This window comes from Schistosoma haematobium, chromosome ZW, assembly GCF_000699445.3.
Source record: "Schistosoma haematobium chromosome ZW, whole genome shotgun sequence".
Lineage (NCBI taxonomy): Eukaryota > Metazoa > Platyhelminthes > Trematoda > Strigeidida > Schistosomatidae > Schistosoma > Schistosoma haematobium.
The window spans coordinates 83,010,121-83,154,299 of record NC_067195.1 but is presented as its reverse complement, the minus strand read 5'-3'; the positions used below and the strand labels follow the sequence as shown (position 1 = coordinate 83,154,299).

At 38.8% G+C, this 144,179-nt stretch overlaps 7 protein-coding genes across 10 annotated transcripts; 4 read left to right on the top strand and 3 right to left on the bottom strand.

Moving 5' to 3' along the window:
• Positions 1-25,670: 25,670 nt before the first annotated feature.
• On the bottom strand, positions 25,671-30,980 carry MS3_00004556 (uncharacterized protein). Its single transcript, XM_051212492.1, has one exon. The coding sequence runs from the start codon at positions 27,647-27,649 to the stop codon at positions 26,504-26,506; it is 1,146 nt and encodes a 381-aa protein (XP_051072678.1). The 5' UTR covers positions 27,650-30,980; the 3' UTR covers positions 25,671-26,503.
• Positions 30,981-43,614: 12,634 nt separating this feature from the next.
• Positions 43,615-56,930, top strand: MS3_00004555 (uncharacterized protein). The gene is made up of 3 exons (XM_051212491.1): positions 43,615-44,103; positions 44,147-44,206; positions 44,243-56,930. The coding sequence occupies exon 3, from the start codon at positions 46,585-46,587 to the stop codon at positions 49,219-49,221; it is 2,637 nt and encodes an 878-aa protein (XP_051072677.1). The 5' UTR covers positions 43,615-44,103; positions 44,147-44,206; positions 44,243-46,584; the 3' UTR covers positions 49,222-56,930.
• Positions 56,931-63,093: 6,163 nt separating this feature from the next.
• MS3_00004554 (uncharacterized protein) lies at positions 63,094-65,272 on the top strand. Its single transcript, XM_051212490.1, has one exon. It carries the CDS (start codon positions 64,358-64,360, stop codon positions 64,958-64,960), a length of 603 nt encoding a protein of 200 aa, XP_051072676.1. The 5' UTR covers positions 63,094-64,357; the 3' UTR covers positions 64,961-65,272.
• A 961-nt stretch (positions 65,273-66,233) lies between these two features.
• On the top strand, positions 66,234-91,101 carry MS3_00004553 (uncharacterized protein). Of its 2 annotated transcripts, XM_051212489.1 has the most exons (6): positions 66,234-66,298; positions 70,273-70,999; positions 72,986-73,187; positions 75,088-75,170; positions 77,105-77,521; positions 89,558-91,101. In XM_051212489.1, exons 2-6 carry the CDS (start codon positions 70,307-70,309, stop codon positions 89,948-89,950), a joined length of 1,788 nt encoding a protein of 595 aa, XP_051072675.1. In that variant the 5' UTR covers positions 66,234-66,298; positions 70,273-70,306; the 3' UTR covers positions 89,951-91,101. The 2 variants fall into 2 exon arrangements, with proteins under 2 accessions (XP_051072675.1, XP_051072674.1); XM_051212488.1 differs by having other exon boundaries at positions 66,234-70,999; positions 72,986-75,170; positions 87,232-91,101.
• A 787-nt stretch (positions 91,102-91,888) lies between these two features.
• TMCO1 (Calcium load-activated calcium channel) lies at positions 91,889-98,698 on the bottom strand. Its single transcript, XM_051218885.1, has 7 exons — positions 98,619-98,698; positions 95,858-95,955; positions 95,733-95,810; positions 95,635-95,694; positions 95,523-95,592; positions 93,181-93,325; positions 91,889-92,173 (listed from the first exon to the last, which is right to left on the bottom strand). Exons 2-7 carry the CDS (start codon positions 95,916-95,918, stop codon positions 92,099-92,101), a joined length of 489 nt encoding a protein of 162 aa, XP_051072673.1. The 5' UTR covers positions 95,919-95,955; positions 98,619-98,698; the 3' UTR covers positions 91,889-92,098.
• A 4,374-nt stretch (positions 98,699-103,072) lies between these two features.
• ARPC3_1 (Actin- protein 2/3 complex subunit 3) lies at positions 103,073-122,912 on the top strand (the record flags this gene model as incomplete). 3 transcript variants are annotated; one of them, XM_051212485.1, is made up of 5 exons in its annotated part: positions 103,073-103,151; positions 107,097-107,273; positions 116,147-116,215; positions 118,571-118,798; positions 122,716-122,912. In XM_051212485.1, coding segments are annotated over 5 exons (618 nt in total), but the record flags the coding sequence as incomplete, so codon positions are not given. The 3 variants fall into 3 exon arrangements, with proteins under 3 accessions (XP_051072671.1, XP_051072672.1, XP_051072670.1); XM_051212483.1 differs by having other exon boundaries at positions 103,073-103,180; positions 122,716-122,797; XM_051212484.1 differs by lacking the exon at positions 103,073-103,151 and adding an exon at positions 105,888-106,028.
• Positions 122,913-125,127: 2,215 nt separating this feature from the next.
• SCL25A (Arginine/serine-rich splicing factor scl25a transcript I) lies at positions 125,128-126,661 on the bottom strand (the record flags this gene model as incomplete). Its single annotated transcript, XM_035733751.2, has 5 exons — positions 125,128-125,489; positions 125,525-125,606; positions 125,829-125,917; positions 126,452-126,571; positions 126,609-126,661. The coding sequence occupies 5 exons, from the start codon at positions 126,659-126,661 to the stop codon at positions 125,201-125,203; spliced, it is 633 nt and encodes a 210-aa protein (XP_035587694.1). The 3' UTR covers positions 125,128-125,200.
• Positions 126,662-144,179: the final 17,518 nt, after the last annotated feature.

Genomic DNA, 144,179 nt, shown 5'->3' with positions numbered 1-144,179 from the left:
GTTCTTTTAAAAGACACTGAAATCTTTATGATTAAATTGATTAAGCAATTAATTCACCAAAAATAACACTATCAATAAATCTTTGTATAGCACTTCTCATCGAATGAAAATGATCATTGGTTAAGTTTAATCTCATCACCTAATATGAACATCTTTGTCAAAGAAAATAAGTTTCATCTAGGGACATAATAAATAACTTAATCAAGTTATCAAATCCGAAAAACAATTTTTTTAAATAAAAAAGAAATGGTTATAGTTACCTACTACTTGTTTATAAAAAGTTGTCTACACAAGATACTCAATGTCTGTTGACTAGAGACCATCAGCAACAACCTACTGTGGAAGATAACAAACCAGCTTTTAAATGAAGAGGAAATCAGAAAAAGACGATGGAGTTGGTGGATAGGGTATACATTAGGGAAATCACCAAACTGCATCAAGAGAAAAACGCTTACTAGGAATCGTGAAGGGAAACGGAAAAGAGGAAGACGAAGCAACACATTGTTTTGAGAATCAGAAGCAGACATGAAAAGGGTCAATAGCAACTGGGAAGAACTGGGAAGGATTTTCGAGGACAGAGTTGGATGGAAAGTGCTAGTGGGTGACCTATACTTCCCCACGAAATGTAAACGGCGTAAGTAGACAAGTAAGTACTACTTATTTGATACAAGCAAAATAATCACATTAATGGATTCGTGATAAAATTAACAAAAAGAAATAATAATTAAAAAATGATTGTTGCTTCATAAGAGTTTGCTTATTTATAAATCAATTGTAAATCATGAAAACAAATTCAATAAAAACCTATAATTATTTATAAAAATAAGTCAATATTTGATATATAATGATCTAATCACTGTCACAATGAATATTAACGAAAACATGTGGGAAACAGGTTAGTGGATAAAAAAGCAACTGAACATTAAACAAAGCGAATAGATTATGATTAACACTATCAAATGGATGAAATCACATTGGTTACTAATTAGTGATTAAGTAGTGTGAGTATCCCAATCTTATAAGACAGTCATGACCGGAATAGTTTAGTGATAAATCTGATGACTTTAAAACTGGGAAGCGTCAGTTCATCTGAAATTCTAGATATACAAAACTGATTAGTATCAGTTAACAAGAAACCTATATACCGGATATCCTACACATCAACAAAACATCAAACAGAATATTGCATGAAAAATAACTTTCACAGTAGGTAAGTTATTGTTACAAATTTATTTTTCTACTGCGTTGTTTCCATATAAAAATGAGTAGACTACAGCTAAAGTCTATGCAAAATCAAAACTGAACATGAAATCAAGGGTCCATAATTACCAACTTCAGTTGATTAGTTTAATAAAGTATCAAGTGTTAGATTTCATTGATATTCATTCACCTCACTGACGACTTTATCAATTCATTCTATAGTTCATTGTTTATCGTCAAGTGTTTATGATATGTGTTGTGGTGAAAGCAAATAAACCAAACTTCATTATTTCTCAGGGGTTTATGCAGATTTTGTTAAAGCAGTTTGATTCACAGGATAGTATTCAATCAGAACTTCAGTAGTTTGGATTTTACTAACGTGTACTTTAACCTACATTTTTCTTTAAACTACAATAATAGTATTCAGTTGGGATTTAACAATCACTCCTGAATATTACTTACTTACTTACTTACTTACTTACTTACTTACTTACTTACTTACTTACTTACGCCTGTTACTCCGCCTGGAGACCCTCCGGGGGCTACTGCCGGTCCCAAGTCCGGATAAAGGAGGAGGGTTGGGCATGGGGTTAGCGACCCCATCCCGTAGAAAACTAACTCGCTAAAAAAACGCTAACCAGAAAAATTTATTCAAACTCCCTAATATTATTAGTTAATTATTACTTACTTTCATCTGCGGTATATGCTTTATTGTCAACATGATAAAAGTTACGGCTTATTAGTGAAACTTTAGTGTCAAAGTTTATCACTTTCAAAAATATGATTGTTATTAAAATAAGGGAGTAAAATAACCAATAACCAATATTCTCTGGTTTTCAATGATACTTCAACTAATATCAGTTCATGGTAAAAACAATATATATATATATATATATATATATATATAGATAGATAGATAGATAGATAGATAGATTCGACATTAGAAATTATGTTATCATCGTAATATCAGTGTATACTATATTTAGAAATAACATGAAGTCGAGATATATATTTCTAATGCAGACAGTATTGATCCATCTAGTGTTTCATCATTGTTTTTTTCTTCTAATTTTCAACAACACCAAAATATCCAAGTTACAATTTCTCCCAGATCTTTTGTCTAATTTATGTCTGTCAAGTTTCAGAAAATGTAAATTTATTCATAACATCCAATAGACAAGTATCTTATGAATGTTATTTTGATTGTTATTATATGAAATGATTCAGTTTTAGGGTACTTTTTAATGATTTTACATTAGAGGGTTATTGTTTAACATCGAAATTGCAATCTATGTATAATTAGTATAATACGTAAATATTTACATTCCTATTGGTTCAGTCTTGTCTATTAAAATGTGAAGGTGATAATCGTAAGTGGATGTTAACTTTCTACGTTTTATAACTTCTTTATAAAGTGGAATATATTGATTAGGTAAGAAGGTTGATGTCTATACTGGTGTTTGTTTTAGGAACTTGAATTATGGTGTCGGTAACACATTTTCATGGTTGATTTAAGATAATTTAATGGGATTTGATGTAATCAGTTATCTTCCTGGTGGTATTCACTTACTGGTTGTGAGATGGTGGAGAAGATTTGTAGCTCAGGTGAATGATTTTGATAGGGTTTTGTTCTCTGAGCTGGATGGTTTAGTCGTGGAGCTTTCATCGTTCTTCTGAACGACCTGAAGTTTGTGCTAATGATATCGTTTAGAAGAACGATGAAAGCTCCCATAACCAAACCGTTCACCTAAGAGAACAAAACTTCACTAAAAACTTATTGGTTGTATCTGAAAATTGTGTGGAATTCATAATTCGACAAAATTTAAACTAGTTTGATGCATATCTTTCTCTTTAGTTATACATTTAATCAGAGTTTAATTCCGGGATGACCAACTAGAACACCTCCAAAACATGATTGTAACTACGACTAATTAGATTCATTATAACTCGTATAAATTATGTCTTCCTTGGTTGTGAATTACTGTAAGTAATATAGAGAAAAGCTTTAGGCTTATATTATATTATTTCAGAATTATATATATTCATCTACTTTAACACAGTTTATCTGTCCATATTGTCATTATTCTACTAATCTTCATTAATATAATATAGAATATGTACATTAGTTGTAAGTAATTATTACCATTTCTAGGTTGTAAGAAGATGTCGAGAATCCATGAAATAAATGAACTCATCATAATTTGGTACGCTCGTTATCCTTGCTTTAACAAAATTATTGTTTTATGATGTAATTAAAAATTTTCAGTAATTAATAGATATTTTCATATTCTATGGTGAAATAGTATTTCTCGTGGTAAACTTTGGAACATAATTATTACACCGTACACATGATGGTTAATTGTAGTTACCGGAATAACTAAAATAGTTTAACCGATCATTAGCTGACTAGATTGATTAAAAGACAACATAGCTAACCAGATGATTGCATATATTATGCATGAATTGCCATTATTATTAATTATAAGTAAGTTGTTTTATCAACCGACTACTACTACTACTACTACTACTACTACTAATAATAATAATAATAATAATAATAATAATAATAATAATAATAATAATAATAAGGGTTCTATTCAGCATAAGTTTTCATATACTAAAGAATTCGCATCATTAGTTGTAAAGTATTACAACAAATCTCTCTTTAATATGCATTCAAATTGTAATTTATTAAATGTTTTAAGCAGTCAGTATCTTCCACTCTCACTCAATCATTAAAGTTTCCTGTCAGGTCAGCTGCTACAGCTGGATTTTACGTGCATCTTGAATTCCAACCTATTTGTTTCCTTTTTCTCAAGGAAATAGATATATAGGGTTAGTGAAGTGTCACTTATCCTGGCCAAATCATTCACCGATCTTGACAGTTTCTAAGTTAGATGAGAGATCACTGAGCGTTGAATAGTTTATTTAATAGAGTCAAAGTCAAGGATGGCTAACGTAGAATAATTAAGTGCTCGCCATAGATTGGCTCATGCTGCAGTGGTTCCACTGTTTAATTTTCTAGTCTTTTCTTACTAATACACGCTGTTACTCTAGTTACTTACCTATTTGCGCCTGTTACTCCTCGTGAAGGAGCATAGACCGCTCACCAGCATTCGCCATCCAACCTTGTCCTGGGCAATCCTTTCCAGTTCCTTCCTTCATCTTTTTCATGTCTGCTTCGATTTCTCGACGCAGTGTGTTCTTTGGCCTTCCTCTTTTCCACTTCCCTTCAAAATTCCGAGGTAGGGCTTGCCTTGTGATGCAGTTTGATTATTTGCAGTGTATGTCCTATCCATTTCCATCGTCTTTTACTAATTTCCTCTTCAGCTGGAAGCTGGCGTGTTCGCTCCCACAGTAGGCTGTTGCTGATGGTATCCGGCCAATGGATGTTGAGTATCTTGCGTAGACAGCTATTTATAAATACTTGCACCTTCCTGATGGTGGTTGTTGTAGTTCTCCAAGTTTCAGCTCCATACAGTAGAACTGTCTTGACGTTCGTATTGAAGATTCTCACTTTGATATTGGTTGAAAGTTGTTTTGAGTTCCATATGTTCTCCAGCTGTGGGAATGCGGCCATTGCTTTGCCAATCCTCGCCTTTACGTCTGCATCGGATCCTCCTTGTTCATCGATGATGCTTCCCAGGTATGTGAAGGATTCTACATCTTCCAGAGTTTCGCCATCAAGTGTGATTGGATTGCTGTTCTCCGCTTTGAATTTGAGGACCTTGGTTTTCCCTTTGTGTATGCTGAGGCATACTGATGCAGAGACTGCTGCTACACTGGCTGTCTTCATCTGCATCTGTTCGTGTGTACGTGATAGGAGGGCTAGGTCATCTGCGAAGTCCAAATCATCAAATTGGTTCTGAGCTGTCCATTGTATGCCGTGTTTTCCTTCAGATGTTGAGGTCTTCATAATCCAGTCGACCACCAGAAGAAAGAGGAAGGGAGAGAGTAAACAGCCTTGTCTGACTCCGGTCCTTACTTGGAATGCATCTGTCAGCTGTCCTCCATGCACTACTTTGCACTGTAGTCGGTCGTATGAGTTCCGGATAATATTGACAATCTTCTCAGGAACTCCGTAGTGTCGAAGAAGTTTTCATAATGTCCTCCTATCTACACTGTCGAATGCCTTTTCATAATCAATGAAGTTGATGTATAGTGACGAGTTCCACTCAATTGATTGTTCGACGATGATCCGTAGTGTTGCAATTTGGTCTGTGCACGACCGATCCTTTCGGAATCCAGCTTGTTGATCTCGAAGTTGGGCGTCTACTGCATCCTTCATCCGGTTCAGCAACAATCTGTTGAAGACTTTCCCTGGTATTGACAGTAGTGTAGTGCCTCTGTAGTCTTCCCATTTGCTCAGATCTCCTTTCTTTGGAATCGTGACGAGGTGTCCTTCTTCCCAGTCCATCGGCACTCGTTCCTCCTCCCAAATCATTTTGAATAGAAGGTGAAGCATGTTTGTAGTTACTTCGATGTCTGACTTCAGTGCTTCAGCTGGTATGTTGTCAGGTCCTGCTGCTTTCCCGCTCTTGATTTGTCTGATGACTGGCCATTCTGATTTGTTCAGTCGTTGGTGGGTTGGCATCTATAGGAAGATCTGTGTGTGCTGCTTCGATGTCCGGTGGATTCATTGGAGCCAGCCTATTCAGGAGTTCCTCGAAGTATTCTACCAATCTGTTCCGCTGTTGTTGAATTTCAGTGATTGGCCTACCTTCTTTGTCCTTGACCGGTCTCTCTGGTTTACTATATTTCCCTGATAGTTTCTTCGTTGTATCGTAAAGCCGTTTCATATTTCCTCCTCTTGCAGCTTTTTCTGCCGTCTTTGCTAGTTCTTCCACGTATTTCTTCTTGTCGGCTCTAATGCTCCTCTTCACTTGTTTGTTTGCTTCTATGTATTCAGCTTGTGCTTGGACTTTCTCTGCTCGTGTTCGGCTGTTGTTTATTGCTTCCTTCTTGTTCTTCCTTTCTTTGATCTTGTCCAGTGTTTCTGTAGAGATCCATTCCTTATGATGGTATTTCTTTAGACCGAGAACCTCTTGACACGTTGAAGTTAATGCTTCCTTGATACCTTTCCAGTTGTCCTCCATAGTAGTTTCTTCTTCTTTCAGTAGATCTTGTAAGGCTTGGAACCTGTTGTTGAGAGCTATCTTGAATTCATTGAGTCTGTCAGTATCTCGAAGGAAGGCTGTATTGAACCTTTGTAATGCTGTTTGTTCAGTTGTCCAGTTCTTCTTTAGCCTCAGTTTTAAATTGGCTACAACTAGGTGTTGATCTGAAGCTATGTCAGCTCCTCTCCTGCTTCTCACATCTTCCATTGTCCTTCGGAATTTTTTGTTGATGCAAATATGATCTATCTGGTTCTCTGTGGTATGGTCCGGTGAGATCCATGTAGCCTTGTGTATACGTTTGTGTGGAAATATTGTGCCTCCTATGATCAAGTTGTTGAATGCACATAGATTTGCAAATCTTTCTCCATTTTCGTTCCTCTCTCCCAGTCCATGTGGTCCCATAATATCTTCATATCCGATGTTGTCTATTCCGACTTTGGCATTTAGATCTCCCATCAGAATGGCGAGGTCCTTTCTTGGGCACTTCTCTATGATTGACTGCAGCCGCTCGTAGAATTAATCTTTAATTTCGTCGTTGCTATCATTGGTGGGTGCATAACATTGGATAATATTCATTGTGATCTCCTCCTTCTTTACTTTGAATGATACTTTGATGATTCTGGATTCGTGAAATTTTCGTCGTACAAGTGCCTTTCGTACTACTTTAGACAGCATTAGAGCAACTCCCTGAGTGTGTGGAGAATTTTCCTCTTCGTGACCGGTGTATAGCAGCGTCTCTCCCGTAGCTAGCCTTTGTTGTCCAGCTTGGGTCCAGTGGGTTTCGCTGATTCCCAGTATTGCCAAGTTTTATCTCCTCATTTCCGTCTCCTTCATTGTCTGGACGTTCCATGTACCTACAAAAATTGTTGCTCTGGTTGTTAGAAGGGGCATCGACCTCGTGACTTCCGAAGGAGCTCGGCTTGCACTATGAGGCATCATAGTTCTTCTAAATGAAGACCTTCTAACTCTCAGGGCAGAGTTTAAGTGGTTTGACTTATTTGTTCTGGTTAGCGTTTTTATAGCGAGTTAGTTTCCTACGGGATGAGGTCGCTAACCCCATGCTCAACCCTCCTCGTTTACCCGGACTTGGGAGCGGCAGTAACTCTAGAAGAGCCACAGGCGTTGTTATCATAGTACGATTATCTATTAGTCACCAAATTAACCAACCCACTTGGTTCTCACGAAAGACTAAGCCAAGTTAGGAATAAATCGCGAGGTGTGACTTCAACGTAAGCTAGGAAGTTATACCATTCCCATTCAAACCAAGTAGATTGACCATTCATATAGGTCACCTAGATTGGTGATCTATGGATAAAAAGAAAGTATGCAGAGAAATTTAGTGTTTCTGTTGGATTTTTCCAGTGTTTAGCATCACAGCAATTTATAACCCTTTTATAATGGCGCATGAATGCATTCAGTTATCACTTATAAGTAATCAGTCCAAACAAAAATATAAAACAGGTAAATTAATTCCAAGAATCATTACAATAGGCGACCCAAACGTTTGAACAGGCTGCTGTAATGTCATTTCTCTGATAATCAATAATTGGTCAGCGGTAACAATAAAGAATATAAAGTAATCATCAATGATTCACTTGCCTTGCTTCTTTTTAATACATCTTATCGATAATTTTCATCATTTAAATCATGACTTGATATTAGCTAGATCATCACTGAAGACTAGAAAACATCTGATGCGGGGCTCCATAGCAGTGACCACCCATGACTCTACATCCAGGAAATGAATCCAAGACCTTTGACAATGTATACGAACGTCTAATCTCTAGACCACTGAGCCGGGATCCTTTAGTGTAGATATTTTTATCTTCAACCAATTCACGATATTGCACGTACACGGCTCATTGTCTAGTTTGAATAATTGTCTCAAAACCAACATGGTTGAAATGCACTAGATACGGCTTATCATGAATTCAACTATTAAAATTACTACAATCTCCACAAATCCCCCTGCTGATAATAATCATGTGCCCGCTAGTGATTGGCTTCAAGATGGATTTCTTGGAGTTCTAATGAGAAGCCTTGACGGTTGTGAGACAATTATTTACCTCAAACAACGGATGAGTGGTTGCCCAAGATCATGGATTGATTGAATTTAGACATTAACAACGTTGGATGTCGGCTCAGGTCATGCGCGAGTGCGAAATTGCTGGACTGGAATCTCACATACGGGATCGTGGATGCACATCACTCAGAAAGAAACGGTCGTTGAGTGCTTTCAGTTTTTCAGTGGTGGTCCAGAGTAGATCAATTCATGAATTTAACCATTAAAATTCTCTAGATCCTGTTTTTGATTATTTTTCGGTGTAACTTACTTTCAAATTATTGATCTATCATTAGATTTACTCCTTCTTGATAGTTTAACTTTTTCTAAAGGTCTAATTACATTATTATCTATAAACTTTAATGTATTAGAAGTAAATTATTCTACTTTCTTTTACTCTACACCAGTTTAAAGTTTCTATCAATAAGCTAAACAGAAAATTGATAAGACCGTTTATTTTTTGTCTTTTTATGACTAATTCACTATTCTAAAATCGTTTCTATCAACCCGAATATAGGAATCATTTTGTTTACAGATTGTAGGTTGATTATTTTTGTATTATAATTGTTGTTGTTATTTTCCTTACTACTATTATTATTACCTTAGCAATTTTTCTATCTTGTTTAATCTATATTTACCATTGTAACTAGAGTCAGATATAAAGATTGTGTGACAGACATGTTTTTTTTTTAGAATAAACACGTGTGTTTGTGACGTAGCAAAATGAGTAGGTAGACAGACAATATGGAAAACACATGACTTAAAAAAATGTGTGTACAGGATTTTGAAAAACAAATTTTTGAAGAAATATACCAGTAACGATAGTGACAGTAACTCCGCCTGTAGCTCTTCTAGAGTTACTGCCGGTCCCAAGCCCGGGTAAAGGAGGAGGGTTTGGCATGGGGTTAGCGTCCCCATCCCGTAAAAAACTAAAAAACGCTTACCAGATAGTGATAGTGTTCAAATTTGAACTATTGTCACATGGTACTTGTTAACATGAACGAAAGAAGTCAAGAATGCTAATGAGAAGTGGAAGTCGTTTAAAGTCAGTATTCCTTTCTATACAGTAATTCCATTTTTGCTAGTCTAGGGGGTTTGGTGAAAATGATAGAGTTTTCACGGTTTAGAACAAGAATTGATTTTAGCTAGATCACTATTGAAAACTATAGACCGCTGGAAAACCGTCTCATCCTAGTATGATACCTCTTAGCTGTGTACATACACGATCATATCATAGGAAATTGAACTCAAGACCTCCGGTCTCACACACGGGTGCCCAACTTTTAGACCGCTGACTTAAAATCCATTTGTCCGCGCGTCACATGAAACAGTTGGTCTCCTCAATAAACTCGCACTACAATGAAAAATCATTTTTGTCTAGGAAAGGGATTAAAACACCGGGATATTATCCACTCGGCTGAATATTGTTTATTTACATAATTGAGGTGACTAGCTCTTATTGATATATTGTTGGTATTCATGGGGAAATTCATAAGCTTCAAGATTTATCTTTTAGTATTTACCAGGAAAGTGTATCTAGATTTCTGAGGAAACCAATATCACCATGTTGTGTATAACCACAGTTAAAAGTACTCTGAGATCTTTGAGACACGATTAATTATTCAAGATTATGTGAAGTACACTAAACATCTATCATTCAGCAGTTATTATCCAATTGTATAGTTCTTCTTATTGACCAGCTAATAAAATTTATCGGTGTAATTCGAATAGAATTCAGAATAATATAACGTTGGTTACAAGCCTGCGGCAGGTTAATGCAAATATGGCGTTTTTTGGACAGTTACCTTTACTTACATCTTAGTTATTTTTTTCTCTATATTTAGTGGACAAAAATGTAAAAATCATGTTTGTATTCATTCTAATACAACATAGATAAAAAGCTATGAACCTAGGTTTCGTGTACAGCCTGGATAACTATTTAGTAATCTCTTTAAATATAACATTAGATGACCCCCCAGATACATCTAATTCATGAGCGTCAACCAAGATGAAACCAACCTTCAGAGCTCTCGATCAATTATCTTCAATCATCTAGCTATAATAAACAAACGAATACTACAATATCAAATGTCAAATCACTTAGCATAGTGACCCATATTTTAAAAAAATGATAAAATTCATTTAGTACAAAGAATTAAATAATAAATATGCTACTTATTACTAATTAATGAATGATCAGCAATAAGTTTCAACATTCTTCTCACATGGTTCAGTTAATTCATACTGAATTAAGTTTTAATTACCCAAAAACTTTTAAATATTTTCTGTTCAATAATAAATGATGAATGTAAAATGACCTGGTTTGACCTTAGTCACATATATTTCTATCTTATATATGTGATGATTAAGTGTTATTGTCTTTATTCTACCTTGAATTAAGTAGTCAGTAATAGACAGATGTATATTATGTTACTTTTTGTCATTGTTTTTCCATTTATTTGTATGTATTAAATTGAACTGTTATTTCAAAGTTCATTGTTAATTTACATAACCTACAAAGTAAAGATGAACAGTTGCAATGGTTTCTAAATCAATGATTTCAGAAAATCAGATGAAGTATTTGCTTCTTTAATGTATCATCCTATTTTTTTTTAACTAAAGAATTTGTGACGTATATATAAAAAAAAAGTCAATTCATTAATTATGATGTAATGACGATTGAGATTAGTCAAAATTTAATGATTTCTATGAAGTAATCAGTGTAACTCAATTGATAATGTTATAAATAAGTTTGTACAGAACAGTTTGTTCATTTAAGGTGTTGATTTTTATGGGTGTTCTGTGGTGTGCAACCAACACCTCGTTTTGGATTTAATTCAATGAGTGAGTGAGTCAGTCAGTCAGTAACAACGTAGAACTTCGTACGTACGTACATCAGTTCGAGTTGCCACACTACATTAGCACACAGATGTAGTGGCCGATTCAAATCCCGTAGTGGTAGAGGTAATAAGAGTATAAGCAGTAATCGGGAAAATTAGTGTTTGGAGATGTTATTTAAAGGATATAATACAGTGAAATAAATTTGGGAAGAAAAAAAAAGAGACAAGGAGGAATAAGGAGATCAAAATTTGGGAAAACACAAAGAGTGGATGCACCTGAGCCATGCCATTCAGGGTCTCTAACCATCGGTTGCTATCATCTCGCGGTCCCCAACCAGGTAGTCTATACCTACCAACATGACTCAGTCCACTTGTCAGTGACTTCATGGACTTGTGCCATGTTTTGGTCTGGCCGTCCCTAACTTTCTTCCAACTTACTCCTATGCCACTGAACATCGCACGTCGAGGCAGTCGGTCGTTGGGCATACGTAACACGTGTCCCAGCCATCTCAACTGATGAAGTTTCACTACTTCATCAATTGATTTGCCATCCTTACCTAGTACCCGTTTCCTAACAACTGTGTTACTTACTCGATGGACCCATGATATACGAGCAATGTTTCGAAGACACCTATGATCGAATACTAGTAACCTACGGATATCTTCTACTCTTACCGGCCATGTTTCACTGCCATAAAGTAGGACGGAACGAACTGCTGCGCAGTAAACACGTCCTTTGGTTGATAGACGGATATCTCGCCTACGCCATAAATGACGCAAGTTGGCAAAAGCTAGTCGAGCCTTCTGTATCCGTGCTGAGATTTCGTCACACACCAGACCACAAGGGCTGATGAGACTTCCAAGATAAGTGAAGCGATCGACACGCTCAATTACTTCACTCCCTATCACTAGTTTGGTTGTCAATGCAACCCAATCCTGAAGTAACATTTTGCATTTCGAGGGGGAAAATCGCATCCCGAACATGCTTGCATTGTTGCTTATAGTGGTCAGAAGACTCTGCATTTTGTCAGCGTCTTCACCAAATAAAACTATGTCATCTGCATATTCTAAGTCAACAAGTGAACCTCCCGGTAGAAGTTCAACCCCTGGAAATCTAGACGAGGAAAGTGTTGTCTCTAAAAGTACGTCGACCACAAAGTTGAACAAGAATGGGGAGAGTGGACAGCCCTGACGAACACCACTTGAGGTAATCAATTCTGATGACAGTTCGCCATAAGCTCTCACTCGACCAGTTGTGTTCGAGTAGAGAGCCTTTATAAGGTTAATGTACTTCTTTGGTACTCCTTTCAGTGACAAACACTGCCATAGAATCTTACGATCGACAGAGTCGGATGAGTGATCAACACTAAGGTTAGGAATAGAGTACTAAGAAAAGGCGGTGAATCGATTGATAAAGTAGGGAATATTGATGTGAGGCAATCAGGACATACATCACGTATGACCAACCAACTACCTTGATAATGCAACGATGACCGGAGAAGGAGTAATTCGAAAGGAAAGACAGGGCGACCAAACTAATAAACGCCATCACTCTGTAATGACAATAATTGTTGATTTAAACCATTTCAAGGGATATAAAGTACCTGGTCAAGGTCCATATGAATATTGTAACGGATGGTTGGAAACAATGAGTAAATGAAGATCAGAATCAGTTGTAATGGAGCAGATATATTTCTTGTTGTCCTCCCTATGAATCTTTATACATTTTATTCCGTAAATTTGTTATTCTTAAATGATATTGTCTATGTTTACTATTTTTATTAATTTGCTATTCATCTTGATAAGTTTATCTCATTATAGTAGTATGGTGTGTGAATTTGGGTGATGTGTATATGTCACAGGATCTGCGTTGAGTGTGGCTGATTGACTGACTGACTGGTTGTTTACTTTATGACGTTTAAAGATTCCAATTTCAATCCAATATGAATAAGGCTACCATAGATGAAAATCAACTATATTACATAACCATTGACATTTTGTTACAATTCTTTTTTTATTTAGTAAACAACTGTTTCACCTTGCTGTTGATTCCATTTACAAGTTCGAAGAAAACAGTGACTATAATAATTGAAGAATATCATGGATTCATTATAGTTTATCGCTTAATCTTTAACTAAATACAAACTGATCAGTCTAATTAGTTTGGAATATTGATGTCTATCCTTCTGTATAATATTTATTAAACTGAAATACCTGTAATATTTCATTAAAATGAATCAACATAAAAGAAACTACAAGGAAAAAGAGAATTCTTCACAATGATGTACACCATTAAGAATTATTTACTACTGACTTACTAATCATAGATTAATTTTGGATAACCATATTGTTCAGACGTTTTGTGTCTAATCAGCAAATATATTTGTGATGGTGGGTTCAAGAACATCAATGACAGATTATATGAATTTCGAAATTATAGCATCATAAAGACAGTTCAAGTCATTATATATATATCAGTATAGGGTTGTGGAGACTGTTAAGTTTTTGATTGAACTTACGAACCGATAGATGATAGACCACCACTGAAAATCTAAAAGCACTGGATGGCCGCTCCGTCCTATTATGGGACTCCTCAGCAGTGCGCATCCACGATCCTGCACGCGAAAATCGAACCCGGAATTTTCGGTCTCGCTCACCAACGCTTAACCCACTGAACCACTGAGCCGGCATCTTACGGTGTTAATGTCTGACTTCAACCAATCCACGAAATTGAGCGACCATCTTCCATTGTCCACCTGTCTCTAACAGACACAGATTGGACTCCATTCGTCACAGCTTCTCACTAGAACTCCGAGAATTTCCTCACGAAGCTAGTTACTAGTGAGCAAATAGTATATGTACATATATACATATGTTCCAATTGAAATCAATTTCCTTCCTAGCCTGTCTGTGAATGATGAACATTGCTTTGCCATTCAGGAAAATTTGTTGACTTAAGAGATAATAGTGATAAATTTTATATTATACTAACGATTAGATTTAAACAACAGCATAAAATAATTGATGTTCATAAGGTGGTGTTTTTTGTAATCGAACGAAAAGTTTAGTAATGAGTAGTTGGTAATTATCTGTTAGTTATCTCTTTGAAAAAAGCACACTTCAAATTTGATCATACAGCTAGTTAAATAAACTGTAACCTTATTGAAGAGTAGAAGATTGGATTTTAAGTATTCTTAAATCTGCAATGATTATTCTTACGTTATTACTATGTATTGAAAAAGAGCTGAATACATTTTATCTTTTTTACAATACTCAGAACATGAAAGGGAAGATGGGTAGAATTTAAACAAGTACAGAAGAAGACATCAGTTTACTTGAAATAGTATATTAGTTTAATCATGAAGGTTAATGGAGATAAAAAAACTTAATTGATTGGGTGAAAGAAATGTACGAAGGTTTAGTTACTAACATCTGACATTCAACCATGATCACATATATTCATATGTTTCTAACTCATTAAAAATAAAAGTCACCTATAACTATTGGTAAACGTAATACTGGAAATAAAAGCCACCGAAAATAATTCACTTACGAATATCATAGAGTATTTATATCGTTTGTAATAAAATGATACGAATATTGATATCCCTAGTTGGAGTGTGATGTTAATAGTTCCCTTATCCGTTGGTGGTTTACTGTCTTCAATCGCTAAGTCATTCGACATTTACCATTCATATGCAATTTAGTGTTGATGAATAACAACAGAAAATTTAATAGTTGAATTCACGAGTCAATTGAAGCTAGACCACCACTGAAAACCTGGAAGTACTAGACGTCCGTTTCGTTCTAGTATGGGACTCCTGAGCAGTGCATATCCACGATCCCGCACCCCACGAGATTCGAACCCAGGACCTATCAGTCTCGCGCCAGGCGCTTAATCACTAGACCAGTGAGCCAGTATTCAATGCTGTTAATGTCTAACTTCAATCAATCCATGAATGGTTGCACAACCATCCATCCATCCATTGTTTGAGGTAGATAATTGTCTCACAACTGACATGGTTTGGAGTCCATCGGTCACAGCTTCTCATCAGAACTCCAAGAAATTCAACTTGAAGCTAGTCACTAGTGAGCACATTGATGATTATGAATAGAATGGGGTTTGTGGATGAATTCATGAATTCGACTATTAAAATTACTACGATCTCCACATACTTCATGCTGAACAAAAAAATTTATCATAGCCTAGGTAAAGTGAGTGAACTGTGTTTTCGAAAAGAAAGATCATTGCTAGACTGACCAACTTTCAGAATAAAGTATTTAATGTTTTAATTGCATGACCCTAATTTACAATATCAGTTTATGTTTCAGTTGTTTTGATACTTTACAAAGTCTATTCATTTTGATGAAACTAATGCGACTATTAAGTAGACTTTAATTTATAGTTTAGGTTTTCTATAGCAGATATTGTAGTGAACGAGAACACAAGTGGTAATAACCAAATGCAATGAGATATTAAATTAAATATTAAATTACAGAATCTTTTAGTAAAATTTGAGAACCATACATTAAATACTTCATTTGCAAAATATCCATCAATTGTCTGAAACTTTGTTGTTCCTTCAGTTACATACCAAAAACTGTCCGTTCTCCTTCTCTTCTCTTATATTTTCTCAACCTTCTGTTGCCAGGCGTTCCACTTTCGATTGGTGATACATACTACTGATATCTGACGATATCAATAGCACACACCGCAATATAAACGTGTACTTGAAATTTGAGAAGAACTGGTCATGAAACTATGCAGAAGTTGTTGGTATTAATAATAATAATCCGGTTAAATGAATAAACACTTCTGAAATTTATTTAGGTTTGCATTTTAACAGTAAAACTAAGTTTAATTTAATATTATTGTAAAAAAGTCAAAAGACTTTTTATTCAAAATGTAACTTGCATATTTGTATTCTGCATTTATAGTCTTAATAAACAGAGAGAAACGTTTAGGTTATGTATAATTGCCAACCATAAGTTCCTGCAGATATTCTTTCTAGATTGGTAACAGTGAGAAGATAGCCTAAGTTTGTATTCTAATTAGACAGTTATTTCAGTATAATGCTTAAGTTATAGATAACGTAGGGAATAAAATGACTCGCTTCTGTTCAAAACAGGGTGCTTGTAGTAGAATATCTACATAAAATATGAGGACCATACAATTAAATACTTCAGTTGCAAGTCTTTCATCAATTGTCCTTCACATTCTGTATGATTCTTCCATTACACATTTCCTTTCTATTTTCCTTTCTGTTTTCTTTAACTCGACCTCCTTAGCTTTCTGCTACCATGCATTTCAATTCTGATTGATGTTACATATTACTTATGTCTGTCGATATAAGTAGCATGCATACATGCTTATTACGATAGTAACGCTCCGTACATTTAATGATAATTCCATGCTTCTCTTACAATTTTTATTGATGATTAACCTGCATTTAGGATGTAATTATGACAGAGTTTTTTAAAACTATCAGACCAACGAATGCTTAACACGGAACCTTGTCTTTTCCTCTTTCAGAGATTGACTTATCTGAAACCATGCAATTAAATAATTTGAGTCATCAGGAGGCTTTTAAAAATGATATTTATGTGAGGAAGAGAAATAATTGCGTAAGCTGTTGCTTACAATAAATTATACTCTACAAAAGTACGGATATATATATAGGAGAATTAGTACGACCTAAAATAATATGGTCTAGCAAATAGGTTAACCGGGAAGCTTAACAAATCTGAAGTTTTACAGACTCATCTAATGGTGAGGTTACTATAACCCGATATCATATCTCTGGAGGAGCTCTTCATGAAAGCCCTAATTGACAAACACTCAGTGAAGTTTCTCTGAATGGAGATTGTTGTTTATTCCGTCACTATTTATTTAATATACCATTTACAATGACGGATCACAGAACAGTGTCAATCACATTTTAAGAATTAAGCAAATTAAAAGATAAGCAAGTTGATATGGGAATAGAAGAATAAATGTAACTCATCAATAAAAATTAAGTTTATGTATTTGAATGCGAACAACAATTTTTGTTTACGTATAAATTACTTACTTACTTACATCTGTTAACCCTCATAGAGGAGAATGGGCCACCTAACAGAATTCTCCATCCAACTGTGTTCTAGACGATCCTTTTCATTTGTATTTAGTTGCTATCCATCCTTTTTATGTCTACTTCCAATTCCTGACGTAGTGTGTTTTTCGTCCTTCCTCTTTTCCATTTCCCTACACGATTCCGAGTAAGAGCTTATCTCGTGATGCAGTTTGATTATTTCCGTAATACATGTCCAATCCACTTCCAACATCTTTTCCTAATTTCCTTTTTCATTTGGAAGCTGGCTTGTTCCCTTGCACGGCAAGTTGTTGCTGACGATTTCTGGCCAACGGATATTAAATATCTTGTGTAGACAACTGTTTATAAATACTTGTACATTTCGATGATGATTGTAGTAGTTCTCCAAGTTTCAGTTCCGTACAGTAGAACTGTCTTGACATTCGTATTGAAGATTCTGACTTTAATGTTGGTTGATAGTTGTTTTGAGTTGCATGTTCTTTAATTGTAGGAATGCTGTCCTTACTTTACCTACCCTTACCTTTACGTCTGAATCGGATCCTTCTTATTCATCGATGATGCTGCTGATCAGGTACATGGTTTTCACCCATCCCAGAACGTCTCCATCAAGTGTGATTGGATTGGTGTTCTCTGTGTTGCATTTGAGGATCTCACATTTTCCTTTGTATATTTTGAGGCCCACTGATATAGAGGCTGCTGCTACACTGGTTTTCCTTATCTGCATTTGTTAGTGTGTGTATAGGATAGAAGAGCTAAGTCATCTGTGAAGTTCAAACCCTCTAGTTGCATCCGACTCGTCAACTGTATTCCGTGCTTCTCCTAAGATGTCAAGGTTTTCATAATCCAGTCAACCAACAGAAGAAAAGGAAGGGAAAGAGTAAGCAGTTTTGTCTGACATCGGTCTTCACTTGGAATGCGTCTGTCAGCTGTCCTACATGCGTGACTTTGTACTGTAGCCCGTCATATAAATTCCTCATGATGTTGACAATCTTCACAGCAACTCCATAGTGTCGAAGAAGGTTCCATGATGTTCTCGCATCCACTCTGTCAAACACCGTCTCATAGTCAAGAAAATTAATGTATAATGACGAGTCTCATTTAATTGATTGTTCAACGATGATCCATAGTGTCTCGATTTGGTCTGTGCATGACCGATCCTTACGAAATCCGGTCTGTTGATCTGGAAGTTATGCGTCTACTGAGTCTTTCATCCGGTTTAACAACAATCTGTTGAAAACATCCCCTCGTACTGACAGAGCGACTCACTGATTGTGTGGAGCATTTTCCTCTTTGTGACCAGAGTACAATGGCATCTGTTTCGAATCAAACCTTTTCTGTCGAGCTTGAGTTCAAAAGGTTTTGCTGATTTCGAGTACTGCCAAGTTGTATTTCCTCATTTCCGTTGCTATTTGACTGGTCCTCCCGGTCTCATGACTTTCAAACAATCTCGGCTTTCATCAGGCAACATAATTTTTCCTTGAACTAGGAGGACAGAATTTAAATTGTCTAAATTATTCTGGTTAGTGTATTTTAGTAAGGTTGTGCCCTAGGGGACAGGGTTGCCGACCCTATGCACAGACCTCCTCCTTTTCCGGGTCTTGGGACCGGCAGTAGCCCTGAAAGTTCTATAGGTGTTATTGTTCATGTATGAGGATTAATGATATTAAGCTGGGTATTTAAATCAAAGTAGTTAAAGCCAAACATACGTTTTAGAAATCACCAAACTACATCATGAGATAAGCGCTTACTCGGAATCGTGAAGGTAAACGTAAAAGAAGAAGGCCAAAGAACACGCTGCGTTGAGAATTAAAAACAGACATGAAAATGATGAATAGCAACTAAAAACAAATGAAAAGGATTGTCCAGAACAGAGTTGGATGGAGAATTCTGTTAGGTGGCCCATTCTCCTCTATGAGAGTTAACAGGCGTAATAAAGTAAGTATGGTAAAGCCGAATTTATTTCCTGCTAACTACTGGTTGTTTATGAAGTTTGTATTGTTTGGCTCTGTAGAAGTACTGTTTTTTCTTTAATCTATATGATCAAAGGTAAAAACACCTTTGAATACACGAGATAAAAACAACCAATAAAAGAAAATCTAGCATAGTGGTAATATAAACAAAAGAGATGAATTTTGAAATAAATCATTTAATCCAAGCAGTACAATTATGCTCGAAAGTATGCCAGGTCATCATTAAACATTGAGTTTAACCTGTAGTTTTTATAGAGAATACCTAATATTTATCCTAACCTGGGATTTATGTTCAACACGTTTACATCTTCCTATTTAGAGTAGAATTTATAACTCAAAAGTTCAGAAAGAAGAATTTCTTACATTTAGTAGTGAATGTGGATACTGAAATATAGTAATTTTAAGTTAAAATATTGTATAATACTTGTTTTACTAAAAGTATATATTTCAACATTATCTGATAGGACATTATGCAACCAAATATAAATACAATATTCAACGTGGTTTCTAACACGTTTTCCCAAAATCCGTAATTTATTATACATGTTTGGATCCTCCCATTGACGTTTAGGATTGTAATTAATTAGTCTCTTATTGGCATATATACAGAGATCTGTGTTTATATTGCTTATAAAAAAAGTGAACATCATCCAATTGACGAGCCCTAAATAGAATGAAACTTGTACCCTGGATTTCACTATTAGCCATCATCTATCACTGTTTATAATATTATTATTGAGATTTTTGAGAAATTACTAATTTACTTATCCAACTAAATATATAAATGAACTTTATTAGTTGAAATCATGAGTCAGTTGAAGCTAGATCATCATGGAAAACCCGAAAGCACTCAGTAGCCGTTTCGTCCGATTGTGGAACTCCTCAGCAGTGCGCATCCACGATCCCCCCCCACGGGATCCGAACCCAGGACACATCAGTCTCACGCGCGAGCGCTTAACCACTAGACCACTGAGCTGGTTGGCATCCGACGGTGTTAATATCTAACTTCAACTAATCCACGAAATTGAGCGACACATCCACCATTGTCACCCGGTTGAACTCCACTGGTCACTGCTTCTCACTAGAACTCCAGGATATACATCTTGAAGCCGGCTCAGTGGTCTGTTGGTTAAGTGCTCGGGTGCGAAATCAGTAGGTCCTGGGCTCGAATCTCGCGGGGTGCGGGGTCTTGGATGCGCACTGCTGAGGAGTCCCACAATAGGACGGAACGGCCGTCCAGTGCTTCCAGGTTTTTCGTGATGGTCTAACTTCGATTGACTCATGATCTCAACCATTTAAATAGAATTTTAGTTTAAAATATTACTTTAACTAATCAGAATTACTATCGAATTGACCAATCAAAATCAAGTATAACATGGTAATTATAAAAATATCATGTATAGAGAAAATCATACGTGATATATGATTATTTTCTAATGTTAGGAATTCTTGTCCAGTCTTGTTTACATATGAATCATTTAAAATTATAAAGGGTATTTAACGAGAAAATTTACTAAGTGATATCAGTTAGAAAAAAGATAAAGTACATACAACATTAAATACATGTTTCATCATAGTTTTAAACTCATAGATAGTTGGAATAAAATAGTAAGTAACTCAAGAACGACATCAACTGAAGCATCTTCCAATGATAGAATTTGAACTGATAAACTCTGTTTTGATGGCATTATGTAGATATGTTCCGTGTCCAACTGTAATATGTGATTATGAGTACGGTGTTATGTCCCGATAAGAATAATGAATAGTAACTTTTGGGATCTATTGATGGACCGATACTGTGCGTATATTTTTATCGTATAATTGTCAATTAACTAAACTATTCATATTCATGTCTTTCTTATTTTAACCTATAAACTGTTATTATACGATTTTCCGTTCTTAACTTATTCCCTGTTTATTAGTCACTGCCTCCCTCATTCACAGCCACATTTGGCCAGATTTTGTACAAATGTTAGTTTCTATTTTATTGGTACGTTGTGGTCTGTTTGATTGGTTTATAAACTCAGTATGTTTGAAATATAATGATTCATATTGCAGAGGCTAAGACTTGTGTTCTGAACTTAAATGGCTGGGCTAGGCAGGGAGCAGGGCTAATCAGGACTCTAGGCTGCTCGCACGTGTTTTACGCATCCTTGGGCCGACCGATAATTCACTGCCCTCTAATCGGCGGTCACAAGTTATAACAAATGGATAGTTGAAGGGTTTCAAAGTCGGTCAAAATAGTTATCCATTACTCTATAATTCTCAATAGTTCTTTAGACAATAATGCTTTGTGATGAAAATGTCTTTTAAAATTAAACAAATTTTTTTAAAGAATCACTTCAATAAATAAGTTTATTCATAAAATATATTTAGAAATGTCATTGTTGTACTCAAAATTCATTATTGTCCAATATAACGAGTAAAGTACTCCCATAATTATATTGTATGGTTACATTTTTAGTTGTTTCAGTAAAGGTAATATGATATCACATTATTTCATCTATTTAATACTATTGTACGAAATGCTGAACCAAATTATGATGATTATTAATTAAATATGAAGTAATAAATAGCTGATTCCGAATCATATTGAAGATCAGTCGGTCAGCCAGTCAGCTACAACGTAGGACCAGGCACATATATGCATCGGTCCAAGTTGCCATACTTCAATTAGCACAACAAGATGAACACCAAATTCATAAAGGTACTTAATTCAATGGTGGTGATATATAAAAGAAAGATTGCATATAAGGATATAGTACAGGAAGAAAGAATTAGTTGATAGAAAGAAAGGTATAAAGTAATTTCAATCTCATGGTTTAAGGGAAGACAAAGAGTGTATACACCTACATCATTGTGACCGATTCTGAGCCATGTCACACAGAGTTTCCAACCATTGGTTACAATAGTTACGTGGACACCAACCAAGTAGTCTGCATCTGCCAACATGGCTCAAACCAGAAGTTAGTGACTTCAAGAATTGATGCCACATTTTGGGTTGGCCACCCCTAACTTTCTTCCAACTGTCTCCAACACTTGTTAGCATTGGACATCGTGAGATGATCAATGAAATTTTATTACTAGAAAGTAAGAAAATTTCATATAAACATTAGCTTAATAAACAATTGATTTTTTTTCTTGTTCGTTAAATTAGTCTAACGAATTTTCACATGAAGTGATCAGTGTGGCGTTAAAATGTTTGTAATTATCAATCTAGAAACTTAGCTCATTAGGAAAATGAATGTAAGGGAATTATGGAGGTCAAAAGCAGTTTTTGAAGGACATAGTTTATGTACGCTTTTTTAATTTATTTATTAAACAATTAGCTTGTAGTGTATTTTACATAATCATCCCAATTGTAAGTTTTCATTCGACACAATAATCTCTGTAATATATTCTACTCTTCATAAATTATAATTAATTAATTGAGTAACCATCACTCAATGATACATCACAAATATTCTGGTTCTTTACCTATTGAGATTTATTATACACAGTGTATTGTGGTCCTACATATTATGTATAGAATTACATGAGTTTTACTTTTGACTAATAAAAGACAATCAGCTGATCTTTCCTATAGATTAAGATTAGATGAATTTTACATAGGGTTATTAATCATTTGGAATACATTCAGAATCAGATTTAACTAATTTCATGTCACTGATTTAGGTAAAAATCATACAATACGACTTTATTGAATTATTTGACATTAAGCGTACAAAAGTTAGGAAAGTAACCACAATAATGCATGTGGTAAACGAATATTCGAGCACTACCGTGAATAGTTGTCTAGAGGGCAATACAAACAAAACAACAGCTCAATTCCGGAACACGTAGTCAATTCAGATAACACCCCACCACGTGAATCTCCACTCAAAATCATCTAAAAACCAAAAAGAACTGGCTCAAAAAGGGTTTAGATGAAGAATTTTTCGCACAGCTCAGGCTATCGTAATTCAATGTTTCAAATACGAAACTCTGAGTACATAAGTTACATAACATTCTTTATTCACCCATAGTCTCGGCACGTCTTTGAATTTTACAAATTATGATTGCTAATTACTACCTTCCTCTTTCTTTACTCCTTTATTAAGTAGACAGTTATCTTTATTTTTTATGTTATAGATTAATACCTTGTACTAATTCCAAAAACTATTGCATAACGTAAGCTCTTGATGAGTTTTGATTACTTTGCTAAATTATACAACACTTTTTATTCAATACTTAAGAAGTTGGATTACATTGCAATAACATTCTTCCATTCATAAATTATTATACTTAATACTTAAAATCTTTTGATAATCTTGACTCTGCTATGCAACACCAATTCATTTTTATTGACTTCCACCTGAATAAGCTTGACTGTCTCTGATAATTTTAACTCCGGCTGAAGCCACTCTAGGACCACCGCCGGTCCCAAGCCCGGATAAAGGAGGAGGGTTGGGAAGATTTGGTAAGTGACATCATAGTAAAGGAAGTTTGCTTCGCTGAAATGTTTTCATTTTTAATGAACCAATGATCTTTCGTCTTTTTTTTCAAAATGACAACCTTCTACAATTTTGATTTATTTTTACATAATAGTGTTAATTAACCTAAAAAGAATAACAATAATAATTTAACAGATTGAAATCATGAGTCAATTGAAGCTAGACCACCATGGAAAACCTAAAAACGGTGGCGCAACTTCGTGGATTGGTTGAAGTTAGACATTAACAGCATTGGATACCGGCTCACTGGTCTACTGATTAAGCGCCTGGCGCGAGACTGATAGGTCCTGGGTTCGAATCTCGTGGGGTGTGGGATCGTGGATGCGCACTGCTCAGGAGTCCCGTACTAGGACAAAACGGCCGTCCAGTGCTTCCAGGTTTTCCATTGTAGTCTGGTTTCAATTGACTCACGATTTCAACCTTTGAAATTTCTAAAATCTTAACAAACCCCTTCTGATAATAATAATTTAAGTAGAATAGAATGAAGTCATTTTTATTTTATCATGTTTTCATCTATTGCTTACAATTTGTAACATTATTTTACAGAACAAAAGAGATTTGTATTCTGATAAACTATATGGAAAATCGATGAACATTTGAAAAATATGTAGAAAACAACGACTATTCAGAAAATTTTATTGATATAAATTGAAAAAAATGTTTAAGGTAATCACAACTGACAGAAAAATCAAGAATTCTTGATCTGGACTTTAAAGGAAATGATGATGGTAATGATGCTGCCCTGGTACGGCCGAGAGTAGGGAGAGAGTCCACCCAGGGGAGTTGGAAAAACCCGGATTCCAAACCAATGGTGCACATGGGCTCCAGTATCGTGGGGGAACAAATGGCGTATGAACCAATCGTTGGTCACCGGCTATCATGGGACTGCATCTCCTTACGTTGCTCCACTGCCTTGTGGGTCAGCCCTTTAGGTCGAAGGCTTCGGATGTGACCCCCTAAGAAAACCACCTGCTTCGATTTGGGCGCGTGGGCAGTACCACACCCCTCACACAAATCTCAATTGATTTGTGTGGCACATATGTACGTGGTACCCCTTCGTACCAATATCTATATGTTCAAATAAATAAAATAAATAATAAAATGATAATGATAATTTAGTGACAATCTGCAGACAGTTAAACACAGGATTATCCAGGACATATGTCTTAACCACATACATTATCTTGAAGAAAATAACATATTCTCTTAAACAACTGAAAATCTCCAGAAAACCTTCTCAATTATCAGTAATTGTTTATACAAGATTTATATGAATTTACCATGAAAGTTATATAGGTGGACCAGAAAGAAATAACCAATCTTAAATTCCACAAATATATTTCTAAAGGTATTCAACTAGAATGAAGCTATTTGCTTCAAACGCTTCAAACCTGAATTATACATTCAATATGTAAACAATTTTCAGACTTTCTTTAACTTAGTAACTTAATTCGATGTGTTTGTTTCACTGTCATTTAGTTATATCATTAAATCATTCATTTCTAGTTCAAAATCTCATTTATAAGTGGTTGAAATTCACAACTGTTGTTAACTTTTGTTCGATTACTTCATAAGGTAATCAATTAATTTTGACCCTGTGGTCTTTCTCGTCTGCCCTAATCGGTATTCTAGAACTTTTTTAAAGTCATTTGTATTTACAATATTGTACTCAACCATACTAGTATGTTTACATATTAAAATTAATATAACGGTAGAATAAACACATTTTTTGTTAGTTGTCTTTGTGGTATATGCGGTTGAATCATAAAACAAGAGAGTAGTTATATATTGATCTGGTTTCAGTATTGATTAGTTTGTAGCGTGGCGTCGAGTTGAAATTAACTGTGAACACCGCTACCAAGAAACACGTGCCAGATAAATCAGAAGGCGAGGATCGAACGTAACCAGATTTATTTCGTTGGCGATCTCGTGGTATTGAACGAATACCGAGATCGTGCCAAGGAATGGTACAAGCGAAAGCAGAAGAAAGGAGTACGTGCGAACAGTACCAAAAACCGTGGAACAATGATGGAAGGTAATGGAAGCACAAAATGGCTATAATTAGCACAGTTAAACAAAAGCACATTAAAACACACACCGGTACAGTTGGTTATAATAATAATTGTTTTTATTAAACCAGTCGTGTTCTCGTGATAAACGTGAGTCACTACAGGAGCCCCCAGCTAGAAAGGGTTTACACTTTCGATAAATAGTGGTTTGAATCGTGGGACTGATCGGCTGACGAGCGATTGTAGGACGGAAGAATTGGCGAACAGGAAAGCGATCGTTGATCGTCGAGTTGCCAACGAAGGTCGTTTTCGGAGAACAGTACCAGGAGCGATGTGTTGTATTTATTGCTCGAATTGGCATGCTACACCAGAGTGGTTTGTATCCAGAATCTGAAGAGGGCGTTCGTAGAGGTGCGCACCAGAAACGCTGCAGACGTAGGACGAAACCACGTTGAGCCAAAAGACCAGAAGCGACCGTAACGACCAAGTTCGAGACCAAGCGTGTGCCAAGCATTCGAAACCAATATATCGACTGAGTGCGTTGACAAGAGCATGGGTGATCAGGCCAGCTTTCGCCAAAGTTGGTTGAAGTCGACGGAACCAAGCGGAGATGGTCGAAGGCGTGGGGTCAGGAAACAAAAAGAAAATCAAAAAAAGAAGAGTGTAGCGTACGTGTAGTATAGGAATAATCCCACACCGTATCGGTTGTTGACTGTGCGACTATTCGCGGAAACGTACGGGCAACCGTACTCGGCGACCGGAACGTGAGACGGCAGTCTCGTTCGTATCTCGTGAGCCTGCAATCTCATCCGAGGTCAGAGGCGGCGTGGTCTGCTGATCTGGACGTGAGACTGTCGTCTCGTCCGTAGACGGTGCAGATGACGCGTGCTGTTGACCGGGACGTGAGAATGAGGTCTCAGATGTATCTAGCGTGGGACCTGAAGGAGATTTAAGGATCCCGCTAGGTTTAATAGGTCTACCATTGAATCTCAGGTTGTCAGATAGGGCACTGTCATAGACGTGTGCAGGTTTGAGACGATCAATGCTGACGATCTCGACGCGGCCGTGTCGATCAACCTTGAAGGTCTTTTCGTGACGAGCGATCACGCGAAAAGGGCCTTCGTAAGGTTGTTGCAAAGGTTTGCGTACCGAATCTACTCGTACAAAAACATGTGAACAGGTAGATAACTCTCGAGGGGGAGCGACCCGTCGATGTTGTATTCGAGTTGACACCGGAGACAGCGTTCGCATAAATGCAGACAGTCGTTGGACGTAGTCTGATTTAGCGAAATTAGGTCTGCTCCGTGGTGTGAAGAATTCCCCGGGCAGACGCAATGTCGTGCCGTATACAAGTTCAGCGGCGGAACATTGGATATCTGCCTTTAAACTCGTTCTGATACCTAAAAGAACGAGCGGTAAGGTTTCGTACCAGTCGTCGTTTTCGTGGGCTCGAAGAGCACTTTTAAGTTGCCGGTGAAACCTTTCAACTAAACCGTTTGAAGCTGGATGGTAGGCGGTAGTGCGTATTCGTTCCGTACCAAACAGCCGAGTAAGTGAGGAGAATAGTGCGGACTCAAATTGTTGTCCTCGGTCAGTCGTGACGGTCGAGGGACAACCATATAGAGCTATCCATCGTTCTACGAAGCGGTGAGCAACTGTCTCCGCCGTGATAGACGTGATGGGTATAGCTTTGGGCCATCTGGTGAAGCGGTCGATGCACGTGAGTATGTGATCATACCCGTGCGATGGTGGCAGTGGTCCTACAATGTCTAAGTGAACATGATCGAAGCGAGCATCAGGCGTAGCGAATGTACCGAGGGGGCGGCTACGTGCCTGTGCACTTTTGATCGTTGACATTGTAAGCATTGCTTAGCCCACATACGAACATCTTTATTCATGGCCGGCCAGACGTATCGTGCAGCGATGAGGCGTAATGTAGCTGCGATACCTGGGTGAGATAATCCATGCAGGGCATCGAATACGAGACGGCGATAAGCAGAGGGTACGATGGGTCGAGGAAGACCGGTAGAAGTATCACATAGAATGGTGCCAGAAGTCGTGGCTAGAGGTACTTCCTGATACTGAAGGGACGTAGAGTGTGGTGCTTCTGTACAGCTGGGATCGTTTGCTTGGGCAGCGGCCATAGCAGGAAGATCGAGCACCGGCAGGGTAACTGCATTCATTTGGATTCGTGATAGAGCATCGGCAACACAGTTCGACTTGCCTTGGATGTGACGAAGGTCTGTCGTGAACTGGGAGATATAGTCCAAATGTCTGCACTCTCGTGGTGAGTAGCGGTCAGACTTGGTATGCAAAGCATACGTTAAGGGCTTATGGTCGGTGAATAAAATGAATCGACGTCCTTCTACTGCGTGCCGAAAATGTTTGATGGCGCAGTAGGCTGCTAGCAGCTCGCGACCAAAAGCGCTATATCTCGTCTCCGTGGCAGTAGAGCGTCGTGAGAAAAACTCAAGAGGTTGCCAACTACCGGAGATGTTTTGTTGCATGACTGCTCCTATAGCAACATCGGATGCATCAACCGCTATACTAAGCGTGGCTGATGGATCGGGATGGGCGAGAAGAGTGGCTTGCGCAAGAGTCGTTTTGATTTCAGTGAATGCAGTACGTGCAGAATCGTTCATTTCCAATCTGCGTGGGTTGCCGCGTAGTAAGTCGGTTAGTGGTCGTAACCGTTCTGCCGCGTGTGGGATGAAACGACGGTAGAAGTTAACCAAACCGAGAAAAGCCTTCAGTTCCTTGAGTGAGGACGGCACGTTGTACTCCTTTATTGCTTGCACTTTGTCCTCACAAGGTAGAATACCCTCTTGCTTGATAACATGACCCAGAAATATTATTTCTCGTTTACCTAACTCGCATTTGTCTGGGTTAACTACTATTCCGTTATCCGAAAGGCGTTGGAATAATAGCGTAAGATGTTGATAATGTTCATCTACGTTTGATGATGCGATTAGCAGGTCATCAATATAGACGTGAACAAAATCGAGGTCTCGTACAATGCTATCGATAAACCTTTGAAAAGTTTGAGCAGCATTCCGTAATCCAAATGGCATTCGTAGGAACTCAAACAAACCGAAAGGAGTCGTGATAGCGGTCTTTTCGATATCTTCAAGAGCGACTGGGATCTGATGATATGCTCGTACCAGATCGATCTTAGAAAAAATAGTCGTGCCCTTGAGCGATGCCGTGATGTCGTGTGTGTGGGGGATAGGGTAGCTATCAAAGCGCGTAACTACGTTTAGAGCTCGGTAGTCGCCGCATGGTCTCCAACTAACCCCATCTTTTTGCGCACCATGTGTAGAGGAGAGGCCCATGGACTGTGAGAAGGACGAATAATACCAGTAGCTAGTAAATTGTCAAACTCACGCTTAGCAAAAGCTAATTTGTCCGGTGCCAGTCGGCGAGGTCGTGCCGTGACTGGCGGTCCGCGGGTGACTATGTGATGTACCACACGATTGGTCACCGATGGAAGCTCCTCGAGTGGTTTAGTGAGTACGGGGAATTTCTCGAATAAAGCGTGGAATTTATCGTCACGCGAGTAAAAAGTGCCGAGGATTCGGTACGCGTTCATGTGGGCTTTACAGCCCATGAATTTGCTGTTCGACGAAGTATCGATTAGCTGCAGCCTACGTGAATCGACAAGCAATTCATAGTGCTGTAGAAAATCGATACCTAGTATGGCTGTGGGAACATCAGCAATGATGAACGTCCACAGATACCGTCGTCGGTTGCCCAGGTTGACCGCGAGTTGTCGTGTACCGTAGGTAGGAATGACTGAGCCATTCGCAGCGCGTAGTCGAAGCACTGTGGCTTGTGACTTGCTGCTACCTCGTGGTACGACAGAAACTTGGGCCCCAGTGTCTACTAGGAACCTAGCGTTTGTGCGATAATCGTGAACATAGAATAGGCGACCAACCTGGGGAGAAGGGCCGGCGAGTACGGCCGCTTTTACTCGCCGGCGCTGGCGTTTCCCGCCTTGTATGAGCATGGTGCTCGACAACGGCGGGCGCCAGACCCGAAGGACCTATGGAACCAGCACCAACTGTCACTCGCTTCCGTAGCCGCCTTTCGGCGTGGCCTGGAAGATGCCCTTTTTGGGCGAGTGGTGACGGGTTTGCGAGAACTTGAGCGAGCTCGGGGGACGTAGGGTTGGGGTACGTTACAACGGTCTCGAAAACTAAGACGTGTGTGAATACACCCGGCCCTGTCACCATGAGCTGAGGAATGACCGGCGTCCATGTCTACTTTAGGACGTGCCGTCGAAGCAACTACATAGGTGTCTCTATTACTGGTCCTCGCCAAAATTTTGTCTGCTATGAGGGCTACCTGGTTAAGCGGTGAGTCCTCGAGCAGTGCCGTCCAGTAGGTTGGATATGGGCTGGTAGTGACTCGAGCCATAATTCCTTAACTATCTCCGAGTCAGATGCTGTTGGTCCTGCAAGAGATTGCAGGCGCGTGAGGTGATGGCTTGGTTTAGCATCACCCAGGGGGTGACGTGCTAACAGGGTCCTCAATCGTTCCTCCCTCGATGGGAGGAAATGTCGGAGAATTGCCTCCTTGAGGCGGTCATAAACATTAGGCACGTTAGAATTGAGGACGACCTCACGAACAGCTACTAAATGGTCCCCGGGTAACGATTCGAGAGCGTAGGCGTATTTTTGCCTTTGGCTCGTGATACGACGAGTCTCGAACTGAGACTCTATTGCAGCAAACCAGACCTCAGGGTCGTGGGGGATAAATGATACAGGTCGAAAATGAATGGCCTGTACGTCTGAGTTTATAACATTAATAATATTCTTCTCGCTATCCGTCATGTCGTGTATATTATATATTAAAAATTAATATGAAAATATACGACAGACGTTGATAGATAAATAATAGACTCACCAAATTGACTTCTTTGGAAGATTTGACCCGAGGTTGCGGCGTGTTCCAAACTTTGGGCTCACCAATTGTAGCGTGGCGTCGAGTTGAAATTAACTGTGAACACCGCTACCAAGAAACACGTGCCAGATAAATCAGAAGGCGAGGATCGAACGTAACCAGATTTATTTCGTTGGCGATCTCGTGGTATTGAACGAATACCGAGATCGTGCCAAGGAATGGTACAAGCGAAAGCAGAAGAAAGGAGTACGTGCGAACAGTACCAAAAACCGTGGAACAATGATGGAAGGTAATGGAAGCACAAAATGGCTATAATTAGCACAGTTAAACAAAAGCACATTAAAACACACACCGGTACAGTTGGTTATAATAATAATTGTTTTTATTAAACCAGTCGTGTTCTCGTGATAAACGTGAGTCACTACAAGTTCACTTGAACTATTTATCTAGTAAAATTCTAATCAATCTTACTTCTATAAACATGACAAATAGATTATATAAAATATTGATCTTGATAGGTTGTAAAGAGTTGTTAATGTTCTGACGATAGAAAATCAATTTAAGTTATTCTAAACAATGTGTAGTTCATCTTCTCTTTTAATTAATAAAGAGAAATATGTGTATGATGATGATGATGATGATGATGATGATGATGATGATGATGATGATGATGATGATGATGATGATGATGATGATGATGATGATGATGATGATGATGATGATGATGATGATGATGATGATGATGATGATGATGATGATGATGATGATGATGATGATGATGATGATGATGATGATGATGATGATGATGATGATGATGATGATGATGATGATGATGATGATGATGATGATGATGATGATGATGATGATGATGATGATGATGATGATGATGATGATGATGATGATGATGATGATGATGATGATGATGATGATGATGATGATGATGATGATGATGATGATGATGATGATGATGATGATGATGATGATGATGATGATGATGATGATGATGATGATGATGATGATGATGATAGTTAAATCCGAAAAACAAACATACAATTTGAGGTCAAATGTCATTTCTAAATGAAATGATTAATCATCTATTGTTTGTTTTGTTTTTGCCACACAGAAATATTTTTCAATTACCTTTGTTTAAAAGTTTAAAGGTTAATTTATTTACTTTGAAATATAATTTAATTTAGTGAAAAGGAATAAGTTTGCTTTGTTTAAGAGAAAATGTTATAGAAAAAGCAATTCCTTTATTTATTTTATTTAGACAAAGAAATGTTAATCTAATTTATTTATCTTAATGCAAACAAAATTTTAACTATATCAACTTAGTAATCAACTTTGAATGAGTAATTTCGTGCGATTGATGTTTTATAAATTTTCGTAAACTGAGAATAAAGAGTTTTGTAGAATATACTGAGTTCAGTGTATTTTATAGGTGGTAGTGATTACCGGAATTGTGTCAGTTGGGTTACTACCGAAAACTAGGAAGCGTAAAATGTAACAAGTTGTATTGTTCTAGTAAGGTATTCCTAAACCGTATGCACTCATTACCTCTAGGTTCTTTAGATGAGGTCAATCTCTGATCAATATCTCATATAAAATAAGCCAATCTTCATAGAATCCCTTTGATCACTGTACGTCATTGGTTTCTCTTCAAATTCATAGAGACCCATAAGTTTAATTCGTTTAAAACATTTAAAACTTTGTAAATAATTAATTGATTCATCAAAGAACTTCACGTTATTTGAGAGAAAGAATTTAAGAACTAATTTTAACTCATTGGATTGACAGTTTTTCAATATTGGGAAAGATCATTTTACTGTAAGATATAAAAATAACATGATAATAATACAAGGAGATGTGAAATTTTAGTTTGCTTCGAACTTACTGTATACCAATCATAATTAAGTAAAGACTGGAAACCACTAGTCATTCAAACCGTGTTATTTTGTAATCACCAAGGCAGCTAAATGCTAACCATTAATACTTCTTAAATACACAGGTCAAGTTTTAACCTTTATTTAACTAGTGACCTTCTGTGAATCTCATATTATTTAAATTGTTTGTTAATTATTTCGAATACTCTAATTTAATACACTAATTGAACCGATAAGGTTAATCGAAATCACGGATTAGACAACCAGTGAAAACCAGAAGGCAATGAATAGCTGCTGCATCATTATAGTGAACTCTTCAGAAGTGAACATCAACACTTTCATCAAGGATCGAATGAACCTTTATGACATATTTATTTCATCTGGTGAAAAACTGTTTTAAAGAAAGCAATTAAATAAATTACAAAATGTTGAACTTTTCATAAATTACTTGTCTCTCTTTCGTGAATATAAAATCATTTTTTTTAATGGAAAATAGAGCATTATCCGCGATAAGTAACAGGCGTAAGTTTATTTTGTCCCCCCCCCATATTCCTTCCAACTCGTCAAAATATCTGTTATCTCATTGCATGTAATTGTTTCTCAGGATTAACAGAATTTTCGTAGTTTAAATCATGAACTGATTGTAGCCAGATTACCATCAATTTATCACCCAATTCACGTTGGTATGGGACAAATTAGGGGTTCTCATATGAGACCCCCTACCTGGGAATCAAAAACCGGGCCTTCTGTTTTGTGAGGGAACGCTTAACATCTAGAACACTGAATCCGCATCTTGTGATTCTAATCTCTAACTTCAAACAACTCACGGTATTATGCATACTAGGACGAAACAGCTTTCCAGTGCTTTTAGGTTTTCGACGATAATCTAACTTAGATTTGTTCATGATTAGAACTTTAGAAATTCTACAATTTCCACAAATTCCTCTATCTTAACAGAATTTATCTTTTTATCATTTTTCTACTTTGTAATTAGAAATTTTTAAAGCGTTAATCGCTGTTGATTTTTTTTTAGTTAACTTAGATCATTGTTATTTCAAGTCTTTCCATGAAACGAATTATACCTTCAAAGTCACTGATGTACAATCGATATGTCAAGAATTTATCAATGAAATAAAAAGAAATCATTTTCATGGATGACACATTAATAATCTCCTCTTTCTCTTTTTAATGTTAAGTAAATCTAGTCAGCTTATATTATGAATGTTTCATAGTATCCATCCTTTAAAGGCTTGTATCGGAAAAATATTAAAAGGTGAATATCCATCATCGACTCATAATCTAAAATTAATGAATGCAACAGAAAATTTAATTCATCATTTTGCTTTTAATTTTGTAACCAAATGATGAGTTTGCTACTTCAAAGGCTGCCTATCTCCTGTCTATCATGACAACATGCTAATTTTTCAATAATGTATCGATTTTAATTATCTAAATTGACTTGGATAGAACACACATTGAGGAAAGCACCCAACTGCGTCACAAGGCAAACCCTCACGTGGAATCCTCAAGGCCAGAGGAGAAGAGGAAGGTCAAAGAACACATTACGCCGAGAAATAGAGACAGACATGAGAAGGATGAACAACAATTCGATAGAACTAAAAAGGAAGGCCGAGGACAGAGTGGGTTGGAGAACGCTGGTCGACGGCCTATGCTCCATTAGGAGTAACAGGCGTAAATAAATAAGTAAGGGAATCCTTATGTCTCTTTGTTATTTCTCCTTTAATGAATTTTAACAAGATGAAATGTTGAAATGTTTGGATCTTCAGATAGGATGAAACGTGCCTCTTGAATTCTACTGCTAGCCGCCATCTAACTGCTTAAAAATGTGAACCGATCCGTATAGGATGCACATATATCAAAAGAATAGACTGGTCAGTTAAAGTTCATAATATCAACGATAAGATTTAAACAACCAATACAAGTAAATTCAATTCATATTTTGTTTAATAGTTGAATTCATGAGTCCGTTGAAGCTAGATCATCATGGATAACGTAGAAGCACTAGACCCATAAATTCAACTATTAAATTACTAAAATCTCCACAAAATCCTCTCCTCATTATAATCACCATGTGTTCACTAGTGACAGGCTTCAAGAGGTATTTCATGGAGTTCTGGTGAGAAGCCGTTACCAGTGGAGTTCAATCTGGTCTGTTGTGAGATATCAGCTCACTAAAGACAATGGTGGACGGTGGCGCAATTTCGTGAATTGATTGAAATTAGACATTAACATCGTTGGATGGTCTAGAGGTTAAGGCTTCGCGTGCGAGACCGTCAGGTCCTGGATTCGAATCCCGCTAGTGGGATCTTAGATGAGTTTCATATTAGGACGAAATGGCCGTCCAGTGCTTCCAGGTTTTCCATGGTGGTCTAGCTTCAATTGACCCATGAGTTCAACTATTAAACCACTAAAATCTCAACAAAAACCTCTTCTAATATTTATATCTTGTTGTTAAAAGGTTGAACTCCAATAATACTAAACCGAATTTTATAATCTTTGATATTTAAAAAATCAACTTTTATTAAGTATCAAAAACATATCCAAAGTAGTTTTCTGATTTTTGAGAAACATTCTTCTGTGATAATTACAACGTTGTTGGTTAATATAAATCCTCTTTTCATTCTGCACACTCATTTCACATACATATCATTCACTTTACAGTGGCTATTACAGGCAATGAAATGACAAAAAATTCTATGTCCACAAACTGTTAATTGTTTAACAGACTCCTTTCGTACTAGTAATCCTACACCTTTAAATATCTCGCTAAAAATTTCATCAACCTTACTGTTCAAAATAAGTATATGACATGAAATGATCCTGGTTATAAGAATCGTAAATTCATGCTTAAATTGAGAAAAATTACTTGAATTCATTATATTTCGAGGCTTCGTGTTAGCTACTAGTGGCCTTTGAGAATCTTCTGTGTGCAGTCATTCTAATCCATTATGATGATATCTGTACCTTTGTCTCGTCCTAACACAGCAGTATTATCATACTGTTGCAGATATTTCAATGGTGACTAATTTTGCTTCATCAAAATCTTCGAATGTAGGAACGTAGAAGTTAGATATTGATTTGAAATACCAACTAGCTTAGTTTTAAACCAAGTACTTTTATCCTCATCTATGGGTTTCAAATTAGAAACTTAGTGGCATAGATTTTCAGATTGGTTTTGTAAATATATCTTGTTGACATTCTTATAAGGAATGTTGAATTTAGATCTAAGGGAAATTTTATTCAGCTTTATGTTTGATAAGTTATAAATGTATTCCATGAATGTACTTTCAACAGATTAGGACTTATTTCTTTGTAGTTTGTATATGGTTTTGTTAAATAAGATGTTTATTCCAATTGTTCCTTATGTCTTTTAAATTAAAATTCATTGATTATGGTATATGATAAAACATTTGTATAATAATACTGCTACTGTAAATTAAAGCCGTTCTCAACTGATGAGAAGCCTTGAAATAAAACAAATTCATGTTCTTATACAAATTTTTTCTTTCCGGTTCGTTTAAATTTATCAAGGCATCAGAATGTATAGAAAATTACCGTTTATCAATTTGGGGTTGGAGAGATTGTTGAAGTTTATTAAAATTGTGAATCGATCAATGTTAGACCACCACTGAAAATCTAGAAGCACTAGATGGACGCTCTGTTCCAGTATGTGACTCCTCAGCAATGCGCTTTCATGAACCCGCATGCAGAAATCGAACCCAGGACCTTTTGTCTCGCTCGCGAACACTTAATCTCTAGACCATTGAGCCGGCATTCAAAGGTGTTAATATCTAACTTCTCATTCTTATTACATGGACAATTTCTGAGTAGTAAATAACAGTAATCAATTGTTTCAGTTTAGTTGAAGACTTTTCAACAGTATCTATTCTAAATTTATATTTCATATAAAACATATTGATCAGTACATAATCTTCTTTCAAACTTTATTTATTTTTGTATCGATTGTTTGATTCTTTCCATTGATGTTTAGGACTGCGATATAGTTTCAAGCGGATGGTACTGAGTTCGAGTCCCTGAGTGGTCATCAACTCTAGGATGCAGGCACATCCAAATGATGATTCCGAAATGAGACGAAACGAGCGTCCCACATTCCACTGCCAGCCACCATCATCTCAGTTTATTTATTTTATAGTTATATTAGATTTATTACCAACTCTGTCTGAACACCTTCTAGAGTTTCTACTGGTCCCAAGCCTGGAAAAAAGAGGAGGATCGGGTATAGGGTTAGTAACTCCCGTAGAAAACAGCTATGCTAAAAAGCACCAACCGGAAAAATTATTTAAATCATTAAAACTCTCCCCTGGAAGTTGAAGGATTTTCAATTAGAAGAGCTATGACGCTTCATGTTGAAAGCCGAGATTATTCGGAAGTCACAAGGCCAATGTCTCTTATGACAAACAGTGCAATAATTAACATAGATGTGTGAAATGTTTGGACAATGTGGGAGACCAGGAAAACCAAGCGAATAGCCACAGAAATGAGGAGATACAATTCGGCGGTTCTCAGAATTAGTTAATCCCTTTCTCCAAAACTTAACAGTAAAGGTTAGATTCGAGACAGATGCAGTTGTACTCTGGTCATGATGAAGAAGACGCCCCACCCACTCAGTCAGTTGTTCTGATGCCGTCCAAAGAAAGTCGAAAAGCACTTGTTGGATGGGCATCTAATCGACCCAGGACCGTACAAGCATCCTTCAATACAACGAAGGGAGCGATTACAATTAATGTTATCCAATGTTATTCACCCACCAACGATACCAATGAAGACGACAAAGCTCAGCTTTATGAGAGACTACAATCAATCATAGTGAAGTACTCAGGAAACAACTTGACCATGCTGATGGGAGACCTGAACGCCAAAACCTGAATGCACAATATCGAGTCGAGTATGAAGATATGATGAAACGATGTGGATTGGTTGTGGGAAGCGAACAAGAATGCTGAGAGATTTGCAAATTTATGTGCATTGTTATAGGTGGCACAATATTCTCATACGCACACGAATACATAAAGCTACATAGGTCTCACCGGATCACACTTCACACAACCAGACAGACAATATTTACATCAGTAAAAAGCTTATAAGATCTATGGAAGACGTGAGAACGTGAGTGTAGCTGACATAGCTTCAGGTCACCACCAACTGGTGGTTGGGAAGATGAAACTGAAGTTAAGGAGCATTGGATAAATGAACAAACAACATTACAAAGATTCAATGCAGTCTTTTTTCCAAATACTGACAAACTCAACGAATTCAAGATAACTCTCAACAACAAGTTTCAAGCCTTGTAGGATCTGATCGAAAAAGAAGGAACTACGATGGAGAAAAATTGGACTTCAATATGTCAAGAGGTTCGGGATCGCAAGAAGAATTTTATTTATTTGTTTGAACACATAAATATTGGTTCAAAGGGGCATCAAATACATATGCGCCACACAATAACAATGAGAATGTGAGCATATAGAGAATGTAAAGTGAGTGAGAATAATAACGAATAGAAATTAGTGCATGATATTGAAATAATGATAATGGGAGAGGCAGTTCAGTTAGCAAAAGTATAAGCAGAAAGAATTCTCCCACTTAAAGAAGTTATGTCCATTTTTATGAAGAAAGTAAAAAACTATAACAGGATCGCCACTGGCTTCCATACTGAGCCATATCTGATAATGTCTCAAACCACTGTGTTGCACTATATCTAGGACTCCAACCATGGAGTCGTGAAAGACCAATCCTGCGCAGCTCTCTTCTGTACAACGACACCAAGTCATACACTGACCACCTCTCCGCTTTTTCCAACCAGTTCCAGTGTCGGCAAATAATGCACGATGTGGAGTTCTCAGGGACGACAATCGTAGAACTTGTTCAAGCCAACGAAGTCGACGTTTCAAGATAGTGAGACTAATCGAGTTATCGTCGCTGTGCCCGAACACATGATGCCGAACCTCTGCATTACTAACATGGTGTTGCCACTGGATGTCATCGATCCTTTGGTGAAACACGGAGAGTCGTCTAACATCCTCAACTGATAACGGTTTCTCAATAGAAATGCGTAGGTCTCCTGGAAGCTGATCGGTCACTGATTGATATTTGTTTATAAAATCGGTTGACACACAGTAATCGGTAAGTGTAAATATTTTATTTTTACAGGAAAGGACTTTTTTACCTGGACAGCTCAGCAGTGATATCTTAGAGAATAATACCAAATAATCCATTTTCGAGTTTCACAGAGAAAATAACGTGGAGATTGATATTGGGCATTTTTAATGAATGGTATTCACTTAAAAAAGTAGGTTCATGTTGTCTTAGTGAGTGTCCTCAGTTATGTAATACTAATTATTGATAAATAATCCACTCATTTTAACTGAAATATACTACGGAATATAAATTGAAATGACTCAAAATTATTTATTGCCAGTTGCCAGAAAGGATTTTGGCCTTATAGCTTCCAAAGACTATGAGCTTCATTATGAAATGCCATAAATTTTTTAAATGAAGGTCACTTAATTCTTACAATGAAAGTAAGTTGGTGTTCTCTGGTTAATAATTTTATAAAAGAATTATTTTTTACAAGATGAGGTTGTCAACTCTACCTCTAACTCCTTTGCTCTGCCTAGGTTGGGACCGGTAGTAGTTTTAGAGCGATGCTAAGTAGAGCCTAATTATTCATTGGAATTCTCTTAAGTTTTTAATAAGTATTTTTCTAAATGGATGATAATACTTGTCATATTTGACATTTAGATTTAAATATAATTGTAAAGTTAATTACTTTGTGGAGATATGCATGACGAGCTTATTTTGTAAATAGTTTCTGATGTTATTTGTATTTATTCTGTTAGTTTTTAATAGCCTTTACATTTACCATTAAATGATTGTACGTGTTATTTAAGTGTATGACATTGAACACACTTTCTTCCGTCGTGTTACATTCATAGCATGACACACGTTGTTACCTACTAACAAATACACTGCTATACTCATACCTCTTGTTCTTCACTGCTCGTGACTGTGTTAACTGAACTCTAAATCAACTACCATCTACATTTATAGACTACAACCAAATTATACCATATTCTACGTTTGGTTATATCACTGGGAGAACATCAATCTTACTGGAATCTTCAATCATCTATAATTGTGGATTTTGGTACCAAACTCAACCGGAACACGCACAAACCTGCTGAATTAAGTAACGTCTCTAATTTTTGTTGTGTTTATAACTTTTAACATTACAGTTTGTGCTTAATAACTCTGTTATCATTTTTGAGTTTAGATATTATTTGGTCCATCACAATTTTTTTCCTCTTTATAAGACTGTAAATGAATCTCTAGAGCAGAACTGTCTATTGTTCTTTATAACTATTTATATTTAAGAAAATACTGAACACTTTTGAGAGCCTTTAATATTACAATATGCTTCTTATCTAGTTCAAGAAATATGCCATTCTGAAGATTATCGCAGGTATACGTTCATTTCAACATGAGAAATATAAATTAATTTCAATAGTTGAATTCATGGGTCTGTTGAAACTAGACCACTATGGAAAACCTGGAATCACTGGATGGACGTCTTGTCAGCAGTGTGCTTCCACGATTCCGCCACGCGAGATTCGAACCCAGATCTATCAGTCTCGCGCTCGAGCGCTTAACCTCTAGACCACTGTTAGGGCATCTAAAGCTGTTAATGTCTAACTTCAACCAGCCGGGTATACATTCATTTCGACAAGAGAAATATAAATTAGATTTGAAAAAAATAATAAAGCAGCTCTTATGCTTGTTTAGTTGACATTAGAAAATAAGAAGTATTTAGTTAAAACTAAAGTTAAATGGCTAAAACTGAAATATATCAAAACTTGACATCAAATAAGCACATCAGCATTTTAATACTAAGTTGATTGAGTTCAATGAATTTGTTAGATTGAGATTTTATTAAATGGTCACGACAGAACACAGATAAAAGTTCACACATTTAATTGTGTTTGCCTATCTGTCTATGCTTATGAACTTTTTCTATAATTTTTCAATTGAATTAAGAAGTATATTAACTGTAGGCATTTTGAATTTAGTATAAAATTGTAGTGAGTGCACAGTCAGGTGAGGAAGACCAGTTTATTGTTGAATACAAACTTACAAAGTGCCTTAAATACATCATTTACACATTTTCTATCAGTTGTCTCTTACAAACTTCATCGTTCCTTCATTCCTATTGTTATTTTGATTGCTTCAAGTTTTCTTCTATTTTCTCTTCATTACAATCTTTTCAATCTTGTACTCGCAAGTATACCACTCTCGATTGGTGCCACATACTACTTACATCTGTCAACATAAGTAGCACACACCACAAAATGAGAAAATTAGTTTTCAGTATTAGTTCATATCAGTTAAAGATCAGTTGAAAAAGTAACATCACTGTGGATAGCTATTTTTTATCCTAATTTTATCAATCATAAATTTAATGCGAGAATTGAACTTATTTATTTAAGAATTAAGTTGAAGAGCGATTAAAAGTAATATTGATAGGTCCTGGGTTCGGATCTCGCGGGGAGCGGGATCGTGAATCCACACTGCTGAGGAGTCCCATACTAGGACAAAACGGCCGTCCAGTGCTTCCAGGTTTTCCATTGTAGTCTGGCTTCAATTGACTCATAATTGCAACCAGTAAAATTTCTAAAATCCCCACAAAACCCATTCTGATAATAATCACCTGCTCACCAGTGACTGACTTCAGGAGACAGTTCTGGAGTTCTAGTTGGAAGTCGTTACCAGTGGAGTTCAACCAGGTCTGTTGTGAGATAGGAGCTCACTGAAGACAATGGTATACAGTGGCGCGACTTCGTGGATTGATTGAAGTTAGACATTAACACCACTGGATGCCGGCCGGCTCAGTGGTCTAGTTGGTTAAGCGCTTGACGCGAGACTGATAGGTCCTGGGTTCGAGTCTCGTAAGGTGCGGAATCGTGGATGCGCACTGCTGAGGAATCCCATACTAGGACGAGACGGCCGTCCAGTGCTTCTAGGTTTTCTATGGTGGTCTAGTTTCAATTGACTCATGATTTCAATCTGTGAACTTATTATTAGTGCCATTTGAAGAATAACATTTTTCTAAAATTAAATTGAACATTATGTAATCTAGTGTTAAGAGAATTAAATATAAAGATGTTGTGTTAAACGTCAAGCCTACTAGCGGCCTTTAGTTAACCAATCAGAATTAAGATAATACCTCATATATTTTATATGGAATTTGAAATGAAATGATGATAGAAAAGTTGTATGTTATTATCTAAATGAAAATTGGCAATTATTGATTAGCAAAATGCTTAGAATTAATAAAAAATAACTATACTGTAACTAAGATGGTTCTTAAACTAAATTACAAATAATACATGCATTTAAAGCAGATTCTTTGTTAAAGTACTTATTGTGATCCATTTGTAGTGATGAATATATAGTGAAACCAGATAATATTCCCCCTTTCTTACTCTTTCTGCAAATCTGAACCATCCGATATATTCCCATGCAGAGTGACAAAAATCTGAAATGGCTTGAAATTTAGTAGGCTACGAACGCTTATTTTTTTCAAGCCACAATGTTCTTTTGGACAGTAATTGCTTCCTGGTAACTTATTTTGTCTGCATAATACTTTGAGTTTCTTAAATAGGAGTCGAGACACTGTGCCACCGACAAAAACAGCGAAAAAAAAAGGAAAAATAAGCTTTCATAGATTTGCAATATTGTATTTAAATAATGTATACCTAGTACATCGTTTTTTCATGAAGACTGACAACACCATGGCATGATTTTCCATCGATTACCCAAAAACGATTCTCAAAAAACATTTTCGTCCGCCATGGTATTGTGGTGGCATTGGTTTCTAACCATACGATTTTTCAAGCTAAGCATATAACAACTGAGAAGATTTACAATTAAAACTTAGAGAAGGTCGGAAATGATCGACTTAGAAGACCTAATCATTATGACATGGCTCGGCCATCCAGGTGTGGTCATCACTCTGTAATCTGTTGCTTTCCATACTAAACAAATCATCCTTTTACCAAACCAAATGTATTCTTCAAAGACCTTAGCAGCAACAAGTGACGATCACGATAGGACAAATTAAAATGGATGACGACTTAAGTTTCATGTAAGGTCTAATGGATTAGGCAGTCAAATCATGACAAGTCTGTGGCTGTGGAATAGATTTATCATGCTCGTAGCATAGGTAAGTGTACTAATACCGACGTAGGCCATAGTTCTACAATGAAGCGAAAAATGACCTGTGTAGATGTTAAGGGGATTATTCCTTGGTCACCTCTGTTATTAACCAATTTATTTTGTAGAACGAATACAACAAACAACAATAATTTTCGTGGCTAAGAAAGTTCTCCTATCACATTGATGTAGATCTCACGGAACAATCAGTTCGCGACACAGGATAAAGGATAACTTTTCGTTTCGGCAATGTTAAGTGACTCGCCTTAATGCAGTCATTCCATATATGAAGTACCTGAGGTCAATGGCATGTTTGTAGACTAATTTTATTTCATTTGAAATTATGGGTACTTTTGCATACTATTTGTATTAACTGATGACTCCTTCATACGTGATTGAACATTTAATACGAATTCCAAATGTAATACGACTATTTGTACTCACCTAGTTAGACCTGACTTAAATCGCACTAATTTTAGGAATTCTTAGTTAGCACATTATTTCAAATACTTCTGGTTATCATAGCTTGCCACGTAGAGGTCAAACTTTTGTTAACAGTGCTCTGTAAACAGAGAAAACAGTCGTAGTTTGAAAAGCTTCCACGCTAATAGTAGATAACCAAACGCTTGATTTAATAAGAACCATTGAACTTCCAAATACATGCTGTCAGAGACAACAGAACCATGTGAAACTTACATTATGTACGGAAGGCAATGTAAAATTTTTGCTGAATCTAAAACCTTTAAACTGGCAAGTACTTGTGAAGCCAACTGGAAAAAATATACAGTAAACAGTGGTTCCACGAAAAGTAATAGAAACAAATATAGATATTCAACGACATTTTTTAACTTCATGAAGCTTGTAAGATCCATTTTGAATGCTTTGTGTGTTTGTGAAAATCCCTCCATGTATATACTTGCACTTTGTTCCTATTGATCCTTTTAGTTGTACATTGTTAACTTTTTGACTACATTTGAATTGTTAATATTTGTATTTTATTATAGTTTTCGTTTTTACTACACCTTCACCAATTCCCCATGTTTCTTCCCGAACTGCACTTATGTTGTTTTACTTTATACTAAGTCTGGGCGGCAGCCATTTTGGTTTGTTCCTGCTTTTGATTGCTTGACCTGTGTTGACTGGAATTGTGCATTTTGGTTGTGAATAGAAGCACTCTTCCAGAATTGAAAACACTCTGTGTTATAGAGCGACCAATTATTACCTTTTGAACGAATCTGTACGTGATCTATCCAGACAGGATAGAATAACATTTATTTGTGGTGATTGGTAATTTTCTTGCATCCTTTATCAACTTTCTTATTTATTGTAGTTTAGATTTGATCAATTGAACAATTATTGGTTGGATAGCTGAGTGGTTATATTTGTTTAGGTAATAATGTACACTTAAATTTATGATAAATTATAGAACCGTCATCTTACCCAATTACTTTGTTTTGGTTTCAATCGGGCGAGGGTGCGTATCTAACTCATCCAGACAGCTGTCCTTCACTCCAAACCGTAGTTTGGATCTTACAGTTCTAAACAAATAATTTAGTCGAATTCGTTTGGTTTTCGTTTCGCTGATTTCAATCATTGTCTCTGGGAATATTTGGTCGTTCGCTTGCGATGCCAAACAATCGTCGAAGGAAATTAAGTCCAAGACTCGTGGAAGCTAAAAGAGATGAACAAAAGGATGGATCCCCTCAATCAAGGCAAGTGCCTTATGATACTTCTATGTGTCATGGTTCATATTCTAATCGGGACGATTGTAATTATAGTGAATCTAGTTGTGATATAATGGCAGATGGCATAGAAAACCTTAGTTTAGACGTAAAGCAAGCGAAAAGCGCGATGCCTACGGCGCCTTTCGTAGGTCCAGAGTTACCAAAGGTTGAGTTAAGTTATTTCGACGGTCAACCTAGAGGTTATTGGAGGTTTTTAAGGGAGTTTGAGACCTATGTGGAGTCAAGGGTCAAGGATGATGGTCAACGCTTGCTTTATTTGATACATTATTGTAAGGGTAAAGCGAAAACAGCCATTGAGGGTTGTATTATGTTGGAAGCCTCTTCTGGTTACAAGAAGGCCAAAGAAATTCTAAAACGGTTATTCGGACAGGCGCATTTAATCGCTCGAGAGACACTAGAAGACTTATTCAATGCCGTGAACTTTGATTATACTGACGGAGAGCAACTAACAAACTTGGCTATTAAAATGGAAAACTGTGCTATGATCTTGGAACAGATGAATTATGTCTCTGATCTAAATTCCTTAGTTACCTTGGAAAGTATAGTGAGACTCTTGTCTCAGCCTATGCAAACCCAGTGGGCGGACTGAGTGGATGAATTGACTGAAGATAACAGGGAACCGACCTTTGGCGAGCTCACTCAGTTTATCGCATCGCGTGCGAGAGTGGCTTGTAGTAGATTTGGACGGTTAGCAAATCGTTCAAGAAAAGGACATAACGTAAAGACGAACTGTCACGTGCAACCGGAGCAAAGGAATAGTTCGACAACGAAAACTAAATTCAGTATGTGTTCCCACGACCATGCTATTGATAAATGTCCACAGTTCTTAGCGCTTACAGTTCAAGACCGATGGTCTCACGCTAAAAGCAAGGGTATCTGTTTTGTTTGTCTTAGACAAGGACATAAGGTTAATGAATGTAAGCTGACAAAGCGTTGTAACGTTGATGGTTGTGAAAAGAAACACCATTCTTTGTTGCACAGCGAAAGTGATAAACCTGGTATCTCGAATTGTTGCGGATACACTAAATCACTAATCAGTCAAGTGTGTTTAGGAATGATTCCCGTACGGTTGAAATCGTGAAAAGCCGAGATTGTGGGTTATGCTCTGTTGGACAACGGTTCTGATGTGACACTGATAAAATCAAACTGTTTGAGGTCTCTCGGGCTGAACGAAGACCAAGCATCAGTGGTAGTTGAGATTGTGGGCGGTAATAGAACAATGAAGGTCACGAGTGCGCCTTTTGAGGTATATTCTTTAGATCGATCTGAACATGTTACGATTGAAGGAGCTCTGATTGTAGCAAGTATACCAGGTCATAAGCCAACAAAGTCAGCAATGAACAACATAGTTAAGTGGCCGCATTTAAGTGATGTGCCAATAGATAGCCTAGACTCTGAAGACGTTTTACTGTTGATTGGTTGCGACGTACCAGAAGCACATTGGGTGTTAGACCAACGTTTGGGTGGAAGGAAGAACCCGTACGCTGTGAAAACGTTGCTGGGGTGGACGGTTTTCGGACCTGCGTCATATTCGGAATATAGGAAAAGTTGTTAATCATACTAGTAAATTACAGACTTTGGAGAACGAAATACGTAAACTTTACGATGTAGAGTTTTCTAATGTTCATTCAAATGATAAATTAGTTTCACTAGAAGATAAGGCGGCTATAAGGATTGCGGAAGGGGGCACACGCTTCGAAAATGGTCATTTTGTAGTTCCTATACCATGGAAATTGAACCCAAATATGAAAGGGGGGAATTATGAGGTGGCAAGCAGTAGACTACAGAGTTTGAAGCGTAGATTGTTGAAAGATGACACTCTGTATATCAAGTATACAAAAGGTATTGAAAGTAATTTTATTAAGGGCTATGCGGAGAAGATCCCTGAAATACAATTGCAACCTAGTTATCGCCCCCGGTGGTACTTACCTCACCATGCAGTTATAAACCCGAAAAAGCCAGAAAAAAACTGAGAGTGGTCCTTGACTGTGCCGCCAAGTTTGCAGGCGTTTCTCTAAATGATATGATTTACCAAGGACCCGACACAACTGCTGAGTTAGTGTGTATATTATTGCGTTTTCGCAAAGAAGCAGTCGCAATCTCTGCGGATGTTGAAGAAATGTTCAAGCAAGTGAAGGTACCTGAGTCTGATCGAGGAGCTTTAAGATTTCTATGGTGGCAGGAGGGAGACATGTCGAGAGAACCATCCGAGTTTCAAACGACATCTCATCCATTTGGTGCCATATCATCTCCGTTTTGCGCGAACTATGCCTTGAATAAGACGGCCCAAATATTCTCTGACGGTTATGATGGTTATGTTGTAGATGCTGTTAAGAATAATTTCTATGTTGATGATTGCTTGGTATCTTTTCCCACTTGTGATCAAGCAAAGAGTTTTGTTAAGCAGATAAGTGAATTATTATGTAGAGGAGGTTTCAAACTAAAGAAATGGGTTACCAACTCGGAGGAGGTAAGGACCATCTTGCCTGATGTATGTAAAGAACAGTCCTTGATAAAAATGTCAACGAATTACGACACTACTCATCGAACCCTAGGTGTAGAATGGGATTTTAAACAAGATGTATTTAAGTTTTACTTTGATGCACCGGAAAGGCCTCTGACTAGGAGAGGTATTCTATCTATAGTTTCTTCTCTGTTCGATCCCCTGGGTCTAATTGCTCCAGTCTGTATTACTGCCAAACTCCACTTGCAAAAATTATGTAAGTCCCAAATAGGCTGGGATCAGCCTCTCAACGAGCCATACATGTCTGCGTGGCTAAGCTGGGTAAGTTTTATGCGTCAGATAGGTCACATCACGGTAGCTCGAGGTATCAAGAGGAGAATCAACGAACCCGACGCGAAAGTGGAATTGCACTTGTTCAGTGATGCTTCAGAGGTTGGTTATGGAGCAGTTGCGTACGCACGAGTCAGTTATTTGAAGGAGCCACCATACTGTATCCTGTTGTACAGCAAGTCTAGGGTAGCACCTATCAGACAAGTCCCTATACCGAGACTTGAGATGGCGGCAGCGGTGTTAAGTGTGAGGCTTAGTGAAGTATTACGGAGAAGTCTGCCTAATTTTTTCTGCAAAGTGAACTTCCATACAGATTCCATGAGAGTGTTATACTACATTAAGAATATCGAGAACCGATATAGCACCTATATAGCCAACCGCCTCGCTGTGGTGCACCAGTATACTAAGGTTGAACAATGGAATTATGTAAAGTCATCACAGAATCCAGCTGATTGGACCTCAAGAGGTATACAAAAAATGACTGATCTTGAATCTTGGTTCAAATGTCCTACCTTACTGCATGGCGAATTCTGTACAACAATCACTGACTGTCCGGAACCTACTACTGACGATATTGAGTTTAGAAAAACTGCTGTGGTTAACTTGAGTAGTATAAAGTACAACATGTCACCTATTCTCTCTTATTACTCCGAGTGGTTGAAATTAGTCAGGGCCGTAGCCTGGCTTAGAAGGTTCATAGAATTTCTGATGGTGCTTCGTTCACCGAGTCATGAAGGATCCGTTCATCTAGGATGTTTAAAGGTCAAAGAGCTTGACATCGCCAAGCGTAAAATTTTATTGATGGTTCAGAAAGAAGTGTATGGAGAAATACTTAGTGGACTTAAAAACAATGGTCAAGTAGTTAGTCACAATGATCTGAAGGGCTTATCACCGATAATGCTTGATGGGTTACTCTGCGTTGGAGGTCGACTAAGCTACTCAGATTTCTCAAATGCCTTTAAACATCCAATAATATTACCCAGTCGACACTTAGTGACAGAAATGATAATTAGACATTATCATAAGGAACAAGGGCACACAGGAACGTCACAAGTACTAGCCACGATTCGAAAAAGGTATTGGATAATAAAAGGAACCAGCACGGTTAAGAGAGTGATAGGAAAGTGTGTGACATGCCGGCGGTATACGATGGCTACAGGGCAACAATTGATGGCACCACTTCCAGCTTGTAGAATTCAACAAGGATGGTATAGCTTCTCAGCCGTGGGAGTAGACTACTTTGGACCATTTTTTGTCAAAAGAGGAAGATCCTTAGAAAAGAGATATGGATGTGTATTCACTTGCTTGCAAACCCGAGCAGTACATACTGAAATGACACATAGTTTGAATACTGATTCGTTTATAATGGCCTTGTTACGTTTTATTGGAAGAAGAGGGAAACCTGCCGAAATTTACAGTGACAATGGGTCAAATTTCGTGGGTGCGGTCTCTGAATTAAGGAGATTTGTGCAACAGTTGAATCAACAGAAAATAGACAAAGAACTGTCAGCTAGGCAGATTCAGTGGTATTTTAACCCGCCCTCATCCAGCCACAGGGGTGGAGTTTGGGAAAGGATGATTAGGTCCATTCGCCGACTGTTATTATTGATAACTAGAGAACAGACTCTAACCGATGAGACTTTAAGCACTTATTTGATTGAGATTGAAAGGATATTGAACGATCGAACCTTAACTCCGGTCGTTCAAGATGCTAACGATAAACTAGCCTTGTCGCCAAATAGTTTGTTATTATTGAGAGAATGTGATGGAATAGTCGAAGAAGGTAGCATCAGAGATCAATATGACAAACGTTGGAAACAGGTTAATCATCTTGCTAATGTGTTTTGGAAAAGGTGGTTGAGATAGTATTTACCGTCCCTACAAAGACGTCAAAAGTGGTTAGTTGAACACCGCAATTTTCAGAAAGGGGATGTAGTGATCGTGGCTTCGGACATATCGACTCGTGGAAAATGGCCCTTAGGAGTAGTTGAAGATTGTGAAATAGATGACGACGGAAGAGTTAGAACAGTGGTTGTTCGTACGAACGGTGGATTAGTCAGGAGAGATATACGTAGATTATGCCTCCTTGAAGGCTCGAATTAGTTCCCCGTATTATCAATGTAGGTAGGTCGAGTAGGCGTACTGTTGTAAGTCCTACTCGTTCCTATAGTGTCATATGCTACATAATGAACCATGACCATAGGCATCAAGGTAGCTTGTGTGACATGGAGGGATTTTGGGGGCCGGTGTAAGATCCATTTTGTATGCTTTGTGTGTTTGTGAAAATCCCTCCATGTATATACTTGCACTTTGTTCCTATTGATCCTTTTAGTTGTACATTGTTAACTTTTTGACTACATTTGAATTGTTAATATTTGTATTTTATTATAGTTTTCGTTTTTACTACACCTTCACCAATTCCCCATGTTTCTTCCCGAACTGCACTTATGTTGTTTTACTTTATACTAAGTCTGGGCGGCAGCCATTTTGGTTTGTTCCTGCTTTTGATTGCTTGACCTGTGTTGACTGGAATTGTGCATTTTGGTTGTGAATAGAAGCACTCTTCCAGAATTGAAAACACTCTGTGTTATAGAGCGACCAATTATTACCTTTTGAACGAATCTGTACGTGATCTATCCAGACAGGATAGAATAACATTTATTTGTGGTGATTGGTAATTTTCTTGCATCCTTTATCAACTTTCTTATTTATTGTAGTTTAGATTTGATCAATTGAACAATTATTGGTTGGATAGCTGAGTGGTTATATTTGTTTAGGTAATAATGTACACTTAAATTTATGATAAATTATAGAACCGTCATCTTACCCAATTACTTTGTTTTGGTTTCAATCGGGCGAGGGTGCGTATCTAACTCATCCAGACAGCTGTCCTTCACTCCAAACCGTAGTTTGGATCTTACAAAGCTCACCTTTTTGGATCTTTCGTGTCTATAGGTAACCCTCGTGCTATTGATAGAAGAAACCAGACAAGTAGTGAATAGGTCTTCATTTCGATCTTAGCGCAGTCACAGTGGAGCGTGGGATTATCTGTTCAGACAAACAAAGGCTCTCAACATTCAATATAAGATAATAGGGAATATAACGCTTATACAAAACAAGGAAGTGAATGAATACTTGAACAATACTGTTTTGGCATATGCTTGGTTGTTTGAGGTCAACTCTTAACCAACCAACCTAAGCTGTTACATTAGCTTCCCCCTAGAATCGACTTCCGTAGGAACGTCGGTTCGATTAACCTAACTATCGAAAACACCTTAGTTCTATTTCTCGTCCCAAGGGAAAATTATCAACTCGCTCACTGTTTGACTTACAATCAGTGACGACTGACGCTGTCAACGATAGTCCATGGACGTCTCTTCTTTACTAGCTTGTCATCTTATTTTGTAGCACGTGATTTCTTCTACAACTATCGCCGACGGTTTGCTGCGTGCTTTCAAGAGAAAGTGTGAGAATGTGGAATAAGAATATCTGAGGAAGTGCCGCGAGCGGGCTACCCAACACCATGTTGGTGAGGTACGATTTTTCCGTGCTCAGACCGGCTATCAGGTGTTTACTCACCTGCCTCTTGAGTCGCCCTCAAGTAAAACGTAAAGAAGAATCTACTTCAAAGGTGATGGTGAAAATCAAGCAAACCTGAAGAACTGCTCCACTGCCTGCATAAAATAATAAGATACAAAATGGAAATACATAAATGTAATTGATAATTGTTCGGTTCCATGTAAGTGCTTGGTCTCCAGAACGGATTGGTATTCTGGAAGGGAATAGACATAGTGTAGATATCTTGTGCAGATCTTGTTACAGATCTCCATCGACTCTAATTTACTTCATCTCTCGCATTGTGCAGTAAAACGTGGCTTGCAACATCCATCGATCTCGTTCTTTCGTTTTCAGGACAGGTTACGATTTTCAGCCGTGAACACAGAAAACCTAACAAAACCTGTCAACTGTAATCTTGACTTACTATGAAATGTTTTATAGAATGGTTAGTTAATTATACCCATTTGCTTTTATTTTCAGGTAAGGTATAAAAGTAACCAATTCAGGAGCCAGCATGTAAGCTAAACAAACTTTCATGAGCTTCCAAAAATCATGAAGGACGATCTGTGATGGTTTCTTCACCTCAAGTTTTGTAAAAAAAAAAACGGTCACGACTGTTGTTCTACCAAAGCAGCTCCTACAGTATGACCCATAGATATGGGTCAACGTTGTAGTGGCATTGGACTATAACCACACAATCCTCAAAGCTGAACATGAGACAACTCGGAAAATAGATATTCAATATTTAACGCGGAGAAATACCTAACGATGGAGAAGGCGGGAAGAATGTATTGAATGAATTAGAGTTGATCGAACGGCATGGTTTGGCCATGCAGGCGTGGTCCCTGCTGAATGTTATCTTATATCTTCTATTCATATTAAATATATTGTTCTATCTCTAGCCTAACCTTGTTCTACATCATGTATTGGTAATTGATACGATACAGTGAGTTGGCGTAGTCGATGGTGTGACTTCCACGTAAGATCTTATAGATTAGGCAGTTATATCATGACAAATCTACAAATTTAGGATTAGGTCTATTATTAGAGCAGCACTAATATTATAGTAGACCATAGTTCCACAACGTCGCCTACAATTTTGACCGTAATTCGAAGCAATAAACTGTAGGGCTAATGGGTTTGGTGCCGGACAAGCTTAACAATAGCTATAGTTTATAGAGTAAGTTATTTAATATTCGTCACACTTGAATACATTGGATCCTTTGTGATGCACTTATATTTACTAGATAAGTGGGGGTAAATAAATAACAAATGTTGGTCTGTACGTTCTAGAAATTGATAAAAACCTCATTAATTTTGCTGGACAAACACTGGCTAAGGGTGCCTGGTTAAGCATACGCATTTGTAACTGGTTTAACTATCTGCTTCTAGTTTCGATCTTCAGATTGTCTTAGTCTGGGACTTCTGTTATTGGTGATTACTATCTCTTTTCTTCCCTACTTATTTTACGTACACTGTGTGCCCTTGCTGGATCGTCGACTCACCTTTTCTCTTGTTCTTCGCTTTTTCAACTCAACTCACTCATGCTACTCTGCATGCTTCTCCTACTATATAAGTACCTTCAGGTAAGACGCAAACGGTCGCAGCACCAGATTGTAGAGACTCATATTTATCACGGGAACACGACTGGTTTAATAAAAACAATTATTATTATAACCAACTGTACCAGTGTTTGTTTTAATGTGCTTTTGTTTGACTGTGCTAATGACAGCTATATTGTGCTTCCACTCTTATTCTTACACTTTGATTGTAACTTCGCGCGAATTCGGTTACGTTCTGTAACCAAGCTTGTATCCTGGCACGATCTCGGTATCCTTTCGATGCCACGAGATCGTCAGCGAATATATCTCGATTTGGTCCATTAACTGTCTTCTGATATTTGGCTTCTCGGGGATTTTATGGATTTATTTGGTTACGTTCAACCTTCGCCTTCTGATTTATTTGGCACGTGTTTTTTGGTAGCGGTGTTCATAGTTAATCTCAACTCGATGCCACGCTACAACTGGCGAGCCGTATTTTGGAACACGCCTCAACCTCTGGTCAAATCTTCCAAAGACGTCAATGCGGTGAGTCTATAGTTTATCTATCCACGTCTGTCGTATATTTTCATATTACCTTTTAATATATAATATACGCGACATGACGGATAACGATAAAAATAGTATTAATATAATAGACTCCCGTTTATGTGTACCGGATCCCTGGCAATTTTTATCCGCGTGACGATGAATTCCACGCTTTATTTGAGAAACTTTCCATTATTAACTACTCTCCTCGCTGACCCGGCTGCTTGGTACGGAATGCATTCGCATACGCATTACCGTCTACCTCCCAGCATCAAATGGTTAAGTTGAACGGTTTCACTGCCAACTTAAAAGTGCTCTACGAGCACACGAGAACGACAACTGGTACGAAACCTTATCGCTCGTCCTCTTAGGTATTCAAACGAGCCTGAAGGCAGGTATACAATGTTCCGCCGCTGAACTGGTATACGGCACGACATTGCGTCTGCCCGGAGAATTCTTCACACCACGGAGCAGACTTAATTTCGGTAAATCAGACTACGTCCATCGACTGTCTGCATTTATGCGAACGCTGTCTCCGGTGTCAACTCGAATACAACATCGACGGGTCGCTCCCCTCGAGAGTTATCTACCTGTTCACATGTTTTCATACGAGTAGATTCGGTACGCAATCCTCGGCAACAACCTTACGAAGGCTCTTCTCGCGTGATCGCTCGTCGCGAAAAGACCTTCAAGGTTGATCGACATGGCCGCGTCGAGATCGTCAGCATTGATCGTCTCAAACCTGCACACGTCTATGACAGTGCCCTATCTGATACCCTGAGATTCAATGGTAGACCTATTAAACCTAGCGGGATCCTTAAATCTTCTTCAGATCCCGCGCTAGATACATCTGAGACCTCATTCTCACGTCCCGGTCAACAGCACGCGTCATCTGCACCGTCTACGGACGAGACGACAGTCTCACGTCCAGATCAGCAGACCACGCCGCCTCTGACCTCGGATGAGATTGCAGGCTCACGAGATACGAACGAGACTGCCGTCTCACGTTCCGGTCGCCGAGTACGGTTGCCCGTACGTTTCCGCGACTAGCCGCACAGTTAACAACCGATACGGTGTGGGATTATTTCTATACTACACGCGTGCTACACTCTTCTCTTTTTGATTTTCTTTTTGTTTCCTGACCCCACGCCTTCGACCATCTCCGTTTGGTTCCGCCGACTTCAACCAACTTTGGCGAAAGCTGGACTGGCCAGACATGCTCTTGTCAACGCACTCAGTCGATATATTGGTTTCGAATGCTTGGCATACGCTTGGTCTCGAACTTGGTCGTTACGGTCGCTTCTGGTTCATCGGCTCAACGTGGTTTCGTCCTACGTCTGCAACGTTTCTGGTCCGCATTCCCTACGAACGCCCTCTTCAGATTCTGGATACAAACCACTCTGGTGTAGCATGCCAACTCAAGCAACAAATACAGCACATCGCTCCTGGTACCGTTCTCCGAAAAGACCTTCGTTGGCAACTCGACGATCAACGATCGCTTTCCTGTTCGCCAATTCTTCCGTCCTACAATCGCTCGTCAGCCGATCAGTCCCACGATTTAAACCACTATTTATCGAAAGTGTAAACCCTTTCTAGCTGGGGGCTCCTGTAGTAACTCACATTTATCACGAGAACACGACTGGTTTAATAAAAACAATTATTATTATAACCAACTGTACCAGTGTTTGTTTTAATGTGCTTTTGTTTGACTGTGCTAATGACAGCTATATTGTGCTTCCACTCTTATTCTTACACTTTGATTGTAACTTCGCGCGAATTCGGTTACGTTCTGTAACCAAGCTTGTATCCTGGCACGATCTCGGTATCCTTTCGATGCCACGAGATCGTCAGCGAATATATCTCGATTTGGTCCATTAACTGTCTTCTGATATTTGGCTTCTCGGGGATTTTATGGATTTATTTGGTTACGTTCAACCTTCGCCTTCTGATTTATTTGGCACGTGTTTTTGGTAGCGGTGTTCATAGTTAATCTCAACTCGATGCCACGCTACAACTGGCGAGCCGTATTTTGGAACACGCCTCAACCTCTGGTCAAATCTTCCAAAGACGTCAATGCGGTGAGTCTATAGTTTATCTATCCACGTCTGTCGTATATTTTCATATTACCTTTTAATATATAATATACGCGACATGACGGATAACGATAAAAATAGTATTAATATAATAGACGCCCGTTTATGTGTACCGGATCCCTGGCAATTTTTATCCGCGTGACGATGAATTCCACGCTTTATTTGAGAAACTTTCCATTATTAACTACTCTCCTCGCTGACCCGGCTGCTTGGTACGGAATGCATTCGCATACGCATTACCGTCTACCTCCCAGCATCAAATGGTTAAGTTGAACGGTTTCACTGCCAACTTAAAAGTGCTCTACGAGCACACGAGAACGACAACTGGTACGAAACCTTATCGCTCGTCCTCTTAGGTATTCAAACGAGCCTGAAGGCAGGTATACAATGTTCCGCCGCTGAACTGGTATACGGCACGACATTGCGTCTGCCCGGAGAATTCTTCACACCACGGAGCAGACTTAATTTCGGTAAATCAGACTACGTCCATCGACTGTCTGCATTTATGCGAACGCTGTCTCCGGTGTCAACTCGAATACAACATCGACGGGTCGCTCCCCTCGAGAGTTATCTACCTGTTCACATGTTTTCATACGAGTAGATTCGGTACGCAATCCTCGGCAACAACCTTACGAAGGCTCTTCTCGCGTGATCGCTCGTCGCGAAAAGACCTTCAAGGTTGATCGACATGGCCGCGTCGAGATCGTCAGCATTGATCGTCTCAAACCTGCACACGTCTATGACAGTGCCCTATCTGATACCCTGAGATTCAATGGTAGACCTATTAAACCTAGCGGGATCCTTAAATCTTCTTCAGATCCCGCGCTAGATACATCTGAGACCTCATTCTCACGTCCCGGTCAACAGCACGCGTCATCTGCACCGTCTACGGACGAGACGACAGTCTCACGTCCAGATCAGCAGACCACGCCGCCTCTGACCTCGGATGAGATTGCAGGCTCACGAGATACGAACGAGACTGCCGTCTCACGTTCCGGTCGCCGAGTACGGTTGCCCGTACGTTTCCGCGACTAGCCGCACAGTTAACAACCGATACGGTGTGGGATTATTTCTATACTACACGCGTGCTACACTCTTCTCTTTTTTGATTTTCTTTTTGTTTCCTGACCCCACGCCTTCGACCATCTCCGTTTGGTTCCGCCGACTTCAACCAACTTTGGCGAAAGCTGGACTGGCCAGACATGCTCTTGTCAACGCACTCAGTCGATATATTGGTTTCGAATGCTTGGCATACGCTTGGTCTCGAACTTGGTCGTTACGGTCGCTTCTGGTTCATCGGCTCAACGTGGTTTCGTCCTACGTCTGCAACGTTTCTGGTCCGCATTCCCTACGAACGCCCTCTTCAGATTCTGGATACAAACCACTCTGGTGTAGCATGCCAACTCAAGCAACAAATACAGCACATCGCTCCTGGTACCGTTCTCCGAAAAAGACCTTCGTTGGCAACTCGACGATCAACGATCGCTTTCCTGTTCGCCAATTCTTCCGTCCTACAATCGCTCGTCAGCCGATCAGTCCCACGATTTAAACCACTATTTATCGAAAGTGTAAACCCTTTCTAGCTGGGGGCTCCTGTAGTAACTCACATTTATCACGAGAACACGACTGGTTTAATAAAAACAATTATTATTATAACCAACTGTACCAGTGTTTGTTTTAATGTGCTTTTGTTTGACTGTGCTAATGACAGCTATATTGTGCTTCCACTCTTATTCTTACACTTTGATTGTAACTTCGCGCGAATTCGGTTACGTTCTGTAACCAAGCTTGTATCCTGGCACGATCTCGGTATCCTTTCGATGCCACGAGATCGTCAGCGAATATATCTCGATTTGGTCCATTAACTGTCTTCTGATATTTGGCTTCTCGGGGATTTTATGGATTTATTTGGTTACGTTCAACCTTCGCCTTCTGATTTATTTGGCACGTGTTTTTGGTAGCGGTGTTCATAGTTAATCTCAACTCGATGCCACGCTACAACTGGCGAGCCGTATTTTGGAACACGCCTCAACCTCTGGTCAAATCTTCCAAAGACGTCAATGCGGTGAGTCTATAGTTTATCTATCCACGTCTGTCGTATATTTTCATATTACCTTTTAATATATAATATACGCGACATGACGGATAACGATAAAAATAGTATTAATATAATAGACGCCCGTTTATGTGTACCGGATCCCTGGCAATTTTTATCCGCGTGACGATGAATTCCACGCTTTATTTGAGAAACTTTCCATTATTAACTACTCTCCTCGCTGACCCGGCTGCTTGGTACGGAATGCATTCGCATACGCATTACCGTCTACCTCCCAGCATCAAATGGTTAAGTTGAACGGTTTCACTGCCAACTTAAAAGTGCTCTACGAGCACACGAGAACGACAACTGGTACGAAACCTTATCGCTCGTCCTCTTAGGTATTCAAACGAGCCTGAAGGCAGGTATACAATGTTCCGCCGCTGAACTGGTATACGGCACGACATTGCGTCTGCCCGGAGAATTCTTCACACCACGGAGCAGACTTAATTTCGGTAAATCAGACTACGTCCATCGACTGTCTGCATTTATGCGAACGCTGTCTCCGGTGTCAACTCGAATACAACATCGACGGGTCGCTCCCCTCGAGAGTTATCTACCTGTTCACATGTTTTCATACGAGTAGATTCGGTACGCAATCCTCGGCAACAACCTTACGAAGGCTCTTCTCGCGTGATCGCTCGTCGCGAAAAGACCTTCAAGGTTGATCGACATGGCCGCGTCGAGATCGTCAGCATTGATCGTCTCAAACCTGCACACGTCTATGACAGTGCCCTATCTGATACCCTGAGATTCAATGGTAGACCTATTAAACCTAGCGGGATCCTTAAATCTTCTTCAGATCCCGCGCTAGATACATCTGAGACCTCATTCTCACGTCCCGGTCAACAGCACGCGTCATCTGCACCGTCTACGGACGAGACGACAGTCTCACGTCCAGATCAGCAGACCACGCCGCCTCTGACCTCGGATGAGATTGCAGGCTCACGAGATACGAACGAGACTGCCGTCTCACGTTCCGGTCGCCGAGTACGGTTGCCCGTACGTTTCCGCGACTAGCCGCACAGTTAACAACCGATACGGTGTGGGATTATTTCTATACTACACGCGTGCTACACTCTTCTCTTTTTTGATTTTCTTTTTGTTTCCTGACCCCACGCCTTCGACCATCTCCGTTTGGTTCCGCCGACTTCAACCAACTTTGGCGAAAGCTGGACTGGCCAGACATGCTCTTGTCAACGCACTCAGTCGATATATTGGTTTCGAATGCTTGGCATACGCTTGGTCTCGAACTTGGTCGTTACGGTCGCTTCTGGTTCATCGGCTCAACGTGGTTTCGTCCTACGTCTGCAACGTTTCTGGTCCGCATTCCCTACGAACGCCCTCTTCAGATTCTGGATACAAACCACTCTGGTGTAGCATGCCAACTCAAGCAACAAATACAGCACATCGCTCCTGGTACCGTTCTCCGAAAAGACCTTCGTTGGCAACTCGACGATCAACGATCGCTTTCCTGTTCGCCAATTCTTCCGTCCTACAATCGCTCGTCAGCCGATCAGTCCCACGATTTAAACCACTATTTATCGAAAGTGTAAACCCTTTCTAGCTGGGGGCTCCTGTAGTAACTCACATTTATCACGAGAACACGACTGGTTTAATAAAAACAATTATTATTATAACCAACTGTACCAGTGTTTGTTTTAATGTGCTTTTGTTTGACTGTGCTAATGACAGCTATATTGTGCTTCCACTCTTATTCTTACACTTTGATTGTAACTTCGCGCGAATTCGGTTACGTTCTGTAACCAAGCTTGTATCCTGGCACGATCTCGGTATCCTTTCGATGCCACGAGATCGTCAGCGAATATATCTCGATTTGGTCCATTAACTGTCTTCTGATATTTGGCTTCTCGGGGATTTTATGGATTTATTTGGTTACGTTCAACCTTCGCCTTCTGATTTATTTGGCACGTGTTTTTGGTAGCGGTGTTCATAGTTAATCTCAACTCGATGCCACGCTACAACTGGCGAGCCGTATTTTGGAACACGCCTCAACCTCTGGTCAAATCTTCCAAAGACGTCAATGCGGTGAGTCTATAGTTTATCTATCCACGTCTGTCGTATATTTTCATATTACCTTTTAATATATAATATACGCGACATGACGGATAACGATAAAAATAGTATTAATATAATAGACGCCCGTTTATGTGTACCGGATCCCTGGCAATTTTTATCCGCGTGACGATGAATTCCACGCTTTATTTGAGAAACTTTCCATTATTAACTACTCTCCTCGCTGACCCGGCTGCTTGGTACGGAATGCATTCGCATACGCATTACCGTCTACCTCCCAGCATCAAATGGTTAAGTTGAACGGTTTCACTGCCAACTTAAAAGTGCTCTACGAGCACACGAGAACGACAACTGGTACGAAACCTTATCGCTCGTCCTCTTAGGTATTCAAACGAGCCTGAAGGCAGGTATACAATGTTCCGCCGCTGAACTGGTATACGGCACGACATTGCGTCTGCCCGGAGAATTCTTCACACCACGGAGCAGACTTAATTTCGGTAAATCAGACTACGTCCATCGACTGTCTGCATTTATGCGAACGCTGTCTCCGGTGTCAACTCGAATACAACATCGACGGGTCGCTCCCCCTCGAGAGTTATCTACCTGTTCACATGTTTTCATACGAGTAGATTCGGTACGCAATCCTCGGCAACAACCTTACGAAGGCTCTTCTCGCGTGATCGCTCGTCGCGAAAAGACCTTCAAGGTTGATCGACATGGCCGCGTCGAGATCGTCAGCATTGATCGTCTCAAACCTGCACACGTCTATGACAGTGCCCTATCTGATACCCTGAGATTCAATGGTAGACCTATTAAACCTAGCGGGATCCTTAAATCTTCTTCAGATCCCGCGCTAGATACATCTGAGACCTCATTCTCACGTCCCGGTCAACAGCACGCGTCATCTGCACCGTCTACGGACGAGACGACAGTCTCACGTCCAGATCAGCAGACCACGCCGCCTCTGACCTCGGATGAGATTGCAGGCTCACGAGATACGAACGAGACTGCCGTCTCACGTTCCGGTCGCCGAGTACGGTCGCCCGTACGTTTCCGCGACTAGCCGCACAGTTAACAACCGATACGGTGTGGGATTATTTCTATACTACACGCGTGCTACACTCTTCTCTTTTTGATTTTCTTTTTGTTTCCTGACCCCACGCCTTCGACCATCTCCGTTTGGTTCCGCCGACTTCAACCAACTTTGGCGAAAGCTGGACTGGCCAGACATGCTCTTGTCAACGCACTCAGTCGATATATTGGTTTCGAATGCTTGGCATACGCTTGGTCTCGAACTTGGTCGTTACGGTCGCTTCTGGTTCATCGGCTCAACGTGGTTTCGTCCTACGTCTGCAACGTTTCTGGTCCGCATTCCCTACGAACGCCCTCTTCAGATTCTGGATACAAACCACTCTGGTGTAGCATGCCAACTCAAGCAACAAATACAGCACATCGCTCCTGGTACCGTTCTCCGAAAAAGACCTTCGTTGGCAACTCGACGATCAACGATCGCTTTCCTGTTCGCCAATTCTTCCGTCCTACAATCGCTCGTCAGCCGATCAGTCCCACGATTTAAACCACTATTTATCGAAAGTGTAAACCCTTTCTAGCTGGGGGCTCCTGTAGTAACTCACATTTATCACGAGAACACGACTGGTTTAATAAAAACAATTATTATTATAACCAACTGTACCAGTGTTTGTTTTAATGTGCTTTTGTTTGACTGTGCTAATGACAGCTATATTGTGCTTCCACTCTTATTCTTACACTTTGATTGTAACTTCGCGCGAATTCGGTTACGTTCTGTAACCAAGCTTGTATCCTGGCACGATCTCGGTATCCTTTCGATGCCACGAGATCGTCAGCGAATATATCTCGATTTGGTCCATTAACTGTCTTCTGATATTTGGCTTCTCGGGGATTTTATGGATTTATTTGGTTACGTTCAACCTTCGCCTTCTGATTTATTTGGCACGTGTTTTTGGTAGCGGTGTTCATAGTTAATCTCAACTCGATGCCACGCTACAACTGGCGAGCCGTATTTTGGAACACGCCTCAACCTCTGGTCAAATCTTCCAAAGACGTCAATGCGGTGAGTCTATAGTTTATCTATCCACGTCTGTCGTATATTTTCATATTACCTTTTAATATATAATATACGCGACATGACGGATAACGATAAAAATAGTATTAATATAATAGACGCCCGTTTATGTGTACCGGATCCCTGGCAATTTTTATCCGCGTGACGATGAATTCCACGCTTTATTTGAGAAACTTTCCATTATTAACTACTCTCCTCGCTGACCCGGCTGCTTGGTACGGAATGCATTCGCATACGCATTACCGTCTACCTCCCAGCATCAAATGGTTAAGTTGAACGGTTTCACTGCCAACTTAAAAGTGCTCTACGAGCACACGAGAACGACAACTGGTACGAAACCTTATCGCTCGTCCTCTTAGGTATTCAAACGAGCCTGAAGGCAGGTATACAATGTTCCGCCGCTGAACTGGTATACGGCACGACATTGCGTCTGCCCGGAGAATTCTTCACACCACGGAGCAGACTTAATTTCGGTAAATCAGACTACGTCCATCGACTGTCTGCATTTATGCGAACGCTGTCTCCGGTGTCAACTCGAATACAACATCGACGGGTCGCTCCCCTCGAGAGTTATCTACCTGTTCACATGTTTTCATACGAGTAGATTCGGTACGCAATCCTCGGCAACAACCTTACGAAGGCTCTTCTCGCGTGATCGCTCGTCGCGAAAAGACCTTCAAGGTTGATCGACATGGCCGCGTCGAGATCGTCAGCATTGATCGTCTCAAACCTGCACACGTCTATGACAGTGCCCTATCTGATACCCTGAGATTCAATGGTAGACCTATTAAACCTAGCGGGATCCTTAAATCTTCTTCAGATCCCGCGCTAGATACATCTGAGACCTCATTCTCACGTCCCGGTCAACAGCACGCGTCATCTGCACCGTCTACGGACGAGACGACAGTCTCACGTCCAGATCAGCAGACCACGCCGCCTCTGACCTCGGATGAGATTGCAGGCTCACGAGATACGAACGAGACTGCCGTCTCACGTTCCGGTCGCCGAGTACGGTCGCCCGTACGTTTCCGCGACTAGCCGCACAGTTAACAACCGATACGGTGTGGGATTATTTCTATACTACACGCGTGCTACACTCTTCTCTTTTTGATTTTCTTTTTGTTTCCTGACCCCACGCCTTCGACCATCTCCGTTTGGTTCCGCCGACTTCAACCAACTTTGGCGAAAGCTGGACTGGCCAGACATGCTCTTGTCAACGCACTCAGTCGATATATTGGTTTCGAATGCTTGGCATACGCTTGGTCTCGAACTTGGTCGTTACGGTCGCTTCTGGTTCATCGGCTCAACGTGGTTTCGTCCTACGTCTGCAACGTTTCTGGTCCGCATTCCCTACGAACGCCCTCTTCAGATTCTGGATACAAACCACTCTGGTGTAGCATGCCAACTCAAGCAACAAATACAGCACATCGCTCCTGGTACCGTTCTCCGAAAAGACCTTCGTTGGCAACTCGACGATCAACGATCGCTTTCCTGTTCGCCAATTCTTCCGTCCTACAATCGCTCGTCAGCCGATCAGTCCCACGATTTAAACCACTATTTATCGAAAGTGTAAACCCTTTCTAGCTGGGGGCTCCTGTAGTAACTCACATTTATCACGAGAACACGACTGGTTTAATAAAAACAATTATTATTATAACCAACTGTACCAGTGTTTGTTTTAATGTGCTTTTGTTTGACTGTGCTAATGACAGCTATATTGTGCTTCCACTCTTATTCTTACACTTTGATTGTAACTTCGCGCGAATTCGGTTACGTTCTGTAACCAAGCTTGTATCCTGGCACGATCTCGGTATCCTTTCGATGCCACGAGATCGTCAGCGAATATATCTCGATTTGGTCCATTAACTGTCTTCTGATATTTGGCTTCTCGGGGATTTTATGGATTTATTTGGTTACGTTCAACCTTCGCCTTCTGATTTATTTGGCACGTGTTTTTTGGTAGCGGTGTTCATAGTTAATCTCAACTCGATGCCACGCTACAACTGGCGAGCCGTATTTTGGAACACGCCTCAACCTCTGGTCAAATCTTCCAAAGACGTCAATGCGGTGAGTCTATAGTTTATCTATCCACGTCTGTCGTATATTTTCATATTACCTTTTAATATATAATATACGCGACATGACGGATAACGATAAAAATAGTATTAATATAATAGACTCCCGTTTATGTGTACCGGATCCCTGGCAATTTTTATCCGCGTGACGATGAATTCCACGCTTTATTTGAGAAACTTTCCATTATTAACTACTCTCCTCGCTGACCCGGCTGCTTGGTACGGAATGCATTCGCATACGCATTACCGTCTACCTCCCAGCATCAAATGGTTAAGTTGAACGGTTTCACTGCCAACTTAAAAGTGCTCTACGAGCACACGAGAACGACAACTGGTACGAAACCTTATCGCTCGTCCTCTTAGGTATTCAAACGAGCCTGAAGGCAGGTATACAATGTTCCGCCGCTGAACTGGTATACGGCACGACATTGCGTCTGCCCGGAGAATTCTTCACACCACGGAGCAGACTTAATTTCGGTAAATCAGACTACGTCCATCGACTGTCTGCATTTATGCGAACGCTGTCTCCGGTGTCAACTCGAATACAACATCGACGGGTCGCTCCCCTCGAGAGTTATCTACCTGTTCACATGTTTTCATACGAGTAGATTCGGTACGCAATCCTCGGCAACAACCTTACGAAGGCTCTTCTCGCGTGATCGCTCGTCGCGAAAAGACCTTCAAGGTTGATCGACATGGCCGCGTCGAGATCGTCAGCATTGATCGTCTCAAACCTGCACACGTCTATGACAGTGCCCTATCTGATACCCTGAGATTCAATGGTAGACCTATTAAACCTAGCGGGATCCTTAAATCTTCTTCAGATCCCGCGCTAGATACATCTGAGACCTCATTCTCACGTCCCGGTCAACAGCACGCGTCATCTGCACCGTCTACGGACGAGACGACAGTCTCACGTCCAGATCAGCAGACCACGCCGCCTCTGACCTCGGATGAGATTGCAGGCTCACGAGATACGAACGAGACTGCCGTCTCACGTTCCGGTCGCCGAGTACGGTTGCCCGTACGTTTCCGCGACTAGCCGCACAGTTAACAACCGATACGGTGTGGGATTATTTCTATACTACACGCGTGCTACACTCTTCTCTTTTTTGATTTTCTTTTTGTTTCCTGACCCCACGCCTTCGACCATCTCCGTTTGGTTCCGCCGACTTCAACCAACTTTGGCGAAAGCTGGACTGGCCAGACATGCTCTTGTCAACGCACTCAGTCGATATATTGGTTTCGAATGCTTGGCATACGCTTGGTCTCGAACTTGGTCGTTACGGTCGCTTCTGGTTCATCGGCTCAACGTGGTTTCGTCCTACGTCTGCAACGTTTCTGGTCCGCATTCCCTACGAACGCCCTCTTCAGATTCTGGATACAAACCACTCTGGTGTAGCATGCCAACTCAAGCAACAAATACAGCACATCGCTCCTGGTACCGTTCTCCGAAAAAGACCTTCGTTGGCAACTCGACGATCAACGATCGCTTTCCTGTTCGCCAATTCTTCCGTCCTACAATCGCTCGTCAGCCGATCAGTCCCACGATTTAAACCACTATTTATCGAAAGTGTAAACCCTTTCTAGCTGGGGGCTCCTGTAGTAACTCACATTTATCACGAGAACACGACTGGTTTAATAAAAACAATTATTATTATAACCAACTGTACCAGTGTTTGTTTTAATGTGCTTTTGTTTGACTGTGCTAATGACAGCTATATTGTGCTTCCACTCTTATTCTTACACTTTGATTGTAACTTCGCGCGAATTCGGTTACGTTCTGTAACCAAGCTTGTATCCTGGCACGATCTCGGTATCCTTTCGATGCCACGAGATCGTCAGCGAATATATCTCGATTTGGTCCATTAACTGTCTTCTGATATTTGGCTTCTCGGGGATTTTATGGATTTATTTGGTTACGTTCAACCTTCGCCTTCTGATTTATTTGGCACGTGTTTTTTGGTAGCGGTGTTCATAGTTAATCTCAACTCGACTCCACGCTACAAGATCACTATTGAGTTTGCCTAGCTCATATGCCACTCGACACATCGACTACCTACCAAATATGCCACTGAACCACTTCACTTTTGACTCCTGAATAACTGGGTTTGGGATTCTCCATAATCACGTGTTAAGGACAGCAGCGCTACCTAACGCTGAATATCCGCGACATTTTTAGATGTGTCGGAAAGTAATAAAAACGACAACAGTGTCTCATAATCTTTTGGAAGTGTGAGTGATGTTTTGAGTGACCTAAAAATGTTATCTCCTCACCCTTTTCAAAAGCATCAACTGAAAGTCTGTGCTTTTTCGAATACATGTATATCCTGCTTTGAATTAGATGAACATCATTAGGAAATATCTAATTTTTGATTCACTTTCGAATACCATCGCATTCTATACAGTATTCGCTTAATCAGAACTCAAGCATTTGAAGTGGGCAGGCGAATATCATGTGAGGAAATCCATAGAGCCGACGAAAAATGTTAAATGACAGTACAATGTGTTGATCCTTGGAACCCCAAGGCTACCATTTGAGAGAGGACTGGTTGGGCCGAACCGATTCCAGTTGTTAAAAATTCTAACTGTTTCCTTGGCCATATAATTAACTGGAACACCTCAAAAACATATGCTAGTTCAGAACCAAATGTTTGTACTGTAACCACTAATCGTTACGACTTACTCTTTACCCCAACATGCGTTGAAGCTCCATTTGTCGACACGTTCAAATCAAATGTAAGCCAAAAGATAGGCCATTTTCATCATGACTACACCAAATTATTCAGTCTAATGTCCATCGAAAATTCAAAAATTAAGACTGAATTCACTATTCTCAGAGCGCGTAGTACGTATTTGGCGTTACTGGGATCACCTTGCTAGGTTAATCAGAGGTAGGGCATAAAGATCGTGTTTTCGATGTAATCGATCGATATATATCATTATACCAACGATAAAACATATTCCTAATGACTCATAAAGTTTATACCCAACCAATCTTTGTTGAGACGCGCGCGCTAATTAAAAGGACAGTGGTATTTTTCCTCGCCGAATAGATTCTATTATTTTGATCGTTTATTACGTATCAAGACTAGTTTTTTCACTTTAATTGAATTTATTTCACTTAAGGCATTCGGTCAGAGTATCGTTTTCGTTTCTAAAATAGTTTGTCGTCGGTGTTTCAAAGAAGCAGTGATTTTGTACTTGCAGTGATTATCCTTGCTTTTGTGTAATTATTGCATCAAAAGCATTCTTGGTCTAAATCAAAGTACTTTAGCTAGTGTTTGAAATCTTGCTAAAGTTTGTATTGTGGTATCCTTTTACTCGTTGATTGACACCGTGTTCACACTGTGATCATATTGTGTTTTACACCTTAATCTGACTAGAATTGTTAGTAGTACTCACAAATGTGGACAACCAAACTGTTTGTTCCCTGTGGAGGAAGGAATGCAGTGTGATGAGTGAAAAAAGTGGTTCCATAAGATGTACACCCGTTTAAGTCCCACCACATACAAAAGATGTTCGAAGCCTAACTCACATTGGCTTTGCATATTTTGCTGTGCAGATAAGACGTTACTAATACAGGAGGCTATGAGCCTATTGGCTTTGGCCTGTAAGAAGAACGATGGCGCACGCGCTGATAACACGAGCACTGACAGTGACGAATGTATCAGTGTAGTACCTGCTGTTACGAGACGCCTTAAACAACCGACTTTGACTGACGGAAAAGTGAAATCTCCGTTAACACTAATGAGGGGGTAGTACCACCTGACACTGACATTGATAACCATCATTCGGATATCTGTTATAAACTATGTTGAAGGGCGTAATCTTTTCTCCAGGGAACAACATGGTTTGACATGCTTGACAAATCTCATTGCAAGAGAAGATTGGGCTGCTGCAAAAGATCGGAATATTCCTGTGGATGTGATCTTCATAGATCTAAGTAAAGCCTTTGGTAAGGTTTCCCACTCTGGTCTTAAATTCAAACTGAAACGTTTTGGAATCCATTACACAGTCGTCGATTGGATAAGTAACTTTCTCCATGACAGGAGACAAAGGGTAAGGGTTAATGGGGCTCTCTCCTCGTGGGTACCTGTAAAAAGTGGGGTTCCCCAAGGCACAATCCTAGGTCCTCTTCTCTTTTTACTTTATGTAAATGAATTGCCAACTGTAGCAAAATCATCCGTTCTACTCTTCGCTGATGACATAAAGATTTGGAGACCCATACATAGTATGTCGGATAGAATAGTATTACAGGACGATCTTAGCTCATTGGTGGCATGGTTAGACAGGTGGTCACTAGAAGTAAATCATAATAAGAGTATAGGGATGCAGTTAAATAACTCTGATGAATCGTATCACTATACACCACGTGGATTCGTGCTACCCAAAGCAAGAAACTATAAAGACTTAGGAGTTATATTAAGCAATGATCTCAAAACGACTAGTCACTGTAAGGCTGCTGCTGCAAAAGGCTATAGGGTATTATGGTCAATTCGTAGGTCTTTTCAGTATTTAGATGATGAAATGTTTAGATTACTATACCCGATTTATGTGCGACCACATTTAGAATACGGGATTCAAGCAGCGAGTCCTGGTTTCAAATATGAAGCAGATATGCTAGAAAGAGTCCAACGACGAGCTACTAAGATGGTACAGGGTCTATCTGGCCTATCTTATGAAGACAGACTGAGACACCTTAACTTATTTCCGTTATCTTACCGTAGAGTACGGGGTGATCTAATATTGGCTTATCGTATACTGAACGATGACCTTGGTATTAACATGTCTTATCTTTTACTTCCGTTTAGGACTGATCATTTGAGATGACATTCTAGGGAAGTTTTAAAACCGAGATCAAATCGTTTACGTCTGGAGTTTCGTTTCCCGCACCGAGTAGTGAATTAATAGAATTCTCTACCGGAACATGTAATATCAGCACCTTCTGTTAATATATTCAAAGCGAGATTGGACCTCCACAGTATCACAAACTTCAAGGATTAATATAAGTCGATAGACCTGTTCTTATTATTGAAGACTGAAGACTAATTTGACCTTATCAGCCGTATTGTGGGTCTGCAGATCTTTATGTCATCCACAAATAACAGAATAGTTTACTTAGCAACTCCAAACAAATAATCTCTGTAAATCAAAAGGAGGGTCTTGGGTTATTATTTGGGGGACCCCGCTTGTCACCAGTTCCTTTTGCAGTTTCAGTCTGCTTTCACTCATTTGCGCTTCTCACAGAGAAAGTTAGCCCAATGACTAACCTCATGATTCGTACCAGAACGTACTAGTTTTCGATCCCAGATCTAGGCGAGATGCCTTGTTGAGAGCTTGACTTAGATCTATAAAAATTACGTATACCAATATATCTATTTTTCATTGCATTCTAATCTTCTCTTGCAATGAGAAGACTAGTCAAACATGAAAGAGCTGTTCTACAATTATGTTTTCTCCTGACTAAATGATTGTTCCTATCTATGTGACGTAGAAAACTGCTCAAACAATTTTCTCCATCAACGTAATCACTATATTAGCTAGGGTGGATAAATGATATTCGCCGACTTAATGTCTACCTTGAGTTTTGTAGATCGAACTGGTTACTTCTTCCTTCCGGTCTCTCGGTGATTTTGACTGGTCCAGTGACATATCAAAAATTCTCCTTCCAGAGGTACCTGAAAAGGAAATTGTGTTAGGGTGACCGCAGTGCCCAAGGAACAACCGCTTGAGTCCAGTCACACACAATCTTTTTGTGTTGGCTCCGTACTTGTTGAAATCTTACCTCCAGAGATGGATATCCGTAAGATGAGGCAAGGTGCGCATTTTTAGGGTCGACCTTTTCTAATCCCACTCTTCCTTGTTGGAAGGCAGCATCGCTGTTTTGCTGGTTGTGTGAAGGAAACACCCTACTGCCGTCACACCTCTGTATAGTCAGCAGTATGGCTTCGCCCTAGGACCTTGGGTTTGCTGCTTCTAGTCTTACCGCTCTTCGACCGATCTGCCTGACATGATAGGACCTTGAGGATTTATTGTTCCAACCAGTTTAGTCCGATTGGCAAGCGGAAAAAGACTATTACTAGAGTTTTGACAGATATTTCTTCCAGAGCCCACATAGTTTAAGAATGCATTTCATCAGGACCACTGAAATTATCCGGTTTGAGATGTTAGAGTAGTCGTAGGACAACGTCATTCCTACTAAACATATGGTTCATCTAAATTACATTATCGGGACTAATAACTGTTCTTTCACCCTCATCTGATGTCCTAAAGCATGGTTCGTTAGTCATAAGGAGCTTGTTGGTAACTGTCTCAGAAAATAAACACCCTTTACAGGTTTATGCTTATTCAGATAGTAAGGAAATAGTTCAGGTCAAACTGCATCGAATACATGCAATGGAATTGAAGTACTGTTTTAAACTTTGCTGATATAAAGATTGTAATTTAGACTGATGCACATTATTCCCAGGTTCTGTGTAGTTTATATCTATGTTGTAGTTTACATCAATTAAATCTTATAAAACTGTTTGGTTACCATCAACTCAATGAAGTTCGACTAAGCTACTTGTTGGTTTGCATTTACTTCTGCTAAACCATATTTGAGTGTTTCCCGGTCAAGTCCTTAGATTTGTTTTCTGTAGTGCAATCGAATTGATAGATTCTTTCAAAATCCTTACTGGTATACTTAATAACTTTATTGACTTGCTGAAGAGTCCATCCTATAAGATTGGCGTATTGTATTGCGCCAGCTGATACGTGAAAACGTAATCTGTATCTCTTCAAAATTACGATTTTTTCACCTATGCTCGTTTATTTTGTATGATATTGCCTGTAAATATTTTACTTGGGTGCTTTTTGATTTTAGGTTGTAGTATGATTTGTAAAGACCATCTTTGGTTATGATTCGACGTATTATCGATTCAGTTTCCTTACTTGTTGATCCGGAGCCTCAAAATAATATGGAACTACTTACAGATAAGGATTACAGTGTAAACGCTTCTATGGACGATGACTCTGATAATGTTAACAAAGATGCCTCTAATGGTCTATCAGATATGAGTCCTTCATTCACTGGGCGATTAGAATCATATTTATCCAATGGTTGCATCAATGAATGCTCTTCCAGTTCAATCGCTCTATCAAATTCTAATTCTTGTTATATCGCTAGTGAAGACAATGAATGCTCTCTGTTTAACACTCCCACAAACGAGGCGACGGTAACTCTACCTGTTCGTTCTGTAAGAAACCAGTCACAGTCTCCTGGTATGGTTGATTTAAGCTCCATTCCTCTTCGTTCACTTCCAGGAGGACCAAGTTTGCAACATGCGAGAGATAGACTTAAGTTGAATACTCGAAAAAAAGAAACTTATAGGTGTCAAAATAACATTAGGTCCTGTTTAACTGCTCCAGTTTGTCGAAAAATAGAGCAAGATAATGGTGATTTCGAAACAGATGGATGTTTTTCGCAAGTAGATCCACTAGTAATGGAACTTGAGTGTTACATTCTACCATTCTATCGAAATTTGACAGAATGTGAATTAAAACTACCTATCAAGTTTGCAGCAAAGATTTATCGTGGTATACTGAAACAAGTATGTTACTTCTTGTTAGCTTTCGTGTTTATGTTTTCAAGTAAAATTTTAATATGCTTTTTGGAGAACAGCTGTTAAGAGTAAAAATATAGTTCGTCATGAATAAATTGTGTCAAAGGGTAAGCTAGTGAATATATTTGATGGTTAGCATCATATTTCAATGCTTGAAATTATCTCTAGATAATTACCATTCCTTTGATAAATACACGTGCAAATTATTTGTGCGGATAAAGTTCGTAAATTGGCTTCAATTACACCGTCATATTTCTCAATATTGTAAACAATATATTACCTGATACTCATAATACATTGATTTTCTAGTCATAGCTAAATAGTATTAATACGGGGTTAATTTAACTAGTTTTTGTTACTTCTAGTTATCAGCGTACCATCATTTAGATGAATGGTACTTTGAGATTCTGTACTTATTTCTTGTAACACTGCCTTAGAATCGCACTCAAATTCAACTAAGATGTTACGTTAACATCATCTAAAGTGTCTAGAGTTGATCATTTGCTTTTTAGTCAAAGTACCCGACTTCCGACAAATAACTCAAATGTTCAGTTCTCACTACTTATTTCAGCTTAGGTGGATAGATAATATTACTAGTCTTTACAGCTACAATGTAACTTAAAGTCTGTCAAATCTATGTGCATTTGATAAGTTACACTACTATTGAACAGTTCAAGATACGAAAAGTCAAAACAGTTTAATTAATATTCTTCTAGGAAACTCAGTTTAAGTTTCTCTTCAATAACATCAACCAGGAAGTAAAACTTTCAATAAATATAAGATATCACTAGAATCAAAATTCCATAGACTTATGAGCAGAATAAAATTCAAATAATTTTCTTATTACCCAACTATTAACTTGTGTTGTAATAACCAAATTTGTATTTCACTACCATATTTTGCAGAACTATACACTAAAATGTTCTTCCTAAATGTTAAATTGTTCTCAAAATATCTCTATTACAGTGATAGACGTCTATAAATACTGAGATTAGATGGTGGTTGGAGGTAGTCGACAGGAAACTTTGGACCCGGGTTTCGTGCTACTTGGCACTCATCAGCAAGGTGTACCTGTAATCTTGAGGGAACTGGTGCTCCCTGGCGGACTCGATCCCGTGTCACTCAGCTTCACAGTCAGAGACGTTACCACTGAGCTTTCCGGGCCGCGACCGACCTCCTGTAGGACTGAGATGTAATCACAATTGATTGATCACTGGGTGGTGATCAATGTCATGCTTGTCTAGTCCTTATTAGTGAAGATTGAATGCTATCGATCATGTTGCAATGTGGCCACCAGTCTAGGTGACTCGACACTGCGGGCACTATATATTGAGATTAGATGGTGGTTGGAGGTAGTCGACAGGAAACCCTGAACCTGACTGCTAAAATCTCAATAGATAGTAGTGATTTTTAATTAAAAATCCAATTTTCGACAATAGAACTCTTTCATGTATATATATGATATATTTGTACATTAAGGTAATTATTCACAACTCTGACTCTTATATCTCTATCCTTTTTCTCTCCTTGTTAACTAGAGTAAAAAGTTCAATTTTATATAAAAAGCTTCTTTGATAAAAACTCTAGAAAAATTAAACAACTTTAAATCTTATTCAAATTATGCATTAGTCATTAAATGATTATTAGTAGAATTTTATCAATTTGAACAGTTTTTATTGAGCCCGAAATCACAGTGAATGAAGTAATACAATAAGAGAACGCGTTGACAATCAAATAACTAATTACATACTAAATAAATTGATACAATCGAGAATTCACTTAGTCAATGGCGATATTTCATTCTGAATTAATACAATGAAAATACATTAAAATTTAGCTGGATGTAGATTTTAAGATTGATTCTCTTTGTCATACGTTTTATTTGGAGATATAGCATCTCCAACAAATATATATATATATATATATATATATATATATATATATTTAAAGAGTGAACTGGTATCTTTCATTTAGCTTGCAGCTGAATATGAACTTTTGATACTGTCTGTTGGGAAAGATAGATTACATGATGAATGTTTAGTTGTTCGTAAACGTGGCACTTTACAGCAGAAACAAGAGTTAGAACTGGAAGAACGAAAAGAAAAACAACGTCAGAAACAATTAAGAGAAAAAGAGGCCAAAGAAACGGTAGATAAGAAGGAAGAAATTAAAATTGGTAATTTTATTTTATTCTATGTCACTTAAATTATCAATTGGTTAACGTAAAGTATACAACTGAGCCAATTGAGAACGAGAAAACTTCTTCAAGCTTATGGCGTAAATATCAGATTAGGGTTGGAAATTAGGGTTGGGGTTTTACTCAGTAACTGACATATCAGTTATGATACCAGAATTCTTAATCACATATCTTGATCCTAATTCAATTTGAATATCTTTTACGCTAATTACGAATATGAAGAATCTCTTTGATTTCATCCCTTATTACTTAAGCATCGAATAAAGGCCGATTGTGTCTAATGGTTTTGTTGAACTTGAAGTTTAAAATTATCTGTAGTATATGTGTGCATCCCGTCTATCCGCCAGTTTTAATTTCATGCATATGCACCTCAGAATCTGGCGCGTGTATGTGTGCAGTCCAAATTTCTCAACTTTATATCAATATTGAACAAAATCGAAAACAAAGCAGTTACAATCACTAATGTCAATAGTACTAGAAAAACCAAGCTTTAGATGCGTAATTCAAAATAAAAGGGTGAAATCGGGAAGTGAAAAATGAAACTCATGTTATTACCTAGTGACATATACCCTATATACATGAATAAATTTTTTTATCCTACTCAGTAAGCGTCGGAAATGCTATTGTTTTATTTAATATTATTTTAGTTTGTATGGTATTATTAATATTCACTAAGAATTGTCCAAACAACTTCATTATTCTTATTACCTCTTGCTATGAGAAGCTTTAGTGGTTAGAGTGTTCAGGTTTCCCAGGTTCAAACTCCTCTCCATCTACTTCGGTTTGGGAAACCAGGTAGTATCATTGGCTCTCATACTCAAGTATCTAATTAATAACTGAGTTTTTAATGTTTTATGAGTAACGTTCATGGCAAACACGAATAAGAAAGAAACCTTTCTACATTTTTACGTAATTGGGGCTCAGCATCTTAAAAAATCTCCGTTTTAATGTCACGTCTGAATATTACCCCCACTTAATTCATTTTAAATAACTCTAGTACATCTGACTTTCATAATAGATATGATTCAAAGTTTAGTAACTTACTAAGTTATATTAATTTTCAGTTCTCAATCACCAGATCAATCTGTTATATCGATGTCAAGTGTGAATAACTTGTTAATTATGAAATGTGAAGTGGTAACCTAGTAATTAATGTTCTCAAATTACTACCACTGGATTGGAGGTTCTGATAAACGATTAATATCATCATCTCTCAAATATATAAAATGTGGCTCAAAACCGCTCAAGCTGATTTACATTTGATTACCGTGTTACGTTGATTAGTTAGTCACAAAATTGTTTAAAAAACCTATCTTTAAATCCTTCTATAATAAGCTTTTTCGGTCTATGGCTGTCATCCAACCTGTTAGAAAGAAACAATGAAAAGATACAAAACTTGGTTAATTATTATTTAGTGAGTGTACACATTTTAAGGAGTAATCCTAATGGTAAGCTTTCTTCTGATCTAATAACCATTATTATATAGTTTGTCGTTCAAAAGTAATGATCAATTTCCTGCAAACATATTCCTCAGTCTTTCTTCTCAAAAATATCTAAGTCGTCTACTTGTTGAGATTTATACATTTTATTGCGTTAAGTAGTCAGGTAAATTACGGGTCTGAATAATAAAGACACCCATAACCACTTTCTCATCGTCTGGCTTTCGATTGTCCTGATTGACAATTTAAAAGCGTTTGGTTTTTTATGAGATATTTACAATAATGGAGGTTTTTAAATGTTTGGACGTCGGTTATCTGCAGAAAACATAACATAAACTTCCTAAAAACGAAGTAATAAAAAATATTCATTCATAAATCTCTAGTCTTTATTCATCCTCATTTCAGTAATATTTTCCTTTCATTTATTAAAAAAATATTAGAAAAACTACAAACCGGTAATGGAAACTTGAATGGACATCAAGAAATGTGTTGTCAGGCTAGTTTTGATGAGCAAGGACGTGAGGTAAGCCAGTATTCCGTGTTAAATTTCATAACATAAATGTTTTCGAAATCTTATCATATTTACTTTCGGAATCATGGATAAAATATTATTATTCAACTAGAAATATAAATATACTCTGACAGAATTGTTGTTTTAGTTATCAGCGTAGAAACCTCGTAAAATAATATTTTTATTAAGTAACTTGTTTTATTTATTTATTTTAACACATAGATATTGGTACAAGGAGGCACCAAATACATATGCGCCACACAAATCTCATTTGATATGTGTGAGGGCTGTGATACTGCCCGGGTGCCCAAACCGAAGCAGGTTATTAAGTAACTGAAAGAATTTCAAGACTTTTGTTTAATTCACTCTCAAGAATGTCCATTTCTGATTTTGAAATCTTTTAAATTTGTTCAAAACTAAATAATGAATTAGTTTTTTCTCCGACTTTTTTTTACACAAGTAAAAGTACTCAGTTGGGGATAAAATGAGAAAGATTACTGTTGTCATTTGAGTAGGAAATATATTACTCAGTGTTAAATAATCAACATAAGCTAGTGATCGATTTCAATTAGGACAGCTTTTGGTCATCTGTTGACTGTATTTATTGATTTAAAATGAATAAAAACCTATTTCTCTCTAGCTGAAATTTGCCATGATTAATTTTCACCAAGTTCTAGAAATTTACTAGTGGATCTCTGAGTCAGTCAGTGATAGAAAACATGGAGCCTGACATATAAATATATACCTGAAATAAGCACTATTTATTGTAAAAAATGTTAACAAAATAAAATGCAGAAAGTAGAAAATAATATCAAATTCAATCAGTGCTAAACATAAGCAATAGGGCTCAAGTAGAACCAATGTGATCAAACAATGGAATTTTTGGACTTCATAGATTAATGCCAATCCTGGAGGTAGTTTTTGCTTTACAAACATTTTTCACCACTTCGAAACTTCCTTCAACTAACTAATCAAAGATATCGTTTGTAAGATAGTAGCTTCCTACCGATACATAGATATAACAAATTGGACAATATAGTTTTTGAAACTCACATGCAATTCTAATGGATCCAAGCAATGTAAACTGTGACTAACTAGTAGGGGAATACAGACATGACGTTATAAGTCTTTTATAATGGAGGATTGTAAATGACTTCTTCCCACTCTGTATTTATATTAATATACTTTTGGTTATTGTTATCTTGAACAGTCAGGCAAATGTGTCTCGTCCTTGTGATTTATAGGCAAACCGTATTCCGTGTAGTGTTCCTATAAGCATGAATTTTCTATGTGTCTTACATAGTTTATATTTCATATTGGTATTTTTATAAAGTTAGACCTGTTACCGTCGCCATATTGCGTTGCAACCTTACTTTCTGCTCTATTGAAAGATTTGTTGTAAATAGGATGCATGATTTAGATCATTACACAAATTTCATGTATCAGTAATACACATGGCGTTGAATATTATTAGTTCGACTGTATATGTCTACTCTTCAATTAACAATGAATATATATTTTCAGTATGAGGATTTGTGGAGATTGTAGTATTTTCACAGTTGAATTCACAAGTCAATCTAAACTAGACCACCATATTAGAACGAAACGGTCATCCAGTGCTTCCAGGTTTTCAATGATGATCTAGCTTAGATTGACTCATAAATTCAATTGTGAGAATATATATTTACAAACAAAGGACTCAGTCAATTACTTATAATTGACTCATCACATTGATATTACTGTAAGGTGTTTAAATGACAATATTAAAAGAGGGAATATGTGCTTAGATTGTCACTAATGTTTTTTTTATAAATTTTTCAAGATATATGTTTTCAGAACAAATTTAGTTACATCATCAACTAGTACTATATCAGTCTGTTAAATCTATTTTCATAATATCATATTCTCTTATCATTATGTTATACAAGTGGCATTTATTTATTCAGATTGGTCGAAAACGTGCTAAACGTATACGAAAAGAAAGAGAACGTAGAAAACAAGCTGAACGAAATAAAAAAATTATTCATAAAATTGATTGTTCAATTCAAACTATACCAGAAGATTATTGGTATTGTTCTTGGTGTAATGAACATATTCCACCTATAAGTCAATGCGGACATGAAGCAATTTGTCGTGCCGGTGTTCAACAAAAACAAATTGAAATTGAACTTAAAACTCGATTGAAACAACATCAATTACATATTGAAGCTAAAAAACGTCAACGTTTAGGTCTACCACCATTGAAGAATGAACAACAACATAATAATAGTAAGAAGAAAAATGAATTAATATTTCATTCACGTAGTCAAAGTCATAATCATCGTGATACAAAATCAGATAAATTAAATTCAACTAAACAAGAGGTTAGTTAATCGTTTAACATTGTTTTGAATATCTTTTCTTTTTAATAAATGTTTTTTTGTCACATCCCAATAAATAGAAGATTGTACAGTATTTAAACTTGTGTTCATTTAATTTCGGTTATTTATTTACTCTGAAGAAGTGGCTTACATTACGTCACAAAACATCAGAAATACAATTTTCCTACTCATTGGGATATCACACATAGTATATTTATCATTAACTTTCTACCTAATGCTCTATTTACTTAAAACTATTAATTCCAATCCTGACATTGATATTGTAGTGGCTTAGCCTCGTCTATCGATCACCTTGATAACCATTATTACATAAATCTCAACGGTGTTTGAAATCAGAAGGTAATAAAAAGTGGTGACTTCATTTTATTAACGGATAGCACAGACAACAAAGTTATAAGCACATCGAGCGAATTTGAAGCAGAGAGGCGAATATATGTGTGTGTGCAAGCAAATACAGAGGCGAATTTATAGTCAGATCGAATCAATGTGCAGCTAGGCAAGTTAAAGACTAATAATGGGATTCAAGTTCATATATACATAGGGAAGAGAATGATTCGTAGAGCGATATTTAAGTGATTGACATTTAAGCTAGAAAGAGATATGTGCGTAGGCTGTCATGTAATCAAGTGTACACGCATATACAGACAAGATAGTGATCATAGTAGTACAAAGAAATAGACGAATTGTTACTGTTCGAATAATATTGTCTGTCAAGTAAGTTAATAAAAGGGCTTAACAAAATTTAACCATAGTCGGAATTAACTGTAGGAGAGTTGTTATAATATCTTTTCTTTTTATTGTTGTTCGTTTTAATTATGATTATATTTGTGATTTAACGGTCATGATATAACTTTTCAAGAACTTATGGTCACATATTTCCTGTGTGTGCGTGTGTGTTCGGTATGCACTTTATGTATTAATCATATGATGACATTCTTCTTGATATCTTTAAGCATTGTGAAATAGGCGAATTAGCGAATGTAAATGTTTTCAATTTAGAATTTGTATTGTCTCTATTCCTAACGTTGTGGAATTCTAAAAAACTTTCAATAATTTACAAAAGCAGATTTTCAGTATAGGGTTGTGGAGATATCATGAATGGATAAATGATAGACCATCATTGAAAACCAGGAAGCACTGGACGGCCGTTTCGTCATAGTATAAGACTCATCAGCACTGTGCATGCGCGATTCGAACCCAGGACATTCGGTCTCGCGCGCGCACGCTCAACCTTCGAGTCCCGCATGCGGGGTCATTGATGCACACTACCGAGGAGTCCCATGCTGGGACAGGCCCGACCGTTGTTGCTACCTTGACGTGGTGGTCGGGCTTGCCTGTCGTGATGAAGCAACCGAGCTATACTGGCTGGAACAACCGTTCCTCAAGGTCCTACCATGTCAGACACGTCGGTTGAAGAGCGGTAAGACTAAGAGCAACAAACCCAAGGTCCGAAGGCGAAGTCATACTGCTGACTGTACAGAGGTGTGACAGCAGTAAGGTGTTTCCTTCAGACAACCAGCATGACAGCGATGCTGCCTTCCCACAAGGAGGGGTGGGGTTAGAAAAGGTCGACCCTAAAAATGCACACCTGACCTTACCTCACGGATTTCCGTCTCCGGCGGTAAGGCCCTTTGAAGAACGGAGCTAACACGTCAAAAACCTCCCACGAAAAGGCCGTGCGCGACCGGCCTCAAGCAGTTGTCCCTTGGGCACTGCGGTCACGCTCTCAGGTCACTGAGACCACCTCTAATCCAATTTCCTTTTTAGGTACCTCCAGAAGAACCCTTCCACGGTGTGGGCAACCGGGAAGTGATAACCGCCCTCATACCTTTAACAGCACACAAGACCACTGTATTCATAATCAACCTTCCTCTTCAATTTCTATTAATCCTCCTACATCGACTTTCAACTCTAAACTTCCTCTTTCGGCTTCCTCCTCAAGTGTCATCATAGCCAACGATTCTAGTGCTCAAACCTCTGTCCCAGGTCTACTGAAACCTCGCTCCAAACTACACATTAGAGCCTTCAACGTACGCACCCTATGTCAAATCGGTCAGCAGGCTTCCTTGGCTAAAACCCTAGAGTCTCTTTCCATTGATGTATGCTGTGTCTCCGAAACACGCATACAGGATTCCAGTGTGGTCATTCACTTGACCTCACCTCGGCAACACGGAGAGCCAACGAGATACACCCTACGTGTATCTGGTGACCCGATGGCCAGTTCTCGTGGACTGGCAGGTGTAGGCATAGCACTAAGCATGAGGGCGGAACAATCACTGCTAGAGTGGATCCCCGTCAACAGTCGTCTATGTGCTGTTCGGCTAAACGGCTCCGCAAGAACTCGGAAGGATAGGGACACACGTCGTTGCCTTTTCGTCGTTTCTGCCTACGCTCCCACTGACTGCAGCTCAGATGATGTGAAAGATGAATTTTACAGAAAGCTTTCTGAACTTCTTCAGAAAGCTAAACGCTCAGACATAGTACTCGTAGGGGGTGACTTTAATGCTCAGATAGGCAGCTTAAACCAGACAGAAAGGCATTTAGGTGGATATTTTAGCATTCCGGCACAGCGAACAGATAATGGTGACCGTCTGCTGCAACTGTGCTCAGACAATCGCTTATTTTTAGCAAACACAAATTTTAAGCATAAGGAGAGACGTCGTCTAACGTGGCGACCGCCTGCACCAAACCAACGATGGACTCAAATAGACCATATTGCCATCAGTCATCGTTGGAGAGGGTCGGTAGAAGATTGTCGCTCATTCTGGAGTACCTGCTTGGACTCCGACCACGCCCTAATACGGGCACGCATCTGCTTGCGCCTCACTGGACGCAAAAAAGCCACATTAAAAAGACCCATTAGAACTGAGTTGAGTAACGAGAAAACCAAAATTAGGTTCCAAGAACAACTGAGGTCACGATTAGGTAGTTCGTAAGACGAGGCTGACCCAGATGTTGCTTGGAAAGACATACAAGCAGCTGTGGAAACAGCAATGAAATCTGTTAGTGACTTAAACCACAGAGTTTCAAAGAACCAGTGGATTTCTTCAAAGTCTATCACACTGATGGATTCTCGCAAACTCGTCCCATCAGGTTCCGAACATGATGAAGAGCGACACCAAATCAGATCTAGGTTAAGAAAAAGTCTAAGAAACGACCGTGAGCAGTGGTGGGCAACGAAAGCAAAAGAGATGGAAAACGCGGCGACTATAGGGAACACAAGACAGCTTTACAGACTAATAAAAGAAACTGGAATTAATAAGTCAAGTGTAAGTGAGATTATATCGGAAAAAGACGATACTCTCATCTACTCCCAGTCCAGACGTTTAGAACGATGGGCGGAACATTTCAGAGAACAGTTCAACTGGCCTTCAGCTACTCTACAACTACCCTCCATTCCCAGACAGTGTGAATGGAACATTGAAGTAGGTCCCCCAACTCTTGCTGAAGTTCAAAAGGCTATAGTTAATCTGAAGCGAGGAAGAGCAGCTGGTCCAGATGGATTGGCTCTAGAGGTCTTTAAGGATGGTGGTCCAATTTTAGCGATTAGGTTGACTAATATTTTAGCTAAAATCTGGGAGTTAGACGTTATCCCATCTAACTGGTCACAATCACTTATAGTCCCAATATATAAGAAAGGGTCAAAATCATCCTGTGACAACCACAGAGGGATTAGTTTAACTAATATAATATCTAAAATACTAGCCTCGATAATTATCAGACGCCTAACTAAGACTCGTGAACTGCAAACACGAGAGAATCAAGCTGGCTTTAGACCTGGTCGTGGCTGCATCGACCACATATTCACCATTCGTCAGATTCTAGAACACAGGCATACTTATCGGCGTCCGACAACGGTGGTCTTTCTCGACTTAAAAGCAGCATTTGACTCTGTAGACCGCGAGATTCTGTGGCAGTGTCTGTCATTGAAAGGCGTACCCCAGAAGTACATAAACCTTGTAAAAGCTCTTTACTTGAACACTACTAGTCGAGTGAGAGCTTATGGCGAACTGTCATCTACTTTTGCAACCTCAAGTGGTGTCCGTCAAGGCTGTCCACTTTCTCCATTTTTGTTTAACTTCATCATAGATCTACTGATGGAAATAACTTTCTCGTCGACTGAGTTCTCGGGTATTGATCTCCATCCAGGAGGTCCACTTATCGACTTAGAATACGCAGACGACATAGTCCTGTTTGGTGAAGACGCTGACAAAATGCAGAGTCTTCTGGTAGCACTGAGCAACAATGCCAGGATGTTTGGAATGCGCTTCTCTCCCTCTAAATGCAAGTTGTTGCTTCAGGACTGGTCTGCGTTAACACCTGAACTAAGGATAGGGAGTGAAGTAGTCGAACGCGTTGACAACTTCACTTATCTTGGAAGTCTGATCAGCCCTAATGGGTTGGTGTCTGACCAAATCTCAGCACGGATTCGAAAAGCTCGTTTGGTTTTTGCCAACTTACGTCACCTGTGGCGAAGGCGAGATATCCGTCTATCAATAAAAGGACGAGTATACTGCGCGGCAGTCCGTTCTGTTTTAATTTACGGCAGCGAAACATGGCCATTAAGAGTAGAAGACACTCGTAAGCTATTAGTATTTGACCACAGATGCCTTAGAAATATTGCTGGCATCTGCTGGGATCACCGGGTAAGTAATAGTGAGGTTAAACGCAGGATATTAGGGAATGATGGTAAATCGGTTGATGAGGTTATGAATCTTCATCGACTGAGATGGTTGGGCCACGTGTTACGTATGCCCGAACACTGGTTACCACGACGTGCAATGCTATCCGGTATTGGAGATGGTTGGAAGAAAGTTAGGGGCGGCCAAACCAAAACGTGGCATCAGTGCTTGAAGTCACTAACTTCTAGTCTGAGCCATGTTGGTAGATGCAGACTACTCGGTTGGGGTCCGTGTGACTATCAGTCAGTCAGTAACAACGTAGAACTTCGTACGCACGTACATCAGTTCGAGTTGCCACACCACATTAGCACAGAGATGCAGTTGTCGATTCAAATCCCGTAGTGGTAGAGGTAATAAGAGTATAAGCAGTAATCGGGAAGATTAGGGTTTGGAGATGTTATTTAAAGAGTATAATCCAGTGAAATAAATTTGGAAAGAGGAAAAAAAGGGACATGAAGAATTCAGAAGATTAGAATTTGGCAGAACACAGAGAGTGGATGCACCTGCGCCATTGCAAACGATTTTGAGCCATGTCATTCAGGGTCTCTAACCATCGGTTGCTATCATCTCGCGGTCCCCAACCAGGTAGTCTATACCTACCAACATGACTCAGTTCACTTGTCAGTGACTTCATGGACTTGTGCCATGTTTTGGTTTGGCCGCCCCTAGCTTTCTTCCAACCTACTCCTATACCATTGAACATAGCACGTCGAGGCAGTCGGTCGTTGGGCATACGTAACACGTGTCCCAGCCATCTCAACTGATGAAGTTTCACTACTTCATCAATTGATTTGCCATCCTTACCTAGTACCCGTTTCCTAACAACTGTGTTACTTACTCGATGGACCCATGATATACGAGCAATGTTTCGAAGACACCTATGATCGAATACTAGTAACCTACGGATATCTTCTACTCTTACCGGCCATGTTTCACTGCCATAAAGTAGGACGGAACGAACTGCTGCGCAGTAAACACGTCCTTTGGTTGATAGACGGATATCTCGCCTACGCCATAAATGACGCAAGTTGGCAAAAGCTAGTCGAGCCTTCTGTATCCGTGCTGAGATTTCGTCACACACTAAACCACAAGGGCTGATGAGACTTCCAAGATAAGTGAAGCGGTCGACACGCTCAACTACTTCACTCCCTATCATTAGTTCGGGTGTCGATGCAACCCAATCCTGAAGTAACATTTTGCATTTCGAGGGGGAGAATCGCATGCCGAACATGCTTGCATTGTTGCTTATAGTGGTCAGAAGACTCTGCATTTTGTCAGCGTCTTCACCAAATAAAACTATGTCATCTGCATATTCCAAGTCAACAAGTGAATCTCCTGGTAGAAGTTCAACCCCTGGAAATTTAGATGAGGAAAGTGTCATCTCTAAAAGTACGTCAATGACAAAGTTAAACAAGGATGGAGATAGTGGGCAGCCCTGACGAACACCACTTGAGGTAATCAATTTTGATGACAGTTTGCCATAAGCTCTCACTCGACCAGTTGTGTTCGAGTAGAGAGCCTTTATAAGGTTAATGTACTTCTTTGGTACTCCTTTCAGTGACAAACACTGCCATAGAACCTCACGATCAACAGAGTCGAATGCCGCCTTAAGGTTGAGAAATACTACCATTGTGGGGCGTCTGAATGTGTGTCTGTGTTCTAGAACCTGACGTAGTGTGAATATCTGATCTATACAACCACGTCCAGGTCGAAAACCGGCCTGGTTTTCTCTAATCTGCTCTTCACGAGCTTTGATTAGGCGTCGAAGTATTATTGAAGCTAATATTTTAGACACTATATTGGTCAAACTGATACCTCTGTGATTGTCACAAGAGGACTTTTGTCCTTTCTTATAGACTGGCACAATCAGTGATTGAGACCAGTCAGATGGGATTACGTCCAGTTCCCAAATTCTACCTAAGACCTCGGTTAATCTCATTGCTAATACTGGACCACCATCCTTAAAAATCTCAGGAGTAAACCTGTCAGGGCCTGCTGCTCTCCCTCGTTTCAGATTTCCTATGGCTTTTTCAACTTCGTAAAGGGACGGAGGACCTACACTAACTTGCCATTCATGTTGACTAGAGATCGTGGGAAACCGAAGTGTGGCTGAAGGCCAGTTGAACTGATCCCTAAAGTGTTCTGCCCATCGATCCAATCTCCTGGATTGAGAATGTATAATATGTCCATCTTTCTCTGAGATTGTTTCGCTAATGGTCGGGTTCCTAATTCCGGTTTCCTTAACGAGTCTGAACAATTGTCTGCTATTACCTATTGCCGCTGCCTTTTCCATCTCTCTTGCTTTCGCTACCCACCACTGTTCGCGATCATTGCGTAGACTTCTTGTCAGCTTGCGCTTAAGCTGACTCCGCTCTTCATTATGTTCAGAGCCAGGTGGAATGAGTTTCCGAGCATCTATACTCTTAGCTTGACTGTCATTTAGTAGGCCCCTAAGAGGTTTCCTTGCAGCGTCTTTCCTACGTCCAGTAAGACGCAAGCAAATATGCGCTCGCACTAGAGCATGATCTGAATCTAGGCATGTGCTCCAGAATGAGCGACAGTCTTCTATCGAGCCCCTCCATCGGTGGCTGATAGCGATGTGATCTATTTGGGTCCAACGTTGGGACGAATTAGGGGGTCGCCATGTTAAAAGATGTTTTTCCTTATGCTTAAAGTTAGTACTTGCAAGGAAAAGGTGGTTATCTGAGCATAGCTGCAACAGACGGTCGCCATTATCTGTTCTTTGAGCCACGACACCATAAGATCCACCTAGTTGTCTTTCCCTATCGCTTAGTTTACCTACTTGAGCATTAAAGTCACCGGCCACTATTACTACATCCGAGCGCCTAGCTTTTCGGAGAAGGTCGGAAAGCTTTCTGTAAAACTCATCTTTTACATCATCTGAGCTGCAGTCAGTGGGAGAATAGGCAGAGACGACGAAGAGGCAACGACGAGTGTCCCGATCTTTCCGGATTCTTACTGTTCCGTTCAGTCGGACAGCGCACAAGCGGCTGTCTACTGGGATCCACTCTAAGAGGGCTAGTTCTGCTCTGGGACTCAATGCTATACCTACGCCGGCGAGGCCACGGGAAGCAGAATCAGGGCTTCCAGATACACGAAGCGTAAATCGAGTCGGTTCCTTATTTTGGCATGGTGAGGTCAAATGAATGACGCTACTTGGATCCTGTATGCGCGTTTCGGAGACGCAGCACACATCGATGGCGCGAGATTCTAAAGTTTTAGCTAAGGAAGCCTGTTGTCCTATTTGGCAAAGTGTTCGTACGTTAAAAGCTCCTACGTATAGTTTAGAGCGTGGTTTCGGAAGACCAGGAATGGCGTTCCACGTACTCGAATCGTTTGCCCTAGCGGTGCGAGGTGATAAAGAGACGTGAGGAGGGTTAGTCGGGGAGATAAGAGAGGTATTAGGAGGTGTAGGAAGGATTTGAATGTGACCACCTTGGTCTCTTGTGCTGTTACGGGTATGAGGGCTGATGTCACTTCCCGGCTGCCCACACCGTGGAAGGGTATTTCTTGAGGAACCTGAAAAGAAAATCGGATTAGTGTTGGTCTTGACGACCTGGGAGCGTGACCGCAGAGCCCAAGGGACAACTGCTTGAGGCCGGTCGCGCACGGCCTTTCGTGGGAGGTTTTTGACGTGTTAGCTCCGTTCTTCAAAGGGCCTTACCGCCGGAGACGGAAATCCGTGAGGTAAGGTCAGGTGTGCATTTTTAGGGTCGACCTTTTCTAACCCCACCCCTCCTTGTGGGAAGGCAGCATCGCTGTCATGCTGGTTGTCTGAAGGAAACACCTTACTGCTGTCACACCTCTGTACAGTCAGCAGTACGACTTCGCCCTCAGACCTTGAGTTGCTGCTTTTAGTCTTACCGTTCACCAATCGACCTGCCTGGCATGGTAGAACCTGCAGGAACATATGTTCCAGCCAATATAGCTCGGTTGGGTCATCACGATAGGCAAGCCCGACCACCGCGTCAAGGTAGCAGCTTCGATCGGGGCGCGTGACTATCGTAACCAATGGTTGGAGACTCTTGGTGACATGGCTCAGAATCGATCACAATGGCGTCGGTGTATACACTCCCTGTCATCCCTTAAACTAAGAGATTAAAATCGCTTCATATCTTTCTTTCTACGAACCAATTCTTTCTTCTTGTACTATATCTCTATATGCAATCTTTCTCTTATATATTACCACCTTTGACCTAATCACTGCTATGAATCCGGTGTTCATCTTGTTGTGCTGATGCGGTATGGCAACCTGGACCGATGCACATATGTGCCTGGTCCTACGTTGTAGCTGACTGATACTGGGACAGGACGGTCATCCAGTGCTTCCAGGTTTTCAATGGTGGTCTAACATTTATCCATTCATGATATCAATCTAAAAAACCGATTTGTATTTTAACTGCGGTTATACTTTGTATCAGGAAACGTTATTTATTTCGATGTGAATAACACACTAACTGATGTTTTCATAGAAATAATTCAATCTGATGATTTTTTAGCTCCCATGTATACAAAACCACTTTTTACATGAGTTCATATTTTGTGTGCATCTTTAGAAGTATTAATTGTATCTTTTTATTTTGTTTTAAAATCTATTATCTTCTGATACATTTGTTTACTATCTATTCCGTAATACTTTGAACACATTTCTATAACTAAAACATACATAGGAACAAAAATGGGTGTAGCGACCTTCGAGTCAAAAGCAATCAACCATTTAATTTTAAGTTTGAACGCCACTCTATCTCTTTCGATCTAGAAAGTATCACTAATCTATCCTCTAAAAATGTAGCTTTTATCTGAATACATGAATATGTACGTAATAAATGAGTCACATCCAACTTAGCACAAGAAACGAAAGTTCACTGTTTTTGAACACGAATATGTATTCAGCCAAAACGCTTTTGGGATGGTAAAGACGATTTTTAGTTTAGAAACAAGATGTTATTGTCCATTTGACTTTATTCTGATATTATCATTATTTAACAGGTTTTTAATTGTTAGACATTCAGAAGAATTATCCAGCATCATTTGTACTCAAACAGTTAGTTAGATGCAAACAATGGTACATCAAAATATATTTGTGTCACACAATAAAAATGAGATTGTGAATAGATAGAGAATGGAACGTGAGCATAATAAAAAAGGAACAAAATTGAGTTAGTGTATAAGAGTTAAAAATAATGACAATAATAATAGAAGTAGTTCAGCTACGAAAAATACAACTAGAAAGAATTTTTACAGTTAACGAAGTTACTCTCACCTATATGAAGAAAGTAAAATAAGGTTACAGCAGAACTCCCACTGGCTTCTATTCTGAGCCATGCCTGATAACGTCTATGCATAATCATACATATAAGTGCTTTTATTAAAATGAGCACAAATTTCAGCTTCTCACTACTACTACTACGAAAAGATATACTCAAATGATCGCTTAACTTGATGATTTTCTTCATTTCATCACAAAATGAATTATCTTCGTCATTTTAGAATATTATACAATCTTTAATTTGAACGTTAATTACTACACCATGGAAAGGTGCACAAACTACCTTGTACACTGTACTAATGGATAATTTTATTCCTGGAGGTTATTATTCAAATTGTACACTGAAAAAGCCACCAAAATGTGGAAGCCAGAAAATGGTTTTGGAATAAAACACATGAACTATTGAACACACAGTGTGATAGTTAAATGTGAATGTTAACTGTGTAAACAGAATTCTGTGTTCATTTTGATGATCGTATTATGACAAATTTGGCAAGAAATCAGTTAATATAATATGGCGATCTTCACTTTGGACACATTGATGTGAGTGAATGGATTAGTTAGAAGTTTGTCTGTGTTTTCTGCTTGATTGCTCGACATTGGATATAATGTCGGTATTTCGAAATTTCTCAAAATAATCGAAAAACATAGGAATTCAACTTTATTAAACTTCCCCGAATCGACTATATTTATTTACTCATTTACCTAAACACATGAACATTGGTACAAAGGGGCATCAAAATATATGTGCGGCACACAATAAAAATAAGATTGTGAAGAGATGGAGAAAAAAAGTGAGTACAAGAAAAAGGAAACAAAAGTGAATAGAAATTGTTTGAAAGTGAAAAAAAAATTGGGGAAGCAGTCCAGTCAAGAAAAATACAACCAGAAAGAAATCTTTCAGTCAAAGAAGCTCCTCTCACTCATATGAAGGAAGTAATTTATAACAGGATCGCCACTGGCTTCTATTCTGATAACATCTCGAGACACTATGTTACACCATCTTTAGGACCCCTACCGGGGATTCGTGAAGGACCAACAGATGCTGTAAAGTCTTCTTTCATAACACGACACCATGTCACATACTGATAATCTCTCTACTTTTATGAATCAGTCCCAGTGCCGGCAAATAATAAACGATGTGGAATTTGCTGGGATGACACTCGTAGTGCATATCCAAGCCACCATCAGTTAAATTATCATCGCTGTGCTGGAACACACTTTGCCGAACCTCTTCACCACTAACATGGTGTTGTCAGTGAATGTCATGTCATTCGGAGACAACGACGGCCAAACACAGAGAGTCGGTTGACATCCTCAACTTAGAGAGGCCAGGTTTTACAAGCATAGAGTAAAACTGCTCTCACCGACGCATTGTAGATCCAACCTTTTACAGACAGACTAACGAAGGCGTCAAAGATGGCCCAGACTGAAATAAGCCACTTCGACGTAGATTGGTTTCATCAGTCACGTTACCACCAGGACTTACACAGATACCCTCAAATACACGAACTTCTCAACTACTTCTAACTGCCCACTACTAAGAGCGAATGTAGTTACAGGGTCCTACCAGTCTTGTAAAAGTAAAAGGTGCAAAGCATATCCCATACCTACAGACACTGATTGCCAACTGCTTAAGTATGGATTACATGGTTCGGGTATCATCGGATAGTAAGACCATATCATCCATATACTCAAAGTCGAAAAGTATTTCTCCAAGTAACAGATCCACATCATCATTACATACATACATCAGAGCTGTTTCCAGAACGTCATTGATAAAAGCTATACTCAAATACAATATACTTAGAAATATTGATATGCTATATTTGTATTGTGCTCGAAATTATTAGGTACCAAGTTTTGTTTTAATAAAATAAATCAACTCAACGTATGTTTAAAAATTATGATATATCTATCTTCAATTTCACTGATTTTATCTAAGGTGAGTTTTGAATATGTATCCTTTGTACAAATTAAGCTTAAAATAGTAGATCAATTAGATATAATTTTTTTTCTCTTATTTCATTTTAATCTTAATTGTAGAAAAAGTTAACACCAGATATCAATAATCCAACGATCAAAGCGAAAACCGCATCAGCTAAACTCGGTGAAGTTCATCCTAATGATGTAGAAGCAATGATAAAACTTATGCAACGTTTATGCACAGAATCTAAATGTAAATTATTAGCTGATAGTGATGGCCTATCTTTATCAAATAGTAAATGTCCAAAATGTAAACGTGCTTATTGTCTTGTACATCGTCCAATTGGAAAACATACTGCTTGTCCATTAAACTCAGAACTAACTACCAAAGAATGTGATGGTACTACAACATCTATAGCTTGTGGTTGGGATTCAAATGAAAAAAAGGAAGCATTAAAACTTGCTTTACGAGAACGTAAAGCAAAACTAAGAGAGTTACGTGAACGATGCTGAAAAATGATGTTTTTTTTTAAAGGCTGTGATTTAGTAAAATTTGTTTTATTATATTTTCTTATTTGACATATTTACATTAACTCTTTGTAATATTAAATTTAGAAATATTTTTAAAATGGCTTCCCTATCTCCATAGATTCTCAAAACGATTTCTTGTAATTTTAATTTTAGTAGTAAAATTATTTCTTTTTTTTACAAATTGTAATGCTAGTGAATGGTTGATTCGATGTGGGAGGGGTTGTTCATAAATTTAGTATTGAATAAGCGTTAATGTACAATCACTCATAAATTGAATCAAAAAACTATAGATTGACCGAAAACTATTCACTAAACATGGTAAGCGGTTGGGATTAACAAGCTATTATTTAGGGGAAAATAATTGAAGGGTAATCACATTTTCAAAGTTCAGGCGATGATTAGTCAGTGTATCTGTTGTTAATTTTGAGTGATGTCACGGATATTTAGTACGCTGAAGATGCATTGGTTGTTCACATAACTAACTCGGTTGAACCTCCAACAAACACTCTGATAATATATCTCAGCCCCATTTTTCTCAACGTAGTAATGCTTTAGTCAGTATCGAGGTTTGAAGTGAACACAGTGATAAGTACCACTTTACTTGGTGAGAATCCACAAAGGGCAGATTATAGAAATTATAGTTCCTGGTAGGGAGTAAACACATCATGAGAGTAGCTTGCAGTTTTATTTTGGACAAAACATGTTTCATGATGCAGTCTAAACTATTGCTGTCACCCAAATGTTGAACATGCGCTCAAACGGATGTGAACACCAACAGGACAATAAATTGCCTTTCATTCTTACAACAATCTAGGAATTACTTCAAGGTATGTACGCATAATAAACAATTGTTAATTACATGGATAGTTAGTTTTGTCACAGCTAAATCATACATGCCTTAATATTTAGTGTCAAGTGAACATTTGATCAAAATACTTAAGATCAATAATACCACAGTTTAGTCGAAATAAACTCAAATATTACTTTAGTTTTCAGTTACATCAATATAGTTCCTAATAGACAGCGGACGCTTTTATAACTTCGTGCATCACACCACCTATTCCTTTCGTTCAATGTAAAATTCGTATGCAACAGAACTAGTTTCATACATTCTAAATTCGTAATAACTACACCATAACCGTCGATCACGTAGTTACATTAAATTTGTATGGATAAAATGAGTCATTACATTGGTTATACAATAAGATATCTAGTCAGTTGTAAAGATAAACTATATCCGAGGTAGCCTTCTCGTATAAATAAGTTTGGCGCTCTCTCTCAAATAAATAAGTTGTTTAGTAGCCACCTGTTTTATGTGAATCTGAATATTCCTTTCTTTAATTGGTTTTGTGTTATTCACAATCATAACAACTCAAACTGGATACACTAAAATGTTGCAACTTGTACCCAATTCATATTGGAATTAAACGTTAAAAAAATCTAGAATTTCTTGCTATCATCAATATACACAAACTCAATACTAAATCATTCTTACTTTAAAAGTCCATCTCTCTCTAGAATATTTAATTTTAACGTACTTCCTGCTGTATATTTTGGTAATCATTTTATATAGGACAATAATTGTCAATTCATTCATATTTTACAGTATATCATTCCTAGTTTATTTTATTGTGATAGTACTTTTAACGCTTTTCTTAGGTACCAAGTTCTTATGGATATATTATTTATACTGTAACTTAACTAGTTCACTTTAGCTAAATTGTTTGATTCTGACACGTGTAAACTAATAGTCTTTGAAAGCTTATCATTTTGTTGTTGAAGAAGAAACAGTGAAACGTTTTTCCTGTGTGGATAATCTGTTGCTTTTGTTCCTATTAGTATTACATAGAAATAAGTACATCCGTTACTTATGCCTGTTACCCTCCGTGAAAAAGCATAGGTAGTCGAAAACTAAGTATCAACTAATACTAAATATTATGATTAAGAGAAAAGGACCAACAAATATACAGTTTTACAATTGGATAGCAATTTTAATGTTATCATTTAGTCAAGTGATTTTACTAAGAAAAGAAAACAAACCACATTGCAGTCATAAAAAGTCATTTCTAATACATTTTTGTGTTGAATACACTGAAGAATGTACATTGAGACTGGATTAACTGTCAAATGTTAACTTTGAGCAAATCCTGTAGATTGTTTATTGAATGATCGAGAAGGAGCGAAACCCAAGATCTTCTGTACATTCTTTTTAAAAAAAACGTAAAATTTATAGATCTAATAAATTTCGGTTCTATGAAATTAACAATCAATTACTAATACATTGTAACCAAGTGGGTCGGTTACTGACTCCAACTTCACTTTATCTTATCAACTGAGTAAAATCACTAAACCTTATATAAAAAATTATGGATCAAAATGAAGTTGTACTTGATTACCGGGTTGTATTCAATTATTTTTTATTAACATAATATTAGTATTATCTGACATTTCGTCCATTTCAAAAATGTTATATATATATTGAAACTACGAGTGATAACCTTGTAGATAACAGTTGTTTAAAGTTAATCTTTACTACTAAATAAGAAATTAATTTTGGGGTGAAACAATCGATTTTAAGAGCATATTTTTTTTAGTACGTCTCCTAAACTTACTTTCCATACTTATCATGAACACTGTCTATATTATAGATTATGACCCTATCTAACAACATATTTTCTTATAGAGCTCAATAATTTACTCATACGAAAACTTGTCATATCATAGACTTGTCAAAATCCAAATCACACTGTACAATTAAAAATTAAGCCGATAATGGTTAGATGGCCAAATCAAATGAGTAGTCAAAATGGGTTTTTTTGAAAGATTAATAATCACAACCAATTACGGCATCAATTTATTCTATCGAAACAAAGTACATTGAACAAAACTTGGATAACAGTTTTTTTTTCCTTTAGCTATATTTATGGTAAATAACTTATTCTAGAAAGTTCAGTGGACATCTAGGGTTCAAACATTTAAAAATATACTTAGTAGAAAGAATAGAATATGGTAAATTAATACATAGAGGAATAATATGACATGTTTATAATTAGAAACGAAGAACAAATAGGAATATCAAAATATAAAAGTAGAATAACTAAAGTCCTTTTTAGATAATGCATGGAATGAGATGTGGATGTATTTGTCTAAATATTGAGGACAGTAAAAAGCTACATAAATAATCGTACTTATGTTAATTTCTATGAAATTACCTGTCGGATTGACATTGTACACAATATATACACAAAGACAAAAGAAGCATCTGTGAAATCACTGCCTGGGAGATTTCTATGAGATAGTCCTTGAATCCATGAGAAAGGGACAAACGGCAATTTGGCTACAACACGTCCATCAAACCTAATCAGAAGTATTGCGAATAAAATATTTACAATAACACTAACGGGAGTAATATAATAAATTAGTAAAAAATGTAAATTCATTAAACTCACAAACCAAATACAGCTACATATATTCGGCTTTGAGTGAAGTTAAACGTAGGGTATTAGGGAATGATGGTAAATCAGTTGATAAGGTTATCAATCTTCATCAACTGAGATGGGTGGGTCACGTATTACACATTCTCAACCACTGACTACCACGCCGCGCAATGCTGACTAGTGTTGGAGATGGATGGAAGTAAGGGGCGGCCAAAACATGGCATCAGTCCATGAAGTTACTGACTTCTGGTCTGAGCCATCTTGGTAGATGCAGACTACTTGGTTGGGGTCCGCGCGACTATCGTAACCAGTGGTTAGAGACTGGTTCAGAATCGACCACAATGGTGTACGTGTATACACTCTCGTCTTCCCTTAAACCGTGAAACTAAAATTACTTTATACCTTTCTACGAACTAATTCATTCTTCCTGTCATATCCTTGTATACAATCTTTATTAAAAAGATATTACTCCCATTGAAGTAATTGCTTGTATGAATCTGGTATTCATCTTGTTGTGCTAATGAGGTATAGCAACTTGGACCGATGCATATATGTGCCTAGTCATACGTTGTAAATGACTGATTTTAATTTTGGCATACTTTATGTGTGGGTAATGTGCAGCTGCCTAAATCAAAATAGACAAACCAAGGTTCAAATCTGTGACCCAAATTCTAAAAGTTGAGTGTTTTAATCAATAAGCTACTGTCCTACTAAATGGAACCCAGGATTTACGTGATATAATTTGGCAAACAAGTATAGACTGAGTCAAACCAATTGCATGAGAGGGATAGTAATAATTAACAGTTTGCCTAGATCTCGGGAAATGAAGTAATCGGTTGGTTGAATGCCAACTCCCAATGAGCTTCACGTGCAAGAAATAAAAGTCTTGCTGCTTTAATTTTTGGATAAAACTCATAACACAAACGCATTGTCTACGTTGAATAATCAATTACTCTGGTCATAATTTTTCTCTATGAAATTTCTATGCGTAGCTTCGGGACTGTTGTTTTTGTAATTTACATAATGTAATTAATTGTTAGATGAAACTTTAGATAAACGGAATACTTATCACGCTTATCCAAAATGGTCCATATGAGACCGGATACAAATTCTGACTGGGTCAATGACATTATACAAATCAGACGGTAGTGACCATACTACTAGCGAAGTAAAATACATAAAACGCACAACACAAAACAAGAGAAATATGACATTGACTTGCCACCTACGCTAAGCCTGAGATATCGGGATTTAATTTAAGAGAGTTATATCAAATGTTTATTCCATCTACAAATCTTAACTTTTATCATGGTAGCTAAGCAAAACAATGGTAACACTAATTATACAGAATTATTTTCTTTCTTTGCAATGGATGGTTACAAGTGATTTTTTGAAAACGGTAAAATAAATGATTATTTTGGTTCACATATTTATGATATGCTGAACTTTCATTGAGAAAATGTTATAAACGTCGGTGGAAATAATGAAAATTCAATGTCATTGCAAAAACACAATTTGATATATATCTAGATATTTAACAAAAAGCAAGCAAAGCTAAGAAACATTACTTCACTTTATTTTACATGTGGTTTGAATTGTAAGTTACATTTTAGATATTGTGAAATCGAAAGTTTTTGAAGATAACACTTATTGTCGATCATAAAATATCAGGTCGCAGGACCCAAAATAAGTATGCTATTGGCTAAATAGTAAGACAGCTGACCGTTGACTAATTAACGATATTATACTCAAAGAAAATCATAGAAACGTCCATTTTCGTAGTCTATATTAGTAGCTTTAATGAACTTTAAAAATGCTTTGGTGGCTGATAATTATACTTTTTCGATATTCGTTCTGCTGAAAAATTGGAACTAATAGTCAATTAAGAGTTAAATGTTAACATTTAATCCCAGCTTTTATCATATGTGTAACTAAAAATGTCTAGCATTAATAACAAAACTTAATCCTCACGCTTGTCCAACGATAGCTCTTATACTTTGAATTCAACATTGTCAAAGCATTATCAACTTACATACTACTGAAAACATTGAATAATGAAGTGAATATAAGTCCGACTGCAAACATAGATTTCATTTTAACCTTTTGGAGTGACGTACTGATTAGAGTAAATTTTACTTGCCATAGATAACTCCCGATTAATGTTTTTGAATCGCTCTTCTTGCTTCTCTGAAGAATATTAAAAATGTAAGTGAAATTAATAAAAATTACCTAAACGCTTTTTGGCAGTGCGATCTATAGCTGACTCCGTAACATCTCGTTGCTTCTCTACTTTAAAGATATATAAAATAACAGGTCAAAATACTTACAACGCTTAGATTGCTTGTCTACCTCAGCTTTCAGTTTTTGGTATTTTTCTGTTCTGTATACGAAAAGCCATGTTAAGCCTACAACGATTAATTATATTTAGAAATTTATTGCTACACATTTATACCTTCTCCCAAAAATGCTGTGAAAAAAGATATGCATATGATTGAAAGTGTGTCTTGTAGCATCTTGTCCCAGTACAAATGCGAGAAGATACCTGTTAAGCTACAGAAAAAATAAAACTGGAACTTTAGGGTTAAAATATTTAAGGCAAAGTTAATAAACATTTATCCATTTAACGTAAAGTATTAACGTCTACACGTCAGTTGCCAGACTAATGATCACTCTCCTTAAGCTTAAGTTCTCGCGCAGAACCAAAAGTAATGAGGTTTACTACTTGCTAATCCTTTCGTATATACAATAATACAGGATCTTTTAAAAGACGACATTAAAAGTCTCTACTAAGGCACATGATATAGCTCATGTTTAGTGACAGTAGGATCGTTTTTAAGGCTTCAAGGTGAAGTTTAGAACCATAACTATGAACAAGCCTTTGCCCTGCCAGGATTTCACGTTTGGTTAACCTAACCTCTACTTCCAGTTATTAATTTTAATATTTTGAAAACAAATAACCAAACGTCGGTTGCAAAAAAACGTTCTTTCTTACAAACCGGAAGTCTTTGACTGACACCAATTGAATTTAACTGGGTAGTATTCGAGTTGTTTTTACAACAACCCCTTTATTTTTAAAGGAACAACTTCACTGACAGCAATCGGAGGAAATATGGCAGTGTTTTCTCTTGTCAGAGATTTTGAGCCAACTGAACAGGTTTCGGTGAATATTACTTTACAGTAACTAACCGTTTTATTTCAGAACATTGACCTGAAAATTTTTTATTTAACAATTCTGCACAAACAGATAAGTGAATGTCTGGCGCTTTAACCGGGTCAGTGAACACAGAGAGTTCACCTAGAGGAGTTGGAAAACCCTGATTCCAAACCAATGGTGTACATAGGATACATGATCCTGAGAGGACAAATAGCCTATGAACCAATTGTTGGTCACCGGCTACCATGAGACTGCATCTCCTGAGGTTGCTACACTACCTTGTGGATCAGACCTCTGGGTCAAAGGCTCAGGGCGTGCCCCCCCTAAGAAAGCCACCTGGTTTGGTCTGGAAACCCGGGCAATATCACAGCCCACACACAAATCAAGTGATTTGTGTGGCGTATATGTATTCGGTGCCCCTTTGTACCAATATTTATGTGTTCAATTAAGTAAATAAAACAGATAAGAATGTGAGAGTAAGTCGAAAGAACACAGGCCAATAATAGACAAGCTATTTAAATGTATTGACGTGATATATTTTACCCCGCTTAAGGAGGTTTTCTTACAGTTTGTATTCTTGATATGATGATTAAGGTTTAATTCACTGGAGACTGAGCGATTTGAGGAATCTTTTCTCCCTAATTGCTTATGACATTTACCCATGCTTATATTTAGGCCATTTTGTACATAAGCATGTTATCTCATTTGACGAAAATGGTTCCAGGGTCGTAGTCAGCCACTACTCAGCCAATTTGTATCATTGAATATCATATATCGATTGAAGCACTTTAACCATAAATCAGCTAGTACCTAAACACTTAGTCATCAAAAATCTTAGAATCCTAATTTACAGCAATCCTTTATCTCATTCCAGCACTACATGTATTGTTTCTACAGGGCTAGAGTATTTTGAAGAAACCTCGATTCCGTGACTTGATTTTCGCACAGCCGTACAAAGTTACTTTCGTACGTCACTGTTATCATTTTCGACAAATTCGCCATTGAAAAAGTGGTATATATCGACGACTATATAACTGTGAATGAAATCTCCGAAAAGAAACCTATTTTCGTCACTTTGTTTCATTGTTTATTTCGGTGGAAATTTGCTGTACATTATTTCTGCGGATTTGTTCGTTAGTTAGCTACTCTAACAGTGTTAGGTTGGGGTTGATGTGGAAAATTATACTTCGATGGCAGTTAGATATTAATTTACCACAAAGCTGCAATCACCGCCTAATGAAGTGTACATTTGCTCCTATGAATTATTCTACTTCAGACTTGTTTTGGTTTATTAATTGTCTGCCAGCCACATGTAGTTACCCGACTCCATCAACGTTCTTAACTCATTACGAGTATCCCTTCCATAGCTCATATGACTTCTTTCTACTCTGTTCTTTTGAAGAAACGACAGGGTATTACCATAGGATTCACGCATATATTATGTAACGAATGGCAATATCAACAGTGAAAGCAATCGTAAACACTTATGGACGAATAAGGACAGAAATACATGGATGAAATAATCTGATTTAAGCGTAAATTCCATACTCGCATTACAGCTGATGTTAGTTCTTGGTGGAATACCTATTAATTCACACAGAAAACTTCGTTATTCATATAAAAACTGTTTATCAATCATGATTGTATTGCCATATTGTCACAAATCGTTCCATAACAGAAAATAACTTTGTTGCCGGCTAAAAAGCTGTTTTAGTACGTTCACATACATTAGTTACCCCTGAAAATGAATGGTAGGAAATCACTGTTTAAAAATTTTATGTATAATTTTTTGAATATTCCTAAGTCAAGTGGCAGTAAGGCAAGATTTTCGTCGCAGTGTTTAAAACTTTGTCCCGAGAATTTCTTTCAGTGTAATCAAACATGACTTTGAATAAAGTGATTATTGTTATTTCTGTTATAATATTAACAAGTAACTGTAAGTTATGACTCCATAACTATAGAAAAATTCACTACGCGTATATTTAGAAAGATGATGAATATTCAGAAAAAAGTTGTGACAGAAAAGCACATTTAGTTATGAAGTGCGGAACATACTAACCTCACCAACGAAACAAACTCGGCCGCACAACACGTTGACCAAATTACCCACCTTTCCTCAACCTACGTCAAACGACAATTGTTGTTATGCTGAACTACTGAATTAATGGTTACTGATAATGTTAACATTTAAAAAATGTGTTCGAGAAATAGAACGATGCCAAATTTTGGATTTCCTCGTGGTGCAGTTCGGTAATTTCCATCTTAGTTGTAAATAAATCCCCAAAATAAATAGCTCTGTAAGTCTTCAACGAACTTACCCAGCTGGAGGCGCTCGATCACCCATCCGCACCTGATCACGAGTGGAAACACCGTGTTCAACTTCTCCTGCAACCGCTAGCCAGTTTAGATCAGTCACTTCTCGATACATTGACAACCTATCAAACATGTCTTCGAACCTCCTCGCTTTTTCTTATGGTTTCCGACCAACGGACATTCAGTATTTTGGGTAGACAACTGTCTATAAATACTTCTATCAGTATGATGATGGTTGTGGTAGTTCTCCTAGTTTGAGCTCCGTAAAATAGAACTGTCTTGACGCTTGAATTGAATATTCCGACTTTATCGACTAACAGTTGTTTTGAGTCACATACGCTCTTCAGCTGAAGGAATACTGTCCTTGCTTTAGCAGTCCCCTTCTTTACGTTTGTATCAGATCCTTCACGTTCATCGATGATACTGTCCAGGTGCATGAATGCTACCATCCCTTCTAGAGTTTCTTCATCGAGAGTGATTGGTTCGGTCCTCTATATGTTGCATTTGAGGATATTACTTCTTTCCTCGTTTATGTTGATCCCTATCGATGCAGAGGCTTTTGCCACACTAGTTGTCTTCACCTGCGTTTGTCGGTGTGTATGTGGAGTAAAAGAGCTAGATCCAAATCATGTAGTTCTCCATCGTATTCCATGTTTCCCATCAGATGTCGATGTCTTCATAATCCGGTCGACCACCGGAAGAACGAGAAAGATGGAGAGTATGCAGTCTTATCTGACGCCGTCCCTCACTTAGAATGAGTCTGTCAGCTGTCATTCATGCACGACGTTGCAATGTAGTCCGTCCTATGAATTCCGTATGATATTAACAATCTCCTCAGCCACTCACTCCATCGTGTCGAAAAATGTTCCTTCTTTTCAGTCTTCCGGCAGTTGTTGCTCCTCCCAAATCTCCTTGCAGTTACTTCTATGTCTGACTTCAATGCTTCATCAGGTATACTGTCAGATCCTACGGCCTTCCCACTCTTGAGTTTTCTGATAACCATATTGATTTCTTCGATTGTTGATGGAGTGAGATTTATAATGTTTGTGTGATGCTTCGATGCACAATGGACCAATGGAGTTGGTCGATTTGAGAGTTCCCCAAAGTGCTTGACCCATCTGTTCCTCTGTTCTTGAATCCGAGTGATTGGCCTGCCTTTTTTGTCCTTGATTAGCCTCTCTGGCATGCCGTTTTTCCCTTTTAGTTTCTTTGTAGTGGCATTGGGCCCTAAACACACAGTCCTTAAAGCTGAACACTAGACAACTGGGAAAATGCATATTCACTATTTGACGCGGAGAATAACCCAGCGATGGATAAGGCGGTAACAATGAATGGAATTAATTCAAGTTGATAGGATGGCATGGCTCGGCCTTGTGGGCGTGGTCCCTGTTGAATGTTACTTCATATCTTTTACTCATATTAAATATATTGTTCTATCTCCAGCCTGAGTGTGTTCTCCATATATTGGCAATTGTTACGATACGATGAGTCAGTGTAGACAACGATGTGACTTCCATGTAAGATCTTATAGATTAGGCACTTACATCATGACAAATCTACCATTCTAGGATCAGATCTATTATTAGAGCAGTACTAATGTCATAGTAGACCATAATTTCACAAATCTTCCTAAAGTCAATTTCGCGGCACATGCGTACATTGGATGTGGAAACTCTACTGAAGCTTGGTTCTTCAATCTCATTTAAGATCTGAAACTGTTTAAAAATATCAAGTTGATAACTCGTTGGAGAAACAAACGCCATCGCGCTTAGACTGGAACGCCTTACCCGAACAAGTGGTATCAGTCCCATCAGTGAATACTTTCAAGGAAAAGCTGGACCTTCACTGGGAAGCAATGTGTCAAGATTAACACAGGTTCGTCAACCTACTATCCTTATTACTGAAGACTGAAGACTGTGTATTTACGAACTAATAATTCTTAATTGACAACCTCTCAATCCTGGCTCCCCCAGGGACGGTGATCACACCGTCACAACCTTCAGTTTTATCAGCAAAACTGAGTTAAGACATCCTACGAACGGCAGGCACTAGGATTTCAAACGTTTTGATATATCAACAATCTACAGCAGGTGAACTGAGAAGTTCATCCTCAACTTGATATAGACGCTTACTAGGGTTTCTTACTGCACATGAACATCTGTGCTACAAAGCAGTTTGTTCCAAAGACAGTCCCCAAGAACTACAGGCAACCTACAGTCATCAAGTATCGTACTTTTTGCTTTTAAGCCTCAAAAGACACTGCTGGGCGGAATACAAATGAACTGGTAACAACAACGCATTCAGACAATTCAAACATGTAAAGAACAGATGCACAAAGGAAATAAGAGAAAACAGGCTCCAGTACCAGATAAAGCTTATCGACAAATTTGTCTCCAATCCGAAAAACTTATCTCGTCATCTAGCCTCTCTTCAGCAAAGCAAAACTGCAGTTCCTAACTGATGGGTTCTAATGCTCCGACCAACAGCGATGGTGACGCCCACGACCTACTGACAGAACAGTACTCTCGGACATTTCAACCAACCCACACTAACTGCATTGATGAAAGCTTCGCCCGAAATCCCACAGGACTTTCAGAACTGAACCTGAGATCTGACTTTGTGTACCGGAAACTGCAGCACCTTAGAAAAGACATTTCTTCTGGTCCGGATATGGTTCATTCTGCTATACTGAGGGAAGCAGCTTCAGTCTTGGCAACACAGCTTAGTGTGGTGCTCTCACATTTACAAAGTCAAGGCACATTACCAGAAAAGTGGAAACTAGCCCACATAGCACGAATTTTCAAATGAGGTCGACGCAGCGAACCTTCAAGCTACCGACTAGAAGCATTTCTATATATACCCTCAAAAATTATGGTGTCCTTGATATGACTACTTACTATCCATGAACTTCTTTCCACCCCAACAGCGCGGCTTCAGAAAAGGTCATTCTTGTATAACCAACCCGCTGACTGTGGTAGACAGATGGGCGACCACCGTTGATCACAAGGGGAAGGTTGATATCATAGCCCTTTAATTCTCAAAATCTTTTGATGGAGTCAATCATATATGTCTTACTAACAAGATCAAACGATTAAGTATCAAATCACCTTTAATCGATTGGCTCACGTCATATCTAAAAGCTCAGCATCTTAAGGTCACGGTTAACTTCACCTTCTCTCAGGCCATGGAATGTCCTAGTGGAGTCCCCCAGGGTTCAGTACTAGTACCTCTTCTTTTCTTGATTTATACAAACGATCTTACACGGCACATATCATCAGGTTTATTAACTTTCGCGGATGATATGAAACTCTGGAGAGAAGTACGAAACCAAGAGGATATGGTAGCACTTCAGGAGGATCTGATTCGACTTCAAAGTTGGACAGTTGACAACAGACTTATCTTTAACACTTCAAAGTATAAAGTACTACATCTGAGACATGTTGCAGACTACAACTACAACTTAGACAACCATCCCTTAGAGATAGCCCAAGTAGAAGAAGATATAGGAGTGTCGGTATCCCTCGGTGTGAAGTCCTACGCTAACTGCGGCACAAATGCCTTCCGAACAAACATTGCACTGCATATGTTGATGCGTATTCTCGGCCAGTTACACGGAAGGACGTTACACATAATCCTCAACAGTTTCATTCGTCCACATTTAGAGCAAGGAAACATAGTATTTCCTTCCTCTCTTCAAAACGATAGGGACATACTGGAACGTATCCAACAGCGAGCCAAGAAATCAGTTTGGGGACAGAAATCAAACCTTACGAAGAGCGCCTCCACTCACTGAAACTTTACCCATCAGGGTATAGGCGTCTTAGAGGTGACCTAATGACTTACATTATCATTAACACATCTAAGCACCCCCTTGAACACCTACTTAAGCTTAGTCTCAACACAAACCTAAGGGGTCATACCCAGAAACTGGAGACAGAACACAGTAGAACGAACTGTAGGCATATCTTCCACTCCTTAGGAGCGGTCAAATTCTGGAATTCGTTACCGGCTGAGCTAGGTCGAGCGACTTCTCAGGACTCCTTTAAGATAAAACTTGGCCTATTCTCACGAACTAAGGATAGTATCCTACTATGATTTAACAACTATTTTTCTTTCTCTTTTATCGTTAATATACCAAGGTTCCTACCTCAAGGTATCGGTGATCCACTGCTACTAGATATAGAAGCCCGTTAAGCGACAGCTTCTTCTATTCCATTCAGAACCCTTTGAATCCCTACGTCTGAAAACACTGAATATCATATACTGCCACATTCAAATAGTGCGGAACTTTACTGAGTCATTATGTTTGTATGTCAATTTCGGAGATGATTATATTACCCGTAGCTTTATATGTCATGTATCTTTTCACTAATTACTGTATAGAGGGTTCTGAGTTTTCTTGGCCTATATTGCGCCACAGGTATACTCAGCTGTCAGGTTCATGGCACCAACCAGCGGCGAATTTGAGCCAACTAAATGAAATATACCGATAATACATTTCGAAAAAAGCAAGAACAAATATTCTAGCAGAACAGCACGAATTCGTTTTATTTCGTTGGTTCTCGTCAGCTGCTTACAACGTGATATTTAAAATCATGACTACATAATGGGTTTAAATTACATGGAAGGGTGTGGTTAGAAGTTATATTAAAGACATACTAGTATTGTATATCAAGGGTGTAAATAAATTGAATAGACTGAATATTGTAAATATATAACTTATGTAAACGAACGTTCTGCAACATTGATTATGACAACAGTTCAAACGACTAGAAACAAGTGACTACATAATGAGTAAACGTTGATAGGAATAGAAGGAGTAGAGCTCAGTTGATTACTAATTTGGAAGATAGTTGATATAATACTCAATGATTTAATAAATGCAGGAGAGAAAATTAAGATGCAGTGAGGGGATATTTGTCACCAAGGCAAGGAAAGATTAATGACTATCTGTCTTTGAACACATAAGTCAGGTTTTTGACGCCTGATAGCAACGACTTGAACAAACCAGAAGACGAGTTTGGCTGCTTACTAATCACCTTGTAGGATTGCAATGTATCGACCTGATGTCCTGTATCAAGGTGTTTGATAATTACACTGTTTGGTCTTTCTTTTTCTTGTTCTGAGGCTTTTTGGAACATGTTCAAAAAATCTAAGATATGCCCTCATTTCTGTTCGGCCAATGTAGCTGCTTTCGCAGGTACACGTACATTTGTAAATACAGTTGGCGGTAACATGAAAGGGGTGCTTGTCAGCCTTTGGTTGAGTTATTGGACATGTTGTTTTATAAAGAATTAAAAGTTTGGCCTCCGGATAAGTTCTGGCTAGCTCAGTGTTCAGTCTGCTGCTGATTGTGTTTGCAACATCATCACCTTTGAAGTTAAGATTTATAGATATTGGTTTTTTATTGACCTTAATTACTTCCATCTTGTTTTCTTAAGGCTTTTTACATTCCTCAATAAATTTTTGTGGGTAACGGTTGTCCCTTAGGCATTTCTCTACGTTCATCAATTCTTCTTCCAGTTTGTTGGTGGTACATATTCTTTCTACCGTATAAAATAGTGTTTTAAGCAATGCCTTCTTGTAATTGATTGGAAAAGGACAATTGAAATTCAGGCAACGGCACGTTCCACTTTCTCGACGTTGCCATAAAACGTAGGGGAGACGGGACAGTTCAACTTTCGGTTTGTCGAAAAAGTACTTGGAATGGCTGTTCTGCTAGAACATTTTTTCTTGCTCTTTTCGAAATAATAAAGGGAAATATGCGTATGAAACAATACATTTGGTTACGAATTGTATTTAGCCTCACATTTTTGTCTTAGACTAAAGATCATTAGTTTATTACATATGAGAGGTGCCTAACATCGGTTTTACAATTAAAGTGACATACGATCTCCTCAAGATGCAGTTCGAAACCGGACACAATACCGTATTTAACTACGATCTACAATTAATGCGCCATTTTCGAGCAGTTAGTGTGTCTCATTAATATGACAACTAATTGACCACACAGTGGTTTTATTAGCAAGCTAATGATTATATGTTATGTCAATCTGTAAATTGTCTACACTAATTGTATGGGCTACTGACAGTGAAAAACTGCCCAACCCAAAATTGATGGAGAGTGGTTCAAGTTATTGATCAAGGACCGATTTTTTTGGCCACCACGATTATTCCGCAGTATATTTAAAAAGATACTTCTCGTAAAAGCAGCAGGATACACAATGAGGTCTAGTAAACTATTTCAGTTTTATCTTAAGTACAACTACCATTGCCATTTATGCAGACAAGACGTTTCAGGCGTTGAAATGGTTGTTGTAACTTCAGTGGTTGCACATTTGTGTTAGATACTAAGTTTTTCATAAATGGTAGAGATGTTTGCGTGGTAACTCAAGGACATGTGCAGGCTTCTTATTATAAGTGTCTTTGAAGCGTTGCTCACGTTTCGAGTAAAAATCAAGTAGGCAATGTTAAGGCTAGGCATACGAAAATAGGCAAAGGTAATAGGTCGGTTTATGAAGTAGTCTTCATCATCTAAGGTGGTTAGAGCACATTTTAGGTATACTTAACCTGCCTCGGGGCACGATGTTTGATAATGTAGGATTAGGCTGATAGAAAGCTAGGGGCTCTTAAACCAAGATATGACATTAATTCATGAAACCATTATCCACTGAGCCGTGGCGTGTTGGTGAGTAAAGACTACCAGGTTGGGGTTCTCGTAGTGATCGCAGCCAGTGGTCAGGGACGATGGCTAATATTGTTCATAATCGTTCACAGCAATGCAGATACACTCACTCTTTATATTCTACTCGACCTTCAGTCTCAGTACTCTTTTTGATCCCCATTTAGGTTCAATATAATGGAATAGGCAATGATGTAGACGAAGTACGGACCCTACTTCGCTTATGTTCTGTCGACAAACCTCGTTAATAACAGTGGGGTTATAACAATTCAAAGACGAGTATTTCGGATGTTTATATTTCATACATTCGCTTTGGGAGACAAACGAATTATTGAAAAGCGGAGATGGCAGATGTGCCTACTCAAAACATTACTCATTACAAGCGTTAACATATCTCAAAATGGATTGTGAAAAGGAGACAGACACTTGATACAGTAATCGGTATACAGACATACACAAGCATACATTAGATGTGTAAGTGTAGAATTATCAGGAAATAAATATCAAGTATGTACTGAAGGCCACACACCTGAGAACAGTTACTATGAAATCCAAATTGACTTAATAGTTAAAGGCTGTTTGAATCGTGAAATTCTGTTCAAAAGCTTGAATAAATCACTTGTAATAACCGAAAAGCTGATACACTCTTTCATACATACCTTTCCACTCTATATTTTCGAAACTTATCTCAATGTCCAGTCCTCATTATCGTTGCCATAACATTACTTCGGTCTCTCTCACTATTCATTTTGCCAGTTTCATTTCGTTGTAATGATATGATATGTCGAGTAGGATCAACGTACATCATTGACAGGCTTTACGTTCGTTTTAGCTGGATAAGTAAGACGAGTAGTACAGTAAGGCGAAGTCATTAACGGATCACGAACCTGAAACTGGTCTCATTCTGTAACTGATTTAGAATTCTTTCTCATCACCACCTTTCCAAAATATGTTTCTGTAGAAACTACGTAGTTGGGACTTTTTACAAAGCTTTTATTACTGCCTCATTTATACTGATACTGATATTAACTTTGGTTTTGTAAAGCCATACCTGGTTTAGTTTGTAACTGCTACAAAGATCTAACCACACTGAAACACCCAAGTGACATAGGTTACTTAAGTAATTAATAGCCTACGAACTGCATGTATCTAGTCTATTTCATTTTATAGGCTTCTACAGGCTTGTAAAGATCACTTTTTGGTGTCTTATATTCATTAGTCGATGACCTAGTGTTTCAGTTACTCGAATTTCAACCAATAGATGGAATATTAGAAACCCACTTCACTTCGGTTTGGACAACGGATAATTTCGTTAGCTTCCTTACAAACATGGTTTGATAATATAAATGATATTATTTCATTATTTGTTATTTTGTAATTAACTTCACTTGATGGAACCCAATATAGTGTCTCCCTAATATGCCCATTTCTCTACTAAGTGGCTCCTGAATATATGAATTTCCTGTTCTACCACCTGTGTTACTAAAAAATTTTTACTATTTACTCGTGACTAGTTTGTCGTTACTTTACTTACTGTCCAAGGTTCATCATTCAGAATTTGTGCCTGCACCAAATACCATTGGAAATATGGCCCTGCTACCCTTACGCACAAAATTTCGAGGACCTGCGCCTATGAATATGGATTTGGAAAAAGATATTATTGACGAAGCTCTCTATCTTTTTAAATCACTCATATTTCTTCGACAGTACGAACTAAAAGTAAGATTACATTCTATTCATTTAACCCAAATAAATTTCACGGTTTTGCCATAGTATGTGCCCTTTCAATTGTTATAAGGTTTCATGGAAAAATTAGATTTACATTTTGTATTAAAAGAAGTCACACCTGACCAATGAAGTATATTCTTAATACAAAAACTCAGTTACTTACAGTTAATAAAATGGTTGGTTATAGTTATTTATTATTCCTACTCCCATTTTGCTTGGGTTACTTTGTTTTTTAGGAAGTTTATTAGCTTACTAAAATTGGTTGAAATTAAGATTTTATTCACTTCCTAGCCTACCAACTAGTTTCGACAACTTGATAAATATTTCATTAATTAGAGTTTTTCTGCACAAGCAGATAGATAACTACATCTCGAGTTATCATGGAAAAAGGTTAAATTACACCACAGAATGGAGCTGTGACATGAATAGTTAAACATCCTATTTTCAACCAGTAGGTCCTAGGTTCAAGTGCTGCTTTACCTACTTCGGTTTCGGTAGCCCGGTAGTATCTGTCACTAGTCCCATACATCTAAAGCTTGGCTCAAAGACGAGGGAATGAACTTGTATTTGGTGAATGAGTTGCAATATTCACTTATTAACAAAATCGAAGACTCGACTGACACTTACCAACTGACACAATTTTTTTTAATTCTTCCGCGTGCTGTGATATCATATAGCCAGTCTGTTTGATGCCGTAATTGTGAAAGATTGTAGTAAAAGAAAGCTGATAATCACGTGTTTAATATTTATTGGTGAAAATATGTCATGCTAGTAAGTTAAATTGGTAAGTTTAAGGACTATATCATAACTTATAGATTTTTAGCATAACTTCACGAGTTATTGACCATAGTTGCCAAGTAACTGACCTATAAGTAGATTTAAGTGTACTACATTTTCGGCACACCTTGTCACTTTTAAACGTGCAAACATCACACTACTATATAATCATGATACGAATTATGTGGCGGTATCTTTTTTGTTGAGTTCAACACTATTTACCATTATTCAATATGACACAGAGTGACTAGAATATTTAAATATCATTCTTTTTAACTAGCGTATGTGTATATATGACTAGAAGAGAGTGGATTGTCATTACTTATCTTTTATTACAGTTATGAGCTCCATACTGACCTTGAACATTTGTCTTGTTTGTAATTAAGTAAATCACTAACACTTATTTAGTTTCTTATATAGTCAATTCGGTAACAAAGAATGGTTAAATCTGTAAGTACTTCTAAGTTTATGTAACAGTAGGTCAAATAGCTGCCAATGAGTAACAATCCTAGATTTCTAGTGGGTTGATATTATTTCATTAAAGTCACCGTTTCCATCACAGATGAATCACTTTTCAGTCATTCAGTCAGTCAGCTACAACGTAGGACGAGGCACATATGTGCATCGGTCCAGGTTGCCATACCGCATCAGCACAACAAGATGAACACCGGATTCATAGCAGTGATTAGGTCAAAGGTGGTAATATATAAGAGAAAGATTGCATATAGAGATATAGTACAAGAAGAAAGAATTGGTTCGTAGAAAGAAAGATATGAAGCGATTTTAATCTCTTAGTTTAAGGGATGACAGGGAGTGTATACACCGACGCCATTGTGATCGATTCTGAGCCATGTCACCAAGAGTCTCCAACCATTGGTTACGATAGTCACGCGGACCCCAACCGAGTAGTCTGCATCTACCAACATGGCTCAGACTAGAAGTTAGTGACTTCAAGCACTGATGCCACGTTTTGGTTTGGCCGCCCTTAACTTCCTTCCAACCATTTCCAATACCGGATAGCATTGCACGTCGTGGTAACCAGTGTTCGGGCATACGTAACACGTGGCCCAACCATCTCAGTCGATGAAGATTCATAACCTCATCAACTGATTTGCCATCATTCCCTAATACCCTGCGTCTAACCTCACTATTACTTACCCGGTGATCCCAGCAGATGCCAGCAATATTTCTAAGGCATCTGTGGTCAAATACTAATAGCTTACGAGTGTCTTCTACTCTTAATGGCCATGTTTCGCTGCCGTAAATTAAAACAGAACGGACTGCCGCGCAGTATACTCGTCCTTTTATTGATAGACGGATATCTCGCCTTCGCCACAGGTGACGTAAGTTGGCAAAAACCAAACGAGCTTTTCGAATCCGTGCTGAGATTTGGTCAGACACCAACCCATTAGGGCTGATCAGACTTCCAAGATAAGTGAAGTTGTCAACGCGTTCGACTACTTCACTCCCTATCCTTAGTTCAGGTGTTAACGCAGACCAGTCCTGAAGCAACAACTTGCATTTAGAGGGAGAGAAGCGCATTCCAAACATCCTGGCATTGTTGCTCAGTGCTACCAGAAGACTCTGCATTTTGTCAGCGTCTTCACCAAACAGGACTATGTCGTCTGCGTATTCTAAGTCGATAAGTGGACCTCCTGGATGGAGATCAATACCCGAGAACTCAGTCGACGAGAAAGTTATTTCCATCAGTAGATCTATGATGAAGTTAAACAAAAATGGAGAAAGTGGACAGCCTTGACGGACACCACTTGAGGTTGCAAAAGTAGATGACAGTTCGCCATAAGCTCTCACTCGACTAGTAGTGTTCAAGTAAAGAGCTTTTACAAGGTTTATGTACTTCTGGGGTACGCCTTTCAATGACAGACACTGCCACAGAATCTCGCGGTCTACAGAGTCAAATGCTGCTTTTAAGTCGAGAAAGACCACCGTTGTCGGACGCCGATAAGTATGCCTGTGTTCTAGAATCTGACGAATGGTGAATATGTGGTCGATGCAGCCACGACCAGGTCTAAAGCCAGCTTGATTCTCTCGTGTTTGCAGTTCACGAGTCTTAGTTAGGCGTCTGATAATTATCGAGGCTAGTATTTTAGATATTATATTAGTTAAACTAATCCCTCTGTGGTTGTCACAGGATGATTTTGACCCTTTCTTATATATTGGGACTATAAGTGATTGTGACCAGTTAGATGGGATAACGTCTAACTCCCAGATTTTAGCTAAAATATTAGTCAACCTAATCGCTAAAATTGGACCACCATCCTTAAAGACCTCTAGAGCCAATCCATCTGGACCAGCTGCTCTTCCTCGCTTCAGATTAACTATAGCCTTTTGAACTTCAGCAAGAGTTGGGGGACCTACTTCAATGTTCCATTCACACTGTCTGGGAATGGAGGGTAGTTGTAGAGTAGCTGAAGGCCAGTTGAACTGTTCTCTGAAATGTTCCGCCCATCGTTCTAAACGTCTGGACTGGGAGTAGATGAGAGTATCGTCTTTTCCGATATAATCTCACTTACACTTGACTTATTAATTCCAGTTTCTTTTATTAGTCTGTAAAGCTGTCTTGTGTTCCCTATAGTCGCCGCGTTTTCCATCTCTTTTGCTTTCGTTGCCCACCACTGCTCACGGTCGTTTCTTAGACTTTTTCTTAACCTAGATCTGATTTGGTGTCGCTCTTCATCATGTTCGGAACCTGATGGGACGAGTTTGCGAGAATCCATCAGTGTGATAGACTTTGAAGAAATCCACTGGTTCTTTGAAACTCTGTGGTTTAAGTCACTAACAGATTTCATTGCTGTTTCCACAGCTGCTTGTATGTCTTTCCAAGCAACATCTGGGTCAGCCTCGTCTTACGAACTACCTAATCGTGACCTCAGTTGTTCTTGGGACCTAATTTTGGTTTCCTCGCTACTCAGTTCGGTTCTAATGGGTCTTTTTACTGTGGCTTTTTTGCGTCCAGTGAGGCGCAAGCAGATGCGTGCCCGTATTAGGGCGTGGTCGGAGTCCAAGCAGGTACTCCAGAATGAGCGACAATCTTCTACCGACCCTCTCCAACGATGACTGATGGCAATATGGTCTATTTGAGTCCATCGTTGGTTTGGTGCAGGCGGTCGCCACGTTAGACGACGTCTCTCCTTATGCTTAAAATTTGTGTTTGCTAAAAATAAGCGATTGTCTGAGCACAGTTGCAGCAGACGGTCACCATTATCTGTTCGCTGTGCCGGAATACTAAAATATCCACCTAAATGCCTTTCTGTTTGGTTTAAGCTACCTATCTGAGCATTAAAGTCACCCCCTACGAGTACTATGTCTGAGCGTTTAGCTTTCTGAAGAAGTTCAGAAAGCTTTCTGTAAAATTCATCTTTCACATCATCTGAGCTGCAGTCAGTGGGAGCGTAGGCAGAAACGACGAAAAGGCAACGACGTGTGTCCCTATCCTTCCGAGTTCTTGCGGAGCCGTTTAGCCGAACAGCACATAGACGACTGTTGACGGGGATCCACTCTAGCAGTGATTGTTCCGCCCTCATGCTTAGTGCTATGCCTACACCTGCCAGTCCACGAGAACTGGCCATCGGGTCACCAGATACACGTAGGGTGTATCTCGTTGGCTCTCCGTGTTGTCGAGGTGAGGTCAAGTGAATGACCACACTGGAATCCTGTATGCGTGTTTCGGAGACACAGCATACATCAATGGAAAGAGACTCTAGGGTTTTAGCCAAGGAAGCCTGCTGACCGATTTGACATAGGGTGCGTACGTTGAAAGCTCCAATGTGTAGTTTGGAGCGAGGTTTCAGTAGACCTGGGACAGAGTTTTGAACACTAGAATCGTTGGCTATGGTGACACTTGAGGAGGAAGCCGAAGGTGGAAGTTTAGAGTTGAAAGTCGATGTAGGAGGAATAATAGAAATTGAAGAGGAAGGTTGATTATGAATACAGTGGTCTTGTGTGCTGTTAAAGGTATGAGGGCGGTTATCACTTCCCGGTTGCCCACACCGTGGAAGGGTTCTTCTGGAGGTACCTGAAAAGGAAATTGGATTAGAGGCGGTCTCAGTGACCTGAGAGCGTGACCGCAGTGCCCAAGGGACAACTGCTTGAGGCCGGTCGCGCACGGCCTTTTCGTGGGAGGTTTTTGACGTGTTAGCTCCGTTCTTCAAAGGGCCTTACCGCCGGAGACGGAAATCCGTGAGGTAAGGTCAGGTGTGCATTTTTAGGGTCGACCTTTTCTAACCCCACCCCTCCTTGTGGGAAGGCAGCATCGCTGTCATGCTGGTTGTCTGAAGGAAACACCTTACTGCTGTCACACCTCTGTACAGTCAGCAGTACGACTTCGCCTTCGGACCTTGGGTTTGTTGCTCTTAGTCTTACCGCTCTTCAACCGACGTGTCTGACATGGTAGGACCTTGAGGAACGGTTGTTCCAACCAGTATAGCTCGGTTGCTTCATCACGATAGACAAGCCCGACCACCACGTCACTTTTCATCCTTTTCAGAATTATAGTCAACTTCCGTTCAGTGTTCTGGATGGCATCTTTTTTTGCTGATTCCTTAGAGAACTTTTCTGCATTATTTAGTATGAAGGATAATTTGTCAATACAATCTTCTCAGCTCATAAGAATGATCCTAGCAATCTTCACAAACTTTGTTCTCTATAAGATCATTTGATAGAGATTTATGTTCCTATTTTGTCAAAGTTTTCGAATTAATGTATTCATGATAGCAATTAGAGACTGATGTTTTGAGTTACTCGAAATCATTGTCAAACTGGGAGTAAGTCAGATGTTTGTTTGGTTGGATTCTCAAATTACGTTCTTATGCAGAGTTCATCAATTTTGGTAGAAATACCACAATATTTTCAACCAAGTGATAACACTTACATTTGGAATTTAGAATGCTTCCGGAGCACGGATTCGCCCCTAAATACGATGGTACGGCCGAGCGTGGGGACAGTCAGTTCTCCTAAAACTGCTGTCACATGTCCACGCGTATACAGCCACTGCCTTCTAGCGGCGAGGGTGTTGTTTACGAAATCGAGAGGACAGAAAGCGAATGCCCGGCGCTTCAACCGGGTCAGTGAACACAGAGAGTTCACCTAGAGGAGTTGGAAAACCCTGATTCCAAACCAATGGTGTACATAGGATACATGATCCTGAGAGGACAAATAGCCTATGAACCAATTGTTGGTCACCGGCTACCATGAGACTGCATCTCCTGAGGTTGCTACACTACCTTGTGGATCAGACCTCTAGGTCAAAGGCTCAGGGCGTGCCCCCCCTAAGAAAGCCACCTGGTTTGGTCTGGAAACCCGGGCAATATCACAGCCCACACACAAATCAAGTGATTTGTGTGGCGCATATGTATTCGGTGCCCCTTTGTACCAATATTTATGTGTTAAAATAAATAAATAATGGTGTAAGATGAGGCTTAAATAGGCAGTCTCTAATTGCTGTCGTGAATACATTAATTCGAAAACTTTGACAAAATAGGAACATAAATCTCTATCAAATGATCTTATAGAGAACAAAGTTTATGAAGATTGCTAGGATCATTCTTATGAGCTGAGAAGATTGTATTGACAAATTATCCTTCATACTAAATAATGCAGAAAAGTTCTCTAAGGAATCAGCAAAAAAAGATGCCATCCAGAACACTGAACGGAAGTTGACTATAATTCTGAGAAAGTGAGTCACTCATCAACAATGACTTCTTTGAACATTTAGTACCATTGGTCTTTTCTATCTCATTACTGCATGGCCCCTTAAAGGTACATAGGGAAGATTTTCCCCATTTGTCCTATAATGGATAATTAATAACTCCCTATACTATGCAGTTGCCAGATGCTTGGGGGAAGTTCTACGACCGGTCGGGCACCAAATCTGTAAGCATAGTTCTTCAGTGTATCAGAGAAAAAAATGGTGTCGATAGATGTCACTTTTCTGTCTACAAATTTCCCACTCACAGGAACGACTAGTTTCTTATGAGATTATAGTGACTACAGGAAAGTCGATTTCGGTGCCCAAAAGCACTTTCTAAGAGAACTACTTCTACTCTGCACTTTCAACGTGCACTTCAAATTTAAAGTTGATTTCTATAGAGAAATAAATGGTGTTGCGATCAGTCCTCTCCTAGTAGACTTTAATGGCCAATCTAGAGAACATTAATCTTAGAGTAACAGTAACATTATTATTTCAGTGAAGATCTCAATTGTGTCTTGATAGAGAATACTAAAGAACATGAAACCTAGGTCCAGGGATTTTAAAAACCATCTGGAAATGAATAGAAGTGTTTTTCGCTATGCTTAAGTTATTTTCTAATCACGAACGATTGGAAGATTTTTTACGAAACGGGATCTATGAGAAATAGATAAACTGAATGAGTAATACACAGTACTTTAACAATAATTCCCTTCTGTATGTAAGAAAAGTCTTGTAAGGAGGATGTATTGGCAAGACTTAATTACACTTAAGTTCATTCAGTCATATATTGATTAGCTTTAGAAATTATCAAATTGAAGAATTGTCACTTAAACATGAAACCACGGAGAATTAATGTAATTAAATATTTCGCTAAATTAAATCAAGTAAATAAAAATCCACAGTGGATTAATTGTAACAAACTAATTTTATACTGACCGAAAATTACGCTGATTTAATATGAAGATCATCTTTGAAATTATCACAATCTTCTAAATTATGTTTGAGAATTTACATCCTTAACGAAAATATTTCTAAGATTTGCAATTGTTTTATTCAAAATTAGTACACTTACAAGCTTATATGAAGAAATCGTGCAAACAAATAAAATTCATAGTTAGATGGTGGTTGGAGGTAGTCGATAGGAAATCCTGGACCCGGGTTTCGTGCTACTTGGCACTCGTCAGCAAGGTGTACCTGTAATCTTGAGGGAACTGGTGCTCCCTGACGGATTCGCTCCTGTGTCCCGGGTCCAGGGTTTCTTGTCGACTACCTCCAACCACCATCTAATCTCAACATAGTGCACGCAGTGTCGAGTCACCTAGACTGGTGGTCACATTGCAACATGGTAGATAGCATTCGATCTGCACTAAGAAGGACTTGACACACATGACATTGATCACCACCCAGTGATCAGTCAATTGTGAATATTCATAGTACTAAGACAATATTCTCACAATTCAAATAACTAAATAAGAACTTTCGTTTAAATTTCATTGAATAGTTTCACAGCATTTAGGCGCTGAGTTGATGTGACACATTAAGGAGGAAGAATGTATTTGTAAAATCTCAGCGAATGAATTTGAAGTAAATCCAACGTTTCTCTTGGTAATCTGATCCAAGCTTTTTCAAGGAAATATAATCAAAAATCAAAATTATCGAAAAAGCTTGGACCAGATTGCCAGGCAAAACGTTGGATTTACTTCAAATTCATTCGCTGAGAATTTACAAATACATCCTTCCTCTTTTATTCATATAACCTTTTAAAGAAGAGTTAAGACGAGATTTTAAAATGATACCTTTGGTTTGTTGACCTGACTAGAAGTATTTTGCTTCTAAAGAACCTAGTATTGTTTCTAACTTTTATAAAAAAAAATTATGATAAGTAACTTCGCATATCAATACCGTACTTCATAATCTTTCTTGGCATAGTGGAAGCTAAGAATCAAGTATTATAAACTATTTTTCTAAAATGGATATCTTGTTAATCTTTATGACATACAAAATTGGATTTATTTATATGATATGTATAAGGATTACACTCTCTAAGAATGATATATGAAAATGAGGAATTGATTCAAATACAGTTAAGGTGAACTAGTCAGTTTATTGAAAAGATTATTTTTAAGTTCCAAACACTGATTTAATGTGTCGTAACCGATTGTTTGTTAGATCATTTTAGCAATTTTCTAGTTCAAATGTACTGAAAAGAAGGTAGATGTTACAAGTGTTTTAATAATTCACTTTAAATACTATTCATTATTCCTTTTTATTGAACGTCTCTTTATTATGTAATTCTTGTATATGTGGCACTTCAGTGTAACTTTTCAATATATGTACTAAAATTCCGTTGTTTTTTTTTTCATTGTTGTTAATTCAGAGTGAAGCTGATCGCGTACTTGTTTATCTCGTTCTATATATTTTGGAATGCTTAAGAAAATTACAAAGGGTATGTTTAAATTCATCTTCACTCTTAAAGTTACAGTAAACATTGATGAAGTCGTGTCCTCTTGAGATTCATGGTTTAATTGTGAGACACGAACTGTCTTATCGGACAACATCATCGGTATAAACTTAAAAAGGAAATGCTTTAATAAAACTTCTTCACAGGTGACTACTAGATTTTTCTGTCAAAATTGAATCTGATTAGTTGTTGCCAACAATTATCATGGAAATTTCACCACAGAATCGCCTAACTCAGAGAACGAGATTTCATCAGGACCATTCTTCTAAGTTACATAACTTCTCAACTATCACTCAGTAGTGAATGTGTAAATTAATAATTATCGTAGACTCGGATGTTCTGATTGAATGCTATTGAGTTTAGTTTAGTGTTATTGAATAGACTTTTTCACTGTCAATTTATCTATTGAACACGAGATATGACTATCACAATCCAGTAATCTGTTAGATTATCGTACTTTTTGGAATGTACACTTGCCGGATTTTCAAGTCATTAGGACCGCCGAGACTTACTGAGATACAGTTAACAAAGCTCAAATTAAATCATGGTTAAATGACTTGGTTTTCAACCAATAGACTACAGGTTCAAATACTTGAATTTGAACAGTTATATAGTATCACCAGACCTCACATAAATAATGTTGCTCAAATCCGAGTACCTAAACTCATACTCTGTAAATGCGTTACACTGAGATATAAAATTAACATTATGGACAAAACACAATTATTGAGTTCCATGGTTTGACCATTCCAAATATAATCACGAAGCGATTATAGTCAATATTTAGTCATACATACGAAATATTTCGGTTCAAAATTCATTGATTAATTCCTATCTTAATATTGTAATTAAAAGAATATTTATGCTAAACTACACAATAAAAATTCATTCAATTTCGTATTTTCTTGTAAATGTTTCATTATTCTATGTCAATTTCCTCTTCTACAATCTACATCATTCTTGTTCATTTTTAATAGCTTTTTATTGTAGTATACGTATGTAAATTCCATTCTCAACATAAACTACTAAATTATACGTCAACATCGCTAACAGAAATAACTATAGTGTGATGTACATCGATTGTGATTCCAATTTAGAAAAAAATCATTGTTTATAGCGTATTAGGAGCTTCTTACCATCATTATAATTAGAAGATTGAAGCTTTGCACATCTAGTGCAGTTGAACACCATCAACTAGCAAATAATAATAATAATCACAGTTGAATTCACGATTCGATCTAAGCTAGACCACCATTGAAAACCTGGAAGTACTGGGCGGCCGTTTCGTCCTATTATGGGACTCCTCGGCAGTGCTCATACACGATCTTGCATCCGGGATTCGAACCCAGGACCTTCGGTCTCGCACGCGGACCCTTAACCTGTAAACCACTGAGACGTCATCCAACGGTGTTAATGTCCCGAGTGCGGGATCGTGTGTGCGCACTTCTGAGAAGTCCCATGCTAGGACGAAACGGTTGTCCAGTACTTCCAATGGTGGTCTAACTTAGATTGACTCATGAATTCAACTGTGAAAGTACTACAACTTCCACAAATCCCCAAAATTGATAGTAATAATCGTTAATTATGTATGTGTTATCTATCCTTGATATTTTTAAAAGAATATGGCTGAGGATGTTTGTGGACTGAACTTTAAGTATCAGATCTTTAAGAGTTGTTTATACTATCTTGATCGTTTACATGAAAATCGATATTTTCAAGTGTTGATCCGTGATCTTTTAGGATATGAATCAACGAATCAACCATTCATTGTTTTATTCAAAATCTTTGAAATAAACATTTCACATATTCTTTCGGCTTTAAAATAAGCTCTTTCGTTCAGTCCTGACAGAGAACCTCTAATCATGTTTATATTTCATTCCCTTATCTTGCATATAAATTGCTTTTAAACGTAATTGAAATGATTAATTCTATACAGACTATAGTTTTAGTTATACTGTAGTGAACGAGAACACAGTGAGAACAATCGAATGTATTTGAACACAAAATTACAGAACATCTTACTAAAATCTGAGAACCATACATTAAATACTTGATTTGCAAACTGTCAATCAATTGTCTCAAACCCGACTGTTCCTTTTTCAAATATCGGTCAGTCGTCTCAGACTTCATTGTTCTCTCGTTTCCACACCAATTATTCTTCATCCTTGTTCTCTTTCCTTAGATCTTCTTAACCTTCCGCCGCTAGTATTTCACTTGCGATTGATGACATATACTACTTATAACTGTCGACATCAGTAGCACACACTAAAATACCCCTGTTTCATACTTTTCATATTCTAAGATACTTTCATGATAAATCTAAATTTTTGTTTTTACCAGTGTCCAGATAGAACTTCTGGAGCTAAAGAATTAGCTGCAATGGCCATAAGTCGTTTTGATATACCAGGTGATCCAGATTTTCCTCGAGAATTAAACAATATGTATGCTAAACCGAAAAATCCCACAGAAATGGAAACGATGCGCGGTTATTTAACTCAGTTAAGACAAGAGTTAGGTGTACGATTATTAGATAAAGTTTACCGTGATGATAATAGCCCACCTAGTAAGGTAAGAATAATATTTATTTGTAAGAGATTTTTATACCTTACATAGTATTATGAATCGAACTTCGTTATCCCCAATTAATAGGATCATTAAATATTTGAGTTGACTAATGGTGATTCGCTTTACGCCAATAATACTAATAGCCTTCGCTCAACTATTATGCCCACTAAGTGTGCTAAAGTTTATTGGCCTATCCAAATTCGTTCTGTTCTTAACCTGTCCAATCAAAACACTGGAATGGTATACCCATTTACTTTCTGTTGTTACAACTCAATTACTCACATGATGGTGTTATAAACCAATTACAAGACCACAACGTATCATAAATAGGACATCACAATCTGTACATAACAGCTCGGTAATTTGTTTTACAAAACTAAATAATAGATAATTTATAAATGGTAAGAGGATATATCGACAATTAAGACATTAAAAATATCTTCAATAATTAATAAATACATAATAAGAATATATATTTACTAATCCACCGTAGAATGATCTTCAAAGATTCAGTTATTCCATCCGTATTTTTCGAACTGCTTTTGAATATTGATGTGTATTAAGGCCACAAAAATAATGATCATTTGTATTATTATTTCAACTAAGTTTAAAAAGAAATATCCAATCTGGAAATTATAGTGCATCATTCTTATATATTTTCTCAGATTTTTTTTAGTATCTATGATTAATAACCTGATTAGATCAAGTAGTACTACTCTAGTTATTTGATATACTTTTGGAGTTAACTCATGAAAGATGAGATGTTATTTCTGTCATCCATTGAAGTATCATTCATTTGTCAGTTTTTCCAATCATAAAAGATCGACTAAAACTAACTACTGTTTTCGATTTTTTTTAAATCCCTCTTATTGAATGAAATTAAATCTAATATGATTGTTCACTAAGCTAATAATTTGCAATTCCAATCTCAAAAAAAAAGATTATAATTAAAACTTCGATCCTGCTCTATTCTGTCGGCCTACTAAATAGAGAAAATCTTATGGTTGTACACTAGCTTTCTTTAAGTTAATTGGATTCTATACAGAGTAAATTCTGTGATTATTAATTACCGAACAATCACTTGAACATGAAATCTCAGTGAACTAATCAATATAAATAAGAAATACCCTGAAAGTAAATTGTGAATGATGAAAATCACTTTGAAACAATATGGAAATTCTAAACTTGATTTACTCTTAAATTTATTGTATTTAAGAATTTCATATTTTCAATAAAATCTTACTTTCTTTTTCTAAAACTTTAAATAATTTTTAATAATAAATTTTCAGTAAGGGGTTATAGATTGATATCATGAATGGATCTATGTTAGACCAACATTGAAAACCTGGAAGGATTGGACGGCCGTTTAATTCTTTATCAAAATCTCAGCAGTGCGCATCCATGATCCCGCCCCGCGAGACTCGAATCTAGAACCTATCAATCTCACACGCGCGAACGCTTAACTTCTAGACTACTAAGCCGGCGTGTCTAACTTCAAATGATCCACGAAATTGCGCCACCATTCACCATTATCTATGTATAATGTCTATTGTATAATATTTAATTCTACAAACTTTGGAAAGAGGAATTTCATACTAGGACTAGCTTCAATTGACTCATGAATTCAACTATTAAATCATTAAAATCTCCACAAAACCCCTCTCTGATTGTTATACATTCAAAGCATAACAAAAAGTTGGATCGATTAGTAACTTAAATAAGTCGAGATTATTTATTTACTTATTTTATTTAAACACATAAACATTGGTACAAGGGAGCACCAAATAGATATGCGCCACATGAATCATTCGATTTGTGTGAGGGCTGGGATACTGCCCGGGTGCCCAAACCGAAACAGGTGGTTATCTTAGGAGGCCAAACCCCGAGCCTTGGACCTAAAGGTCTAACCCATAAGGCAGTGGAGCATCGTAAGGAGATGCAGTCCCATGGTAGCCGGTGACCAACATTAGGTTCATACGCCATTTGTTCCCGCAGGATCATGGAGCCCATGTGCACCATTGGTTTAATGCGCCGGACATTCGTTTTTCGTCCTCTCAATTTCGTAGACAACACCCCCGCCACGAGAAGGCAGTGAGTATGACTTCCCTGGCAGAGGCTGTATATGCGTGGCCGAGTGAGGGCGGGTCCACTCCACTCTCGGCCATACCAAGGCATTTGGGGGCAATAAGTTGAGATAATTTAGTTTATTAATGTAACTTATATTTTGTAATTATTCTTTGTAACAACGGGTAATCAAGTGATCCTAGAAAATGTGGATAATTATATTTATCTTATAAACAATTGAAAAAATCATTTGTAAGGGTTACCTGAGTCTTTCATTTGTTGATGTCAAAACCTGCAACTGATCAGTCTTTTGTAATATGTAGATCCTGTGTCTGCTGCCTTGATATTCCCATTAACTTACAAGCATTTTAAGCAATCAACAAAACCCAACATATCCCCTGTTTATAAAGGTGAATATTTGTTTTTGTTAAGAAATAGTAATGCATATACCCTTCGTTGTAAGTGTAGTGAACGAAAACTCAGGTACAGTAAACTAATTTATTGTTTTACGCAAAATTACTCAGTGACTATGTAAAATATGAAAGTCATACATTAAATACATCATTTGCATATCTTCCTTGAGTTGTCCTTTATATACTCCATCATTCTTTCAATTCTGTTGTTCTTTCGATTGCTCTTTAATTTCTTTTCTCTTCTCTATTTCAATCTTCTGCTAGCAGCCATTCTACTTCCGATTGGTGCCACATACTACTTATATCTGTCTACGGAATTAGCATACGCCACACATATATTATTTGTCTATGAAAGGGTCATTGAGATGGAAAATCACTGGGATCTCCTATATAGCAGGTCGCTAAAATCAAAAATGTAAACCGACGCATTTTAACCTTGGACCACCTGATTGCAATGGCATATAAGGTCAACGCATTCAGTCCAAGCTATCAAAACACAAAATTGCACACTAAATGTAAATCGGCAATATAGAAATGTATTAGATCAGGGATGAATAGCAGGATTAACATATTCATTATGTGAAATAATATATTTTTAATGTAACTCGTTTGAATAGGGTATGTTGATATTATTCGACCTTAGCCTATACTGTGTGAGAGAGCCAGTCATACTGCTAAGCTGACCAAATCGAAGTGAATTGGAGTTCAAACCCAGGACCGACTAGCTAAAAACCAAGTTCTTTAAACGAATAAGCCATAACCTCATACTTAGACTAGACAAAGGTATTGCATTGTCAGTTATTATGTTAAGCCCACATACCCTATTCTAGCTACTGGACAGGCCAATCTATTAATTCTACTTGAGTCACATTTTGACCTTTTTAATTATTCGCTTATCAATCTTGACTGTTTTTATGTAAGCGTATGTGTGTACACTTCTTATCCCATTCATCACATGTCTGTAGCTTATTTTTGTGACTATAAATATTGATTAACGCTTGGTTAAATTGAGTTGGCCCACATGCCTTCTCCACTGCGCGTCATTTCGCTTCGTTCTCCAATATTTTGTCGGGATCAAAGATTGTATGAAATATACGTAACGAAATTCATTATCGCATCCGACTTATTTAATTCCGTTATTTACTAACGCAATTTAAGTCGATAAATATATACGAGGATTAACGATATGTGTATTTCAATAGCAATCAGAAACGACCAAACTGGAGTCAGATCACGGGCCACTAAAGTACTGATCAATGTGACTCATTTCAAGTCATGCCTTGTAAAGTCTTTTAATTTTATATCCTTCAAGTGATTTTTGGTTAAGTCTATTGAAGTAACCTGTAGAATGCTAACTCAGCGATTGGTAATACTTCTGTAGTCAGTGCTATTCCGACGAGTTGATCTTATCTTTCTAATTGTTTATTATCATTTTTATTACAGTGGTGGTTGTGCTTTGGTAAGCGTCGTTTCATGGATCAATCTTTAACACCATTGGGAGTTTTCTAAGAAAAGCGTTTTTTTTTACATATACTCTGAGTATTTTATCGTTGTTTGTTTCTCTTCTATAACAGTAACTTTCAATTTTTCTAATCTAATATTTTTTATTGTTTACTTGAATAAACAGATTGTCAAATAAATTTTCACTTCTTATAATAATGATTATAGTATACCAATATCGTTCACGGCACGTATTGCGAATTTTCTCATATCACTTAAGTTCTAATGTTTTGATTGTTAATACTTGATCGCAAGGGTCAATAAATACGTTAGCGGCAACTTCGTAATATTATGTAATAATTAGCAAAACTTATGTATTTAATGAATTTCTTGTAACTACTGTGTAATATTGTACTCGGAAATTCGTGTTAACTTAATTGTCATTCTAAGGTTGGTTCAACATCAGAGAATGCATATCAACATACACTAAGTTTAAAAATCGTTCTCTGAGACATAGTTCTATTGTATTTGCACACTGATTTTATTTAATCCTTAAGAATATTATTAGGTTTATGGGATTAGAAAAGATTTGATAAAAATATTCAAGAGCGTAAATAAAGTCATATGTTGCTTACTAGTAAGATAATGCTTATGGTCATATAGGCGTTCACCAGGTAGCCCGCTTTTCTCCTATCCTTCGCGTTATATCAGCGTGCTTACTTTGAGATTCGCTTAGCTCTATGCTTTAGTCAAACATTCAATGCACTGTAGTGAATTTTCCCCGACATGCTAGTTTAGGATCAGTTTTAGTAACATAACTTCTTGGATATCACTTCGATCCGTAATACATAAATGGACGGATTGTAATCTGATTACCAAAGTCCCGTTTATTTTTTGCACACACACATGTCTCGTGTCGGTCTGCAAGTCAGTGTATCTACCCTTGTGAATCATGTCTGGCCGTGGCAAAGGTGGTAAGGGTTTGGACAAAGGAAGAGCCAAGGTGTTACGCGACATCCCGTTGTTCGTGGTGTGTTTAAGAATCGCGATATTTAAACGATGCCAACCCTTATTCTTATCAATTACCTATTCGCTATCCTGCGTGGTAGTACTGACAGGTAGTGAGACTTGGTAATGCAACTGACCAATCGAGTGCAGACTCGGGGATTTACGATGCGACAACACTTCATCTTTGAAGATTGGTGGCACTATCCGCCTACTCAGGACGAGACTTGAACCTAGGGCCCAGTTGTTGGAAACTGGAGACACTGACCATTACTCCATCGTGTGGCAGCGCACATCCTTCCTTCCTGGAGTGCATGTTTACCACTTTCACCCAGTGACTATGGAACCACACATTTAGGCACCATCGTAAGTAATCCGGAAATATGTTATCGTACAAACCGAAGTCAGACCCAGCGAAATATCAGACTAATCACCAAACCCGGACACAAATGACAGGTCAAATACTTAACCTTTGAAGTGGAAGCCATGCATAACTTCTCAGTCGAAGCTTGGAGTGAATATCACATGACTTCTTTCGTTGGTTTAATACGCACTCTGACCTGCCATATACTACCTACGGCAGATTGCTTACGAATGCATTCTGAGGTGGTGTCAACAAAAAGGTCCTAGACCACTTTCTTCGGATACGCAGTCTAGACTACCTTTAAGTACATCCAAACCTACATCTTCACTTCACAGAGCCACGTCATAAGGCAATAGGAATTCAAACAGATCTTCAAACTTCAGTCCGCAAAGTGAGGACAAACAAGAACGCCGCCTTCACATCAGTAATAAGTTCCCTCCTACTTCTGGTCGATGACCAGCTAGGACTACGGAGTTCGCCGCTACTCTTATTCTCAGACGACGTCAGTTTGGAGAGCCGAGGTAGGCGACGTCGACTAGTCCAGTGCACCAGAACATTGGGTACACAAAGACCCGGGTTTCCATCCAAAAACTGGAGATAACTGCCGACCGAGGAACCAGTTGCCAAAGGCTCCCAGTCTGTCATACGCTCCGGACCATGCATGCCATGCTCAAAAACCGTGCGCCACCTCGCTAGGGACACTGACAGCCGGCTCGCCGGACAAACCCGAGCTTGCGACACACACTAACTGTACCCTATGACGATCGACTTGGATACTCGAACCACTAACCTTATTAGGACAAAAGGTGATCCCCCTAGGTGTACCCCATCCCAAATAATGATCCGAGTGTCAACACACCCCACCATTTTGCCTATTCGGGTTTATCATTTCCCAAGATCACCACAGGAAGCTTTCATTAACGTGTAGTAAAGAAAAACTAACCCAGACACAATACAAGAGCCCACTCGTCGAACGTCTTTAGGGGTAAACTAGGTTTTTAGTGAGAGTTACCACGAAAATGAGAACCAGGTAGTTGCACATTACGCATATTGGATGTGTACATAAACATTTATTAAAAATGCAAAATGAATGAACTGGTTGAATCCGATGAATATACATTAATACGAACCGGAACGAGATCGTGATAAAGAACCACGCCTATGTGCAGGACTTCTGGAGACAGCACGGTTGTCTCTGCGATCATTGCGCCGACTGCCTTTGCGTACTTCATCACCATTATCCATACCGTCATGACTTGCGGACCGCGACCTGGTGGGAGACCTCGATCTTGATGCTGACCGATTGGGGCGCACGTTATTCATTCGCCTTCGTGAATCATCTCGGCGGTCGTTAGGGCGACCGCGATAGTATGGTTCGACCCCTTTTTGTCTAGAATTAGAGTAAGATCTAGATACAATAAGTAACAGACAGAAGATACTCACCTGGAACGGGATCTAGAGCGATATTTCCTCCCACCTCGATGTGGCTCGTCTCTCCTTTCTTTTAGACGCATTTCCGCAGGAGCTGTTAAGTGAAAGTCGAGAGAAAGCACATTAGTTAAGATACCGATACACAACAGACTATAAGTAACTCCCTAGCTTTGCATAGTTAGTTGTACTAGTCGCACTCCCTTGGCAGTCTATGTAAGATGTTTCAAATATCCTTAATAGTTATTTGGCTTTACAAGTCGAAAATCAATTACATAAATACATAAGACAAGGAACTCAGAAACTAAAGTATCCTTACTTTTACGATAACCTCGGGTAAACTCGACTTCGATATCGCGACCCATGAACCGTGTGTGGTCCATGTAGTAATGGGCATCTTCAGCGTCTCTAGGATTCTCGAACGTTAGGGGTTAGTTAAGGACACAAAAAAGCATTTATCAACCAAAATACTCACCAAAAAGTGTCTTGAGACAGGATCCTATGTCATTGTACCTGGATTGATTGGGGGACTGCCCTGATTTTGTCAACTTAGATTTGTTAGCAAACTAATACAATTGGACTAGCTTGGCAGCTGCAATCGGTGACCAACTGATCCCGACAAATTGAGTTTGTGTGAAACTTTGTAATTTAACCAACTTGGAATTTAAATTGGATTGAGATTGTATACATGTGTTTTGACCACTGAGTACTTTGTAAGTATGCGAGCTGCCATATCCCTTGTTCAACTAGACTGATTGTTTATTTAGTGACGAACAGAGTCTATGATTATTGGTTGATTGTTTGAAAGTGACTGGCAACTGAGCCGATCAATTGGGATCTATTGGTTATTTTGGCTTGAGTTTAGTCGTGCCTGTGAGACGAATACGGCAAACATTGAGATTAAGTGAATTGACGCGAGGGAAATGCAAAATGAAATATAACACTGCAAAAGGATATTCAATAAATGCGTAACCCTTCATTCTTCCAGTGAAGAAATCGAGGGGTATTGTTACGTCAACAATCCTGCCATAACGGCCAAAGCAGCGTCTTAGGTCGTCATGTCTAAAAGAGATAAGATTAATGTGGATGGACTACAAACCTGCATGTATCAGGGAGATGGCGAATATACAAAGAAGAACTGCGTCGAGGCATCCTGCGACTAAGGCAACACAACTCCTCCTATGGCAGTAATGATTTAAACAACTAACAGTTGTTCAATACATATTTTGTGAACATTACAAATATTGTAACTTTCTCCCTGAAGAGATATAAGGCCGAAAACCTGTATTAGTTTATCCTCAGTATAATTTTATGCGCGTTCAGTGTGCTCTTGAGTGGATTCAGTTGTTATGCCATTGTAGTAAACTCTTATTAGGCCTGTAAAGATAAGCTATTCTCTTTAAAAGTATTGTTCACATATCCTTGCAGTCCAAGGAGATAAGTCCCCTGAATCATGGGTGTTAGTGGCAAAATCAAAGCTACCATGGCACTTCGGCGACTGGAAATAGGTTCGTTCGTTACTGACATTACTCAACGAACATTGGGGTATGGCTACCTAAGAAGTGATAGAAACAGATCCTGAAAACTGGTTGATCTTTTTGTATCCGCTCATTATGATATGCATGTTCTTTTTTATGTGCGATTCTTGTGGAAATCGGAACTGCAAAGTCCCCAGTTTTTGACTTAATCCTTCAGGCTTTACAGGGCGTCTGTCACTACACTGTTTGCGACAGAACTGTGTCGTATGCCTGACGTAAACTGTGAAATTTAGTCTAGTTGTTGAGATGCGTGAGAGGATTACCGGTCTGAAGACGGGCACAGAGAGAACGTAAAAGGTTGATGGTTGCTAAATAGAGTGAGTTCTTGGCCTTCCACAGTATTGAAATTGCCGTACAGTGCAATATGTGGTTGGGAGTTCCTTACCGAAGGTGCTGTACCTCGAGTCAGTGTCTTGTAATCGTCTTAAGAGGAATGCCAAAGGATCTAGCTCTTGTTTACTCATTGTTGCAAGACTCCAATTACTGAATCAGATGGGTCGACTCCAACACTAATGGGTACTTCGATATCCTGATATGCGTGCATAGTTATTTTCGCGATTATTTCCTTAACTGTGGAAAATTCACTTTCCGAGTTGTCGTTGCCCTTCAAATTGATGGGATTCGCATCCCTAGGAAGTTAGTTTGTTAAAGGTCTTATGAGAGACGCACAATTCGATATGAACTGTTTAAAGAAACATACCAGGCCGTTGAACGTACGTCATTGCTTGGCTGCGGTCAGTTCCAGTGATCCTAAATGGCCTCCTTTATGCTTTTCAGAGGACGTATGCACTGTAAGTCAGTAGTATGTCCGAGAAATTTCAGGGAGTCCGTTCAAATCCGATTGTTTATAGTAATGCTGTATTTTTACTATCATTCGAAAGAAGTCATCGATGAATCTCTGGAAAGTATATTCAGCATTTGTTAAACAGAAGGGCATGAGCAAAAATTCGTGTAATGTGAAAGCAATGATGATAGCGGTTTTAGGAATGTCGTCTGCAACCATAGGAATTCTGTTATATGCTCTGACCAAATTGATTTCCGAAAAAACAAATGTTCCTTTTATGTGGCTGTTATGTCGTGGATGTGTGGCAAGGGTTAACGATCAGGTGTGATTTTCGCCTTCTGTCATCGAAAGTCACCAGCTGAACGCTATTTATTGCTGTCCTTTGTCGGGATCATGTGCAAGTGAGATGCCCATGGGCTATTCGATGTCTGACTGGGTATAATCTACAAGAAGAGAAAGAAGTTACACAAACAGATAAACTAGTGTTCCCGTCTACTAACTTCCGTTTGCACGTGTTGGTGAGTAGATTATGATGTTGCACCAGGTCTATACTAATGATTGGCATGGAAAAATTTACAATAACAAAGATCCAGTGCGTGAGCTTGCATAAAATCACGTTAAGATACGCATATTGCTGATCGTACGTGGCAGCTGGTTTTCTAAGTTTTGCCCGTAATTTGAAGACTGACTCGCGCAGGCCGTCTTTGGAATTTTCGGGAAGAACGCTAACGTCTCAGACAGTATGGGCGAGATATCGAACGTTCGCCGTTACACAAGTGACGTACAAAAGACGGCTGTGTCCAACGACTACGGTTGCCGCCAAGGCATTACTTACTTACTTACGCTTGTTACTCCTCGTGTAGGAACATAGGCCGCTCACCAGCATTCTCCATCCAACCCTGTCCTGGGCAATCCTTTCCAGCTCCTTCCAGTTGTTGTTCTTTCTTTTCATATCTGCTTCTATTTCCCGCACAAACGCATACACAAAGCAATATGGATCTCACCGGACCACACTACAGAGAACCAAATAGATCATATTTGCATCAACAAAAAATTCCGAAGGACAATGGAAGATGTGAGAACCAGGAGAAGAGCTGATATAGATTCAGATCAACACCTAGTTGTGACTAATTTAAAACTGAAGCTAAAGAAGAACTGGACAACCGGACAAACAGCACTACAATGGTTCAATACAGCCTTCCTTCGAGATACTGACAGACTCCATGAATTCAAGATAGCTCTCAACAACAGGTTCCAGGCCTTACAAGATCTACTGAAGGAAGAAAAACTACTATGGAGGACAACTGGAAAGGCATCAAAGAAGCATTAACTTCAACGTGTCAAGAGGTTCTCGGTCTAAAGAAATACCATCATAAGGAATGGATCTCTACAGAAACACTGGACAAGATCAAAGAAAGGAAGAACAAGAAGGAAGCAATAAACAACAGCCGAACACGAGCAGAGAAAGTCCAAGCACAAGCTGAATACATAGAAGCAAACAAACAAGTGAAGAGGAGCATTAGAGCCGACAAGAAGAAATACGTGGAAGAACTAGCAAAGACGGCAGAAAAAGCTGCTAGAGAAGGAAATATGAAACAGCTTCACAATACAACGAAGAAACTAGCAGGGAAATACAGTAAACCAGAGGGGCCGGTCAAAGACAAAGAAGGCAAGCCAATCACCGAAATTCAACAACAGCGGAACAGATTGGTAGAATACTTCGAGGAACTCCTGAATAGGCCGGCTCCAATGAATCCACCGGACATCGAAGTAGCACACACAGATCTTCCTATAGATGTCAATCCACCAACTACGGAGGAAATCAGGATGGCCGTCAGACAAATCAAGAACGGGAAAGCAGCAGGACCCGACAACATACCAGCTGAAGCACTGAAATCAGACATCGAAGCAACCACAAGCATGCTTTATCTTCTATTCAAAAAGATTTGGGAGGAGGAACAAGTGCCGATGGACTGGAAAGAAGGACACCTCATCAAGATTCCAAAGAAAGGAGACCTGAGCAAATGTGAAAACTACAGAGGCATTACACCACTGTCAATACCAGGGAAAGTCTTCAACAGATTGTTGCTGAACCGGATGAAAGAAGCTGTAGACGCCCAACTTCGAGATCAACAAGCTGGATTCCGAAAGGATCGGTCGTGCACAGACCAAATTGCTACACTACGGATCATCGTTGAACAATCAGTTGAGTGGAACTCATCACTATACACCAACTTCATTGATTATGAAAAGGCATTTGACAGTGTAGATAGGAGGACATTATGGAAACTTCTTCGACACTACGGAGTTCCTGAGAAGATTGTCAATATTATCCGGAACTCATACGGCGGACTACAATGCAAGGTCGTGCATGGAGGACAGCTGACAGACGCATTCCAAGTAAGGACCGGAGTCAGACAAGGCTGTTTACTCTCTCCCTTCCTATTTCTTCTGGTGGTCGACTGGATTATGAAGACCTCGACATCTGAAGGAAAACACGGAATACAATGGACAGCTGAGAATAAATTAGACGATTTGGACTTCGCAGATGACCTAGCCCTCCTATCACGTACACACGAACAGATGCAGATAAAGATAGCCAGTGTAGCAGCAGTCTCTACATCAGTAGGCCTCAGCATACATAAAGGGAAAACTAAGGTTCTCAAATTCAAAGCGGAGAACAGCAATCCAATCACACTTGATGGCGAAACTCTGGAAGATGTAGAATCCTTCACATACCTGGGAAGCATCATCGATGAACAAAGAGGATCCGATGCAGACGTAAAGGCGAGGATTGGCAAAGCAATGGCCGCATTCCCACAGCTGGAGAACATATGGAACTCAAAACAACTTTCAACCAATATCAAAGTGAGAATCTTCAATACGAACGTCAAGACAGTTCTACTGTATGGAGCTGAAACTTGGAGAACTACAACAACCACCATCAGGAAGGTGCAAGTATTTATAAATAGCTGTCTACGCAAGATACTCAACATCCATTGGCCGGATACCATCAGCAACAGCCTTTTGTGGGAGAGAACAAACCAACTTCCAGCTGAAGAGGAAATTAGGAAAAGACGATGGAAATGGATAGGACATACATTACGCAAATCGTCGAACTGGAGGATGCTGTTGAGCGGCCTATGCTCCTTCACGAGGAGTAACAGGCGTAAGTAAGTAAGTAAGATCCGGTGAGATACATGTGGCTTTGTGTGGAAATATTGTGCCGCCTATGACCAAGTTGTTGAATGCACATAGATTTGCAAATCTTTCTCCATTTTCGTTTCTCTCTCCCAGTCTATGTCGTCCCATAATATCTTCATATCCAGTGTTGTCTATTCCGACTTTGGCATTTAGATCCCCCATCAGAAAGGCGAGGTCCTTCCTTGGGCATTTCTCAATGATTGACTGTAGCCGCTCGTAGAACTGATCTTTAATTTCGTCGTTGCTATCATTGGTGGGTGCATAACATTGGATAATATTTATTGTGATCCCCTCCTTCTTGGTTTTGAATGATGCTTTGATGATTCTGGATCCGTGAGATTCCCATCCTACAAGTGCATTTCGTGCTACTTTGGACAGCATTAGAGCGACTCCCTGAGTGTGTGGAGCATTTTCCTCTTCGTGACCGGAGTATAGCAGCATCTCTCCCGTAGCTAGCCTTTTCTGTCCAGCTTGGGTCCAGTGGGTTTCGCTGATTTCCAGTACTGCTAAGTTGTATCTCCTCATTTCCATTGATATTTGACTGGTCTTCCCGGTTTCCCACATTGTTCGAACGTTCCATGTGTAACGGGATTAAAATCATGATGTATGATGTTGTTAATAGATTTTGTTTTCTTTCTATTGTAGGGCAAGCAAGAATAAACGCTTTAGAAGAAGAAGAGCAGGCCCTGCATGCACTAAACTTACAGGATGACTCATTAGACCGTTTTGTAAACTAGCTCTCTTTCTGTACAGAACCCGCGAATTTTAATTTTAAAATAAACATCTATAGGTCTCCCTTCCTCGTTCTCTCTGTGGTGTAAAGTGTTCAGTTAACATTGTGTGTGTTGTGGCTTTAGGTCTTACCGTCTTCCAGTGACTGCTGATTACACGTGTTACACATGTACCTATAAAAATTGTTGCTCTGATTGTCAGAAGGGGCATCGGCCTCGTGACTTCCGAATGAACTCGGCTTTCACCATGAAGCGTCATATTTCTTCTAAATGAAGACCTTTATGATTAGGTCTATTGTTAGAGCAGTACTAATATCATAGTAGACCATAATTCTACATTGATGAGCCCAACTAAAGAAGCGCAACCTATTATTGTTAATCCTTACATACGCTTTAACCTTCTCAATCGATTTTTATTTGTATAAACCCATTATTCTAATAGTCCTCTGATTAATGCTCACATGTATTATCGTAATGTTATATTGGTTAGTTCCCATAACATACTAGCTCATTGGATAGTAAAAACTGGTCGTCTATAGTAACTAATTAGCTTTGATTGTTCGTTAACAAGCTTTAATAGCATTTACTTGCTTCAGCGACATAGTCTTGTTTAAACATCAAGCTCTAGCAATTATGACCTGTAAATAGCGTAAATATACATTGACTAGCAATGCAATCAAGGACTAAGTAGTTATCTGGATCTGATTCTCAGTGTTCCTTCACTTAACACCTCATCCTGCTTTAAACTGCACTATCCTGAATTATCTTTTCTTCCAACCACTGCCTGCCTAATTTCATATTCTCGAGTTCCATTGCCAAACAACAAGGATGACACTTCTCCAAAACATACGATAGCTCGTTCAATGGCGACCACACAATTACCTGGATTCATTCGATTGTTCTGATCCGAGCGAGTGGCAAAAATGTCAACAGCATCATGCACCCCGAAATTAATTGCTATACCGCGTGTTTTATTCTGGATCGTTACTACTCCTCACGAATGGCGTTATATATGTCGTCCACTGAATAATATAATTTTCAAAAATAATCCAGGCGAGTTCAACTATTTTACTGGACGATTTCTTTTTGTACTTAACATGTATATGTTTTCCAGTTGCTTTTGCCACATATTTGTAAGTGTCCCTAGGCTAAATGCAGCAACTTCTTATGGAATGTTTATAACGCGTCATATTCCTGTCTGAAGTTTCATAAGCAGTCTTGACTTTAAAATTACTTTTCCTGGTCATGTTCATTATTTTTAAATTTTTATATACGTCAACAACCTGCATGTTAACCTGGCCCGTACATACGCTACACTATATCTTCATGTCTTCTGAATTTAGAAATCATGTGAATCGCCTTTAACATTTATCAATAAACCCATGATAGTTGTTGTTGCTAATCGTACTTGGGTTTATGGATTGGTTTATCATATTAGCAGCCTAAAATGCGGACATAGTTTAGGTAATAAGATTACAACTTTAGGTACTATCAACTGCACTAGTAAAATAACTAAATCCTCAGGTAGCTGTTGGCTAAACAAACGTTTAAAATCAAAACTCCGTAGCCTACTAGAATTAACTCTAAACGAATATTTCTGAATTAAAATTTATAATTAAACTAGGCGTCTCGGATTCTTTAACGTTATAAATTTCTGATGATTTCGAATCACCTAAAGCAACAATACCTATTTTTCCACTGACTAATCCTCAATCAACACTATAACTAGTTAAATTTAATAGTTTCAGGATATCGTCATAAAGCATTGTCATAACTTGACAATCACGTAATATGACTGATAAAATTAATGAAACTATTAACGAAATCGGTCAACAAATTGACTTATAATTACCATTAAATGGTGTTGTTTTCTTGTTATCTTCATCCATCACAGATGATTACAGTATGTCTCTCTCTCAGTTGCTCATTCAGTAAATATCTCAAAACCTTGTCAGTCTAATTGATGGTTTAGCGACACAATCATGCATGCAAATAATCAGTATAAGCAGTCGAGCAAATCTCCTGCAAACTGAAAACATCAATGTCGAATTTACCCCAACACTGACTAAGGTTCAAGCCATTATAATAGACGTGAGTTGGGAGTGTACTCCCCTTGGTTACAACTTATGTTCTCCCTGATAATCACATAAGCATCACTCACTGTTAATCATTTTGTAAAAACTTATTTAACTGAATACATCTTGCGGCACGTCACCTAGTAATGTAGCATATAGACTTAACTGATTTCAATAACTTATAATCACTATATCTCAATTAAATCGTATTCCGCCTTATGATAAACTGCGTACTTGCAACTAACTTGTATGCATCATCAGCCGGCAAGTATAAATATAAATAAATAGTCTGCCGCAGATCAGGACATTGAGTCTAGAGCATGTCTCTTACGAATACACTAATGTTTAACGATTTGTTCTTAGCTATCTGTCCAAAACTCATATAATTACCACTCATGTATTGAAATTTTGTTTTAATAACCATTCATGTGTATTAGTAGTATTACTAAATTCTATCACAGTCAAGTAAAAATGAGGTTGAGGAAATCTCCCCGTAACTAAAAAAACCGTATCAAACTAACTGGAACATTAGTTGGAATTCTTCTCCACGGTAATACTTGTGTTCTTTCAGTTAGCCTACTAGTACAGATGCAATTGGAAATCACATATGGACGAGTTACCGGCATAATTGTAAATTGGTTTCATAATTTAAACCAAAACTAATACCAATATTAACATTTCTACAATATTCGTTACTTTAATATTTCTAAACACAAAATACTTACTACCTACACGTCAAGTTATTAATCAACGGCTATTAACACGCATCGTTTTATTATTATTTTGTAATCCTATTTTTTATAGCTCAAATAATCTTCACCCAAATTCTCATTTTAAGCGTGTTAGCATGTAAGCAGATATTTCAAAATTATTACATGTATTTCCCGACCAGATGCTGCCGCCTTCTTTTTGATTTATCTTTTGGCTTACCATTACCCGGGGGATGCTTACTAGTCTTGGTAACCTTCGGTGCACGACAATCCCATACAATTCAGTATCGAACCAACATCACATTGATTCTGGTGGGAGAGTAGTGTAGTGGCACTGGACCATAACCACACAATCCTCAAAGGTGAACACGAAACTACTCGGAAAATAGATATTCAATATTTAACGCGGAGAAGCACCTAACGATGGAGAAGGCGCGAGCAATGAATTGAATGGACTGGAGTTGATCGAATGGCATGGCTCGGCCATGCAGGCGTGGCCTCTGATGAATGTTACCTTATGTCTTCTATTCATATTAAATATATTGTTCTATCTCTAGCTTAACCTTGTTCTACATCATGTATTGGTGATTGTTACAATACGATGAGTTGGTGTAGACGATGGTATGACTTCTACGTAAGATCTTATAGATTAGGCAGTTATATCATGATAAGTCTACAATTTTAGGATTAGGTCTATTATTAGAGCAGTACCAATATCATAGTAGACCATAATTCTACAGACCTTCTAACTCCCAGGGCAGAGTTTAAATGGTTTGAATTATTTTTCTGGTTAGTTTTTTTAACGAGTTAGTTTTCTACGGGATGGGGACACTAACCCCATGCCCAACCCTCCTTCTTTACCCGGGCTTGGGACCGGCAGTAACTCTGGAAGAGCTACAGGCGGAGTTGCCGCTAAGGCATGCCGGTTTGAAAATTCCACGAAAGGTTTTTCATGTCGGACGGTTTGGAAATTAGGAAATTGCAGGGTTTTCCACAATTTCTAGAAGACTTGCCATAATGACTGGAGTACAAAAACAAATCAGGATTATCTGTCTCGTGGTCTAGAGATCAATCTATTCTGTGACGAGCTCCTTTGGGGAGTTTGTGATAGTCTGCGATCATGATGAACAATAAGATAACGAGTGAAGCATGACATGGATCAGTAATGTTGTAGTGGTATTGCTGGTAACCACACAATCCTCAAATCTGAACATAAAGTAACTGGGCAAATAGATATTCAACATTTAACATGGGGACAAGACCAACAGTGGTGAACTCAGGAACATTCATTCGTTCAATAAGATGGCATGGCTCAGCCTTGCGGGCGTGGTCATTCTTATCTAATTTATCTCTTTTATTCATTATAAATATATTGTCCTATTTTCAGCCTAAATGTGTTATTTAGAAACACCGAACATTATATTGCTGATGATTACGATACGACGAGCCAATGTAGACAATGGATCTCGTCGATTCGGTAGTCACATCATGCTAAGTCTACAATTTTAGGATTAGGTCTATTATTATAGCAGTACTAATACCATAGTAGGCCGTAACAATATAATTTCATTTTGTGTCGTTATAGGCTTTCCTTTCGCAGAATAAACCGTTATATTGAGGGTTCTGGTGATCTCCTGAGTTTAGTTAGTAGTTGCAGTAGTTCGTCTACGGCGTTATTTCTAAATGAGACGGAAACTGCCTGTACCCTTTGGGAAAGCATTGGACAAAAAGAGCTTACTAGAAAGTCCGTCGTCAAGGTTTCGTTGACCAATGACCTCCCAGGATCTTAGCAACATTTCTGTTACCGAGCCATGTGGCAACTCGGTGTTGTGGAAGAGTTGGTTTAATTTTCGTTCATCGGTTAGGTCTCTACGTCTATGAATAGCCTTCTTTAAAGTGTCGTAAGGCCCTGAAACATCACGAGTAAACATACTGGGCGAGACCTACTTGTTAAAATCGCGCCGTAGTGCTTTCACTACTGTGAGGAATTGTGCACATGGGTCTGTCACGCAGTGCTAGTGTAAGTAAGCTTCTGTGTGGCAGAGCCGAGTTCCAATATTATCGGGCCTGAATGGGACAAATCAGAAGGTGGGAGGCAAAAGAGCCTTAATCTTACACTGTATGGATATCTGTTCCGTCATTATGAAGATAAGATATACGAATGAGCAAAATATCGTGCCCGAATATATGATAATGATATCGCTATACATCCGGCAGACCAGTTCCAGATAGGACGGAATGCGTGTCTTGGATTCAATCGCTAGGCACTACCCATCTTTGCTTATAATGCTTGTGACTCAAGACAATATCGAGGTAATCGTCACAGAATGCGCATATGCTGACAAGAGACTGATCAATTGCAGTCCTCAACATCGATGGGAAGATTCAAACGAATAATGCAAAAATGAAATAATATATTGTAGCGGTAAATAAATCCCCAAAGTCAATAGCTCTTTAAGTCGTTAACATTTGATGCTGATGTCACTAGTTTCAATGAACTCACCCAGCTGAAGGTGCTCGGTCACGCACCCGCACCAGATCACGAGTGGAAACGCTGTGCTTAACTTCTCCTGTAACCGCTAGCCAGTTTAGATCAGTCACTTCTCGATATATTGATAACCTGTCACACATATCATCGAACCTCTTCGCTTTTGACTTTTAATTTCACTGGGTGGGCACGATTAAATTATAGGTGTAACTGGTTAGTGTCGTCAAACAACATATACTTGCGGCATCTTCGACTCGTAACGAATGGGTATGACTTTATCATTCATATCCAGGTGTCTTGCTGCTCCACTGTTTCTCCTTTTTTCAGAACCTTGCTTTGGGGACACAGCTATGGAACTTCTGACGTCTGGAACGAACTCGACGTACGCGTTTTCCCAAGGTCGTAGTTCACTCCAAGCGCTCTACAAGTATACTTAAAAAATAGTGTAGCACGTATTCTTAGCGTTTACCTGCAGGCAGGAGCAATCTGAAACACAACACAACAGTCAGGACTGGCAGATGCCACTCAAGTGAGAACACGGCGTGCGAGCACAACAGAGATATATTAGAAATTGAAATACGCGGTTTTTGTACAAAAAGAGAAGTCTGTTACAAAATAGTTTTACTCATCATCCAGCAGGTTTAGTTTGCGCAAGCTTTGTTCTTCTTCTTCTAATACGTTCACTTTCTGTTGTCCTGCAATAAAGAAAACAAATCTGCATTAATAAAGTTACACGTAATGATTTTCGATACTGTTACACTATCCCCTCTCCTCATGAGGCACTGTCCTCAGTGCCTGGTGCTGGACATGGGTATGCTACCCCTCCTTCTGGTGGCACTTCATAATGGCTGACGGCAGTCGGGGGTTGACAAACGGGGTATCTAAGTGCACCGTTGTCTTGTCTGGCTTTAATTGATTGTAGTGTACTGTTATAACATCGTCTTGGGGTCGTTGGAGGTTACGTAAGACGAATGTAGTGGGAGACCTCATAAACACAACTTCGTAAGGTACTTGCCAAGGGTGATGGAACTTGCTGCATGTCCCCGGTGGAGCCAAAGGGCGGTGCAGCCACACACGATCTCCGGGTTTATACACAGGTCCGTTCGTCTTGCGATCGTACACGTCCTTTTGGTGCTTGCTGGCATTTGGTAGGTTGATCTTCACTAAGCGATAGGCGTCGGCTAGGCGGCTGCGAAGATTACGGATGTATACTACATGATCTTGGACCTCGCATGGTAACAGTGGTATTTGCAGCTCAACGGGTAGGCGCAATTCATGCCCAAAAAGTAGGGTCGCCGGTGAAAATCCTGTAGATCCGTGCACTGATGAGCGGTAAGCTAACAGACATTGTGGTATCACGTCATCCCAACATTCCGTCGACGACTTATTGATAAACGATTGAAGGAGAGCTTTGATAGTCCTGTTGGTTCTTTCCACTAAGCCGTTACCTTCTGGATGATATGAGGTAGTGTGTGTTTTCCGGATTCCCAATAATCGACATACCTGGGCGACGAGATGACTTTCAAAAGCTGAACCTTGGTCAGAATGGAGTGAGAGGGGAGCGCCGTACCGGAATACCCAATGATAAATGAAAGCCCGAGTGACTGTGAGGGCATCTTGTTGTGGTATAGGCACAGCTTCACACCATTTGCTAAAATAGTCTACCATAACCAGTAAATAACGGTTTCCGTTCTTTGACGTTGTGAGTGGCCCCATAATATCGATGCCAACTCGCTGATGCGGACCTTCTGTCGTCATTGGAACTAAGGGTGCGCGGGGTATTTGTCGGGGTGACTTGATAGCATAGCACATGCTACAATTTTTGCAGAATTCTGCAACGTCTTCGTGGATGGATGGCCACCAAAACCTTCCGCAGATAGCATGTTCAGTCTTCCGTTTTCCTGAGTGCCCCAGTTCTCGGTATACCTGCTCCATAATATTCTGAACTTGTATACGTGGTACTATCAATAGTGGTTGTTTTGATTCACTGACTATAAACAGCGTGTCTTCATACAATCTTAAACTGCCCCACTTGGCACAAAGACGGCGCGTCGCCAAGGAATGATCCTTTGACTCTGTCATAGATGGTTTATTATTGCCATGTAGTTGCCTCTGATAAATAAATCGCAGATCTGGGTCTTCTGCTTGAAGAGACGGCCAGTCGATCTCGGGGGCTGTGCTAAGGACGGCACTAATGGTATCAGGAGGATAAGGTATACGAGATAGAGAATCAGCGTTGGTGTGTCGGCTTCCGGGTCGGTATTCACAGGTAAAATCAAACTCCTGCAACCTCTCCTGCCAGCGCGCTACCTGACCTTCTGGTTCACGGAACGAACGAAGCCACTGTAGTGCACGGTGGTCTGTGCGTACACGAAAGGGTCGTCCTAAGAGATAGTGACGAAAATGTTGCGAAAATTTTACCAAAGCCAGCATCTCTCGGCGCGTCGTAGAATACCTTGTCTCCCTCTTATCTAACCGCCGACTAGCGTAAGCAATGACCCGCTCCTGTCCATCTAGTGCTATTTGAGACAGGACTGCTCCAATAGCTGATGAACTAGCATCTGTATCGAGTATAAACTCACCCGCTTCAGTAGAAGTGTCCGGGAAAGCTAGTATGGGTGGAGCAGCAAGACATGACTTCAAAGTGCTAAATGCTTGTTGACATTCTGTGGTCCACAAAAATGTTCGTCCTTTGTGCGTCAGGCGATGTAGAGGTGCCGCCAGGGATGCGAAATCGCGTACGAAACGTCTATAATAAGAAGCGAGTCCCAGGAAGCTGCGAACATCCTCGGCAGATTTCGGTTGTGGCCAGTTAATAATGGCGCTCGTTTTTCCCTGATCTGTTGCTACTCCATCTTCTGTAATGCGATGCCCTAGAAAGAGCACTTTTTTTTGCAATAGTCGACATTTAGATGGTTTAACTTTTAGGTTATGCTGCTTAATTCGTTGTAGGACTGCCTTCAAATTGGCATTATGCTGTTCCGGCGTTCTGCCATACACAATAATATCATCAAGGTAAATTAAACACTGGTGTGGTACGAGACCATGTAGAACTGTCTGCATTAATCGTTGGAAAGTGGCTGGGGCATTAGTTAGCCCAAACGGCATCACTTGAAATCCATATAGACCATTGGGTACTGTGAATGCAGTCCTTTTTCTATCTTGAGGTCGGACTTCCACTTGCCAATACCCTGATGCTAAGTCTAAAGTCGAGAACCAACGAGCGCCTTTCATGGCATCTAATGTAGCGTCTATACGTGGAAGTGGGAAAGAATCACGTTTAGTTATAGCGTTAAGTCGGCGGTAGTCTACGCATAGTCGTAGGGAAGAGTCTTTCTTTTTCACTAAAACGATAGGCGATGCCCATGGTGATGAAGATGGTACAATGATCTTTTTCTCTAGCATATCTTTTATCATTGATTCTAATTGAGGCTGGTAATGTACTGGTACTCGGCGAGGTGGTTGACGTAATGGCATGTGATCACCTGTGAGGATGGAGTGCTGTACAGTGGTCGTCCGATTTCCAGAGATATTCTCAGAGAAAACGGAACTAAATTGTTGGAGTACATCAGTGGTTGTTCGACGGTCTTTTTCACTTATTATTTTATTATCTTGTACCTGACGTACAATTTCTGAAATTCCCACCTGGGCTACAGACTTAGTTGGTATTTCATGGTGTTGTATTTGCACGACAACTCCACCAATACTCGCTTCTGACTTATTCATGTGTATAGAGACCTGGTATTTTAACATGAAGTCGACCCCGAGAATCATGTCCCAAGTCAGTGTGGAGCAAACCCAGAACTCATGTTGAAAAGGCTTCTTGTCAATCGTCAGCTCTAACCCTATCTTAGAACACGCTTTCAAGGGTTCTCCGCTCGCGGTAATTAAGGTAGAAGAGCATTGTTTACGCTGAGTGCTGTGGTTAAGTTTCTGCAAGAGGTCTTCCTTGATCAAGGATACTGAAGCTCCTGTATCTAATAGTATATTAATCTCAGTACTTTGCACTCTACCCCTAATAGTAACAGGGCACAAATGTTTAACATAGCAAGACGATATATGCAAACGACACTGCTTACCTCTGTTTTTCACGCGGTTATGCCCGCATTTCTTGGCATTTTTGCCGAAACGTCTGCAGTAGAAGCATTCTGTTTGCTGGCCTCGATAGTTGTCCCTTGACGACCGTCCGTTCCATGTGGAAGTCGGCTGCCCTCGTTTACTATGCCGGTCAGGGAACTCTCTAATAGCCGCGGCACTTTGAAAGCTATCTTGTCGATTAGGTTCGGTGGCTTCATCGATAGTCATCACGGTTGGTCGATAGGTCGCCAATGGAACTGACAGTCTTTCAGCAGTCAAAAATCGAAGTGCCGTTCGTTTCAAGTCGGCTGTGTCAGCCGGTGGCACTCGAAGTAGATGTTCTCGCAGTGCACCTGGCAGCAGTCCTTCAATAAAACGGGAGCGTGTAATTTCTTCTCGCCCCAAGATGTCCAGGCTAGGGAATGCCTGGGTTGCTATCTGCTGTAATGAGTGAAGATAGTCGATGGGGCTTTCATGAGGTTTCTGGTGGCGAGACAAAAATTGGATGGCTGACTGCTGGGTATCCACCTTCAACGAAAAACATCCATCTAAAATCTTCCAATTTTGGGATGGTGAATTGCACGCAGTAGAGCCGTTAGCTGTCGCTCGTTTCGCTGCTTCGTCATCTAAGTACGACAGAAGGTAGTCGAAGTGTTCCGAAGTTGGAACTCGACGTAGGCACGTCATTACTCTAATTTTCCAGATGTCATAGTCTGATGAGACGCCTAACAGTGGCGGTTGGCGAGGGGTTGTGTTGACTGTTAACTTGCCAGGGATGGCTGGGGGTTCATCATGTTTTGACATAAACACCTCCATCACCACTTGTAGCACGTATTCTTAGCGTTTACCTGCAGGCAGGAGCAATCTGAAACACAACACAACAGTCAGGACTGGCAGATGCCACTCAAGTGAGAACACGGCGTGCGAGCACAACAGAGATATATTAGAAATTGAAATACGCGGTTTTTGTACAAAAAGAGAAGTCTGTTACAAAATAGTTTTACTCATCATCCAGCAGGTTTAGTTTGCGCAAGCTTTGTTCTTCTTCTTCTAATACGTTCACTTTCTGTTGTCCTGCAATAAGGAAAACAAACCTGCATTAATAAAGTTACACGTAATGATTTTCGATACTGTTACAATAGTACTGCACAAATACTTAGCACGATCAAAATTCAAACGAAATTATACCGAGATTGGATCTAGTGTGTAAGGTGGACGCGATGTAACTTTGGGAAATATTTTGAAGACTACTAACTGTAATACTAAAGTATAAACCTAATCATTAACGCTCCAAGATATCTGAACGGATGAACTGATATTCACTTTTATAGATTATATTTGTTTAGCAACTCTACTTGGGATGCATTTTGCGAACCAATAAATGTTGTAATTGGTAGATCATGCCTGTAAAAATGGCGTGTACCTGCCCTTGCAGAAATATATTATTATATTATATTATTGTAAAGTTTGTTCTAACCCTTAAGACTCAACTCATTGGATATGAAGTAAACCAATCTATCAATGGCGATTCAAAACCACTCAGATTGAGCTTCTTGGTGAGATATGCATGAGTGATCGTCGAAAAAGATTTTGAAAATCAAGGCATACTACAATCACCTTTCCCTTCTGAGTGAGGATGATAATTCACCTATCTACTGCAACCAACAGACCAGTCATTCAAAAATGGCCATTCTTGAATCCAGTTGCCGAAGTAAAAAATGTAAATAACGAGTGGCCACACAAATCACCGTATATCAGTGATTCGATGATTATTGAGGGTACTATAAATAAGTGATACTGGCGGGTATCTTGAAGATTCCTTTCGTCATCTTCCGCAGAAAATTGGTTCGGTGTGTGCCATCTTTAACTTACGTGTAACCGCTCAGAGAATAAGAAAATTTTACACCATAAGGTTTTGTCAGGATTAAGGGTGCCTCTTTTTTATAGCAGAGTAAATCACCTCCGAGTCAAAAAAGTGTATTCTTATCTAGATGTTCCAGTTTCTTATACAAAAGTCCAGTGCTTAGGTAGACTTTTGAGTTTCCAGTTGAAATACAGTCGAAGCTCTCGTCTATGTAGATTATTGACGGCTTCTGGGATGTATGGAAATACTGTTTTGCTGGGAGCTCTGAGTCAAAACCATTGCTATTGGTTAGACCATTGAGATCTTTCGGTTGGGAAAACTCGGCTTGTCAGAAAGAGGCAGGGTGATGGAGTAGGATTTCCAGACTGAAAACAAATTTGTAGATCAGCTTATTCTGCCACAGATGTCCATCTCCTCTTAGAGCCTTCGTGCATTAGTTCCTAACTTGTTCAAATGGTTTGTGTCACATCGCCGTTAGCTTGAACTCGATCCAACAGTATTCAATGGAATTCCGTGTGATTTTAGGTTTCTTGCAAATTTTGGAGACCATTTATGGGTCAGGCTGTGTGCAGTAACAAACCCTGATGAGCATCCGAATTCAACTAAAGGTATAGTTCTAGATAAACGTGCTTCAGATTGTCCCTGACAGTTAACACATCTAAACGCTTACAACTTCAACACCAGTCATCCGCGTAATGTTTTAGTCCATCTTTGCAAATATAGGTGAGTCTTAGGATGGTGTGATCACATTTTTACCAGGTGATCAGGATTGAGAGGGTTTCAACTGGAAGTTCTGTAGAGTTATGGTCTACTATGATATTAGTACTGCTCTAATAATAGACCTAATCCTAAAATTGTAGACTTATCATGATATAACTGCCTAATCTATAAGATCTTACGTAGAAGTCATACCATCGTCTACACCAACTCATCGTATTGTAACAATCACCAATACATGATGTAGAACAAGGTTAAGCTAGAGATAGAACAATATATTTAATATGAATAGAAGACATAAGGTAACATTCATCAGAGGCCACGCCTGCATGGCCGAGCCATGCCATTCGATCAACTCCAGTCCATTCAATTCATTGCTCGCGCCTTCTCCATCGTTAGGTGCTTCTCCGCGTTAAATATTGAATATCTATTTTCCGAGTAGTTTCGTGTTCACCTTTGAGGATTGTGTGGTTATGGTCCAG

What these genes read in the sequence shown, in the direction of transcription:
- TMCO1 (XM_051218885.1), bottom strand. Translation starts at nt 95,918, where the DNA reads ATGCTACAAGACACACTTTCAATCATATGCATATCTTTTTTCACAGCA. An exon ending in AGACAAGCAATCTAAGCGTT is followed by an intron (nt 95,695 to 95,732) that starts GTAAGTATTTTG and finishes ATATCTTTAAAG; the next exon opens with TAGAGAAGCAACGAGATGTT. An exon ending in GTACAATGTCAATCCGACAG is followed by an intron (nt 92,174 to 93,180) that starts GTAATTTCATAG and finishes TTTTTTAAAAAG; the next exon opens with AATGTACAGAAGATCTTGGG.
- MS3_00004556 (XM_051212492.1), bottom strand. Translation starts at nt 27,649, where the DNA reads ATGCTTACAATGTCAACGATCAAAAGTGCACAGGCACGTAGCCGCCCC.
- MS3_00004553 (XM_051212489.1), top strand. Translation starts at nt 70,307, where the DNA reads ATGATTCGACGTATTATCGATTCAGTTTCCTTACTTGTTGATCCGGAG. An exon ending in GAAGGAAGAAATTAAAATTG is followed by an intron (nt 73,188 to 75,087) that starts GTAATTTTATTT and finishes AAAAAATATTAG; the next exon opens with AAAAACTACAAACCGGTAAT. An exon ending in TAAATTCAACTAAACAAGAG is followed by an intron (nt 77,522 to 89,557) that starts GTTAGTTAATCG and finishes TCTTAATTGTAG; the next exon opens with AAAAAGTTAACACCAGATAT.
- MS3_00004555 (XM_051212491.1), top strand. Translation starts at nt 46,585, where the DNA reads ATGATTTACCAAGGACCCGACACAACTGCTGAGTTAGTGTGTATATTA.
- MS3_00004554 (XM_051212490.1), top strand. Translation starts at nt 64,358, where the DNA reads ATGAGATTGCAGGCTCACGAGATACGAACGAGACTGCCGTCTCACGTT.